Genomic DNA, 121,896 nt, shown 5'->3' with positions numbered 1-121,896 from the left:
TAGTGTTTATGTAAAAAATGATATGTACAATATTTTACAATAATATTCACTTCAGAAATTGTACAAATTATTATTAACTTTCAAACAGTGATTAATTATCTTATTATGATCCTCTTTTAAAGATTATATTGTTTATGAGAATTATTATTATTATTATTTTGGACACCTACAGTATGAACTTTCATCTGCTCTCTGTTGCACTTTTTTCTTAACTTCTGCTTCCGCTTGCTCTGCGGTGTCTCTAAAACCAATCATCTTTTAACTTCTACTTTAGCTACTACACAATGTGTAAGACTCATCTTTAATCAACTGACATCATCATCATCATCATCATCATCATCATAAACATCAGAATGCAGTATTTGGTGTTCATCATGTTTTGTTTTTTTTGTTCAGGTATTTAGTTTTCATTACTTGTTTGGGTGTGTATTGCTGATTGAGGGTCTGATGACTATTTATGTGAGTAGTGTATTTCAAATATAGTAATAACATTTTACTGGCACAACACAGCCTAAATGACATTTTTGTTATAATGTCTGGGTGTACACACACATTGGTATTTTTAAATATTTTTATAATAGGTATACACATGTTGCAGTATGTTTACTGCAATAATATTAAATTATTTTTATGTAATGAAGGGATATAATTTATCATTGAGTTTTAATCGGCAACTATTATAATGCTGAGTCATTATCACAATTCAATTGTCACGAATGAAAAGACAAGCGTACAAAAGTGTAGTTGGAAAAACCATTTACAAAAAGAAATGAATGTTTTATTATAGTAACATAAAAAAGTTGGTCTCTAGACTGTAGCAATTATGTATATATGGTATAAGAAATTCTTTATTTGTTTTATCTTCAATTCTACACAAACACCGTTATTGTAAGGCATCTTTTTTCTGCTCTACAAACTGACTAGCTATCATGGAATTTTTAATTTTTATTTTTACTAGGTGTTAAAAATTTGCAAGCTTTATGCAAATATTCAATATTTCTCAATTTTAAATTACTGATTTAATGATATAATCCATGCAGACAAATTAAAGTTTATGCAGTAAAATACCTGCACAAACAGACTGGTTTCTAGATTGGACTACATTGTAGATAATAATCATTTCATTATTCACTGTACAGATTATTTATTTATTTGATTGTTTGTTTGTTTGTTTGCTTGTTTGAACATTTAAATCTAGCATGTTTGTGCTCACAGTTCCAAATGAAAATTAGTGTCATATGGCTTATATGCAATATAAGCACGCAAGTAAATGTTAAATGTTGGCTTTATTTTTTACCCACAGATTGTACCAAGGCATTTGAGATCAATCCTCAAAACCAGATGAACAGAAATGTTTTAAAGGGAGAGAATGTTATTTTACACTGTGATCGAAATCAGACTATTAAATCTGAAGATATTGGCTGGCGTAAAGACAAGATTCTTCTTTTTAACTACAGCCCAGGAATAAACCTTACTGTGATCAACTACACAACAGGCAGGATGCATGTTGACCCACAAAATCCAAGAAAACTACAGATATCTGATGTACAGCCTTCAGATGCAGGATTATACTCATGTTTCCCATTTGACAAGGAGTGGATATTGACTATAGGTGGTGTTTAGATCATCTTTTTAATAAGTGTTTAATATGTCTTGTTCAGTATTGAAATAGCATACTTATGTCATTTTTAAAAGAGGTAATTATATTATTATAGATTATATTTGGTGAAAATAAGCATTACTGATTATTTTGTATTTTTTTTAGTTTTTGCCAATTCAGACAGAGGAATACAACAAGACAATATATGGCCATTCTACTTTTTTCAGTAAGCACAGTGTGTCTCACAGCGTGTCTCTTCTGTGGCGTGTGTCTTCACAGGTGAGAGACCACCAGATATTTTATAAAAGGTTTACCATTATTTCATCTAAAATAGCAGGTTTTTGACAATTAAACACTATGTAGTATATAGTATATATTGCATTCATTAAAAAAAATCATATAGATGACTTCATTAAGGGCAACAACACAGCAGTGTGATGTGAATGCAAAATAAATTAATAGATAAATAAAACAGGATAATAAATACACAGGACTTTTTACTGGAGTTCCGAAATCAGAACCATGAACCATTTATTATTATTATTATTATTATTATTATTATTATTATTATTATTATTATTATTATTATTATTATTATTGTTGTTGTTGTTGTTGTTGTTGTTGTTGTTGTTGTTAATATTAGTAGTAGTAGTGGTAGTAGTAGTAGTAGTAGTAGTAGTAGTAGTAGTAGTAGTAGTAGTAGTAGTAGTAGTAGTAAAGTTTTTGTTGTCAGAAGAGGAAGAATGATGACACCAAAATTATAATTTAAATTATACTGCAAAAAAGCCTAAATTTAATGTGTTAAATTGAATGTTAGGCTAAAGAAAATCTATGCTAAGGTGAATTTATGCTTCTGGTATTAATCAAGGCAGAAGTCATAAAAAAACTAAATGTACATAATTTTTGCCCTGTCCTCATAGTTAGCATTAGTCTTACTAATTACAAATTTCTAATCCTGTTATTCATTGCCAATTTCCAACATCTGTTGTTACTCTATTTTGTATTAGTAATTACAGCACAACTTACACCCAGGAATTACACTAACATTATTATGACTTTATCAAGATGGGAAGAAATGCCATTGTAATTTTTTTTTACTTTGTGATTGGTCCAAGGAATAGAGAATTTGAATTTCTTTACAGGAATTGGAAAGAAAGAGCAGCCACTGATCCAACTGAAACTAGCAATGAGCTTGTAAGTTGTTGTTTTGTTTTTTTTTTAAATATAAAGCTGTAGACATTTGAATGTTGAGTTAATATTCATAATAATTAAATTAATCCCTGAGTGGGGAAATGCAAAGACTATGAATTATCTGCCTGAAAAAATCTATTCATAATAAATATAACATTAAAAGTTTAGAATTAAAAAATTAATGTTTTAAAATAATATTGAGAAGATGGGTTGAGTTTTAATTCCTTTGTTTTATGTCCTGAATATGGAACTGTGTGTTTATCAAAATGTTTTTTATTTACTGACGAATTCCATGTAACATTTTGATCAACTCTACTTACCTAACCTAGAAAGGATTTCTAAATAACGTAAGTTATAAATGAATTTTGAGTTATAAATGAATGGAAATGAACTTGGACTTTCATTTTTTTTTTGTGTAACTAGGCAAAGGTATATAAAGATTCTGCCCATCACAGTGATACGATAACTATCTGTGTAAGTTTCCAACCATCAACATCTATCTATCTATCTATCTATCTATCTATCTATCTATCTATCTATCTATCTATCTATCTATCTATCTATCTATCTATCTATCTATCTATCTATTAATACATTCTTTTTTTTACAGGTCTACACCATGACAAGCTCAGATAATTTTTCCATTGGCTTTGAATCCTGAGCATCAACCATTTCTGCTTTACAGAGTCACCAGCTCTTCCTTCTACAGAAGCAGAAATCTGGATATTAAAACCTTCTTAAGGAAGCAGATGTTTGTATGTTCTTCAGCTAAGAACTGTTTTAATATGTTGTTAAACTGTTAGACTGTGTTAAAAGAGGCATCTCTATTTTTATGTTCCTGTTGCTTCTAAAATATAGGTCAGTTAAATGCTTATTTAAAATGAATGAAAAATAAAAATGTATAAATGTATTTTTGCCATTCAGCAGATCTTAAAATATATTTATTCATCTGGGGATGAATAAATATATATGTAAAACTTCCATAGACGCTTTTAACAGGTGAATATATATATATATATATATATATATATATATATATATATATATATATATATATATATATATATATATATATATATGTAACAGACCTAATCTGTGAGTTGGAGTGCATGTTGATGTTATACTGAGCATTGTGATTTGTGTGTGTAATACTTTTCCCCCCCGGAGCTCGCCGTAGATGGCGTGTGGGCATGCGCACAGGAGGGCAGTGTTCTCGGGAAGTTTTGGTGAGGAATAACAAGAGTTGATGAACAAACGATGTGCCCCTGTTTCTTTTTTTTTTTTTTAGTTTCATTTCAGTTTAGGCAAACCCGATGTTAAACGCTCGGTTACACTGGTGGCAGCGTTTTCTTTTTTGTTTTGTTTTGTTTTTTTGAAGTGCTCGCGTGGTTCGGTGTTGCGACGGATGTTTTATTAGTTAGCTTAGCTTTTAAAGTTTTAGTTAGTTAGGGTGCGCAAATTCATACCACCGAGTACATCATGTGGTGTAAGGAGGAGTTCGGTGTCTATCCGAGACGTGACCCAAGCAGCAGACACGTTAGGATCGAGTTACCACCGTGATGATAAGCAGAGTTTTTTGTGCTGGGCGCGTCAGTTCGAGGTCGCGGTCAGAGCGCTCAGGGAGGATGATGGCTCTGCAGCCTACAATTATGAACTGGCGTGAATTCTACCGACACGTTTGTCTAGTGCGGCGTTTCTGCTGTGGGACAGCCTCTCTGGTGCTGTTCAGTCGGATTACACAGTTGTTAAAGATAAACTCAAAGAGGCATTCGGGCAGACAGTTTATGGATCGCTTCAGAGCCAGCCTTTCAGCTCGGCCCAGAGCTCCGCGGGAAAGTTTGGAAGTGTATGCGGCTGAGATTAGCAGGCTGGTCGATTACGCCTCGTCGTTTCTTGGCTGGTCAGTATCCGGTGCTCAGAACTAAATGTCATGAGCGAGGAGCTACGCATTTGTAGGAGGCCGTCATAATTGCAGGTCGGTGTGAAAATGCCAGAGATGTAATAAAGACCGATTAAATGGCTGTGAATGCCGCTCATAGCGATGGTGACGAAGGGGCAGTGGCTGCTATTCAGTCTGGGAGAGACAATGTTGGACTGTACAGAGCAGTAGAAAGATTGGCAGACGAAATGAGGGACATGAGGATAGAATTGAGACGTTTAGGAGATGAAAACCAAAAACTCAATGCTAAAGTGAATTCTAAAATGAAGGAGGACTGGCAATGGGGCCGCTCTCAATCTAATGGAATATGTTGGTGGGGGCCGTGGATGCCAGTCACGGAGAGGTTGTTCACCTGGGAGACAGTGGATCAAACACAGCGACACGTATAGGTAAGGTATGGATTATGGTGATGTTAATGACTTGTACTCTACACGGTACCCTACAAAACGCAGTCCAAGTCCTAGTCCACACAGACAGAACAGCTATGAGGATGACTCAAGAAAGCATGGAGTACGTTTTATCTCTCCTAGTGCAGGGGAGCGACATAATGGGCCAGGAAACGGACTGTAGCTGATGTTACGGCCCGAACACCAGCTATGTTGATTAAGGGCTCTCAAATTGACAATACTTCTGGCAGTAACTCTATTTTCAAAGACTCTGATGATGCCAATAACACTGACCTAGGCCTGATGGTGTCACATGTGCGGGGAGTAATTGAAGGCGTGGAGGTTCAAATTTTAGTGGACTCTGGTTCCAACGTGTCTCTCATTAGTGCTCATTTTTGCATGTCCATCCCAGCACTGCGCAATCACCCAATGAAGAAGGAGTATGTGGCAGCTCGTGCCGTGAATGGACAGATGCTGGATACGTTGGGCACTATAACAATAACGTTTCAACTGGGAACGGAGTCATGGCAACACGTATTTCATGTGGTGAGAGAAACCACTCAGGCGGTGCTGTTGGGGTGGGACTTCCTGTTGAAGAATCGTGCCTTACTGGACCTCAACCGGGCAAAGTTAATATTAGTTTATTCATGACTGCATTCATCGGACACACTGTTTGTAGAGAATGCACACATACACGAACTGATTTGATTCAAGACTGACATCATTACATCAAGCATAAAATTTTGGTGTCCACTTTTGCCATTTAATAATACCATAACTTTTGTTTTACTATGTAGTCATATAATATATAATATAAATTCTCACTGAGGGCTAAAACCCCTAAAGATGAAACTCTAGAACCGCCCCTGCTCTTACGCCTACCAAAAATCACTGAAATATTACTTTTTACTTTTACTTCAAATACTTAAGTACAGTAAATATCAGAAAATTACTTTTGATACTTAAATACAGTAAATATCAGATACTTTAAGACTTTTACTTGAGTAGTATTCTAAAAGGTGACTTTTACTTCTACCAAAGTCTTTTTCTAGTACGATACTTGTACTTTTACTCAAGTATTGATTTCTACTACTTTATACAACACAGTGTGTGTATATATATATATATATATATATATATATATATATATATATATATATATATATATATATAATACTCATTAATACATTAATACACAAGACTGCAATTATGAAATATTTAAAAAAATGCAATGATTCTTTTATGAATGCAATATCAGAACCTCACCAGTCACCTTAGTGAAGAACCCCACCTTAGTGAATAAAAAGGAACATTAATACTTTACACAATATAACACTCAGTGAAACAGAAATAAATGTGAAAGAAAAAAAATCCACTTGCATATTCATTCATTCATTCATTTTCTACCGCTTAATCCGAACTTCTCGGGTCACGGGGAGCCTGTGCCTATCTCAGGCGTCATCGAGCATCAAGGCAGGATAGACCCTGGACGGAGTGCCAACCCATCGCAGGGCACACACACACTCTCATTCACTCACGCATTCACACACTACGGACAATTTTCCAGAGATGCCAATCAACCTACCATGCATGTCTTTGGACTGGGGGAGGAAACCGGAGTACCCGGAGGAAACCCCCGAGGCACGGGGAGAACATGCAAACTCCGCACACACAAGGCGGAGGCGGGAATCGAACCCCGACCCTGGAGGTGTGAGGCGAACGTGCTACCCACTAAGCCACCATGCCCCCCCCCCCACTTGCATATTAATGTTTATAATAGACTATAGAAAATAAATTTGCTTTGTATTAATGCTCCTATAATGTGAAATGAATAAGAATATCCTTTTGTATGACAGTACATTTAGCAATACTATAATACTATTACCAGAGATGGAGGACTCGAGTCATATTACTTGACTCGAGTCGGACTTGAGTCGCAAATTTGAGACTTGCTTGACAAATATTAAAAAAGACTCAAATTGACTTTGACTTGATATTCATGTCTTGAGGCTTGACTCGGACTTGAGTTAAATGACTCGAAATAACTTGGGTTTTTTTGTTTTTGTTTAATCTTTTTTGTCTATTTTGTTTTTAAATCTGTTTTTAAATGAATGGGGCTCATGAAAAATCTACATGCATGTTAAATTTATACAGGTTTGTAACATCATGAGGGTGAGAAAATGATGATGGAATTTTCATTTTTAGGTGAACTATCCCTTTAATTAATAAATTACACTCACTCCAATCATATCTCTCTCTCTCTCTCTCTCTCTCTCTCTCTCTCTCTCTCTCTCTCTCTCTCTCTCTCCCTCCCTCCCTCCCTCCAATAGTTAATTCACTTCAAGGTTTGTGGGGTTCTATAATTTACGTTTTTTGATTGACGTGATTGTTGTTATTCTGTTGTTAAAAAGGAAGTATATTATATATATATAGTTTTCGATGGTCTTCTGCCATGTTTGAGGCAGATTGAAACTTTTCATGCTTTTATGTTGGCCTTATTTCAGTTACATTTATGTCTTATTCTTTGTAGTTATGATTTTTAATCACTTTTATTCACAACTCACCTGTATGTGGACACCTTTTAAAAATAAATGCATATAATAATTTTTGTTGCAAATAAAACTCTCATAGTCCATAAATACTGTAGATTTAACTTTGTTTAATATATACATTTACTTAAATCATCAAACATATGTATGGCTTGCCAGTGACTTGCTTGACTCAAGCTACGACTTGACTTGAATTGCTTGACATAAAGCAGTGACTTGACTTGCTTGAGACTTGAAGGTTAAGACTTGAGACTTGCACATGTGTGACTTACTCCCACCTCTGATTTGTAGTCAGTGTAAATGTCGCTGTACATCGGGACCTGAAAATGCCTGCAGTTTATTAAAATAGAAGAATTAAATGATCACATGTCTTTGTACAAGTAACTGCTGAATTTTTAATATAGCAGTAAAAATGATCAATTAACTCACATTTACTACATGAACTATCTGTCTTTATTGTATGTTGTGGAAGTTCTGAGGTTTGAGAGAATTAAAGCATAAAATATCACACTGGAAGGCACGGGCAAGAGTAAAAAAAGGTTTCACTGTTTTATTGTGTTCAGCTGCGCAGCAGGACCCAACACTCCACTGTAACATGAGAGAGGAAGGGCCCCGATCATTGAGAACATCTGGATTTTATAGACCGGAAATAAATGAAACAGGACATGTAAAAGCAAAACATCATCAACCATTGGCTTAGAAGCATCGCCTGCTCATCTTCTGACCAAGATAATCTGTACCTACCAAAGTCCCACGGGAAAGGTCTGCTGGAAGTTTTAGGAAAACAACTGCAATCTCTAATCACAATAACTACCAGCCATGAGAAGCCTAGAAGCATAGAAGGACAGGTTCTTATAAACATCTCTAAAGTGAAAATTCCGACTACAATTCCCCCTTTTGTCCATGGGACAATACACAACATTTTTAATAATCATTAATCTGTAACAAAATCTAAACCTTATAATGAGATATACCTGTATTGTTAATCAACTACTTAATCCACAGCATTGCTAATCAGTTGCTTAATCAGTATACATTAATATTAATATCAGTATCCATTAATCAGCTAGAATATATATAATCACATCCAATAATGTACAATCTTACATAAGTGTATCATTTCCCCTGTAGGGTCCTCATGAATGCTTCATAAAATACATGATCTTCAGTGGACAATATGCTGTTTCTGTGGGGACAGGACCTGTACATAAAAAATGCAGTTAAGCATTAATCTTGTTGTAAATTCTCTACAAGTCACAGTCTCTACTGTCCACATTCACCTCTGTTTCTGGATCAGTCTGCACAAATTCAGAGAAATACTCATCGTCGAATGGAGGAATCCATTCAGTGTCGTTATCAATATCGTCCAGTTTCACAAGTTGTTGGTTGTTAGACTGGACATTATGATGTAATGAAAGCATTTGTATATGCAAGGGCCAAACAAACAATAAGATTAATACCACACTCACTGGGATTATCATTGATAGATAGGGAGTCCACTGTCCGAACAGTGTATACCAAAGTCCCCAAATATAATCTTCGTCTCATTTGGTATGCTACTTGTGCATATCATGCAGTGCATCAGAGATAGACCCATGGTCGTCGTCATTAAAGGGAAGCTGCAACATTGATCTCCTATAAGGGCACATACACCTCCCTCTTTAGCTAATAGAATATATAAGGCTATTCTATTTTGTGTTGTAGTCAATCTCAGGGCTGCGAGTTCTTGTTTGATATCTTCAGTTGACCGATTAGTGGAGTTAATATACTGTAAGTGTCAAGCAGATAATGTGTGACTTTTAGTTGATTCCGTACCGAGTCATCCCATACAGTGGGAAGAAGAAATCAAAGAGTTTACTCAGTTTACCTTTTAGTATATGTTCTGGCAGAGGAAAGTCGTCATTAGACACGTCTCTGCGACTTCTACCAAAGGTGGGAGTCTTTTCTGCATTCCCTCCTATTAACAGGCAGATCATAAGGATGCCAGTGATCCCTTGGACTCTAGGGTGATAGTCAAAAGGGCTCCTCATCTTACCAGGAGCTTTAAACTCGTCTATGTTGCTCGTCTCTAGAGGTCAGATCTTGTGTGTCTTGTGTGTGTGTGTGTGTGTGTGTGTGTGTGTGTGTGTGTGTGTGTGTGTGTGTGTGTGTGTGTGTGTGTGTGTGTGTGTGTGTGTGTGTGTGTGTGTATGAGTTCCAGGGTGACGTAGTCAGTGTGTAACACTGTATAGTTGTCTGCTGTCATAAGTCTCTGTCACATTTACCTCTTTCACTTTATTTATTTCATTCACATTTGTATTCACATTTGTGTGTGTCGATGTTACTCTTTCACATGAAGCTGCTTTTTCTGTGTTGGCAAGCAGGTGTTATATCTGTGTTTCTTCTGACTCAAACATTTTACGCATTGTAGAGAGTCAGTTGGAGCTCACGGAAGAGGTTACTAGCAGATCACTGTATGCCCTGATGCTCTTTCTCGTTCCTTTTAATAGCTGTCAGTTGCTGGTTTTTCCTCTGGCTTGGGAACCCGCTTACAGTGGCTAACGTGAATCCACGTCGCTCTCTCCGCAACTTTCACAGCAGTCTGCATGGTCAGAAGTACTAGAAATGGTTCAAACCACTGCATGGCTCTCTAGCTCTCTAGCTGAAATCCTTCACCACCACCCAGTCACCTTAGGCAGTGTTTCGTTCACCTGCTTATGAATTTGTGAAAGAATAGAGGACAAGGTTGCACAGTAACACAGCATCGCTCACAAAATAATTGGTGTACCGATATCTAGAGATACTGTTGTACCTCCCTCCTTTTGATGCATGGTTTTACTCATGCGTCAACTTATTATAGTAAGAAAACAATTTACTTGGTGAACATGGTTTGTCATTGGGGCTGTACCAAACCCCATTTTTCACCACATCCTGCTTTTCTCCATGCTGCTTTTTCTTCTGCTGTGCATCCTGCCTGTAGATATTCAAGGTCAGCTGTTGGAGTTCATATTTTCAAAATACACAGTTTCTTTATGCATAGAGGAATTCTTTATTTATTTATTTTTTAAGCTGCCTTTGCTGCTGCATCCGCTTTGGCATTACCCTGTACAATGGAGTCAGTTATCCCTGTATGTGCTTCAAATTCACATATAGCAATAGATTTTGTTCATAGGACTGCATTCAGGAGATCAGAAATCAGGCCATTGTACATGATTTATTTACCTAATAAGTAAGGGTACCTCTATGTTTCCACAATGTGCCAAATCATGTACTGTACTACCCTGAACGAATATCTGCTATCAGTATAAATGGAAACACTTTAGCCTTGTGCTAATTTACATGTTTCTGTTAGAGAAATTAACTCTGCTGCTTGTTCATAGAGGTTTCCTGGTAATGATTAAGATTTCACTATTTCATGTTCTGCAACTGCTGCATATCTTAAACAGCTACGGCCAGTTTTCTAGTTTCTGAAGGCTGATCCATTTATAAACAGTTCAAGATTTGGATTCAATGATGGTGTCTCCTGCAAATCAGACCTGCAAATTTAATTCACAGCTGTTACACGGTTGTGATGTTCTCCATCAACGTCTGTGAAAGATTTGCAGGGTTTAGTACAATACAGTGTTTTACTTTAACATTTGGCAGTTCAAGTAAAATAGTGTGATATCTCAGCCATCGTGCTGCAGACATATAGGGTAATTTCACTGTATTCTACAATGTCATTGATGAACATTGAAGCATCGATTGCTTTTTCAGCCTTTCCTACAGATCTTAAATACATACAGTAGGCAGTCCCACTGCCTCCAGATCCAGTTTAGTTAAAAAATAGTCTGCTGGTCTTAATTATCCTTCATGATTTTGCCATAATACTGATGTCATACACACCTTTTTTCCCCATATACTATCTGTGTGAAGTTAGTTTGGACCTGGTATACCTAATCTGGGTGTGGATTGTAAGGCTAGTTGCAACTGTTACAGAGGCCTTTTTTTTTCAGATGTCCTACTAAGTGCACTGTGGGCCTATAGACCCTTCCCATGAGCCACTGCACTCAACGGAGCCTTGAGGATTGCATAATAGTGTATAAAGGTCCTACAATAGGAACACATGCCTAAAAAATGACATTAGTTGTTTCTTTATTTTATGCTTTGGATTGTTTTGAATATCTGCAACTCTGATTTCTTCTAAACTTTTACTTGTGGCGTAAAAGCTTGTGGTGTCATCTCAAATATTCTGTCAGCCAAGGCTATACAGCTCAAAGACATTACAATAGTTTTCTCACTGTACAACACTGTGGGATCTGAACTGTGTTTCCAATTACCAGTTTTCATACATTTTAGTGTCCACATTCCTAAATCTTCCCACTTCTCTTTTTCGCCTTTTGATATCATAAATTCTCATAAGACTCATAAATTCTCCATAGTGAATGCGTGTGTCTTCCCTTGCTTTACATGTATTCTACCAAGACTCACTTCTATAGTACATCTGTAATTAACCTAATACATATTTTTCAACAATTGCTTCGTTTGCAGTTCTCAAACCCTCTTGTTCATAATGTGCATCTAGTCCCTTACTGTATGTGTGTGTGAGCTGTGCAGTGCAGATCATGTGTGTCCATGTATTGTATGCATGTAGTGTTACAGTAGTAACAGCACTGGTCTTATCTATGAGAGCTTGATTCACTGAATTCACAGCAGAGGTGCTGAGTTTCCCCTCATACACTTACAGAAGAGGTCTGGGTTTCTACTTAGGGCCCTGAAATTCAACTGTTTGTCTTGTACACACATTTAATACATTTGGGTACTATTTAGGATTATTTCCAATTTGAATATCAAATCTCTGCCCATCAGAATAATCGGGCAAAATTCAGATAGGAGAATGAACATTTGAATGACTAACACTGGTTATTCCCAACACACCTTATGGGTGCCTTAAATTTTTCTTTCACAATAATCCCAGATGCTCCGACTGAATTCAGGGATCTAAACTCTCATTTTTGGCACCTCACTTAACTCATTTATCTTGATCACAGTGTTTTCTGCACCAGAATCTGCTAAAACACAACGTCTTTCCCTTGAACATTAAATGTGTATTATAGGCATCTAAACTGTAGTTTGTATATGTGCCTTGTTTCTTTTCAAGAAAATCAATAGCATTAAAGACTTTAAAAGCATTTAAGTTGGAATCAGAAGTTAATCTGAAGCATTCCTTCATTGCAAAGCATCAAAGATTTTGAGTCACCCATCCCTTCAGTGACTGACCGCCTCGACCTGAGATGTTGATGGTCATGCACTTTCCTCGTCGCGTCTCTTGGGGCATTCCCTTGCCCAGTGATCTTGTCCTCCACAAATTAAACATCCACGCTCTCCCATTCTTCCTCTTCTGCCTCTACTATTTCCTCGATATCCTCGATGTGTTTGAGACCTCGCCACGGCTTGCATCATTGTCAGCTGAACTTTGTGTGTTTGTGCTTCTTTCTTCTTTTTCTGCTCCTGCTTATTTTGTGCCATCAGCTTTTCCGCATGCAGAGCATGTTGTTCGATAAGACTCAGCTTTCCAATGTCCCACGTAATGCATAGGTTTTTTCCAGATAATTCTGTGTTCAGTCCATTCATGAAGCTGTTTCTCAATTGCACCTCGTATGCTGTCACTACCCCCTCACTCATATACTGTGGGGGAATGCCATTTCTACCATTCTCATGATCTCGATGTCTCATGCACAGATTTTCATCCGGCCAATCATACTTAATTCGTGTTATGTCAGCTGCTAGTTTTCTTCCCAACAGGCGCCTCAGTTCAAGCGAGATGGGACGAAATTCTTTGCGAAAACATTCCAACTCCACACCAAACTTTTTCCCCTGACTTCTCTTGGGTCAGGAAGGTGCTCATGAGCATGTTCAATGTCCTTTAGTGTCCTGGGATAGTGTACTAGCATGGGGTCTCCATCCGTCCCTACTTCCACCATGGGCATTGTAATCACACTCTGAAGTTGTCCTTTAACCTCTGAAGTAGAAGCCTCTTCTTCAACTGGTTCAGGATCAGCATTGTACTTTTGCTTCTCTGTCTGGCGTGTACGATCCGCGATAGGTGGGGAGGGTGGACTCTTCTTCATAAAGAAGGACTCTTCTTTGGTTCCGCACGAGCTGGCTCCATATCCATGCACACCTGTCGACATGACGCAGCCGCTCCCAGACGTGGTCGAGGAGGCAGTCCATCCAGTTCAGGATTGCATTCATAATTGCATTCATAAGTAGACCTGCCAGCAGTGAGTTGCAGTAGTCCAGTCTTGAGATGACAAAAGACTGAACAAGTAACAGAGCAGCCTGTGTGGACAAAAGTGGCCGAATCCTTGTAATGTTGTCGAGAAGGAATCGACATGAGTGTGTCACATTAGCAACATGTGAGGAAAAGGACAGTTGATTGTCCATGCTGCTGAAAGGTTGAGAAGGATGAGGACAGATGACAGCTTGGCTGATCTAGCAGCATGTAGTTTTTCAGAGACATCCAAAAGGGTTGTCTGTTGAATGTGCTGCTTTAAAGCCAGACTGGTTGGGATTTTGGAGGTTGTTCTGTGAGAGATAGACAGACAGTTGATTATAGACAATGCATTCAAGAATTTTTGAAAGAAAAGAAAAGAAGTAATATTGGTCTGTACTTTCCGATGTCTGATGGATCCAGAGCAGTGGATTTTCAGTGGATTTGATAGTGTCTCTAGATTTTGTACAAATTTGAGCAGCGTGTTGACTGGCAAATTTACCTTCCATATACGGTAGCTAATTGATTAACATCAAAAGGGGAAGTGCAGCAACAAGTCTAGTGTCTAATATGGGAGGAGCAACAAGTGTGAAACAGACATCACCACATTCAATTGCTCTGAAAAGATAAAAGTTGCTCAGAATGAGGCTGGAAGACAAAGGGCCCACACTTGTAAAGACATGGTTTGCAAGAACATTCTTCAACGAAACATGATCACACCATGGTAATGAATAATAAACCACATTCTAAGTCACTATTTATTTTCAGCAGGAGACAAGTTCCTGTGAAAACCACAGACAGTTCTTGCCAGTCCTTCACATTGCATTACACCATGGCAGCTAGTACAAAAAGTCATATACACTGGTACTTGTGTAATGATGATTTTAAGTCTCCTTACATTTGAATATTATTTAAACATGAACAGGATGATTAAGCAACTGATGCTTAGTGTCAACGGTTCAAATCATCAGCTTGTGTACTAGCTCCCTTACCTACATGTTTTTTCTAACCAGAAGCATTTGAAACTCTTCTAAAATTAAAAGTAAGCTGCATTGATTCCCATCAATTTTCACATTCAAAAATACTTCTATTGATCACTGCAGCACTGAATGGTCTTACATCATAGTACCTGAGACATTTTCTTTTATTTATTTACATTTACATTTACATTTACATTTACAGCATTTGGCAGACGCCCTTATCCAGAGCGACGTACATAAGTGCTTAAATCTCTAACACTGAATACATTAGTGCTGGTTCACTAGGTTACATACTTAAGATACCACAAGTTTAAAACATTTGTTCAAAGTTACAATGAAAAAGTGTCAAAGTTTTGTTTTTTTTTGTTTTTGTTTTTTTAAATGCAAAGGATAAGGAAAGTGCTAGTTGAAGTGCTTCCTGAATAAGTAGGTCTTCAACCGCCGCTTGAAAATAGCCAGTGACTCGGCTGTCCGGACCTCTATGGGAAGTTCATTCCACCACCTTGGTGCCAGTACAGAGAAGAGTCTTGTAGTATACTTGCCTCTTACCCTGAGAGATGGTGGGACCAGTCGAGCAGTGCTGGTAGATCGGAGGTTACGGGGTGCAGTGCGAGGAATGATGAGGACTTTGAGGTAAGAGGGGGCTGGTCCATTTTTGGCTTTGTAGGCCAGCATCAGTGTTTTGAACCGGATGCGTGCAGCTACCGGAAGCCAGTGGAGGGATCGCAGCAGCGGGGTGTTATGCGAGAACTTTGGCAGGTTGAAAACAAGCCGGGCAGCTGCATTTTGGATCATTTGCAGAGGACGGATTGCGTTCATAGGTAGACCTGCCAGCAGTGCATTGCAGTAATCCAGTCTAGAAATGACAAGAGACTGAACAAGTACCTGGGCAGTCTGTGTGGACAAAAATGGCCGAATCCTTCTAATGTTGTAGAGAAGAAACCGACATGAGCGAGTCACATTTATTTATTTGTTTGTTTGTTTGTTTGTTTGTTTATTGTTATTGTTGTTATTATTATTATTATTATTATTTAATTACTGCTTGTTTATTTGGTGAAGCATGCACCAAGTTTAGCTCAAGATGCACTTCATAACAAATTATCAAAACTATAATCTAATAAAATTATACTCTGATGTGGTTCAATTATTAGCCAAAACCGCTACAGATTGAGGCACAGATGTAATAGAGTAGCGTTTTTTAAACTGTGTGGAAAAAAGAAGACTAAAAGACATGGTCATTTGGTTGTAGCTAAATATAACACCCAACCTCACTGATGTTATTGTGTCTGAGTAATTAGAAATCCCCAAAGCTATGCTCTAACTGTACTGGAAAGCCCCAATGGAAGAGTGGAGCTCATAACAACAACAAATGGGAACTATATCTGGACTGAAATTTTCAACAAGCACATATGGGTTTGATGGTCAGCTGTCCATTCTTTTGGTATAATATATTTAAGCATAGCATAGTTTATTATTTTCCTTGTCTAGTATAGGTCTAGAATTGCTGAACTTTCAAAATTGTCTTCACACCCTTTAGCCTTACTTTATCACATCACAACTGTAACAGCAGTCTTGCTGACTCAATATCGACATTTCTTCATTCTCAAAACATCAAGCTCATGGAGGAGTTCAAACCTGTGAGAATTATCTCGTTTACAGTCCTGGGCCAGTGTCTGAGAGTATGATGTATAATGTATGATGGACCTATATCAACACTTGAGAACCACTTGATAGAACCACAGTTAAACATAAAGAAATTTTTACTCTACCCTTTAATAGAATAACATGAAATATTTCAAGTCAACCAGCAATCTGGTGCAAACAACAACACACAAATGCAGCGCTTGCCAGTGTACAAGTAACCCACTCAAATAATTGAACTGATGGATCAAATATTTCTATCACTATCTCTCATACTTGAGAATAATTGTTTCTTATTTACACTTATATATTTGTTTTCTTTTTCTACGTAAAGCATAGCATGTTTAGTCATGTAAAATACACTTATTTATACACTGCTCAAAAAAATTAAAGGAAACACTTAAGCAACAAATCCTAGATCTGAATGAATGAAATAGTCTTATTAAATACTTTGTTCTTTAGATAGTTGAATGTTCTGACAAAAAAATCACACAAAAATGATAAATTTTTTTAACCCATGGAGGTCTGGATTCAAGTCAAGAAGCTTTTATTGTCATTTCAACCATATATAGCTGTTGCAGTTGTTGGAAAAAATCTTAGTAGAAATAATTAAAATATTATTCCTTACAATACTATAACCAAAGTAAAGTATTGGGCCCATTTAGGCCCAAGTATAAAGCACATTTGTAATAACAACTTGTTATGTAGAAGGGAAAAGACCATTGTTCCCAGACCTTAGCTCATAAATTGTTATGGAAAATGAAGAACACCATGGTTCTCAGACTTTGGTCCATAGCAATAACATGTTATGTAGAATGAAAAAAAACAGTGGTCCACAGACCTAGGCCCTGAAAAATAAGGGGAGGAAAATCCATAAATGGGCATATGGGTGAAAGGTAATGGGAAATAAGGGGAAATTGGGTCAGTGTATTTAGAAAACATAGGAGATGATTCCGGTAAATAAGGTGATATGGCACCTGGGCTCCTAGGAGTGCCAGGGTATATATTGAGAAGATATCTGAGGTTTTCTTTTTTGGTTCTTCGGGGGCGAAGGTGTGCGTGTGGGGGCGCGCGCACGCGGGCGCGTGCCCGTGTCCGCGGGTCAAGGTGGGTGGTTTTTATTTTTGCAAGGACGTCACGAGAGTTCTTGTTTTTCTTGATTGATTTTGCATGACATGCTCTTTTTGGGGGTTTTCATTTGTTACTTTTAATTTGGCAATTTGATACTTTGAATTTGGCAATTTGTTACTTTGAATTTGGCAAATTATAATTTGTTGGCTGATTGACCATAATAAAGAAGTTTGCTCATTCTCATCTAGGTCTGAGGAGTTTTCTCAGTATTTTTGTAGTAATTATAGAGTTAACAGTGAAATTTAACTAAAGGCCTAAGAGAAGAGATCACCCTCTGATGTGTCGACTTGGAGACCGGCTCTGAGTTCCGACATATCTAATGGCACCCCAGATGGGACTTCAAAGGGGCTAGCTTGACCTGTGTCCGGGACCAGGACCACTCTCTCTGAAGGGTCACAGAGGCCGGCCATAATATTAAGGTAAGCAGACGCCTGTTATATTCGAAGTCTGTGCGTAGTGAATCTGTGACCTGAAAAGGGAGGGGTGGCCCTGGGAGGCGGACAGCTGCTCTTGAAGTCAAGAACTCTTAAGGGTGAAATACAGTATAATCAGTATAATAACTGGATGAGAAGGGAAATAGATAAAGTTGTTTTTTTTTGTTTTGATTTGTGACTGTGTGAGTGGCAGGGTAAAATCTCATGGGCGGATTCTGTTGTGAGAGGCACACACACACTTAGACAGAGAGAGAGGTGTGTGTGTGACAGGCATAATCTCATGAGTGAGTTCTGTCGTGAGAGGCACGCACACGGAGAAAGAGGGAGAGGTGTGTGTGTGACAGAACAAAAATCTCATGGGTGCATTCTGTCGTGAGAGACACACACACGGAAAGAGCGTGGGAGAGACAGAGTGAGGGGTGTGTGTGTGTGTGACAGACAAAAACTCATGAGTGAATTCTGGTGTATACATTTTTTACTTATTTATATTTTTGGTATTAAGGATTGAAAATTCCTGTGGCGTACCGCCGGTGTGTATATAACTCACAGCCGGGACTGAACGAGCAGGTGGTGAAAACGCGTTGGCCCTAGATACCGCTGTCCAGCGAGACAGGTCTGCTTGGTAGGGCTGGGTGGGGTACCCCGTATTTATAAGTGTTATAAGTGTTTATATACGTGCACGTTATCATCATAAGTATACGGCGATTCACAATGAAAAGTGGATACGGCAACGTACACATTGATAAGTGGACAGAGCCAAATGAGTATTCATAAATAAGTGTACGCCATATAAGTATACATAAATGATACGTGTACGGTGTGTAATGTGTATGAATTGTTTATGTGCACATGTGTATTTGTGTATTGTCAAACTGAATGACGATTCAGTTTGATGTGTGATAAAGTATAAACAAGCAATTGTGAAGTGTTTTATGGCACTTATAAGATCTTATAAAATGAGTTGCAACGGAAAAAAGCGCTAAGTCACACAAGCAGAACATAACATTTATTTATGTTACACAAGCATTCAATTATAGCAGAGAACTGTATGAGACACACTGAGTGAAAATAAGATTCACCTGATTCATCTGATTCACCTTGCTTCATAGTTTTCAATATTTTTTAATAAATCCCCAAGGGTCCAAGAAGTATCTAAGCCTTTTAATCCAAATTGCTGTGTTCGCCTTACAATAGTTATTTTTCTGACCGAAGACTGTGCACGGAGTTTATTCCCGTCCATTTTTTTTCCGACTCTCGCTTCCTAGTTGATGAACTACAAATTCGATGTCATGTTTGTAGTCCAGCCTCACATGAGCCAATAGGTGCCCCATAGAGCAGAGATAGACAAGCTTAGAAGCCAATACCCGGTAACAGATATTTGTTTGGCAGTTGGACCAGCCAGTAACAAGTAGCGAGACCCTGACGTCCCTTTAGCCAATAAGGAGACGATTTTAACGAGGAGCGATAAGGGCCATCTGGCAAGGTGAATGTTATGACTTAATTCCCAAACACACACATACACACAGAACTTTCCTGAGTTTTTTCTTTTCTCTTTTTGTGAGCAGATACTAATGCCTAGTGGGAAAAACCATTCATATAAAATTAAATCATTTTAAGTTTTTTAAAGAATTTAAACAATTCTTGGGCCATTCTTTTTGACTTCATAAGTTTTGTTTGTTTTGTTGGGGAAAGTTTTTTTTAGTAGTGTTACACCAGGTGTAAGTTATTTTTATTTTATTTTTTGTCTTTGTCTTTGTTTTATTTTATTTTATTTTTTTGTTGTTTGTGTTTGTTTATATGGATCCCATTAGCTGAAAGTCTATGCAATCAGCTAGTCTTCCTGGGTCCACACATATGCATATTCATACATACAAATCTGTTTTTAATTCATAACAGGACTAGACATAAACTACAATATGATTTATAATTACATTAAGACATATAAAAACCTAATGTAGTGTTTTTGTTTCAGTAAAAGAAACCCTCCATTTTAGCTTCTGTAACTCTGTGCCAGTAAGGCCTAGAATCACCTTGACATTTGTAACACACACACACACACACAGAGATTGTTTTGGTTCCAATGAGATTGTTGTTTTTTCTTTCTCTCTTTTCTGAGTGTTAGAGGTTTTAGAAGCTGAAAACTTGGAGCATTATCTAACCGTGTAGAGTTATATTATGTTATAAGTGGGTCGTTAGATGAGACAATTACCAACAAGTTAACAACAATTTAATTGATTTGTTCTTTTCACTTTTATTTTTTATTTGTATTTTTTCCTTTTTGTCAATGTAACAACAATTTAATTTTTACAACTTAACAATTTGTTTTGATTATTTATCTAAGTGATTTAACAGTGATTTAACTGGTAGTTTATTTGATTGATTGATTGTTTATTTGATTTTATTTGATTTATTAGTGAGTTAATTAATTGAATAGGTCAATACTTGGTTGAGTATGTAATTATTTGAATGTTCAGTTGATTTGATTTTAATCAATTTTAATTTAATTTTTATTTTGATTGAAGTTATACTTATTGGACTTATACTCTGATCTTGATATCTGCCTTGTCTTTCTTGAGAATTATACTAGAAGGAATCCTGCACAACCACGTTTTCCAGAAAAAGAATAAATGTTCAACTGCAATAATTACAGAACCACGTGACAGTGCCACAAGGGCGAGACAAGGGTGCATGATGGAGAAAGGTAAAAGAACTTAATTACTCCAGCTGCAATTGTAATAATAAAGCACAAGATGGCTGAAAAAGAAATTAAGATGAGAGTAAGTATAAAATGCTGGGGAGAAGTAAAAAGCATGGTGAAATTTTTTTTGTTTAAATTTTTTACATTTTAGTAAGTTTTTTAGGAAAATGTTGTAATATTGCAATGTTGGGCTCTGCTAGGAGCAGAATTTCTGTATTTGTACTTACTTTGTCTGATCAGATATACAGAGCATTTAGGCATTCATTTGCAGGGTTGATTGCTTACTGTGCATAATCATATGATGTATGAATGGGCATTTATTGATATGGGTATTGAGAAGAAAATATTTAGGAGAGCTTTTGTTTCTGTTTTGCTTTTGATTTTTGTTCTGTCACTTTTGGTGTGGTTGGAAGTCTGTGATTGGTTGCAGTGATAGGCCCTAAGACAGCTCTTTTCTACTGAAAAGCACAGGTGAACATTGCACTTGCTACACAGTGTGTTTGTGTATCCACAATTACAGTAAACTGGAAGAATAGACTAACTGAAAGAGAAATCTACATATTATCCAGCATATCCATTTGCACCTGTCCCTGTAATTATGGTCTAATTGAAAATAAGTATAAATTTAACAGAAAAGCACATTTAGAAATGAATTACAATGAATCATCTTACAGTTTAAATTTCGATTTGGGATGATGTAAGAAGTGCAGTGTCTTTATGTAAGGCATAAGGCATAAGGCTATTTTGACTCCCACTTTGGCCCAAACTTGTAGAATTACAGCATGGACATAAGCTCTAGTTTTCCAAAATAACTAAATATGTATGTGTTCTAGACATTGTAATGAACACAGAAACTTTTTTGAGGAATTTTATACGGATCTTGACAAAACCAGTCATGGAAAAAAAAATAATAAATTTGCAGGTAGGGTGAGTTCATGGCCAAGTGACTGGAAAAATAAACAAGGTGGTGTTGTAATTCTGCAACGGTGGGCTTTACAGGGTTAAAGAAGCTAAAAGCAGAACAGAGTAAAGAACAGGAGTAAGAGTAGGCTACAGCCCCACCCTCAGGTGAATGTGAGGAGCAGCTGCAACCGCCATCTTATAACGAACATTACAGATCCGAGTACAATGGGATCCATCAATACAGTTGGGAGAAGGAGGTGAAACACAAGAAATAGAACTGGAGATTACAGGAGGGCAAGTCAGAGGAGTAATCCGGCAGACGTCAGCAGAAAAAGAACGTCCCAAGGGAAAGCAAGAGGACTGCCCTACCATGGTAAAGGGCGGCAGCAGAGGAGAAGAAAGAAAATACCCAGAATGCCCAGAAGGGGCTACAGGAGGAAGAGAGGAAGTGCTGGAAGATGATGAATACCGACGCCTGTACTGGGACAGGGAGGTGGAGAAAGCTAATGCCCGATGGGAGGAAGGGGACTCCCACTTATCGAGGCAACAAGCAGAGGAGCGTAATATGGAGTGGTTGACTGAATACACACACCCGCCAGGTTTAAAAAGACACAGCACACCAACAGCACATTGGGCAGGAGAACATATGGAGCCACAAATGGAAGATGTCTGCCAGTCGGGAAGGAGAGGATTAATAAAGACCGGGCAGGTGGAACATCATAAGAGCCTAAGCGAAGCCCAGGGGTCCCTAAGCAAACCAAACGACTGTGCGACAAAAAGGACCCTCATAGCGGTCCAGGAGGAGCAAGAAAAGAAACAACAGACCAAGGCAGATGGGAATTTATTACCCAATGGAAAGACAGGGGAGGTGCAGCAACGGCATCAACAGCTGGTGGAAGGTACAGAGATGCCCGGCGAGAGAATAAAAGGACGGAGTAACCAAAAGTCTCTCACCCCAATGGAAATAGTGAGTGATGACGAAATAAGCTCAAGGGCGGCCCCAGTTGATGTGGAGCCCCTGCACGATATGAGAGGAGTAAGAGTGAGACTGGAAGAAGAAGTGCAGCTGACCCCCTTGGAAACAGCAGGAAAGAGCAATAAAGGAAGCTCTGGAACGAAGCCAGAAAGCAGATGTGACGATGGAGGAGTTACGATGTCAAGCATCACGACTGGAGATGAAGGTGGAGGAATTGGAGTTTGAATATAAATACTTGGAGGAGGAACAGAAACGAGTGAAGAAACAATTTAAAATTCTCCAAAGAACAAGGAAGACACGGAAGAAGTTAGACAAACAAAAATGGGGCGACATCCAAAGAAACAGGCACATGCAGACCCGATCCCAGATGGGAAGAGGCAAAGGTGGGGAGACGCAGCAGGTGACCCCCGAAAGTGAGAGCTCCAGTGAAGAAGAGGAGGAGACAGAAGCACAGAGAGCAACACAGCTCCCCCTGATAGTTAAAGGAAAGCAAATGCATTATGTGCCATAGACATTTATGGATGTGACTGGATTGGTAAAAAGACTGCCAAGTGTGCGAAGGAGCACAGAGATGGATCACAAAGTTCAAGGAACAAACGACCCTTACAAAGTTTGGCTCTGGGAGATCTGAAGCCAATCCTATGCCAGACCATAGGAAAAGCAAAAATGATGGAACTACTCCACCTTGCTGGATTAGGAAGAGAGGCAGATGATCCAAGGGGAGATGGAATAACCTTCGGCCCATACAGGAATGACCTGTAGGATCAGTTAAGGACGGCCTACCCAACCAAGACAGACCCAGGAAAAGTGGAAAAATAAAGCTGGAAGAAGGGGTTGCCGAGTTCATACTGAAACTCCAGGAGTCCTGGAGAGAGGAGATGGGAGCAGCATGGGATGAGACACCTGCAAGTGAGACACTGTTTAAACTCATGTTAAAAAGGGCACTCCCTGAGGAAGTCCAAGACCAACTGGAAACAGTGGTGGGTCTAAACACCATGCCATGGGCCACCTTCGAAGCGAATGTAATACACCATACAGAGTTACACAGAAAGAGGAGGAGAGAGGCAAAGAAGGATGCAGAAGATTTAGTAATGCAATTGCACAAGGCGCAGCTGGGAGAACTAGCAAGAAATAAACAAGAAAGCCATGAAAAGAAGAAGAAGGAAGATAAAGTCTATGCCTCAAAACAGGCGGCAGTCATGGTGGTTCCAACCGCTGCTCAGGCTGTGCCACCTCAAAATGGAGGAGTACCACAAGTGATGATGACACAGTCACAGCCACTGCCTCCAACCATGATGCAATACCCAATGCAATACCCAATGAGTTATCCCATGAGTATGCACCTCAACAGCGTGGATGGGGACCAGGCTGAGGTCGAGGAACAAGAGGACAGCGAGACAGTTGCGCAATATCTCCATCGCCTCACTGACATACAGTACACAACGCGCACAGCGGCCTCATTCCCCCAGCAGGATATGAGTGAGGGGGAAGTGACAGCGTACGAGGCACACTTGAGAAACAGTTTCATGAATGAATTTCATGATTCCAGAAATATCTGACAAGGTGAAAAACCTATGCATCACGTGGGAAACTGGAAAGCTGAGCCTCATCATACAACATGCTCTGCATGCGGAAAAGCTGCCCACACAAAGTATGAAGGAGCGGATTAGGTATGAAAGGCTGGATGAAAATCTGTGCATGAGACACCCAGAGTCCCAGATCATGAGAATGGGAGAAATGCCACGTACTCAGACTTCATAATGGAATTACATGAAGCGTAAGGCTTTTTTGTGATGCTTTTCCAGGGAAGATGGATATGACAAAGATTGCGCTGTGCACATGGGAAGCCAAGGAAGACAACAGGTGCCTGCACAGATGCCTGCTCCAATGTTTCAACAAGGAGCAGGGCAGTCAGGAATGCAGCATGCACTCGCAGCAACACCACAAGGAGCTGGAAATTGGGCAGGCCAATGGATGGATTTCAAGGACAAGCCCCTGCACCACCAGGAGGGAGCCCATTGGGCCCAGCCCCAGGAGGAATGTGAAAAGGCCCAGAGAAGCCAGAGGGGGAGCTGGTGCAGTGTACCACCTCATTGCATCCTGCACAAGAACCAACAATTATGGTGGGAATTGGAAATGAAGTACAGGTCCCATTCCTGAGTGACACAGGAGCAATACTTACAAGCATTGGAAAAAAAATATTTACTATATTTCCCAGACACTCCAACCAATCTACTTGGGGGAGATGTGCTCTGCAAATTAAGAGCCAAAATACACTGTGGGCCATCAGGAGTGTGGATAACACTCCCAGAAATGTTAGCTCGACAATACCTAGTAGTAAGCCAAGAAAAGGAAATGACAGAACTGGACAAAGTATATTGGATGGAAGTCAAGGACAAAGATACATCAAAAAATATGGCAAGAATACTCGGTATGGAAACCATGGCTAAACTACATACGACCAGATTGCCGTGAAGCTAGAGGACCATGGCATTGTACCCTGAAATATGATGAAGGGGGAAAAGATGAAGAATATGCATCATAATGATAAGAACGACTAGAAGGAAGAAAATATCACATCAGCACGCACAGCATGATAATTGGCCAGCAAGGAGTAGCTACATATGCTGTACTCCCTGAGCAGATTCAAGAATGGTATCAAGTTGGAGATGCAGTCTCCCACATCTCCCTGATGATCGGGCGAGGTTTTTGAATCCAAAGATTTAGGGCCTAAGATAAAAGAGGCAGAAAGGGTAGTGAAGTGGAACATGACTAAAGACCCTATAGTACATATGTCAGAAGATGGAGATTTTAAGGATAGATTAGGGGACAATCATGTTATCATGTAATCATACACAACCATGTTAGTAAGTCAGTGAACAAACATAAATTCTGGTAAGAGTAGAAGTAGAGATACAGATGCCACAGATGGCAGATAAGTAAGAGTCAACAGAGAAAGAAGTAGACGAAGCACTAAGTCAAGTCCCAGAGTAACTGTGGACAAAACATGTAACAGATGTAGGACTAGTTAAGTCAGCAGGATTAGCAAAAATACAGGTTAGACCCAATGTACCATTACTTTATCAGAGACAGTATCCATTGTCTAAGCAAGTAGAGGAAGGGATAGGACCAACTATTAAAGGGCTAGTGGACGCAAGAGATTTAATCCCCACAAAAAGTCAGTGCAACACTCCGATTTTGTCCAATCAGAAAGCCAAAATTAGATAAATGGCGATTGGTCCACGATTTGAGACCAGTCAATCAGATAGTGGTGGCAGAGACCCCAATGGCCCCGGATCCACAAATGTTGTTATCAAATATTCCAGAGGGAACAAAATGGTATACAGTAATTGATCTGTGTTAAGCATTTTTTAATGTCCCATTGCACCCTGACTCTCAGCACTTGTTTGCATTCACATGTTAAGAGCAACAAGGATATTGTGAAAATCCATCAATATTCAACCAAGTACTGACCAGAGATCTGGTGAATTTACAAATGGAGAGCCTGACTTACTGATTTGTAGCCAATCGAAAGAGCAATGTGTACAGGATTCAATAACAGTACTGAAGGCCCTAGCAAACAACGGGCACAAGTTTAGTAAAGAGAAGCTACAATTCTGCCAGAGAAAGGTGGAATATTTAGGACGAGCGTGATATATCTCCATATAATGATACATATCTATGTCCTGCACTTTGTCTGCTGGGTTCAGCAGCCAGAACACATGGGCCGAAATGGATGGGCAACATAAGTAGATCCTGTGCGTATCAGCCGGTAGCCGCGCCAATCCCTACAGATATGACTGTTCAGATGCGGCCTAACTAGAAGTTTCCACTATGTATTAAGTCAAGAGGATCAGTGTATGTTGGTTTAATTGGATCCAGACTCCTTCCCACTGCTGGATGAGAACAATAGTGATTCGGACTGGAACTGGTTGCACGTATACAGGACTGTAACATATTGGTGTGTGTCCCTGTTTGTCTGTATCCCCTATGTGTGTATATCTTTCATAAGTGTTGTGTACACGAGGCACCATATTACTGGTGATGGCCTTAATGCCTTAATTGTGACTGAATCCAGACTGACTACACACAAACTTTTCTGTACATATGCTTATGTAATAAGTGTTGGTATTTTGTGTCTACTGGTCTATTGCCTGTCTCTCTGTTGTCTGTAAGGCTTTGTTGCAGGCTATGTCGAACCCGTGGAGTGACCAGAGATGAGTCCAGCGACCCCGCACTTGTGCCCGGTTAGAGGCGAGCTCACGGAGTGTCGCTTGTCGCCTCGACGCCCCCGGTTACTGCTACACGTGCATCCAACTGGACAACGAGGTAGACCTGTCTGACTTCATCTGGGGGGACTTCGACCTGGGTGTATCACCACATTGCACCTGGCTAACATACCCTTCCCCGCCGACGGCTGACACCTGGTTCACGTTGCTTGAGGACACACGCCCCGTGTCACTTATCCTTGCACATGCAGATTTAGTCCTCCCTGAAGGACTGTGGGTTCATTCGTGCCACGAGAATGATTAATCTCTGGACAAGGGATTGTTTTTGCAGGTACACACATATGAGGTACATCGTTCCTTTTGTGTGACCTTGACATATGGACGTGGACATGCACATGCGTATATTATTTCCCACCATGTACGGCAGGCCGCCATACACCAGTACTGTATGTTATTCTTTTGTGTATATAAACTCTGGACATCTCACACCAAAGATGTGCATCAAGGTCTACAGGATATGCAAGGGCCACCCACTTTCATGGACTCATGGACAGGGGGTGATTCGGATGCGGTTGTTCCCATAACTCGAGCTTTCCACGCTTATCGCCACAATGACATTTGGAGATCCCTACGCATCCCCCTCGCCACAGTGGATTTAAACCATGCATCGCAATTACTATTGGTGGTGGTTGTAGGGACAGCTAGTTTTCTTATGCCCTGTAACTGTTTTTGTGTGTTTTTTGTCTGTTTATTATGTTTACCATACCTTTAGTATGTTTATGCTGTATGTTTCGGTGACCCTGGTGACACTGCTTTCACTGCCGCGCTATATATGCGGGCAGAGTGAGAATTTTCCCTCAAATTTGGCATCTGGAGGGTTTTTCGCTCACTCCTGGCTCACCTTCTGAGAAAGAGCATGTGTGAATTGTGGACATTGAGTAATGTTTTGTTTTATGATATTGTGTTCGTTATGTTTTATATATTATGGGTTTTGTTTTCATTGTGGGGGAGTAATATTCTGTTTTATGTTATTGTGTTTATGTTTTATGTATTATGGGTTTTTTGTTTTCGTTGTGGGGGAATGTTGTAAGTTGTTGTAAGTTGGGGTAGAGGTCGTCGTGATTAGATAGATATATGGGTTAGTGGAAATGACAAGGTAGTCCAGAACACTGCAACATAAGTTTGGTGAGACTTTACAGTCTCACAGGGGGGAATGTTGGAAAAAAATCTTAGTAGAAATAATTAAAATATTATTCCTTACAATACTATAACCAAAGTAAAGTATTAGGCCCATTTAGGCCCAAGTATAAAGCACATTTGTAATAACAACTTGTTATGTAGAAGGGAAAAGACCATTGTTCCCAGACCTTAGCTCATAAATTGTTATGGAAAATGAAGAACACCATGGTTCTCAGACCTTGGTCCATAGCAATAACATGTTATGTAGAATGAAAAAAAACAGTGGTCCACAGACCTAGGCCCTGAAAAATAAGGGGAGGAAAATCCATAAATGGGCATATGGGTGAAAGGTAATGGGAAATAAGGGGAAATTGGGTCAGTGTATTTAGAAAACATAGGAGATGATTCCGGTAAATAAGGTGATATGGCACCTGGGCTCCTAGGAGTGCCAGGGTATATATTGAGAAGATATCTGAGGTTTTTTTTTTGGTTCTTCGGGGGCGAAGGTGTGTGTGTGCGTGTGGGGGCGCACGCACGCGGGCGCGTGCCCGTGTCCGCGGGTCAAGGTGGGTGGTTTTTATTTTTGCAAGGACGTCACGAGAGCTCTTGTTTTTCTTGATTGATTTTGCATGACATGCTCTTTTTGGGGGTTTTCATTTGTTACTTTGAATTTGGCAATTTGATACTTTTAATTTGGCAATTTGATACTTTGAATTTGGCAATTTGTTACTTTGAATTTGGCAAATTATAATTTGTTGGCTGATTGACCATAATAAAGAAGTTTGCTCATTCTCATCCAGGTCTGAGGAGTTTTCTCAGTATTTTTGTAGTAATTATAGAGTTAACAGTGAAATTTAACTAAAGGCCTAAGAGAAGAGATCACCCTGTGATGTGTCGACTTGGAGACCGGCTCTGAGTTCCGACATAGTGAAATGAGACAATGTTTCTCCAGGATCATGATGCTACATAAAACAAAGACAGGGCTAGGACTGAGTAAGTAGTCCAAGCCACATAAAGTGCAACTGTGCAACCTGGTGCAAACAGTGCAAGACAAGACAGTGCAGAACAAGACAGACAAGACAGTACAGAACAAAAGACAGTGCAGACAAAAGGTTACAAGACAATACACAAAATACAAAAAAGACAATACACAAAAGACAGTAAACAAAAAGTGTAAATACTGTATGTAAAACTGTAAGTTCAGACAATATTGCGTGCAGTAATTCTAGAATGAACACAGTTTCTTAGCAGCAGGTCCCTGAGATAGTGTATAAGATTGTGCAAAAACAGCAACAACTGAAATATTGTACAGTATGTGCAAAATGACTGAAATGTTAGACAGAGTGTGCAAAGAGCAAAAAAGAGCAAAAAAGTGCAAGACAGCATGTAAACCGTTTGTAAACTGTAAGCATGTAAACAGTTTGATGAATGTAAGCAGCATGTAAACAAGTTGATAGATGTATACTGTATTAGAAGTGTGTGTATTTGGTGTAGGTCTGTTCAGTCCATACAGATGATGTGCGTGTGTATGTTGTGCTCAGTACAGTACAGTTCAGTTATTGAGAAGTCTGATGGCTTGTGGGAAGAAACTGTTACAGAGTCTGGTTGTGAGGGCTTCGGTACCTTTTTCCAGACGGCAGGAGGGTGAAGAGAGTGTGAGGGGTGTATGGGGTCATCCACAATGTTGTTAGCTTTGCGGATGCAGTGTGTGGTGTAAGTGTCCATGATAGAGGGAAGAGAAACTCCAATGATCTTCTCAGCTGTCCTCTCTATCCACTGCAGGGTCTTGCGATCCGAGATGGTGCAGTTCCCAAACCAGACAGTGATGCAGCTGCTCAGAATGCTCTCAATGGTCCCTCTGTAGAACATGGTCAGGATGGGGGGAGGGAGTTGTGCCTTTCTCAGCCTTCGTAGGAAGTAGAGACGCTGCTGGGCTTTCTTGGTGATGGAGCTGGTGTTGACTGACCAGGTGAAGTTCTCCGCTAGATGAACACCAAGAAATTTGGTGCTCTTGTCAATCTCTAACGATGATCTGTCAATGTTCAGCGGAGAGTCGTCACTCTTGCCCTTTTTCCACCGAGGCAGTTTGAGTGCTGGTTTGGAGCCAGAGCCTAATTTAGAACCAGTTTTTTTTTTTTTAAAGCACCGGGAACCAGGAAAAGTGGTTGCTAGTCTAGACTTGAGAACCACTTGCATTAGGGGCTGTGGGCGGGGCTACTGTTAGCACATTTGATAATGTACCGTAAGTATACTAATGTTTAATACACTTTTACTTTACCGCAATATGATCAATTATCAGCACACATGATAGTAGTTAGCTACATGCTAAGGCTAACTTTTTTCTGTGTTATTAATAAAATAACGTTATGTACTTTCTCGATTACAACTTCCATTTATACAAATTACATGGAGCTGCATGTACACGTTGGATTCGCCGCGTTTGGATGCTAATGTAGGTTCACAAAGCCATGAGCATTAACGGTAAAGGTACAGACGGTTTGTGTTTGCCACTGCTAAAGTTGCTGTGTAACGTGACAGGTATACACTGACGTCAGACTCGGCTCTGTGATGGCTGTCTAACCGATGGAAAGGCAAACCGGTTCTTAGAAGGTTCGCCAGTGGAACCAACTTTGAACTAGCACCAGTGCTAGCTCTGAACCAGCATCTGGTTCTATTTGGTGGAAAAGGGGTATCTGTGCGCTTCTGAAGTCAACAACTATCTCTTTAGTTTCATCAAAATTCAGAGACAGGTTGTTGGTTCTACACCAGGTAGTTAGCTGTTGCACCTCCTCTCTGTATGCTGACTCGTCGTTCTTGCTGATGAGACCCACCACAGTCGTGTCATCTGTGAACTTGTTGATATAGTTTGATCTGTGCATTGCTGCACAGACTTGAGTCAGCAGAGTGAACAGCAGTGGACTGAGCACGCAGCCTTGAGGAGCTCCAGTGTTCAGTGTGGTGGTGTTGTAGATGCTGTTCCGATCCGGACTGACTGAGGTCTCCCAGTCAGAAAGTCCAGGATCCAGTTGCAGAGGGAGGTGTTTAGTCCCAGCCAGCTCAGCTTCCCAATCATGTGCTGTGTTGAATCAGGTGGCTCCTGCAGGACAGGTTTTCAGCTGCTTCAGAACCGGTTTTGAGCGTCTGACGAGTGGTCTGTATGCTGGAATTAGCATAACAGTGATGTGGTCTGAGTAGCCGAGGTGGGGGCGGGGCTCCGCACGATACGCACCGAGAATATTTGTATAAACAAGATCCAGCGTGTTTTCGCCTCTTGTAGCAAAGTCCACATGTTGATGGAATTTAGGGAGCACTGACTTGAGATTTGCATGGTTGAAATCTCCGGCTATGATAAACAGTCCATTGGGGTGAAAATTCTGCAGATCACAGCTCCGTATATACTGTAGCTCACTTAGTGCCTCTTTAGCTGTAAAACTCGGTAAAATGTAAAACATACGACAATGAAAACAGTAGTAAATTCCCATGGTAAGTAAAATGGCCTTCATCTAACAGTCACAAACTCCACTGACGATGAGCATTAAGTAGAAACAAGCACAGAGTTCTTGCATCATTTCGTGTTTATATAAACACACACACCACCACCGCGAGTCTTACCGCACAGAGCTGCATTTCTGTTGGCTCTAAATGAAGTTAGCCCATCCAGCTGAATGACGCGTCTCCGTAAAACAAACACGGAGCAGTTTCTAATCTCTCGCCGTGTAGAGCGTTCGAGTCGGATGTAGTTCAGTTTATTATCCAGGGAGCAAACGTTGTCTAATAGAATGGACGGGAGAGCCGGCCGGCTAGGGTTTGTTTTTAGCATATACAAAAAGGTTTAGTACGTTTTTGTATATGAATTAATTCTATTGGAATCTATCATCTCACCCTATATCACAGCCGTCCCTGAGTGCCATAATATCTGTCGTTTTGAATGGTATACTTATATGGGTAGTCGATACATCAGGTTCCTCACACTGTGCAAGAACAGGCCGAAATTAAAATGCAATTTGTAGCAATGTCTGGTTTCCCAAATGTAATCGGCGCAATTGACTGCACTCATGTTGCTATAAGGGTACCATGTGAAAATGAATTTGCTTATGTTTAACAATATTAAAAAGTAGAAACTGTAACAATTTTGTTTTTAATATAAAAAATTATTTAATGTAGCTTTTAATATGAATATAACCTGCAGGCGACAGTGGATACCCCCTGAGACGCTGGCTCCTCACCCCATTTTTAAACCCACAGAGCGCAGAGGAAACTCATTATAACGAGGTCCAGTCTCGTGCCCGCACAGTTGTGGAGCGTGTAATGGGCGTGTAAAAATGGGCGTGTACAGGGCGGGATATGAGGCTGGTTCACGTACGCACATCTGCGGGAACATTGCTTACAGGTGTGCATACACACTGTATAATAAATAAGAATATTTTTTGGCCGCACGGAAACTTTTAGTAGGGATCCTACGCACAGTTTTATAAATGAGACCCCAGATCTCCGAATGGGATGTGATTCCGATGTGATTCAGAGATCTAACGAGGCTCAGAGAAACACGCAAAAGGCCTCAAAGGAAGGCTTTGGTGGATATAGGCATTTGTTTGGAGGTGTTTTACCAAGTTATCTAGTTCAGGATAATACAGGGGTTCGGCTGCCCAGTTATGCACACGGTAGACCTAAGGATGCTAGATGTGAGTACATTCAGAAGTCTAAATGGCACCTAGGACTTGCTTGGTTATCATGGTGTATTGCTGATTTGAATAAATAAAAATAACTTCCTTCTGGAACAATTCAATGTCAGACTATTCATTTAGTACTTTTCAGCAGGATGGCAATGTGACTGCTCTTAGTTGATGCTGAACAGAGCCTTGTCAAAGGTGGTTGTTACCATAAAGTTTTAAATAAGAGTTTGGCATTAACTATTCACTAAACATTTTAAATCAGCTAATTAAGTTACAAAGAAAATGCACATATCAAGTAATAATTATAAACAAATTATATTAAAAATAAAGCTAATGAATTCGAATGAGATTTCATTTCCAGTCCTACAAGACTGGAGTGTTGAGCTGAAGTAGTGCATGTGAAACCCCTCTTCTCAGGATGTGGTAAACAATTGTGTAACTCAGGAAACTGCCATGGATGTACACCACTACAGAAATGTACATTTGGTCTGGCTTTATTTTATTGAGGCTAGTTTCTGAGAAACAATTTTCTGTTGCACTTTACAGCGGTTATAATTTTTTTTTCAAGGAAATGCCTGTTTCAATGAAATAATTTTGGTGTGTGAGTCAAGAACTCACCTATATGCATCACCAGTACAAATTCACCTATTAGCATGTTTGATACATTTATTAATAATAATAATAATAATAATAATAATAATAATAATAATAATAATAATAATAACAAAAATAATAATCACACTATTATAATATAGAGTATTTTGTGATATAAAAAGAATTGTTATATTTAATTCAATTACAGAAACTCAGTGCCTCTTACCATTCTTGGACACATGTACTTTCATCTGCTCTCTGTTGCACTTTTTTCTTAACTTCTGTTTCCGCTTGCTCTGTAGTGTCTCTAAAGCCAACCACCTTTCAACTTCTACCTTAGCTACTACACAATGTGTAAGACGCAACTTTAATCTGACAGCATCATCATCATCATCATCATCATAAACATCAGAATGCAGCATTTGGTGTTCATCATGTTTTGGTTGTCTTGTGCAGGTATTTAGTTTTCACTACTTGTTTGGGTGTGTATTGCTCATTGATGGTCTGACGACTATTTATATGAGTAGTGTATTTCAAATATAGTAATAACATTTTATTGGCACAACACAGCCTAAATGACATTTTTGTTATAATGTCTGGGTGTACATTGGTATTTTTGCACTTAAAAATACCTAGGTATATACATGTTGCAGTATGTTTACTGCAATAATATTAAATTCTTATTATTATGAAGGGATAGAATTCATCATTGAGTTTTAATGCAAAACACTTTTAATGTTGAGTCATTGTCACAAATTAATTGTCACAAATGAAGAGACAAGAGTACAAAAGTTTAGAAGTGTAGTTGGAAAAAACAATTACAAAAATAAATGAATGTTTTATTACAGTAGTAACATAAAAAAAATGTTGGTCAAGACTGTAGCAATTATGTATATACAGTATAAGAAATTCTTTATTTGTTTTATCTGCAATTCTACACAAACACTGTAATTGTAAGACATCTTTTTGCTGTTATACAAATTGACTAGCTATCAGGGAATTTTTTTTTTTTACTGGCTGTTAAAAAATTGCAAGCTTTATGTAAATATTCAATATTTCTCAGTTTTAAATTAGTCCTTTGCTGTACGAGTTAGATATTTGTAGTTCCGGTGACAAATTAAATGAAGGTTATTCAATGATTTAATGATATAATCCATGCAGACAAATTAAATGTTATGCAGTAAAATACCTGCACAAACAAACTGGCTTCTAGATCGGACTACAGTGTAGATAATAATCATTTCATTATTTACCGTACAAATGTGGTCATTTATTTATGTGATTGTTTGTTTGAACATTAAATCTAACATGTTTGTGCTCACAGTTCCAAATGAAAATTACTGTCATATAGCTTATATGCAATATAAGCACACAAGTAAATGTTAAATGTTGTCTTTACTTTTTTAACCCACAGATTGTACCAAGCCATTTGAGCACAATACTCAAAACCAGATGAACAGAAATGTTTCAAAGGGAGAGAATGTTATTTTACACTGTGATGGAAATCGGACTAGTAAATCTGAAGATATTGGCTGGCGTAAAGACAAGATTCTTCTTTTTAACTACAGCCCAGGAATAAACCAAACTGTGATCAACTACACATCAGACAGGATGCATGTTGACCCACAAAATCCAAGAAAACTACAGATATCTGATGTACAGCCTTCAGATGCAGGATTATACTCATGTTTCCCATTCGACAAGGAGTGGATATTGACTATAGCAGGTGTTTAAATCCTCTTTTTAATGTGTTTAATATGTCTTGTTCAGTTTCATCAAATGAAATAGCATAATAACTTATGTAATTTTTAAAAGAGGTAATTATACTTGTATTATTATAGATTATATTTGGTGAAAATATGCATTACTGATTATCTTGTATTTGTTTTTAGCTTTTGCCAATTCAGACAGAGAAATACAACAAGACAATATATGGCCATTCTACATAGTTTTTTCAGTAAGCACAGTGTGTGTCACAGTTTGTCTCTTCTGTGGCGTGTGTCTTCACAGGTGAGAGATATTTTATAAAAAGTTCAACGTTTAAATTTCATCGAAATAGCAGGTTTTTGACAATTAAACACTATGTAGTATATAGTATATATTGCATTCATTAAAAAAATAATGATACAGATGATAGAGATGACTTCATTAAGGGCAATAACACAGCAGTGTGATGTGAATGCAAAATAAATTAATAGATCAATAAAACAGGATAATAAATACACAGGACAGTGTGTGCTTTTTAGTGGAGTTTTGAAATCAGAACCACAAACCAAATATTATTATTATTATTATTAGTAGTAGTAGTAGTAGTAGTAGTAGTAGTAGTAGTAGTAGTAGTAGTAGCGGCACAATAATCTTAAAACCGACAAGAAGCTGAGTGGGAAGTAATGAAATCGGGACACGTTAATCGCCCTTGCAGTTTGCTGTTTATTCTCCATCCATTTGAAGATTGTTTCAATATAGCAATGTTTAACAGTGATTTGCTCAAGTTCAACAATACTGCTTCTCAATGAATATATTATTATTATACAGTTATACGGTCAACCAAAAAATATGTGCTCCTGCATTCACCTCCATGCTTCCAAAGCTACACACAGGTGTTTTAACCTTACATAATTACTGACACGCCTATTCTCCCACAGTCACATGACATACAGTACACTTAACATGGCGTCTACAGTAGTAGTAGTTGTAGTAGTAGTGAAGTTATTGTTGAGGAGGAATGATGACACCAAAATTATAATTTTAATTATACTGCAAAAAGGTCTAAATGTAATGTGATAAATTGAATGCCCTCATATTCAGCATTAGTCTTTTTACTAATTTTTAATCATGTTATTCATTGCCAATTTCCACCATCTGTTGTTTCTCCATTTGTATTAGTAATTATAGCACAACTTACACCCAGGAATAACACTACCATTATTACCACTTTATCAGGATGGAAAGAAAAAATGTCACTTTTTGTTACTTTGTGATTGGTTCAAGGAATAAAGAATTTGCATTTCTTTGCAGGAAATGGAAAGAAAGAGCAGCCTCTGATCCAACTGAATCTAGCAATGAGCTTGTAAGTTTTTTTTTTAAATATAAAGCTGTAGACATGTCAATGCTGAGTTAATATTCATATTAATTAAATGAATCCCTGAGTGGGGAAAATGCAAAGACTATGAATTATCTGCCTGCAAAAATCTATTAATACTAAATGTAACATTTTTAAAAGTTTAGAAGTAAAAAAAAAATACTAATAATAATTTACTTTCTTTAATATTGAGACGAGAAGTTGAGTTTTATTTTCTTTTGTTTTATGTCCTGAATATGGAACTGTGTGCTTATCAAAATGTTTTTTATTTACTGATGAATTCCATGTAACATTCTGATCAACTCTAGTTACCTAACCTAGAAAGGATTTCTAAATAAGGTAAACTTTGGGTTTTGTTAAATCTTTGAGTTATAAATGAATGATAATGAACTTTGACTTTCATTTTTTTTTGTGTAACTAGGCAAAGGTATATAAAGATTCTGCCCATTACAGTGAGACGATAACTATCTGTGTAAGTTTCCCACCATCAACCTACCTTGTCTATCTATCTATCTATCTATCTATCTATCTATCTATCTATCTATCTATCTATCTATCTATCTATCTATCTATACATTATTTTTTACAGGTCTACACCGTGACAAGCTCAGATAACTTTTCCATTGGCTTTAAATCCTGAGCATCAACCATTACTACTTTACAGAGTCACCAGTTCTTCCTTCTACAGAAACAGAAGTCTGGATCTTAAAACCTTTGCATGTTCTTTAGGAAGCAGATGTTTGTATGTTCTACAGCTAACAACTGTTTTAATGACTGAGTTAAAGAGGCATTTCTGTATTTATATTTGTGTTGTTTCTGAAATATATGTCAGTTGAATGCTTATTTGAAATTAACAAAAAAAAAAAAGCATAAATGTTGTATTTTTGCCACTGGGGGTCAGCAGATCCTAAAATATATATTGAGGGTATCTGGGGATTTTTAAATATCAAATGTAAAACTTCTAAAGTTGCTTTTAACAGGTGAAAATTACACATGAACACAAAAATGATAAACTTCATAATAATGCAAATTCATTATCTGCCAAGGTTCCCAGTAAAGACTGTACACAAAGCAAGTGGACTTATTAGGTAATAATAGCCATGCTGCAGATGGGCTGCAGAGCGTGCTTGTACTGGTAATTTTGACAAACCTGCTCCCTTAATAGTTCAAATTTCTGTCATTTTGCAGCATAATACTGTGTCTGTGGCCAGGGCTCTTCACCGTACTACTCTCTTTTATGATCCACTCCATGCTCCAGCTTCTTCTTTGCATTTGCACACCACTTTTGATTGTCAGATATAGCCAAAGAGGCTGTTCGTTTATGACGGTGGGTCATGTATTGGCATTTTCCCACTTCAATACTGATTCGTAGATTTTGAAGGTCCGTCATTCACTCATCATATCATATGTCAAACCATGCTGTCTGCTCAGGAGGAAGGACAGAACGACCCCCAGGACACTGGAAAATGTCCTGGTGCTCTACAGTAGCTGGCCAGTCCGCCCCTGTAAGTGAGGTTCAAGTTCAAAAAACTAAATCAGTCCAAAATCCAAAGAGAAAAGCTGGAAAGCATGTAAAAACAACAAAATTATTATTCTGTGGCTGTGGACAAAAATCTAATATATTAAGCTCAAAGTTTCCAGGAGAACCTAATTATTAGATGATATACAGTACAGTTTTGTGTGCAATAATCCTAAAGTCAATCTCAACCCAAACAATTTCCAACAGCAGTCATTCCCCATTTTTAATTTAATTTATGATGCAAAAAAATATATTTAAGCAAATATTTAGCAAAAGACAGCAAATACCTTGGACTATATGCAACAGTTTATATTTTTAATGCAATTGCTATTACATAAAACTTATTTGAACTCATAGTGTTGCCTGATCTTCTTTATTTTGGTCATAATTACTACTTTTCCTATCCATGTGTTCAGATCTTAATATACTATATGTGCTCAGGTGACAGGAAAGCCACTAGGGGGCAGCAAATCATAAAATAAACAAATGTTGTGCCTCCCAACATATGAAAATAGCCAAATGCTCATTTAATGCATTTTATTAACTTGAGGTTGTGTGTGCTGTTTCACTTGCTTTACCATACACTATTGCAAAAGACTAGATCCAGATAAAGACAGCACCTCATTGAATTCTCTATCATTCAAGAAAAAACACAGGCTTGTTGAGATGGCAAAATAAACCTTCACATACTCCACAGACTGTCTCCAGTCTGGTCTGCTTCTAATAAAATGCAAGCAAACATCATTAAAGAATATTTTAGAAACAATAACCCTCTAGTGCAATTGATGTACTGTGAGTTAACCTTGGAGGTGGGGTAGAGCATGTGAAACCCCTCGCTCCTCAGGATGTGGTAAACAATACTGTTACACAGAAAACTGTCACGAATATACACCACTACACAATTTAGGCATGTTATTTCAACCCAACTCTAATATGGTCAAATTATACTGTTTTAATTGTTTAAAATTATTTACTTACAGGTACATATTCTTATGCAGAAGTGTAAACACACAAACACACACACTTGTGCACAAACATGCGCACACGCACACACACACACACACACACACACACACACACACACACACACACACACACACACACACACACACACACACACACACAAACACACACAGAGAGAGAGATAGACAGATAGATAGACAAGTCAAGTCAAGTGGGTTTTTATTGTCATTTCTTTTTCTTTTTCTTTTTTGATTGTATACAATAGAACACACAGTCATTCTTCCTGGACCATGATGTAGATGGACCACCATGTTATTATGAGAAAAAACAAGAAATACAGAGAAGAAAACTACAGAAATGAAGCACAACAAATGCCTAGAACATGGGCTATAAACTATAAATTATTGTGTATTGTAGCAGAAAAAACTAGCAGCAATACTGGCAGCAAATGTTCCATAATGAAGAGTGTCACTGTTAGGACCACTTATTGAGTAAAGTCAACTGATTGAACATGTTCTCTCTGTTTCCAACATGGTGTTTCCAACAGTTTCATACAGAAATTAAATCAAATCAAATTTTGTCTCATACACATACTGTACAGAGTACGACATGCAGTGAAATGCTTATTACAACTGTCCTGTATTCAAACATAAAAGGAATTGAATTAATGCTAAAAAAAAATAACCAAAAGGAGGTAGTTAAATAAAAGTAAAAACTATATAGAAACATGTGTCTGTGCTCTCAGCTTGCTTTAATTTTCTTGATTTTCTCTTGATTTATAGGAAAGTTGTGGTTATTAAATGAGATATTAATCAGATATGAAATAAATAAGAAGACAGACAAACAGACTGTAACTAGGTAAAGTTATGGCCTCTGGATCACTGACATCAGTCTAGATCTACAAATGTTTGATAGTCAAGTTCAACCAGGACAGAATCTGCTGTCAAGCATATATAAAAATTTTCTGACCATGCCAGGTAGGATTCTTCTTTTTAACCTCTTTATGACTTGGCCCTCTTTTGCAGGTTTTTCACCTACATGACCTACCCAACAAAAAGTGGTACAGCTCCCACATACACAGTCACACAGGGGTGAGCCTGGTCTCATTGGAAAGAAGAGATTCTCTAGAAACTTTCTTCAGAAACTAGATTCTAGGCCTTACTAGCACAAAGTTACAGAGGCTAGAATGGAAGGTTTTCATTTCCGCCTGGGTTGTTTACCTGATATACTGATTAATCTTATTTTTCTGGAACATGTTAGGGACCAAATAACAACTGAGGGTCATAGCCACATGTCTTGGCTTTCACCAAAAAAAAAATTTCAAGTCAAAAGACCCAAAAATGGCTTCAATAAAAATATTTTTCTACGGACATGGTCGTCTGGTCCAGCGTTTTTGTGTACTTGTTTACTGTATAACTTTGAATTAAAAGACTGCATGCTCAGTTTGAAAGGCCTAAAACAAGCAGAGACTCTCTGTCTATCACTCTGGTGTGAAAACAGGCCTGTAACTTGACACCCTGAGCTGTGAGAGGGACATAAGGTCAGGGATTACGCAAGAATTCTTCTGCGCTGCTTTTTCACGCAGATCCTGGCAGAGGAGACGCGGCATGTTGCATATCGGAATCGTCTGCTTATTGGCTAAAGAGCTGTATAGGTCCCGGCCCATTTCGTTGCTATTGGAAGGAGTAATTGTCAGTCAAATGCGGGTTCCCAAAAATGATGTCATGACATCATTGGCTTCTCAGCCGTCTATCCCTGCAATACAAGCACCGATTGGCTCAAGTGAGGACTTGTTTGATCCGTTAGGCCATGGGCTATAAACTTGACGTAAATTTAGAATTTTTGAAGCCCCCAATGAGAAGTTAGAGCGGCAAAACAAGATGATGGGCGCACTACTGTTTCCAGTTTTCGGAACACAAACGGAATATTTGCGGCGCGTTTTGGATTAAAAGGCTTACAGATTCCAGTTCCTTGGACCTGTGGGGATTTTTGTGGTATATTTGTTTTGGAATATATTACCCCAGTGAAGAAAGGGAAGCGTCTAAAGGTAAGGGAAAAACTGGTCTAGCGCCACCTAGGTCAGTTTTCTCCAAAAAAAATTTCTAATAGTATGACGGCTATGAATCATTATGCTTTGTGTGTGGGCTTAAAAAAATATTGAGTATAAACTTTACTAGGTAAATAGGGTTTTTCGTGTTTTTAGAGGATTTGATGCTTTAAAGCTGAAATGAAGCTTGTTTCTGGGTCATCCCCTAGGCGATCCGTGATTCTAGAAAACTTGGAATAGGCTTTTCAAGTTGTTGTCAAACCAGATTAGTTCTTCAAGTTGTCGTCCATTCTTCTGCATGTAAACTATCTGTTGCCATTTTTCAGCATGCCATCTGTTTCCTCCTTAAGAAGTGTTGGCCGATGTTTTAAAAGCTCACTAGGAGAATCTACTATGCCTAGTCATTCCACCAGTTTGATTGAATCTTACCACTGAAAGCTGCATGTTTGTCAATAGGTAAGGTTTATTATACTTTGTCACCCATTGTAGGGAGTGGAAAAGGAAGCTCTCTTGGGAAGCTGCGGGTGACCTGGAAATCCACACTTACAGTATACATAATTCCAAACTTACAACAAAGGAAATGACAGGTCATGGTTATATATAATGTATAAAGACAGGGATCTGACTACAGTATTTACTGCAGCTTGCGGTTAATTTTAAGCAAGCCTTTGGTTTAAACATTAAAGGTGTGTCATTTTCTGGGTTCTCGCTTCACTTTATCCTTTATAATTAACTCACAATCTGCTTCTTGTACCAATGAATGTGTTTTACCTGTGTCTATTATGACTGAGTACTCCATTTTTTTAGAGGTGGAATCATTAATGTCCTAGACTGCAATGGAGCTGTTTTGGAACACACTGAGTAACTTTTGGGTAATTGCTGTGAGATCATCCACAGACTTCACTGTTCCTATCAGATGACTAACTAAATGTGGGTTGCAGTTCCCTCAAGATGTCCTATAGCAGTTCCCTTTCTACTTTTTACACAGCCCCATATACACAGCAAGCTGTGATGCATCTTTCTATCATAGCAGCAAAAAAAAGTTTTTTTTAGCAATTTGTGTGAATGTAGCTCTTTCTTTGGAATCAAACCAGGTGGGTTACAATGGCAGGTTTTGCTCCCCATGTGATTCAGTGACCCCTTAAACATGCTGTTTTGTGAATGCTCTGGAAACATGCACTTGCTTGCTTTTCTTCTTCTAACACACCACCTTTAGTTAAACTTACTGTAATTTAGGTTCTATTGCCTTTTGCATGCTATTAATAATTTAATATAAGAATTTGTTTTTCACAGATTTGTTCACGTGAGAGTACTGTGTGACGTATGGTCTACTGGAACATTCACTATGTAGGTCAAGGATAAAAACTGCATTATGTCATTGAGCAGTCTGAATTTTGTCTATTGTAGACTTTATTACACAAATATCTATGAGTAAGTCTATTAATGTAAATAAAAAACAATCATCATCTTGTAAGATTTGTCCTAACATTTTATTATTTATATATATAAATAATAAAATGTTTATATATATATATAAATATAAATATATATATATATATATATATATATATATATATATATATATATATATATATATATATAATTTATTTATTTATTTTGCTTTTTTTGTTGTAATGTAATGTTTTTAACCAGAATGTAAGTATGTACTACCCATCTGTGACATCTACACTGAGTGTGCATGCCACATTAAGACTTTTGGTTCTCCCATCTCATATTGTTCAACATGATGATTTAGAACTTGAGCTGAGATGAGCTTTTGAACTTGTGAATCTTTTTCTGGTGCTGGAGATGGTCAGAATTCTGGTAAAAATCCGTTGTGATCAACGCTCTGATATGACTTCCTGTGTGATTTTCCAGCTATGTACACACTTGCTTATAAAACACCCACCCTTTCACTTATTCCATTGTATTCAACTCAGATTATAATGTAGTCAAGCTATAATTTATTTGTTTTTACATTTTGCCTGTATTAGTTTTTCTACATTGACTATAAAATGACCAGCTTATATAACATTGCTTATGGCTACAACTTTAGACCCCAACAACTGTACTGCTTTACAGAGTGTCATCACTTCCTTATATACAAACCTGTTATGCTCATACTGAAAGGACATGCACTTAGACATAAACATATAAACTGACCGACCTTTTACTGTACAGTCAAATCTGGATTTTGTAACAGTTTAGTGTCTTCAGTAAAAGAGATTCTTGTATGTTTGTGTTATGCTGTTTGCAATAAAAAGGGAAGTTTTTATTTTCTCACTGCAGAAAAAGTCAGTCAAATGCTCATTTAATGAAATGGGGGCATGGAAGCCTTATTATTTTCACATATACATACAGCAAAGTGGAATACTTTTCATATCCCAACTAAAGAGGTTGGAGTGCAGAGGCAGCTATGATACAGCACCCTGGAGCAGGGAGGGTTAAGGGCCTTGCTCATGGGCCCAAAAGTGGCAGCTTGGCTTAAACCCCAATCCTCCGATCAACAACCAAGAGCCTTAACCACTTGAGCTACGACTGCAAAAGGGAAAATAATTCATTTAATAAGAAAAAAATGGTTATATGGCAAAATATTATCTACTTAATAAAATATCTTGTCAGTCTGACTGATATTTAAATACAAAATGTTTGCTGATATTTGCAAAGCAGAGATATAAGATAAGAACTAGCACATCGAGATTGACATTTTTGTTGCTTGTATTGGTCTTTTGATGCTACAGGAAATGTGTAGGTGAAGATAGTAGTGTTTTAGATAACCACGTGAAGGTCCTTCCAACAAGTTGAGGCCAAAATATTTCTTCTGAATTTGCAAAACAGGATGGTGATCAAGCTCAAATTTTAGTATCAGTTCTTGCATAAAAGAGAGCTAGTTTCCAGCTACTATTTAGTCCAGAATACTCCAAATTGAACTTACAAATCCAACATACAACTTGCAGTCATATGCAGAAGCTGAAAAGAGGTTTCAGTCTGCTTTCTGTTTACATAAGCCCACTCATTTTATGAAATAAACATCCTGTCTGGCACATATCTCCTTAATGTTATGCAAATACCTGTCATAAATGTGTTCATGCATAGAATGATTTTGCAAAAAGTCTTCCAAACTTTTTCACGCTTAGCTTATATTATATTATTTATTTCAGATTACAAGATGCCTTTGAAAAAGAACACATAAAAAATTAAATTAACATTAAAATGAATATATATTGTAATATATCAATATTTTTCAGTAAAGCTCTATTTTTCTCTGCCCTTTGTAAAACACCAAGACAAAGCCATTTTCATTTGCTATAAAAACGGTTTAAAGAAAACTGTTCATGAATTATTTGTTTAGAAAAAACTGTTTTAAAACCATAACTCTCAGATTGAATTTAATAAGCTTTTATTGATGGAAATGAAATGTATGTAGGTTTTGTGTTAGATAATTAGATCTCTTACACTGCAGCTATTTCTGCTGCTGGGCAAGTGTTAGGGTTAGAGTAATGGTTAGACGTGCTAGTTGAACATGCACACAAATAGAGATATTAGAAACATGCTGATGCTGCAAGGGATGGCAAGATTAACACCTGACAATAGAGCAGGCTGCAGTTATATCTTAACCTTGGGTTAATTTGTATGTGCAGTTAAAAGTTTCTGGGGGTGCCACTGTCTGATACAGTAGCTGACTAAAGTACTATATTTATGCTAATAGGCATTTAGTAAACAACAAACAAAAGCTCTGGATTTATGTAATTAGTCTTTTTTACAGAGAAATAAGTGGAAAGAGAGAGATTTTCCAACCTAAAATGAAAATTTCCATTCTGCTGTGTTTTTACATTATTGTTTATATAAACGAACAATTTAGTGTGTATAAAGAATTCTACATTTATTCAGCTTTTCAGATTCTAATCTGTCTTTTTAGTTAGAGTTTTAAATGATTCTATTCAGAATCATTTAAAACTCAAACTAAAAAGACATATTTTATGTTCATCATCCCATAGAATGTCTAATTAGCTTGTACAAAAAAATGCAGGAATTAAATATAAAACTTTTAGGTCATATGGTCTTTTAAGTATTTCAAAATTTAATAATCTCCAGTATTTATCAGCAATATATAGATACTGAATAAATATAATAAGGATGAAATAAATCATTTTATGTTTAGTGTTAGTTGCTGATGATTCAGGAAGCGTGTAGGTGTAGATGTACTTTTTGGAAGATAATCACTGAGACCTTTGGGTGTTTGACATTACAGCCAAGTAAACTCCATCAGTGTTCCCCATACAGTTTTGTAATTAGTATATGTTTAGCATTCATGCACTAAATTCAGAGTATAGTAATGGCAAATAATAGTAAACTCTTGAAAATAAAAATCATTCTTACTGTACACAACTGTGGTCAGTTGTATTATTTATCTCATGGGGAAGACGAGGGAAGCAAGTCAGTTTTTTTTATGTTCCGTTTGTTAAACCCACTTCCTCTCACACCTCTCTCTAGTAGTGATGCACATCATGCACTTCAGATCCTTTATCTCATAAGGCTGAGCTTGAAAGCGAGAACATTTTTGAAACATTTAATAACATGAAACCTTGTATGGCATTTATTCAAACCAGGAATTGGCATCTTGTACATTGTGTCACTGTGTTTCTTCTAATATGTGGAGGTAAGGATTCATATTAGTGTATTCGATTTATGTTGATTGTCTTTGTAATACATTGGTGAGTGTACTTTTTCTGCAACAGTGTGGAGGTAGTAAATTAACCAAATTAAAAGTGGATGTCATAGTATAATGGACATAATTAGATCTCATATTGGTTTAATCAGGGATGCATATTTTAAAATAACCAAGCCTTTGTGAGTCAATGGACTGTAAACTGGGGAATATTGTAACCTAATAATGAATGTCATTCAATCGGGCATGTTTGCTCAGGGTTATATTTTTACCTTAATCTCAAGCTAAAATCATGGTTTACTTTAAAATCGGTAGGTTATATAAACAATATCATGTGTTTGATTTCAAGTATTAAGATGACATTAATAATGTAACCTAATTTTGAAAAAAAATCTTTTTGTCCCCACAGATTGTACCAAGGCATTTGAGATCAATACTCAAAACCAGATGAACAGAAATGTTTCAAAGGGAGAGAATGTTATTTTACACTGTGATGGAAATCGGACTAGTAAATCTGAAGATATTGGCTGGCGTAAAGACAAGATTCTTCTTTTTAACTACAGCCCAGTAATAAACCAAACTGTGATCAGCTACACATCAGACAGGATGTATGTTGACCCACAAAATCCAAGAAAACTACAGATATCTGATGTACAGCCTTCAGATGCAGGATTATACTCATGTTTTCCATTTGACAAGGAGTGGATATTGATGGTAACAGATGGTAATTCAAAAGGTTTGAAAAATCTGTTTTTGACCAAAATACTGTTTTTCTACACATGATAAGTGACAACTAAACTTGAAGAAACTCAGTGAGAGGAAACCAGAGAACCTAGTCAAGGCAAGCTCTATATATATATATATATATATATATATATATATATATATATATATATATATATATATATATATATATATATATAATATGGAAAATTCTACATTTGCAAAATATAATGATTTTCAACCCTTCTATATAATAATAATAATAATAATAATAATAATAATAATAATAACCTTTATTTTCTAATCCACCTTTAAAAGTTAATAAACCATACATTTTCAAGAAAACAAAATGGTTTAACCATCCACTTGGTCATGCAGCCACAATTACAGTCATAACCATCTGTCCTCTTTAATTCTGGCTGATGTGGTTTCTTTAGACATATTCCTGAGTCTTTCTCCAGACAATGGATTCCTTGGACTTATTCTATGGAGAATCTTGTGCTCTTTAAGAATCAATATTGTGCCCTCTTTTGAATGGAAATAGGTGGCATGGTGGGTATAATTATTGCCTTGCGGTATTGTCTGCACATTGTTTAAAATTTTCTCATTGTTCTCATCTGGATTTTCCCAAGGTTCTCAAGATTTCTCCAATATTATTAGATCCCAAACATGATAGTAGGGAAATTGGCTACATTAAACCATGGCCATTGGTAAGATTCTGACTGGGAGGGACTAGTAACAAATCCAGTGTGTATTCCTATCTCATGTCTGGTTCTCACAGGATATATCATGTGAGACCCTGACCAGGAAAAATGGACACAAAATATGGGGAGGCTAATGTGAGTCTTTGCAAGTGCAAATAAATTAAAAGGTTTTTCAGCCTCCAACACAGCCACATGCATAGCGTATTCAATTCACTCACTTTTCTGGACATAGTAATTTAAAGCAAAAAAGCTTGTTAAGTAAAAGTCAGTTATACAGTATCCATATTTTGAAAAATATGGGTAAAGTGTATAGCACTATGTCCAGGTTCTACCATGGAAAATGTGTTTTTGTTTTTTTTTCTCTTTGGCTTCCACATTTTTCACATATAATTATCTATGATGTGGATCATATTATGTTATAGATTAAGTAAGTGGATTAAGTCAATATTTTGATTAATTTATACACAATGAACCACAAGTTAAAGTGAATAGATGTTTTTATAAATCTTAAATGTTTTTAATAGCATTACCAAAGTGTTGATCAAAAGGCTGAATCCTTTGTGTCTAGGAGACAAGGAAGTAAAACTAGCCATGCCCTGTACAGAGTTAACTACAGTATTAAAGTGTTTCAGTTGTAAATACTGCTAAAGGTGTTTAAATTGTCTGACTATTGTACATAATTTAAAGAGAATTCAGTTATTGATAAATTGATTTAACTCATTCTTATGTGTTTTTAAAGATTTATTAAATTATTTTAAAATATTTTGGAAATATAAACATTATTTTCTCAAAGGAAAAAAGACCATCAAAGTGTCACAACTATGGCAGAATCAGCCATATTTTCAGTAAACATACCAGATAATTTCCTTATATAGCCTCACAAAATGTGAGATTAATGATACATTTTATAGGAAAATGGTTGTCATGTCATATTCAAATTGTCACATACACATTACATGCAGTGAAATACTTTTACGTTTTCTCTTAACCACTGAACCATCACGTCCTCACACATATCGACTTGTTTAGTTTTGTAATATATTTTTATTGGAGAACATGATTAATTTAAATTTTAAAGCATTTTGCACAATATTGCATAATTCTGTGCCTAATATAAATGACATATATTAACTGCTTTCTTTTATCTGAATTTGTAGGTAACTCAACACAACCATTAAAGCTAAACACCGAAGTCTTCACACTCACCTCAGTTACAGGAGCTGTTGCAATTGGTCTCATCATCTTCTGTACTGTGTGTATTCACAGGTACTGTAAATGATCATGTCTTCATTAATTTTGTTAAAACAATAATAAATCTTGATTTAAGATCTTAAAGTTATAATTTCAAGTGCCTACATTTTATGCTGCATTAAACTGCAGTTTTTCATACAGGAAATGGAAAAAGAAAGTGAACATCACTGTAAGTTCTGATTTATACATTTACAAATACCGTATATAGTTACACACACGCATATATAATATATATATATATATGCGTGTGTGTGTGTGTGTTATACCAACAATGTAATTTTATGTAAACATTATGTAAGATTTATTTATGTAATGTTCTTTTGTTTGTCAAAAGCCACATGGAGGAGGAATGAACAACAATCAGAGCACCAACTATATTGAGAGACTTAACTCAGTTTATGGACAATATCATATCTGAAGATTGAGAATAATCTGAAGAATATTGCAGGTACACTTTACCTGTATATGCATAATCCATTGCATTGCTTTGCTGACATTTGATTGAACAACAATGACAAAACAAAACATAGTTATATACATAAAATACACACAGAAAGATCATTAATGTGGCACTGATGTTGGGTGAGGGGGCAGTACTGTAGGTGTTTCAGTTCATCCCAAAGGTGTTCAGTGCGATTGAAGTCAGGGCTAAGTGCAGGACATGTGAGATCTTCCATATCAGCCTTGGCAAAATGTGTTCATGTGTACTGTCAAGCTGGAACATTGACTGGGTCTCTTAGTAGCAGTGAAGGTAAATTGTAATTTTACAGCATACAAAAACATTCTCTACAATTGTCTGGGGAAGAAGCACATATCATATGTGATGGACAGCTCTCCACATACTTTTGTATATACACATCTTTAATAAATGTTTAAATTATTTGTAAAGTTATTCATTTGAATAAATGCTAATTGTTGATGATCGCTGAACAATTAACAAATGCTTGTTTAAAATGAAACATTAAATGTTTTTATAAAATAATATTTTATGAATATGATAAAATACTGAAAATTAAAAAAATATTTCTTTGTAGTCTTTGTCAACTAATCCTTCAAGAAATTTCTTAACTATACTTGATAAAAAACCGGTCACTCACTGCAATGTTTATTCTACATATTTATACAGTTTTAGAAACAACATTAAAAACAACACTTTTTTTAATCTTCTGCTTCTACTTTTCCTCTCTTTCTTTCAATTATTATGATTTATTATTATTACATTTATTATTTTGATTATGATGATTATTGTTGTTGTTGTTGTTGTAATTATTATTAATAATATTGTAATTATATTTTCACAGATACTAAATGTCAGCATATGATAAGAAGTCTAACTGATAATCAGATAAACAATATAGTATCCTGTACTTTAAATTAACTGTTTACATAAATTATCATCTGAGTGTGCGATAGAAATAAGAATTCCAGAATTGCTTACATAAGGAGATTTATAACCCTCTGGTGTTCGCATTTTGTGATGTTATATGACATGGCAAATTATCTCTTGAAATGTGACATAAATTCATTGCTGCAAAGACATCAAATCTAGCATGAGACTTTAGCATGACATGCCAAGAAAGTCTAACAAGATGTATACACTGAATAGTCTTCAAAATACTCAGTAGTCAAATCGTACATGGTATTTAAGATATAATCCCATAATGAATTCAAAACATCAACAGAAAACAAGGAGGTTTCTATAAAAAAAGGGGGTTAACAGAACTATTAACGTGTATGCATCATACAGTAATAGCATTTACTATTCTGATTATAATTCAAGGATGTGGAAAGCATTTTTTTTTTTGTTTTATAAAAATTAACTGGATAAGAGCCCCTGTGAACAGTATTAGCCAGTTGGGATGATGCATGTTTCTCATGTTTACCTCTATAAGCACAAAAATATCAAGCTAGTGAAATAGTTTGCTGAAGTCACACACACACACACACACACACACACACACACACACACACACACACACACACACACACACACACACACACACACACACACACACACACACACACATAGTAGTTTAATTTAATGGTGTGAATCTTGGATAGTATTTAAAATTCTGAAAATTGTGAGCAGTACTGCAAGTTGACATGAGTCAAATGGAACAAGGGTGCCGGATTCATCACACAAGCCTTGTTTTTGACACCTCTGCTATATCCATTAGCATTAGACCGGACACGAGACGACATAAGAAGACAAAAGACAAGGATTCCGCGCTGCCATAGGCAATGTGGCACACGACAAAATAGACCACATAAGGAACAGGTGTGTAGAGGTTGGGAGGAAGGGACAAGGGCGGGGCATACAAAACATAAACAAAAGCACATGGCCAAAGTCCGGGCTGAGTCCTGACAGTACCCGACGCGTCAGTCCTTTTTAAAGACAATCCCAACATGGTCCATGTGGGAGGGGGTGAGGCACACGGTGAGGCAGGTGGGGGGAGAAGGGCACACATCGAGGCAGGTGGAGGGAGCAAGGCACACATCCAGGCAGGTGGAGGGAGCAAGGCACACGGTGGCGCAGGCAGAGAGGGCCGAGCGACGTCCACAGCCATGCAGACCAATTTGTTGCATTGTGAGCCATGTGGTCTGAGCACTGACAGGCTGTCTCCCCACCCCTTCAACCTCTGCAGCAATGCTGGCAGCTTTCATACGTCTATTTCATAAACATGAGAGAGTGAGAGAATAACACCAAATGTAACACACCTAAGACCAGGGAGAGAAAATGTGTGTGTTTGTGTGAAATACTTTGTTAGATGTATAGTAAGTAATTTAATATAGTGGAATTAAGGGTGCCTTTTGGTGTATGATTATGAAGAATGTATAGTAGATTTATGATGTTCTTGTAGAGTAATATAATTGCTCGTATTATTTATTAAAATAAATAAATTCCTGAAGCACAATATACTCTGTACTATGCTGAAAATAATAGGCTTAGTTCAAATAAATACCTTTTGCATTTATCTATTTATTTTTGCATTTAAATGTTTTATTTTTGGTGGTGTGGCTAAATCATTCCTAAGGGATTTTATGACTAGGCTTCAGATCAATTCATATCAATGCTTCAGATCAAATAAGAATTTTCAAAGCCAACCTTTGTTCCTAAGCCAATTTTAGTAGTTTCAGCAATTTCCTTAGTTGTGTGATTAAATTTATGCTTGATGAGCTACCTCTTGTTAATTCCTCTGTCATATGTCAGATTCATAGTTCTTTTGAGTACAGTTACATTAAGTACAGTCTGTTTTTGAATATATGGCTTGTGATATGAAATCATAGCCAGTCAAAAAACTGGATATTTCACATTGTTGTTTAAGGCATTCAGGGATGGATTGAAGTTTAGACACACAGAATTAGTTTGCTCAAGCTTCATGGTCAACAAAAAATTCAAAACAAAAAATTCAATTCAAATTTATTTGTATAGCACTTTTAACAATGGACATTGTCTTAAAGCAGCTTAATACAAACATAATACAAAAATTTATTAGACAAAGATTAATAGAATACAAAAAATTCAAGATTAATATTAGACTTATATTTAAATGTGTTTATATTTATTCCCAAATTCTCATAGATGGAAGATGAAGAAACCTTGAGAGGAACCTGACTGAAAAGGGAACCTTATCCTTATCACTGAGGGCTAAACCCCCCTAAAGATGAAATCCTAGAACCGCCCCGGTGTTAACCCAAAAAACACGAAGTGCTTAATTTAATTAACATTAATTTTGTCATTTGTAAAACATCACAATAAATTTGAGTTGTTTTCAAGGACAGAGCTGGAATCTCCCTGCAGTTTGGGATGTGGCCTTGGTGATACACTTGGTATACATTACATTTCCAAAAGTATTGGGTCACCTGACCTTTCCTGCTATATGTGGTTGTTTTCTGATCTCATCCCTACTGAACACCTTTGGGATGAATGTGAACACTGACTCCACCCTACCTCACCTACATCAGTGCCTGCCTTTCGTAACACTCTTGTGGCTGATGAACACAAATATCCATCAGCACACTTCAAAATTATATATTCATATACATACACACACACACACACACACACACACACACACACACACACACACACACACATATATATATATATATATATATATATATATATATATATATATATATATAACATGACGTCCAGTTACCAGCATGACACTAAACGGGTAGTAGTAACGGCTTTAACATTTACTTAAGTACATGTCAGAGCCCATACTTCTTTACTTTAACATGTTAGAATACTGGTTAGATACATTGGAGCTAAACCATTTAGAGCCTTGAACATACTGTAAGTAGCAGCAGTTTGTAAATAATTATAAACTTAACAGGTATAGGAGGTTTCTTAACTTGGAAATATTTCTAAGGTGGAAAGAGGCTGTTTTTGTACTGTAATATACGATTGATATACATTGTAACATATGATTTTGAAAGACAAGTTGCTGTCTAATATTATACCCAGGTCTTTGTAGGTCTGTCAAGATAGTAGTAACAATACATCCCTCCCAATGGAAGTTGAATTGAGAGAGCTTTGATATGTAATTGTAGCCGATAAGTACATGCCAATCTCAGCTCATTGAACGTGTTTGAATGCAAACCAGCATTGGCTCGGGTGATTCTTTCTTTGTGTGGAACCGGCCGCTTAGACATGGGGGTTTTTTTACCAAAGGGACAGAGTCACATACCACCGAATGCACTTATTCAGCCATTTGTTGTTCATCATTATCCATAGCAAGCTCAGGTTCAACAGATGAGGCTTCCTCAGCTGATCTGGAAGCTACACCATCCACATTCCTTGGCCTTTCAGGAAAAGGCAATGTGACCTTTTGTAACACCACACACCCTGGACCAAAAGTTCCAACTTCTAAATGCTGAGACAGTGACTCAGATGGAGATGGAAATGAGAACTTACTGTACTCTCTGTTACTACTGAAACAACCACAGGATTTTCACAAAGACATAAGTCAATTTTGTGGACTCTCTTACTAGGAGCACCCTCCAGTAGCTCTTGTATTACGTTCCTGCCAGTGGGCCTGTTACGCAAATACATTGTTTGACCAAGATCAACGGCAGAGCAGTAAACCTTTCAAGATGTTTCAGTAAGTCTTTCTGCATTCTTGTGCTCCACAAACCTTTGGATGTGGTATCAAAAAAAAAAAAATTTGGCTGTGGTATCAGCTCTCTGAAAATGCCTGTGCATTTTCCTGATCATCTGAAACAGGTTCAAGCTCAATTTATTGCACACCACCACTTTGAAGGGTCTCAAAGCTAAGAATGGCTTAATGGGAGGATGGATTTTCGGACGTGGGAACTTGGTTAGATGCCGGTGACACCGGTGACACTTTTTAATCCACCTCTCGGCACCTTCATACATGCCAACCCAAAAACATCTAAGCCTCAACACGGTGAGAGTATGTTCAAGCCCTGGTGTCTCATCTTATCATAAATAGGCTAGCAGGAGTAGTTGCTGGCACTCACCAAGTCACTGGGAACATGGGAAATGTTTATTAGGTAAACAAAATCACATAAAATGTGTCATTTTGATTTAACGCATGAAAAGAATTATACCAAATACTTATACAACACACCAAGACGAGGATCATCCGTGACCAGATACAACAACCCATCTACCTCCCAAATGTATTTCCACTGCTTTAACAAGGACAATACAGGCTTAGATAGGCTGTGTCTCTCCTGACTCCCAGGCTTTCTGTTATGATCCCAAAACACTCTGAAAGAACTGAGGACTGAATCTTTGAGCTGGAAATCTCTCAGCTGAACTTTTGTAAAGCCTGGAAGAGTGAATGTTGCTCCTTGAGTACTGACAACTCTGGCTACACACTCCAAAGACCAGATGGTTGGTGCTTAACCGCAAAATTAAAAATGGCTAGCTGGGCCATCCATCATTATTCGATAGCACCCAATCTTTCAAATGACATAATGGATAGATCTTCTCTGCATTATATAGCCGTCGACTAACATATGCGATCACCCTCTTACAGTCACCCTGTTGCTGGTAAAGGTCTGCACCCAGCCCCACACTATTAGCATCTGTCTCCAGTATAAATGGAAGAGATAAATCTGCGTACCCTAATAGTGGAGCATATGTAAGCTTCTCCTTCAACAACCTAAAGGCTACCTGACACTCTGCTGTCCACATAGAACAAAACTCAGGCCTTCTCACAACACCCTGCTGTCTCAGGCACAAGTTCACCAAGTCATGAAGAGTACCAGCGATCTTGGAAATTCTGTAATATCTTCAGAAACCTCGGAATGATCTTAAATCATTTACTGTACCAGGAGTTGTGTGACAGGCTCATGCTTATACTGTAGATATATTAGACTCATTTAGACCAATGTAATTATTTTGTTTAACCAAGTTTCAGTAATGCATAGTGCAATAAGGCTATTTTCCGAGATAATTTCATTTACAATAAGTGCTTAGGATGCAAGCGATCTATTGTTCAGAAGCCCAAATTTTAGGAACTGTTTTTTTCTTGTTTATTTGGCATTTTTCTGGTTTAATTATGGTAAGACTATTTAGAGAACTTTTCATGAATTTACTCTTGGATCTCACTACTGAATCGTATTAACGCTTTAGCACTTGGTTTAAATGGGAAAAAAGGTAAAACCTTGACTTAACCTAATGCTACAGTATCTGTATTATTTAAATTAATTTCTATATATAAGATACAATTATTATTTATCTGTTGCCATTATTTGCTTAATGTCAGGTTATTTATGTATCTTTATTATGTTTTTGTCATGGATCAATTTTTTTCATTTTGTTCATCTACACCAGCACTTACAATGACTCATGATATCCCAAAGCATTTAATGGTGGTGATCTTATCACAAATATATGGTGACTGATATTTAAATAAAAGTTGATTGTAAATCATGAATTGAAGAGTCCACGATTTGTTAATTGAGAGAGTTACACTACTCACTGCATAACAGGATTAAATAACTTGTTGCCAGCTGGAACACAATCACTTAATTATCAAATGGATGTCGCTTACATGTTTGCTTAGTTAAATCCAAGTACTGACGTTTTGGCCAGGCTTTGGGTATACATGTTTATTACATGTAAAAAATTTTGAAAAGCAAAGGTTTACAAAAACAACCAATGGCGATTTTATTAAATTACATACGGTACTTTATACACGCATGTAATTTTCCCCACCAGTTATATTTGTTTACATCAAATCCATCAGTTATATCACTCTTTCAGAAGTAGACTGTAGACTGAAGTTTGTTATTTGAAGAAAAAAAAAAAAACAGACCTTTTTTTGTGGAGTGGATATGCCAGTTTAATTAAATCATCATACAAAAATTCACTTAATCGTATATTTTAAATTAATTTATTGAGTGAATGAAATAATGATTTTTTTTAAAATAAATTTTGGAGCAAAGGTCGCTGAACGAATCAGTAAATAGAATCAAAAGATTCGAGTCATAAACTACAGTACTGGAAATGACCACATCTTCGCTCAGTACGTGTAATAAGTGACATGCTCCCTCCAAAAAGTCAATTTAACAAGACAAAACATGGAAAATGTTTATTAGCTAAACAAAAACACGTAAAATTTGTCATTTTGATTTAACAAATTACACCAAATACTTGTACAACATGGCAGACTGGGCAATAGATTATTTGTTATACATTGATCATATCTTCTGGATAAAACTATATATACAAATCCATTTAATGTCCATTTTTAATTGTACACATGTAAAGAAACATCCCAGTATTTGGTTTTGGCCTATGTCTCATCTGTAACCTTTTATCGCCTTACATTCAAGATACTCACACGCCCTCTAGTGTCAGGAACAAACAATGCAAGTCAATAAATGGCTCCAAGAACATAAATAGATGTATACAAAATATTTGCAAATGATACAATGCAATAACAAATTTCATGCTTTTGAAGTTGTGGCATATTAATTTATTTAGAAAGTTGGATATAAAGTTTTAGCCAATGAAGAAAAACTCCACACAGCATTAATGACTATGTATTTGCAATTGATTTTCTAATAGTCATATCTAAGGGCATTGTGTTTTGTGGTGAATGTAATTTCTTTAACATTAGCTTTAAATGGACTATTATGCCTGCCAATAAAACAGAGGAATTGGCTTTAGAGAAAATCAGGTAATGATCCTGACTTTATGTGGATGTAGCTTTCCTTGACAGGAAATAGAAATTGATCAATTTGTCTCCCACAAACACAGTGTGATTTAAAAGCTTGGACCTCTCCTTTGCTGGGGTTTAGCTTCACTTTATTATTTGGATAATGAAACATACAGCCGTTCAACACTGGACATCTGAACATGCATTATCTGATTGGATACAGAAATACAAAATATTTTATAGGATATCACATTCAGAGCTGATTTAAAATGTGTAGTGAATAGTTAATACCAAACTTTACACAGAGTATTTAACACTCTTGTTCAGTTGCATGTGCAGAGACAGAAAAGATTTGCAACTTATTCCTAGTTTTAGTATTGCTTTTATGGTAACAACCCTTTAAGACAAGGCTCTGTTCAACATTAAGTAGGAGCAGTCACATTGCCATCCGGGTGAAAGGGACCTTCAGACTTGGGAATGTTTTTATTGTGAGATTCACCTTACAGTACAGAATGAAATATACAGACAATTATAAACTGCTCCAGTAAATAAATTAATTTTTACAAGTATTAAATGAATAGTCAGACACTGAATTCTTTCAAAGAGAAGTTATTTTTATTTATTCAAATCAGCAATACAGCTTACGATAACCAAGTCCTAGACACCGTTTAGACTTCTGAATGTAGTCACATGTACATGTAGCATCCTTAATTCCTAAGGTCTACCGTGTGCATAACTGGGCAGCTGAACCCCTGTATAATCTTGAACTAGATAACTTGGTCTAACACCGCCAAACAAAGGCCCACGTCCACCACCAAAGCCTGCTCTTGAGGCCTTTTGCAGAAGAGAGGTGTTTCTCTGTGCCTCTTTAGATCTCTGAATCACATCCATGGCATAAACCTGAAACTGGTTCTCTTCCTCTGCAATAAGCTCTGCATGCCTCGCCTTAGATTCCTGCTGTTGTTTTTTCTTGAGCTTATTCTGTGCCTGCTTCTCAGTCTAGTTGCAGACAAAAGTGAGCAGAAATGTAGTTATGTTAACTAAAGTCTTCAAATAAAACAAAAGTAAACAACATAGAGCTGACTCACCATATGACAGACATAACTGTCTTGTAGCATTTTGGCTGTCTCTCTCTTTTTCTGGGCCTTGGTTTTCTGCTCTTGATGGAAAAGGAGATCTGATGCTTTGTTTGCTTCAAGCATCTCAGCAGCCTTCTGTTTCTCCTCTTGCTTCTTGCACTGCAGCTGTTTTTCCTAAAAAGTATAATTGGAGACAAAAATATACTGACATGCCCCAAAAACATGTAACCATGTAACAGAAACCATTTCGAATGTAAACCATCGAAACATTAAAAGTAGAATACTGTCCTATTTTGATTCGTTACAGTTAGATTCTTAGTTAGTTATATAACATATTCCCAAAACTGGAGTTTACCATAGCTTCTCTGTGTTCAGCAATACTCCTCAACATGGCTGCCTGCTGTTCCTCTTTCTCATGCTGGCGTTTATCCTGCTTGGCCACAGCTTCTGCAGCTGCCCTGGAGGTCAGCTCTTCTTCATTAATGCCTGGCTGTTCAAGATATGCTGCCAGTTTGTCAGCAACAATTTCCCTGTTTCTCTGAGTCTCTCTGCACAATAAACGATCATCACATAAATATGTAACAGCACACTACATGGCCAAATCTATGTGCACACCTGACCATCACACCCATATGTGGACCTTCTCCAAAGTTGGACACACAGTTTTCTAGGATTTTATGTACATTATACTACAATATTAGTGGCAGACAAGGTGTATGTACCAAATTAAGGTTAAAAAGCGGTACTATAAACTTAAGTGTCAAACACAAATTTTCAAAAACATCCAGATTTTGAGTACCTGAACATCTCTGCCTTTTTTTCTTTCCAGAGTTTCACCAGTTTGTTTTTAGCCTTAACAACAAGCTTCCGTTTCTCTTCTTCCAGCTCTTGTTTCTCAGACTCAGACTCTAGGAGGATTTTCTTCTCTGCAAATTTTTCCTGATTAAGGATAAATAAAAACATACAGCAAATTAGTCCCATTTTAATGCAATTTAGAGGTGGTTATAACAACAAAAATGTATTCCAATATTGAATGACATAACAGGTGAACATGTAAATGGTGAGCACAAAGGGCAGGGGAGGGAACTGAAACCCAACCCTGTAAATTATTATTATTGGATATTCATATATCAAATTTTTTTCCTAAAAACTGAGAAACATCTGGCTGGGCATTTTCTGCTTGCTGCCCCCACTTTGAGAAGTGATTACTTGATAAGCCTTCATGATGTTTCCCTTCTCCTCTTTCTTCTTCTGCTTGCGTTTGTTTTGCTCCTTATTATAGAGCTCTTGAAAATGCTTGAGTTCCTCTGCCTCTTTCTTCTTTTCCATTAGCTCCTCCTCTCTTCCCTGCTCATGCTCCTTAATCCTAATGAACAAGGACACTGTTATAGCACACATGCTACTCACTGAGCAAAAACAGGGTGATGTACTAATTTTCATTGTTTGTCACAAAATGCAGACTAATTGGAATCATAGCAAAGTATTCTGGACAGGCAACCTGTTTGTTACATTAGAAACTAATGTCTATTATTCTGCACATATGTTGGTTTAGCTGATACGTTACTGTTGTGTCCAAGTCTCAGCGACTGCCACAAAATTCTGCTTCCTTTCCACAGCTTTCTGATGCTCCTGCTGTAAAGCCAGCTCCGCATTGTGTGCGTTTATAGCCAAGAGCTTTTTCTCTAATTCTTTAGCCTCAATTTCCTTTCTTTTTTTCAGCTCAATCTGGGCCTCTCTCTCCTTCAGAACTTCAGTCATAAGCAGAGTAGACTGTGGGAGAAATTAATTTAACAATAACAAAATTAACACAATATTCATGTGAAGGAAATTGCAAAGAACATGATGTTATACATATAGTACATCTGATGAAAAAAATGACAGAAAATTCACCTAAAATATTATTATACTAACATGAAATCCTTTGACTCTGTCGGTCTGGAAGAACTGCAGTTTTTTTGCTCTCTCTATTGCTTCCTTTCGTTTCTGCTCTTGAAACTTTGCTTCATCTATGTCAATCTGTTTCTTTTCCTTCTCTTCAGTTTCCTTTTTAATTTTCCTCAATTCCAACTTCTTTTGCCATTGTCCCTGTAAATACATGAACAATAAATGTATATATTCATAGATAACATTTATTTAGTTTGTGGCACTGTAGGTACATGGATATACACATATGTCACCAATTATTACTGCACACACTCTGAAAGTACACTCAATGGAAATTGTATCAGGAAATCCTACTTTACAGCTATACATTTACTGTTATAACTATTGTAGCCCATCTGCTGCTATATACAGTTTGTCAGCCCTGTGGTCAGAAACTGTTTAAATACTAGAGGTCCATTTACATAAATTGTGCACAAAAATCTTTTATATATTTTATGCACACCAGATGAACCAACAAGGGCATTGTTTCTGATATCTGGCCTATTAGTGCAGACTTTGTACATAAGCCCAAGCACCACTGCTGTGTCTGAGACACTCCTACCTCCATCCAAATTCACTAAAATGTAAATATCATAGCTATGCTGATGATGTTTGACCTACAGCTATGGTGTTAGGCCAGTTTTTGACAGCTTCTTTGGAGCGCAGGTGCAGGGCTTCGCGTTGTCTCGCAGCTGCCATGATACGCTCCTGCTGTTCGTTCATGCCCTGCACGCTATCATGGATTCTCTCCCATTCTGATGCGGGCAACACGGTCACTTTGTGGAGGTCTACAGGTGAACTGGGTTTATTGTTCATCTCTGGTAGGATAACTGTTGGAGAAGAAGTCAAAGTCAAAATCAAAGTTTATTTATAAAGCACTTTTTTTAAAATAAAAACAATGTGTTTTTCAAAGTGCTGTACATACAAAAAGGAATCATGTTCATTAATACAAACAGTCAGCACCATAAAAGAAAACACTTAAGAAACAATAAAACAATAAAAGAAAGCAGCTCTCACGTGGCATCGAACGCTGTAAAAATAAGTTTTTAGGCCAGATTTAAAGACCTCAATTGTTTGAGCCTGTCTGATGTAGAGAGGCAAACTGTTCCAGAGCTTTGGGCCGCTCCTGCAAAGGCTCGGTCCTCCCTGCTTTTCAGTTTTACTCTTGGAACAGCTAAAAGCAAATGGACAGCAGACAGTGCTCTTGACGGAGCGTACATATTAATCAAATCTGATAAATAAGTTGGCTCTGACCCATTAAGAGATTTAAAAACAAGCACCAAAATTTTAAAATGAATCCTATAATGGACAGGTAGCCTGTGAAGAGACACAAGAATGGGAGTGATATGTTCCCGCTTTCGTGGGCCCGTCAATACCTGCCGCATTCTGGACCTTTTGCAGTCTGGAGAGAGAGGCCTGATTAATACCTAAATAAAGGCTGTTAATCAAGGTGACTTGAAATGAAAATATGCTCAACTCTTTGATAGTCTTTAGAGAAGATGTAAGACAAGATTATAGAGGGTTTTGTGAATTTTTTTTTAAATTGAAAAACAAACAAACAAACAAAGAAGATTAAGGTAATGTGTTAAAACTGAACTTATTTTTTAGGGCATATGTAAATGACACTTTTAAACCCCCTGAAAGCAGGACATACCGTTCCCTGCCCTATGATGTACTGTACAAAGCAGAATGTATGGTATGGTATGATGGACAATATACTCTATAATACTGTACTGTATGTATTATACTGTATGTTAGTATGTTAACAGAAAACATTAAGTATACTTTTATGGTTTGTAAAAAGAAATAGTTTGTACTGTTGATTGAACAAATAACTTGTATGGCAATGCATCTTGTTAATTACCAGTATTGCATTAATTAGGAAAACCTATAATGCAGTTAGTAACAATAATAGTAACATAATATCTATGGAGAAATAGTCTGAATAAATACAAAATAAATTGCTGGGTTATTGCTACAGAATATAGGAGAGAGGAAAAAATACAAGAAAACAAACAAAATGACCACGCCTTATCTAATCATTCACCTTTTCTAATTGACTCAGGAGCTGCTGCCATTGTTCTTTCCTCTCTCATAGTGCTTTATAGCGATGTGAATCCCGACACTGGAGCTTTTATACACTGTGCACTGTATGATGGTTTGATTTGTTTTGACACGCGATCGAACAACGTCATCTGTGACGTGTAAAGATTCGTATTCTAGTATAACATTCGAGAACTGCGTAACAGTTCTACAGTAGCGTGAATCGTTTGGGCAGGTTTCGAATGTGAGTCGATTCGCTGCTGAAATGAGAAATAGATGTTGCGTACAGAGGGAACATCACAGTCCTTAAGTGACATTAACTCACTTTTGTTGATGTTTAAGAGACCCGAATCTGTGTCATGTCATCAGTCAAATGCCAAGTAATAATTTGTTTATCATGATATCATGTAAATTATTACTGGAAATATGCAAAGATAAAATTAAGTCAAGCAATAATTATTAAGGAAATATCAAAAATAAATAAATAGATAAATAGATGTATATATATATATTATGTAAAATGCGATGTTTTATCATAACTCCTTTTTGTGATTCATTAATAATATAGTTAAATAAAGTCTATCGTTCCTTTTGCTAAAATTAAAGCTAAAATTTTTATAATCATTATTTAAAAGTGGAACTGGTCTCCAGTTTTCTAAATGTTTTTATCTTTGCGTATCAAGGTAATGTATTATGCTTCATGGAAATGCTTCAAATTCAGAACTTTCCTTGAGCACTTTTAGTAAAAAAACAAGTGATGAGATGTGTCACAATATCATTCAGACCAACTCATCTTTTGCAGGGTTGATTTTACTATCATACACAGAGGGGCCACTGACACCTGCTTCCTTCCTGTTCTTTCTTGCTTGTTCAGGCCAAAGTTTATTATTGCCATTTATTCCTGATACTTTCCATTAAGTCTTTAAAATTCTAATTTTAATTTCTTTGAGAATGGCCATGGTTCTGGCATCTCTTCTGTAAATTTTATCTCAGACATTGCAAGAAAGTGAGTTCCCTCAGACTGTGAAGCCAGTTTATGGACAATGTCAGTTTATGGACAAACGTGTACAGTAGAAGAGCTGGTTTGTTTTGTAAGGAGAAGAGTTTTCTGAATATTTTCTCCTAGCTGTTACTGAATACTGGCCACTCATATATTCTACCCTTTTTATACGTATCCATTTCCTCATAGCATCTCAGTCACACTGCTTTCAAAGATATATAATCTTTCACTGTTTTCTCAAGGCATTGTATACGATTCACAAATTTCACTTGCAGTTTTTCATTTTGTGAATTGGAGACCATCTGATTATCTGATGTCATTCTCTTATACATTTTAGATTTTTTTGGAAGGTGGATTCAGGAGATTGAGTTAACAGAACTTTTAAACCATCAGTTTTTAAATGTCATTACCTTTGAATGTGACTTCCAGTGATTACCTTTTGTAATAATGCATGACATTTTGAGTATATTCTTCCATCACACTTCAAGAAAAGTTAGAAAGATGAAAAAATGATAAAAGAAACTCAATACTGACATATGATACAGGAAACATTAATTTTATTGCTTTTATAGTTTTCATACAGTAAAAAATAGCTTTGTTCCGCTGAGAAGCAAAGGCAGCTATTCAACCCTGTGACCACAAGATGGCACTAATGTGAACCGTGTTGAAAATCTTCGAGTGATGATTCGGTACGTCGTTAAACTTCATTTCATCATCATTATTTTCTACAGGGAACAAGTTAATTACGCCGAGTTCAGGGAAGATGGCGGACTGTGAAGTCAAGTTGTTACGTGCTTTCACATCAATCCTGAGTTTGTTTGTGTAAAGCAGCCAGGTCCAATCTTATCCACAAAGGGCCGGTGTGGGTGCAGGTTTTTATTCCAACCAAGCAGAAGCCTCGAGCATGTATGGGTGATTCTTGGACTATGGGCACTTTTATGTTCTTTGATCATATTTTAAAAAATCCATATCATTTTTGACAAATTCTTTTTTCTTTGTCAAACTATCAATAAAAACACCTTTAAAATTTTTTACTACCTTTCTATTATGATTTTTTCATACTTTCCAACCTCCTTATAGGTGCCAAAATCACTGTTTTCTCCAGCTTAAAAATATGACTTAGCTATCTGGTAACTATTAATGTACCTGAATTAAACACTAGTAAAATAATTAAAATACATTATAATAATTAATGTGAGACTACTATCAATATTAATTGTTTTACAAAATATAGCTGTCACACAGTATTGGTGTCATTTCCACCACAATGCTGTAATGTCCCTTTAAAAAGTTTGTGTGAACGATTGTGTAGGAGCCTTATAGGAACATACCATGTTAAACCAGTAGGGGGCAATCTCTCTTAATGAATATATCGAGTGCACCTGGGATAGAGGTAGTGTTTTTTGTGTGTACGGGGGAAACACAGTTTTTTGACCGTGAAATATGAGCGCGAATTGGATCTTTACAAGGATATGTGAGATGTATTGTGTTCGAGCCTATACTAAATTTGTTAGTTGTTTAGCTACACATGTGAAATGTTCAGGATTGGCGTGGACTATGAACTGTGGAGGAATGAACAATGGAACTATGGTGACTGTATGATATGCTTGTTCCAATAAAAGACACGTAACAGCATATAAAGAACTTTTGCCTTAGTTGACACACGTCAATTAATAGCTCACTCCCCACACACACGATTCACCTCTGACTTTAGTGGAAAGTCAGCCACAGATTGTTTAGGTGGTTTCTATGGAAACGTTCAGGGACATCAGAGCACATGATGGACTTGGAGGGAATTTTAAATTTTCATCAACAAATGAAGAAAAATCAAGGTAAATATTGCTAGATCAGTTAATATATTTATTCTACGTCATTTCCAAACAAACTGAGTCATTATCACAAATTAATTGTCACAAATGAACAGACAAGAGAACAAAAGTTTAGAAGTGTAACACTTCTTATTTACTTCTTAGTTATTTATTTATTTGATTGTTTGCTTATTTAAACATTTATATCTAGCATGTTTGTGCCCACAGTTCCAAATGAAAATTAGTGTCATTTAGCTTATAAGTAAATGTTGACTTTACTTTTTTCCCCACAGATTGTACCAAGGCATTTGAGAATACTCAAAAGCAGATGAACAGAAATGTTTCAAAGGGAGAGAATGTTATTTTACACTGTGATGGAAATCAGACTAGTAAATCTGAAGATATTGTCTGGCATAAAGACAAGATTCTTCTTTTTAACTACAGCCCAGTAATAAACCAAACTGTGACCAACTACACAATCCAAGAAAACTACGGATACAGTATCTGATGTACAGCCTTCAGATGCAGGAATATATTAATGTTTTCCATTTGACAAGGAGTGTTTAATATGTTTCAGTTTTATCAAATGAGAGAGCATAACTTGTGGTTTTTTTTTTAAAAAGAGGTAATTTTATTATTATCGATTATATTTGGTGAAAATATGCGTTACTGATTATCTTCTTTTTTTTTTTTTTTTATCTTTTCCCAATTCAGACAAAGAAATACAACAAGACATTATATGGCTATTCTACATAGGTCTCAGTAAGCACAGTGTGTAAGTGTTTCTCTTCTGTGGCGTGTGTCTTCACAGGTGAGAGACCACCAGATAATTTATAAAAAATATATTTTATATAAAATTTTATTTAATTTAATCTAAATAGCAGGTTTTTGACTATTAAACACTATTTAGTATATAGTATATATATTGCATTAATTTAAAAAAAGCATTAAGCAAAACGATATAGATGACTTCATTAAGGGCAGCTACACAGCAGTGTGATGTAAATGCAAAATAAATCAGACAATAAAACAGGATAATAAATACACAGAGCAGTGTGTGCTGTTTAGTGGAGTTCTGAAATCAGAACCATTAAATTATTATTAATAATTTAATTATTATATTATTAGTAGTCATAAGAGACAAATCGGTACTGTTGTGGCTTTACTGGACTAAAACCAGATGCTACCACTACAACAACAACAATGTCTCATACACTGTATTAACATAGATCCAATATAAACCTATTTCATATATACACATTTTTAAATATAGTTCTAATATGACTTATAACGTGTGTATATATATATATATATATATATATATATATATATATAAGCTGCAGACATGTGAATGCTGAGTTAATATTCATATTAATTAAATGAGTGAGTGGGGAAACTGCAAAGACTGAATTATCAGCCTGCAATTTCTAATAATAAATATAAAAATTTTAAAAGTTATGAATTAAAAAAACAACAATGTTTTAGTTTCTTTAATATTGAGATGAGAGGTTCAGTTTTATCTTCTTTATGTCCTGAATATGGAACTGTGTGCTTATCTATATGTTTTTTATTAACTGATGAATTCCATGTAATATTTTGATCAACTACTTACCTAACCTAGAAAGAATTTCTAAATAATGTGAACTTTGGGTATTGCTAAACTCTTTGAGTTATAAATGAATGAAAATGAACTTCATTTATTTTTGTGTAACTAGTCAAAGGTATATAAAGATTCTGCCCATCACAGTGAGATGATAGCTCTAAATTTTGTGGTGGAAATTTCTAATCTAAAGACCTCTATAAGGCCTTTTACCCTGTATGCGTAATGACCAGAGACTGACTGTCATCGGCTGTTTTCTTAAGATTATGACAAGGGACTGGAGACAAGTTGTTGGGAATTAGGCATAAACTACGTTCAGCTGTGCGTTTCTGACAGTGGGTCATGTGTTGGCATTTTCATGCTGCAATTGCCTGATTCATAGATTTTGAAGGTCCATCATTCACTCATCATATCATATGTCAAACCGTGCTGCCTGCTCAGGAGGAAGGACAGAACGACCTCCAGGACACTGGGAAATGTCTTGGTGCTCTAGCTGGCCAGTCCGCCCCTGATAATCCCAGATGTAAGTGAGGTTCAAGTTCAAAAAACTAAATCAGTCCAAAATCCAAAGAAAAAAGCCAACAAAAAACTGGAAAGCATGTAAAAGCAACAAAATTATTATTCTGCTACTGTGGGCAGAAATCTAATATATTAAGAGTTTCCAGGAGAACCTAATTATTAGATGATATTTAGTTTTGTGTGCACTAATCCTGATGTCAATCTTAACCCAAACCATGGGCTTCAGCACCCCTAAACTAAGAAATGTTGTTATTCTGAAATTTTTGTTCGTCTCTTACAATGTTAAATAATGTCCAAAACATACTCCGTAGTTTGTGGTTTAAAATGACATTTTCGGATTATTTTAGTCCAGCGAGTCGCCACCGCTGTGGAGTAGCACAGGACCTGGGTGACTCGTCCATAGTCATAAACGGAGAGAAGTAGAAAACAGCACCCCTAGCAGTAGTAAAAACAGCAGTGTGACAAGTAAGCTGTAAGCAATTAAGCTGGTGTTCTGAAAATGTCTCCAACAAAAGAAAAAAAAATCTGGATTTTGGAGTTAGTTCTTTTGTTAAATCCAAAGCGGTGTTATGTATGTATGTATGTGTGTGTGTGTGTGTGTGTGTGTGTGTGTGTGTGTGTGTGTGTGTGTGTGTGTGTGTGTGTGTTAATAAAATATATATTTATTTTCTGCTTATTTAAGATAATGTTAATATTCACTTTAAATTCAATTGCTAATATCAACTCAAAAAATTTATTTTAAATATTCCATTCAATAAAGATGTGTTTATACTTCATTAAATTTTGTATTGTTTTACTCTTTGACCGAGTGATGGAGCATTTTTTTTTTTTAAAGAGGGAGGTTTGTAGTGGGATCAGTGGGGTGTCAAGTGTGAATGTGTGGCAAATGGTTTACATGGCTCACGGGTCAGGTAGGAGGGCCCCTTAGCAGAATTTTTCTTAGGGCCCCAGGGAGGTCAGGGTCGGCTCTGGTGGCAAAAAGAAGAAAAAAATAAATCTTGTAAATGTCTCTTTCACCTGCAGTAAACATTATGTAATCTTTTGTAAATATTTTCTCTTTATTTTAATGTGTATTAATTTAATTAGACTTTAATGTTGCATAAATATATGTATTAATATATAATTAATATTTTAATTATAAAATAATTAACTGCTCCCGGGGCGCTGACTTTTGCACAGACTATGTCCGCGCGCCGAAACTCGGCATCTTAAATAGCGGCGTGCACAGATGGCGCGAGTTGCGCAACGTGACCGAGAGCCTATAAAGAGGCGTACTGGTGGCCGAGAGTTTGCCTGACAGGCACCCGCGACGTTACAGTTGTCGCTTTACTGGACTAAAACGAGATGAAATGGCTTTTTAATATTGAGTAATAAGTTTTTATAAGCGAAATAACAATAACTAATAATAATGTGTCTCATACACTGTATTAACATAGATCCAATATAGACCATGTATTTATTTCATATATACACATTTTAAACAGAGTCTTTATATAACTTGAAAGAGTTAAGCAAAAAAATATATTTAATTAAATATGCATTAAAATACAGCAAAATACCTTGGACTACATGCAACAGTTTATATTTTTTAAATGCATTTGCTATTACATAAAACGTATTTGATCCCAGTGTTGCCTGCGCTCTTTTATTTTGGTCATAATTACTACTTTTACTATCCATGTGTTCAGATCTTAATATACTATATGTGCTCAGGTGACAGGAAAGCCACTAGGGGGCAGCAAATCATAAAATAAACAAATGTTGTGCCTCCCAACATATGCAAATAGCCAAATGCTCATTTAATGCATTTTATTAACTAGAGGATGTGTGTGCTGTTTCACTTGCTTTACCATACACTATTGCAAAAGACTAGCTCCAGATAAAGACAGCACCTCATCAAATTCTCTATCATTCAAGAAAAAACACAGGCTTGTTGAGACGCAAAATCAACCTTCAAATACTTCACAGACTGTCTCCAGTTTGGTCTGCTTCTATTAAAATGCAAGCAAACAATAATGACTCATTAAAGAATATTGTAGAAACAATAACCCTCTAGTGCAAATGGTGTACTGTGAGTTAACCTTGGAGGTGGGGTAGAGCATGTGAAACCCCTCGCTCCTCAGGATGTGGTAAACACTACTGTTACACAGAAAACTGTCATGAATATACACCACTACACAATTTAGGCATGTTATTTCACCCCAACACTAATGTGGTCAAGCTATTCTGTTTTACTTACAGGTACGTATGTTTTTACTATCTTTTAAAAAGTAGAGTTTTTTACCATACTGTAATGAAACTACCCAGCAATTCCTATGCAGAAGTGTAAACAACCAAACACACATCATACACATTTGCACAAACATGCACATACACACACTCACAGATAGATAGACAGACAGATAGTCAAGTCAAATGGGTTTTTATTGTCATTCCTTTTTTTACTGTATACGATTGAACACACTGTCATTTCTCCTGGACCATGATGTAGCACATTATACAGTAGAGTACACAAGAAAGGACAAGAAATACACAAAAGAGAACAACAGAAATGAAGCACAACAAATGGATAGAACATGGGCTATAAGCTAAAGTATTGTGTATTGTAGCAGAAAAAACCTAGCAGCAATACTGGCAGCAAAAGATCCATAATAGTGTCTGATGTTAGTAAATGTACATTAAATTGTAGGAAGTGTATGTAGTTGCTGTGAGATTAGAACAGGACACATGATTTGTTAGGACCACTTACCGTATTGAGTAAAGTCAACTGATTGAACATGTTCTCTCTGTTTCCAACATGGTGTTTCCAACAGTTTCATACAGAAAACAAATCAAATCAAATTTTGTCACATACACATACATTTTGTATAGAGTACAACATGCAGTGAAATGCTTATTATGACTGTCCGGTATTCAAACATAAAAGGAATTGGATTAAGGATAAAAAATATAGGAGGTAGTTAAATAACAGTAAAAACTATATAGAAACATCTGTCTGTCCTCTCAGCTTGCTTTAATTTTCTTGATTTTCTCTTGATTTATAGGAAAGTTGTGGTTATTAAATGAGATATTAATCAGATATGAAATAAATAGGAAGACAGACAAACAGACTGTAAATAGGCAAAGTTATGGCCTCTGGATCACTGACATCAGTCTAGATCTACAAATGTTTGATAGTCAAGTTCAACGAGGACAGAATTTGCTGTGAAGCATGCATAAAAATTTTCTGACCATGCCCAGGTAGGATTCTTCTTTTTAAACATGATTCTAGGAAAACTTGGAATAGGTTTTTCAAGTTGTTTTCAAACCAGATTATTTTTACAAGTTGTCATCCATTCTTCTGCATGTAAACTGTCTGTTGCCATTTTTCAGCATGCCATCTGTTTCCTCCTTAAGAAATGTTGGCCGATGTTTTAAAAGCTCACTAGGAGAATCTACTATGCCTAGTCATTCCACCAGTTTGATTGAATCTTACCACTGAAAGTTGCATGTTTGTCAAAAAGTAAGGTTAAATATACTTTGTCACCCATTGTAGGGAGTGGAAAAGGAAGCTCTCTTGGGAAGCTGCGGGTGACCTGGAAATCCACAATTATACATACAGTAACAATTCCAAACTTACAACAAAGGAAATGACACGTCATGGTTATATATAATGTATAAAGACATGGATGTGACTATCTAGCTTGCGGTTAATTTTAACCAAGTCTTTAACATTAAACAGTGACAAGTTTTAACATTAAAGGTGTGTCATTTTCTGGGTTCTCACTTCACTTTATCCTTTATAATTAACTCACATTCTCCTTCTTGTACCAATGAATGTGTTTTACCTGTGTCTATTATGACTGAGTACTCCCTTTTTTAGAGGTGGAAGCATTAATGTCCTAGACTGCAATGGAGCTGTTTTGGAACACATTGAGTAACTTTTGGGTAATTGCTGTGCTTTGTTCCACAAGTTTCTTACAAGATCATCCACAGACTTCACTGTTCCTATCAGATGACTAACTAAATGTGAGTTGCAGTTCCCTCAAGATGTCCTATAGCAGTTCCCTTTCTACTTTTTACACAGCCCCATATACACAGCAAGCTGAGATGCATCTTTCTATCATAGCCAGCATGAACTTTTTTAGCAATTTGTGTGAATGTAGCTCTTCTTTGGAATCAAACCAGGTGGGTTACAATGGCAGGTTTTGCTCCCCATGTGATTCAGTGACCCCTTAAACATGCTGTTTTGTGAATGCTCTGGAAACATGCACTTGCCTGCTTTTCTTCTTCTAACACACCACCTTTAGTTAAACTTACTGTAATTTAGGTTCTATTGCCTTTTGCATGCTATTAATAATTTAATATAAGCATTTGTTTTTCACAGATTTGTTCACGTGAGAGTACTGTGTGACATGTATGGTCTACTGGAACATTCACTATGTAGGTCAAGGACAAAAACTGCATTATGTCATTGAGCAGTCTGAATTTTGTCTATTGTAGACTTTATTACACAAATATCTATGAGTAAATCTATTAATGTAAATAAAAAACAATCATCGTCGTGTAAGATTTGGCCTAACATTTTTATTTTTTTTATTATTTTTTTTGTTGTTGTTGTCATCAAACTCACCAGAATGTAAGTATGTACTACCATCATGTACTGTCCATCTGCAAAACCTGTGACATCTACACTGAGTGTGTGTGCCACATTAAGAGTTTTGGTTCCCCCCTTTCATATTGTTCAACATGATGCTTTAAGTCTGTTTGGAGCTTTCGAACTTGTGAATCTTTTTCTGGTGATGGAGATGGTCAGACCTCTGGTAAATATCCGTTGTGATCAACTCTCTGATATGACAACTTCCTGTGTAATTTTCCAGCTACAGTATATACACACTTGCTTATAAAACACCCACCCTTTCACTTATTCCATTGTATTCAACTCAGATTATAATGTAGTCAAGCTATAATTTATTTGTTTTTACATTTTACCTTTAGTTTTTCTACATTGACTATAAAATGACAAGATGATATAACATTGCTTATGGTTACAACTTTAGACCCCAACAACTGTACTGCTTTACAGAGTGTCATCACTTCCTTATATACAAACCTGCTATGCTCATACTGAAAGGACATGCACTTAGACATAAACATATAAACTGACTGCCCTTTTACTGTACAGTCAAATCTGGATTTTGTAACAGTTTAGTGTCTTCAGTAAAGGAGATTCTTGTATGTTTGTGTTATGCTGTTTGCAATAAAAAGGGAAGTTTTTATTTTCTCACTGCAGAAAAAAGTCAGTCAAATGCTCATTTAATGAAATGGGGGCATGGATGCCTTATTATTTTCACATATACATACAGCAAAGTGGAATACTTTTCTTTTCATATCTCAACTAAGGAGGTTGGGGTTGGAGTGCAGAGGCAGCTATGATACAGCACCCTGGAGCAGGGAGGGTTAAGGGCCTTGCTCAAGGGCCCAAAAGTGGCAGCTTGGCTTAAACCCCAATCCTCCGATCAACAACCAAGAGCCTTAACCACTTGAGCTACCACTGCAAAAGGGAAAATAATTCATTTAATAAGAAAAAATTGTTGTGGCTTTATATGTCAAAGTATTATCTACTTAATAAAATATCTCTGACTGGTATTTAAATACAAAATGTTTAATGTTATTTGCAAAGCAGAGATATAAGATAAGAACTAGCACATCGAGATTGACATTTTCATTGCTTGTATTGGTGTTTGATGCTACAGGAAATGTGTAGGTGAAGATAGTAGTGTTTTAGATAACCACGTGAAGGTCCTTCCAACAAGTTGAGGCCAAAATATTTCTTCTGAATTTGCAAAACAGGATGGTGATCAAGCTCAAATTTTAAAGTATCAGTTCTTGCATAAAAGAGAGCTAGTTTCCAGCTACTATTTAGTCCAGAATACTCCAAATTGAACTTACAAATCCAACATACAACTTGCAGTCATACGCAGAAGCTGAAAAGAGGTTTCAGTCTGCTTTCTGTTTACATAAGCCCACTTATTTTATGAAATAAACATCCTGTCTGGCACATATCTCCTTAATGTTATGCAAATACCTGTCATAAATGTGTTCATGCATGGCATGATTTTGCAAAATGTTTTCATGCTTAGCTTATATTACATTATTTATTTCATATTACAAAATGCCTTTGAAAAAGAACATATAAAACATTTAAATTAACATATTAAAATGAATATATATTGTAATATATCAATATTTTTCAGTAAAGCTCTATTTTTCTCTGCCCTTTGTAAAACACCAAGACAAAGCCATTTTCATTTGCTATAAAAACGGTTTAAAGAAAACTGTTCATGAATTATTTGTTTAGAAAAAACTGTTTTAAAACCATAACTCTCAGATTGAATTTAATAAGCTTTTATTGATGGAAATGAAATGTATGTAGGTTTTGTGTTAGATAATTAGATCTCTTACACTGCAGCTATTTCTGCTGCTGGGCAAGTGTTAGGGTTAGAGTAATGGTTAGACGTGCTAGTTGAACATGCACACAAATAGAGATATTAGAAACATGCTGATGCTGCAAGGGATGGCAAGATTAACCCTGACAATAAAGCAGGCTGCAGTTATAGCTTAACCTTGGGTTAATTTGTATGTGCAGTTAGAGCCTGATGTTGATATCTATGTGCAATCTCTGTGCCTGTTATCTCCTTGTCATTCATGGGTTTCCTATGTGGTGTCCCCCCCAAGCATTTCTATAAAGGTTACAATTAACTGTCTTTTTGTTTTCTGGGTTTTCTTAGCTATCATGGCAATGGGCTTGAACCACACTGAACTAATAAAGGTGTTTCAACCACTTCAATTTATGCAGTGCATTCCCCCCTTGTTGTTCCTTGCACAGAGGTTGTAGGTGTTTGTATATTTATCTACACCCAAGGACATCAGATATGGCTAATATTTGAATAAAATCAAACATTCAAGCACATTTTTTTTGGCACAATGCCTTAATATACATATTGCATGAACATGTGTGTACTGTAGTTAGACATTTGTTGGGGAAACACCTTTTTGTTCTTCTCATGTTGGTATAGGTTTCTTTTGGGTTCAAGTGTCTCTTACCTGTGTAAATAAGTGTAAGAATGTGTTTTAGTGTGTGCATGATATTTCAGGGAACTGAAGATGAATGAAATATGACAGGCTGAGAAAAGAAATATGTGGATATATCATGAATATGAAAAACATTTGGTTATGAAGATTTAGAGCTACAAAAACAATTAAAGGCTCACCCTTTTTTCTTCCCTAATACAAAACTTTGCAGATCGCACTTGCAGATAACTCGATAACCTTCTCTCAAAGTGTTTTTTTGTCTAATTCCTTCACTTAATCCTGTAATTTATGCCACAATGGATTCTTTGTTTGTTTACCTAATGTGCAGCAACCTAATTTTTCACATTAGTACTAGGATTCTTTTAGCCAATCTTCCAGGAGATTTGTGAGGCTCAAGTAAAATTTTGGGATTTGGCCTCCACTTGTCAATCCATTCTGGATCTGGGTTAATAATACAATTTGAAAAAACTTGAAAGATATGTTCAGTAGACTTTTTTAATCATCGCTGAATCACTGTCAGCATTTCACCAAACTTGCATTGAGCAATTTGCACTTGACCACCTTGTGCTCTTTTTTTCTGTGTAAATGATAAGAACTGGCCACTGGGGGTGTTAGATGCAAAGAGTGCTTTGATGTATTGTACAGGATATTGTATGTGACAGGTGGAAGTGTAGTGAAAAGTTCAGTGCTAAGGTCATATGCATAATAAGTACTAAAACAATGACTATTAAAAAATGTCACCAAGAAGGAACTGATACTTGCATTCTTTTGTATAGTCATATAATGTATAAATATAAATCTGGTTAGGGAATCTTAGATAGCTAAAGAAGTATGGAGACCAGAGGAGAATGTTAATATTGATTGTATTAAAAACATCTGTAATATCAAGGAGGAGAAAAATTAGAAGAGAACTTGCATTACCGAAGAGCAAGAGACCATTTGTCATATTTAGAAGGGCTTCTGAGCAATTAGCAGAAATATAACTGGAATGGGTTAAATTCAAACTTGGTCATGTGATAATGAAGTTGAAAAGCTACTAACTTCTTCAGTACCTTAAACAAAAGTCAAACCTTAACATGCAATATAGTTGACAAACATGAAGTGGAATTGTGGTGATGAACATAAACATCTAAAAAAAGAAACAGTGTGGATTTTTGTACAAGTTAGTGAAGGAATATAACACTTTATTTGTGAAATGATGTGTAACAAACCTTCTCTTCAGGAAGTGGTAAGCACTTCTGTTACTCGGAAAGGTGTCGTGGACACACAGCACCCAAATCATTTCAACAAGGGTACTCTGTGTACTGTTGTTCTGGCTTTTTATTTTACCATTTAAAATATGATCTAATTTTCTTTTCTTTTTTTATTATTAAAATGAATTGTAAAAGTGTCTGCTTGGTGCTTTTGATAGTGATTCTAAAGATTTCTGCATTGACTGTATTTTAGTGAATCAATAATAATAATTTAAAAAACAACCATGCATCAGTGCGGGACATTTGAGTGTCTGAAAAAGTAGGTGGTGTCTGTCTGTATCTGTGGCTGCATAAAGTGCAGCTGATGAAATATATTACTGAGATGACAAAAAGTCCTAAGACTCTCAAATTGCCTACAGTCAGATACTAGGCTGTCAAATGTGCATGTTTAAGTTTTAAGGGCCTCGCTGGGACATCAGTGGATCATTTACATTTACATTTAAACATTTAAAACTGGATCCAGTGACCTATTTAGCAGAGAAAAAACAAGTGGTTATACAGTGGTTAGACTGCGATCATCAATCTGTCTGCCTTCCTACAGTTTTCACCATGAAAGACACATGAAAAAAATCTTTGTACAATTATATAACTACAAGTATAACTTGTATATGAATCATGTTTTAACTACACAAGAGTTCAAGAGTGATCATGTGCTTTGTTAGAAGCATGATTGTTTTAGTTATAGCATTTATCGTGCAGATATATTTTTTGCCGTCTGTTGTAACTGATCTTATGCACTATAACATGTCACTGTAGAAAGCTTTCAGTTGCAAAATGTGCATATTGTAAACTCTTTAAATTTAGTTTGTAATAACTCTTTTATATATATATATATATATCGTAAATGTAATTCAATTCTAAATTCATCATAGCTTTTAATAGTCAACAAATTCAAAGCTAAAATTTAAAATTCTAAAATGTGCAGTTGTAATAGTTAATGCAGGGAGTCATGTCAGTATAGGCCTATAGGTATAGTACAGACCTGTTCGAGCAGTGTTTCTAAATAATTACTAGCTCTTTTTAATAAAAAATATGATTAACTATATGCATGAATTCATATACCACTCAAGAACAAAAAGGATAGATTGATCTACAGATTGATAGCTAAATTCATCATTTTTCCAACAAATCAGTTCAGCACAAGAGATTTTGTCCTGCCAGAGCTCATCGTGTGAAACTTACAGATATAAAAACATTCTTCACTGCCATGAAATTGGTTTTACTCAAAACATTTTCTGATGAGGAGACTCTCTACTGAATGTTTCTACCAAGAACAATTAAAGGTTTCTCCATAGTAAAAACTGAACAATACAAAGAGTTTATACTACTGTAGATTGTAAAAGTGGGAGAATGTGTTTAGGGTGAGAAACGTATACAGGAAGTTAAAGTCTTGCAGTGATGAGACTCTCTTGATCTCACTTAGCTGAGTGTGAGCCCATGACTTGTATAATAATCTGCTCAGACTGTGATGTGGTTAAAATGTTAGACTATTGTTTTATAACTGTCAGTTCAGTGTCACACAATGAAACTCAAACCATTATGTAAAATCTGTGTATTTCATTTGTATGTATATTTAATTTAATGACAATCACGTTTACTTAGTATTTATAATCAAACTGATAGCATAAACCCCTGTGGCCACCCCTAGTATGAATTTAAATTTAAATGCATAATGCAAATTACAAATAGCTCATGAAGTGAAAAACAAGTTAATCAATTAATTAACTAATTAATTAATTAGTTAATTAATTGATTAATCGATAAAATGAAGCACACACTGCAGCCACCAAAAAAGATGAGTGATGTTATTGTTACATTAATTAGAAACAAAACTAAACAATTATAACACACATTACACTGATTTTTTTTTTAGTGCCACCCCAAGATTTGCTGTGGCCTCCTCTGGCCACCCATATTAAAAGTTTCTGGGGGTGCCACTGACTGATACAGTAGCTGACTAAAGTACTATATTTATGCTAATAGGCATTTAGTAAACAACAAACAAAAGCACTGGATTTATGTAATTAGTCTTTTTACAGAGAAATAAGTGGAAAGAAAGAGATTTTCCAACCTAAAATGAAAATTTCCATTCTGCTGTGTTTTTACATTATTGTTTATATAAACAAACAATTTAGTGTGTATAAAGAATTATATATTTATTCAGTGTTTACATTTATTCAGCATTTATATACTTGATTCTGAATAGAATGATTTAAAACTCTAACTAAAAAGACAGATTTTATGTTCATAGAATGTCTAATTAGCTTGTACAAAAAAATGCAGGAATTAAATATAAAACTTTTAGCTCATATGGTCTTTTTATTATTTAAATATTTAATAATCTCCAGTATTTATCAGCAATATATAGATACTGAATAAATATAATAAGGATGAAATAAAAAATAATTTTTATGTTTAGTGTTAGTTGCTGATGATTCAGGAAGCGTGTAGGTGTAGATGTACTTTTTGGAAGATAGTCACTGAGACCTTTGGGTGTTTGACATTACAGCCAAGTAAACTCCATCAGTGTTCCCCATACAGTTTTGTAATTAGTATATGTTTAGCATTCCTGCACTAAATTCAGAGTATAGTCATGGCAAATAATAGTTAATAAATAATAATAATAATAATAATAATAATAATAATAATAATAATAATAATAATAATAATAATAATAAACTCTTGAACATAGAAATCATTCTTACTGTACACAACTGTGGTCAGTTGTATTTTTTATCTCATGGGGAAGACGAGGGAAGCAAGTCAGATTTTTTTTATGTTCCGTTTGTTAAACCCACTTCCTCTCACGCCTCTCTCTAGTAGTGATGCACATCATGCACTTCAGATCCTTTATCTCATAAGGCTGAGCTTGAAAGCAAGAACATTTTTGAAACATTTAATAACATGAAACCTTTTATGGCATTTATTCAAACCAGGAATTGGCATCTTGTACATTGTGTCACTGTGTTTCTTCTAATATGTGGAGGTAAGGATTCATATTAGTGTATTCGATTTATGTTGATTGTCTTTGTAATACATTGGTGAGTGTACTGTCAATCTATTGTACTTTTTCTGCAACAGAGTGGAGGTAGTAAATTAACCAAATTAAAATTAAAAGTAGATGTCATAGTCTTGGGGACATAATTAGATCTCATATTGGTTTAATCAGGGATGCATATTTTAAAATAACCAAGCCTTTGTGAGTCAATGGACTGTAAACTGGGGAATATTCTAACCTAATTATGAATGTCATTCAATCGGGCATGTTTGCTCAGGGTTATATTTTTTCTTTAATATGATGCTAAATTCATGGTTTACGTTAAAATCAATAGATTACATAAACAATATCATGTGTTTGATTTCAAGTATTAAGATGACATTAATAATGTAACCTAATTTTGAAAAAAAAATCTTTTTTACCCACAGATTGTACCAAGGCATTTGAGAACAATACTCAAAACCAGATGAACAGAAATGTTTCAAAGGGAGAGAATGTTATTTTACACTGTGATGGAAATCGGACTAGTAAATCTGAAGATATTGTCTGGCATAAAGACAAGATTCTTCTTTTTAACTACAGCCCAGTAATAAACCAAACTTTGATCAACTACACATCAGACAGGATGCATGTTGACCCACAAAATCCAAGAAAACTACAGATATCTGATGTACAGATTTCAGATGCAGGATTATACTCATGTTTGCCATTTGAAAAGGAGTGGATATTGACCATACATGGTAATTCAGAGGTTTGAAAAATGTGTTTTTGGCAAAATACTGTTTTTCTGACACCTAAACTTGAAGAATCTCATTTACTTTCAATGAGAGGAACCTAGTAAAGGCCAGCTATATATATGGAAAATTGTATATATGCAAAATATTATCATTTTCAACCCCTCTATATGTTTATATATACCAGGGGTGGCCAACTAGTCAGAGACTGTGTTACCGTAAAGAGCCACATCATACACATGGGCACACATGAACATCACCTTTTTTCCCTGCCATTTTGAGAGCAAACTTCACACAAATTGTTTACTCAAATGATCTTGCTCCTACTGGGAAACTTTGAGGTGTTTCATCCCACTCACATGCGCGTTTGAAGAAAATACCGTATTGAACTCAAGCGAAGCGAACACGCACATTAAAAAGACACAAATACAAACTTCGATACGAACGTAAGAACCGCATGAAACCGAGCAAAGAGCCGCATGCGGCTCGGGAGCCAGGGGTTGGCCACCTTTACTAATAGCAACACTACCTACTATACCATCATGCCCCCAAAGTTAATAAACCATACATCTGTTTCAAGAAAACCATTTGGAAATGGTTTAACCATCCACTTGGTCATGCAGCCACAATTACAGTCATAACCATCTGTCCTGCTTCCTTCTGGCTGATGTGGTTTCTATAGTAATCATGTGTTCTCTAAAGACATAGTGGTCACAAGAATTTGTTACAATTCCTGAGGCTTTCTTGGACCTATTCTATGGATAATCTTGTGCTCTGTAAGCATCAATAATGTCCCCGCATGGAATGGTAATAGGTGGCATGGAGGGTATAATTATTGTCTTGCGGTATTATCTGCACATTGTTTAACATTTTCTCATTGTGTGAGATCCTGACCAGGTAAAATGGACACAAAATATGGGGAGGCTAGTGTGAGTCTCTGCAAGTGCAAATAAAAGGTTTTTCAGCCTCCAAAACAGCCACATGTATAGTGTATTCACTTCACTCACTTTCGGACATAGTAATTTAAAGCAAAAAAGCTTGTTAAGTAAAAGGCAGTTATTTCCATGTTTTGTAACTGGGACTGGCACTATGGAAAATGTGTTTTTTTTTTTTCTGTGGCTTTCACATTTTTCACATATCCTTTTAATTATCTATGATGTGGAGCATTTTATGTTATAGATTAAGTAAGTGGATTAAGTCAATATTTTGGAATTAATCTATACACAATGAACCACAAGTTAAAGTGAATAGATGTTTTTAGAAATCCTATATAATGTGTTTAATAGCATTACCAAAGTGTTGATCAAAAGGCTGAATCCTTTGTGTCTAGGAGACAAGGAAGTAAAACTAGCCATGCCCTGTACAGAGAGTTAACTGTAAAGTGTTTCAGTTGTAAATACTGCTAAAGGTGTTTAAATTGTCTGACTATTGTACATAATTTATAGAGAATTCAGTTATTGATAAATTGATTCAACTCATTAACTAACTCATTCTTAAGTGTTTTTAAAGATTATTAAATTATTATTAAAATATTTTAGAAATATAAACATTATTTCACCCAAAGTAAAAAAATTCTCACAACGACAGTCAAAATCTCACAACTATGGCAGAATCAGCAATATTTTCAGTAAACATACCAGATAATTTTCTTATATAGCCTCACAAAATGTGAGATTAATGATACATTTTATAGAAAAGAGTTATGTCATATTGAGTTGTTTAGATTTGTACTGTATTTTTATTGAAGAAAATTATTAATTTAATTTTTAAAGCATTTTTTGCATAATTCTGTGCCTAATATAAATGACCTATATTAACTGCTTTCTTTTATCTGAATTTGTAGGTAACTCAACACAACCATTAAAGCTAGTCATCATACTCCCCTCAGTTACAGGAGCTGTTGCAATCGGTCTCATCATCTTCTGTACTGTGTGTATTCACAGGTAAATGAAAATGTCTTTATGTAATTCTGTCAATAAAAGAATAAATCTTGATTTAAGATCTTACCTTTTTTGAATTTCAAGTGCCTACATTTTATATGCTGCATTAAACTGTAGTTTTTCATACAGGAAATGGAAAAAGAAAGTGGACATCCATGTAAGTTCTGATTTATACATGTACAAATACTGTATAAAGTTACACACACACACACACACACACACACACACACACACATCCCAACATATACCAACAATGAAATTTTATGTACACATTATGTAAGATTTATTTATGTAATGTTCTTTTGTTTGTCAAAAGCCACATGGAGGAGGAATGAACAACAATCAGAGCACCAACTATATTGAGAGACTTAACTCAGTTTATGGACAATATCATATATGAAGATTGAGAATAATCTGAACAATATTGCAGGTACACTTTACTGTACAGTACCTGTATATGCATGATTTATTGCATTGCTTTGCTGCCATGTGATTGAACAACAATCATGATACATTCAAACATAGACATATACATAAAATACAAACAAAAGATCATTAATGTGGCACTGATGTCAGGTGAGGGGGCTGTGAAGTCAGGGCTCAGTGTAGGATGTAATGTCAAGCTGGAACATTGACTGGGTATCTTCGTAGCAGTGAAGGTAAATTGTAATTTTACAGCATACAAAAACATTTTCTACAATTGTTTGGGCAAGAAGCACATATCGGCATGATGGACAGCTCTCCACATACTTTTGTATATACACATCTTTAATAAATGATTAAATTATTTGTTAAGTTATTCATTTGAATAAATGCTTGACAAGAATAAATGATTGTTGATTATTGCTGAACAATTAAGAAATGCTTGTTTAAAATGAAACATTAAATATTTTTTATAAAATAATATTTTATGAATATGATAAAATACTGAAAATTAAAAAATCAGCTTCTTTCAATCAACTAATCCTTCAAGAAATTTCTTAACTATACTTGATAAAAAACCGGTCACTCACTGCAATGTTTATTCTACATATTTATACAGTTTTAGAAACAACATTAAAAACAACACTTTTTTATTCTTCTGCTTCTACTTTTTCCTCTGTCTCTTTCAATTATTATTATTATTGTTGTTGTTGTTGTTGTTGTTGTTGTAATTATTATTATTATTATTATTATTATTATTAATATTATAATTATATTTTCACAGATACTAAATGTCAACATATGATAAAAAGTCTAACTGATAGTCAGATAAACAATATAGTATCCTGTACTTTAAATTAACTGTTTACATAAATTATCATCTGACTGTGTGATAGAAATAAGAATTCCAGAATTGCTTACATAAGGAGATTTATAACCCTTTGGTGTTTGCATTTTGTGATGTTATATGACATGGCAAATTAAATCTCTTGAAATGTGCCATAAATTCATTTTACCTGTTACTGGGGTGCCCTTTGCTGCAAAGACATCAAAATTGGCATGAGACTTTAGCATGACATACCAAGAAATGTCTAAAAAGATATATACACTGATGTCTTCAAAATAGTATTCAAATCGTACATGGTATTTAGGATATAATCCCAGAATGAATTCAAAACATCAGGAGAAAAAGGAGGTTTGTATAATAAAAAAAAGGATTAACAGAACTATTAATGTGTGTGCATCATGGGGTGATAGTATTTACTAATCTGATTATAATTCAAGGATGTGGAATGCATAAAAGGATGTGCAACTGGATAAAAGCCCTTGTGGACATAAACACTATTAGCCAGTTGGGATGATGCATGTTTCTCATGTTTACCTCTATAAGCACAAAAATATCAAGCTAGTAAAATAGTTTGCTGAAGTCACTGCAAAAGAAATGCTGATTAAACTTAATAATAAAGTTATTGTGTTATTTTTTTTTTTTTTGCTTAAATTAACTTGTTAATAATAGAGGAAAATAACACAATAACTTTATTATTAAGTTATACATCCCCCCTTTTGACGCATGGTCTTGCCCATGCGCCAATTTAGCATAGAATGGGAACTTTGGCAGGAATGGTTTGTCATCTGGGCCGTACCAAACCCCATCTCTTACCACACCTCCTGTTCTCCTCCAAGTGGCTCTCTCTTCTGCTGTAGATTGTGACTGAAGATCTTTGAGATCAGCTGTGGGAGTACATATTTTCAACGTACACAAAGTTTATGTATGTTCGGCATTCACAGAGTTTTTATGTGCAGCTGATTTTGCTGCTGCATCCGCCTGGGCATTACCCTGTGAAATAGGATCAGTTCTCCCAGTGTGTGCTTCACACTTACATACAGCAATGGATTTTGGAAGTAGGATTGCATCCAGGAGGTCAGAAATCGGGCCATTGTGTGTGATCGCTTTACCTGATGAAGTCAGGAAACCTCTATGTTTCCACAATGTACCAAAATCATGGACTACTCCAAATGCATACATACTGTCAGTATAAATAGTGACAGTCTTGTCTTTTGCCAACTTGCATCGGCTGCCTGTGCAGAGAGATGCTCTGGTAGTGATTCTGCTTTAAGTGTTTCGTGCTGTGTTACTACTGCATACCCCACGCAGTTGCGGCCTGTTTTCTGATCTCTGAAGGCTGATCCATCCACAAAAAGTTCAAGATCTGGATTCTGCAACGGCATGCAAATCAGACCTAGGACTGCAAATGTCATTTACAACTGCAACACAATTGTGTGGTTCTCCATCTGCTTCTGTAGGGAGAAGAGTTGCAGGGTTTAAGACAGTACAGCGTTTTACTTTCACATTTGGCATGTCAAGCAAAATAGTGTGATATCTTAGCCACCGTGCTGCAGACATATGTGTTGTTTTCTGTTACAGGAGAAGAAGTGACACTGCATGTGGTACTAAAAGAGTTAGATCACTGTACCCCACAATATCCCTAGAAGCCTTGACTGCTTTTTCAGCTGCTGCTATTGCTCTTAAACACATTGGCAGGCCTGCGGCTACTGGATCCAGTTTAGCTGAGAAATACACTACTGGTCTTAATTTCCCCCCATGATTTTGTAGTAGCACTGATATCATACATCCATTTTTCTCATCCACTGTTTACACAAATGGCTTATTTGGGTCTGGAATGACTAATGTTGGGGTGGTTTGTAGAGCCATTTTTAAATCTACAAAGTCTTTTTCTGCCTCTGGTGTCCAAATCAGTGCACTGTGGGCCTGTAGGCCTTTCCCATGAATGATTGCGCTCAAGGGCACCTCAAGTAATGCATAGTTGGGTATGAAGGTCCTGCAATAAGAACACGTGCCTAAAAATGACATCAATTGTTTCTTTGTGTTAGGCATTGGGATGTTTTGGATTGCTGCAACTCTGTTCTGCTCAATAGTTTTGCCTTATTCTGATATCAGATGCCCCAAGAATTTCACTTGCTGTTTTACAAACTGCAGCTTTGATAAGCTCGCCTTGTGACCTTCCTTTGCTAGATGACAAAGCAACGCAACAGTGTCTTTTTCACTTCGGTCTTTGGATGGCGCTGCAATCATGCAGTCGTCCATATATTGAAGAATTGTTGACCCTGGGGTCAGAGTCAGAGATTCTAGACTGTTCTTAAGGGCTTCGCTGTAGATAGTAGGAGATTCACAATACCCCTGACACAATCTGGTAAAAGTGTACAGTTTTCCATTGAAGGAAAATGCAAACCAAAACTGGCTGTCTGGATGAACTGGTACACTGAAAAAAGCATTAGCTATGTCTACTACAGAAAACCACTTACTTTCTGGTGGAATCTGAGACAAGATTGTGTAAGGGTTTGGCACATTTGGAGCTCTTGAAATTACTGCATCATTCACTACTTGCAAATCTTGGACAAAGCTCCACTCCTCTGGTTCTCACAGAGGCCTAATTTTTTTAACAGAGAAAGATAGGTGTTCTTACTGGAGAGGTTTCACATGGCACGATCACACCAGCCTTATGCAGTGAATTGAATACTGGTGTGATACCCTTAATAGCCTCTGGCTTTAAAGGGTACTATATTTTGCAAGGTCTGTAAACTGATTTAGGTGTTATCTGCACCGCTGCACAATTTTTGATTAGACCTACATCATATTTCCCTGTTGCACAAAGTTCTCTGGGAACTGCTTGTAATCGGGGGTCTTCCCCAGAAATGTGTGTCATCTGCCACATTGTTTTCAGTACATCTGTCTCTGCTTGTGGCATTATCTCAAATGTTCTGTCAACAAAAGCTACCCAATTCAAGGACATGCAATAGGCTTTAGTTTTCTCACTGTACAACACTGTGGGATCTGAACTGGGCTTCCAATCACCAGCTTCAACACATTTTAATGTCCATTTTCCTAAATCTTCCCACTTCTCTGTTTCACCTTTAGCTAGACACACATGTGAGTGGGAATTCTCTATAGTGAACGGATGGGCCTTCCCAGGCTTTACATTTTATTTTAGACAGACTCACTTCTGCAGTACATCTGTGATTGTCCCAATACAAATTATTCAACAACAACTCCTCAGCTTCTTTTTGTTTTTCAAACCACTCTTGTTCATAAACTACATCTGGCCCTATGTGTGTATGCTGTGCAGTGCAGATCATGTGTATCCATGTATTGTGTGCGAGTGAGGTTAGTAATATCACAGGCCTTATCTGTGAGTGCTTGATTCACTGAATTCACAGCAGAGGTGTTGAGTTCCCACTCAAACACATACAACAGAGGTCTGGGGTCCCACTTAACGCCCTGAAATTCACCTGTTTGACTTGTACACACTTTCAATCCATTTGGGGTGCTAATTAGATTTATTCCCAATTTGCAAATCAAATCCCTGCCCATCAGATTAATAGGGCAGCATTCAGATAGCAGGAAAGAAAATGTGAATGGCTGTTGGTTTACCCCAACACACCTTAAGGGTGCTGTAAATTTTTCTTTCACAATAATCCCAGATGCTCCAACTGAATTCAGGGATCTACCACTCATTTTTGGCCTCTCACTCAACTCATTTACTTTGATCACAGAGTTTCCTGCACCAGAATCTACTAAAAACACAATGTCTGTCTCTTCTACATTTAATGTGTGTATTGGCATGTGCTTATAGGCATCTAAGCTGTACTTTGCATATGTGCCTTGTGGAGTATGTTTCTTCAAGAAAATCAATTGCATTCAAAATTGTTTTTTTTTTCGTCATGTTTCTTAGGACATTCCCTTGCCCAGTGATCTTGTCCTCCACAAATAAAACACCCACTGTCTCCCGTTCTCTTTCTTCGGCCTCTGCCCCTGCCTCTTCCTCGATATCTCCCTCTTCCTCGATGTGTTCGAGACCCCGCCACGGCTTGCATCATTGTCAGCTGGACTCTGTGCTTTTGTGCTTCTTTCTTCTTTTCCTGCTCCTGCTTGTGTTGTGCGAGCAGTTTCTCCACATGCAGAGCATGTCGTTCGATGAGGCTCAGTTTTCCAGTGTCCCACGTGATGCATAGGTTTTTCACCTTGTCAGATATTTCTGGAATCAGTCCATTCATGAAGCTGTTTCTCAAGTGTGCCTCGTATGCTGTCACTGCCCCTCACTCATATCAGGTGGGGGAGTGAGGCCGCTGTGCGCGTTGTGTATGTCAGTGAGGCGATGGAGATATTTCGCAACGTTTTCACTGTCCTCTTGCTTGCAAAGCGCAATCTTTGTCATATCCATCTTCGCTGGGAAAGCCTCCCTACATGCTTCACGTAATTCCATTATGAAATTAGAGTATGCCACATTCCTCAAGTTCGCATGATCTGGATGCCTCATGTACAGATTCTCATCCAGCCATACATACTTGATTTGCGTTATGTCAGCTGCAAGTTTTCTTCCCAGCAGGCGCCTCAGTTCAAGTGAGGTGGGACGAAATTCCTTGCAAAAACATTCCAACTCCACACCGAACTTTTTCCCCCGACTTCTCTTGGGTCAGGGAGGTGCTCATGAGCATGTTCAATGTCCTCTAGCATGGGGTCTCCATCTGGTCCAGCTACTTCCACCATGGGCATTGTAATCACACTCTGAAGTTGCTATTTGACCTCTGAGTCGAAGCCTTTTCTTCAACTGGTCCTTGATCAGCATTCTTCTTCTGCTTCTCCCTCTGACGTGTGCGATCCGCGATCGGCGGGGAGGGTGGAGGGAGTGGACACTTCTTCACGGTTTCTGTGGGTGGACTCTTTGTTTCTGGTTCTGTGTGGGCTGGCTCTGGTTCGGGGTGTGTTCCTGATTTATTTATTTATCTATTTTTGCATATAAATGTTTTATTTTTGGGAGTGTGGCTAAATCATTCCTAAGGGATTTTATGACTAGGATCAATGCTTCAGATCAAATAAGAATTTTCAAAGCCAACCTTATGTTACAAGAGAGTATGTTACTGAAGCTTGAGCGTGCGGTAAATGAAAACAGCAAAAGGAAAATAGCTACATGCTCGTGGAAAGGGGACAACAGACCTCTACACTCCCCCTACACTCCCCCCTACTGACTGCACAAAAAATAAATAAATAAAACATCACAATGCTACACAAAATGGTCACCCAAAAACAAAACCCACACACCAACCAAGTACAGTACATGCAACCATATTTAAAATAGAATTGGAAGAAAGCAAAAAAAACTAAATACATTTCTAAAGAAGTACCAAAGTATAACACTGTGAAGCACATAGACCACTAAACATTTCAGTCTTAAGACTGTTCAATTTAGAACTAGAAATGGAAGAGGGTTGCAAGGCCTCTTAACACCCATAGGAATAACATGCCTGTTACTGTGCATATCATATTAATTCAGTTTAAATTTAAACACAACATTTTATGAATTAAAAGTATCTTATCAGTAAAAAGTTATTTTCTTTCAGATCACTGTTAAGGTCACTTCCTTCAAAGTACCATAATAAGATATCAATGACAGAAATTGATTATTTTGACACAGAAAAACACACACCTAGACTATTAGAAAAGACTAATAACCAACTATACAAAATAACATTTAAAACCCAGACAAGACCTTCTGGTGCATATATCGGATCAGTCTGATGACTGGTTTAACAACCATCCCACATCTTGTTTTGACAGTTAATGAACCACGAAAGTGAAAAGTGCTGAGGAACATGGTGGTAAATGGTCAGTAGTGCTGGTAGCTCTGATGTGCAGTGTGAGGAGTGATATGGTCTTTGAGGTAAGAGGGAGCTGGTCCATTTTTGGCTTTCTAGGCAAGCATCAGTGTTTTTAATCTGATGCGTGCAGCTACCGGAAGCCAGTGGAGGGAGCAAAGCAGCGGGGTGGTATGCGAGAACTTAGACAGGTTGAAAACAAGTCATGCAGCAGCATTTTGGATCATTTGCACATCACATTTATGTGTCACGTTAGCAACATGGACAGTTGATGGTCCATGACAGTTGATGATCAATGGTTACCCCAAGGTTGCGAGCTGTGACTGAAGGGGAGATCAGAATGTTCTGCAAGGATATTGCAAGATCATGACCTGGGGATTAATAACATGTGATGATCAGCAGCTCAGTTTTGCTAGGATTGAGCTTCAACTGATGAGCCATCATCCATGATGATATGTCTGCCAGGCATGCTGAATTCCAAACAGAAGCTGTGGTATCTGATGGTGGGAAAGAGAAGGTAAGTTGTGTATCTTCAGCATATCAGTGTTAAGAGAACTGAAGTGAGGAAATAACTTTAATAAGAGAGGACAAAGTACAGAGCTCTGTAGGACACCAGTGGAAAGTCTGCATTGAGCAGACGACATGTACACAGTGACGTCAGACACGGCTCTGTGATGGCTCTCTACCCTATGGAAAGGCAAACCGGTTCTTAGAAGGTTTGTCAGTGGAACCAACTTTGAACAAGCACCAGCACTAGCTCTGAACCAGCACCCAGTTCTTTTTGGTAGAAAAGGGTGACATGGGTATGTTTACCAAAGGGACAGAGTCACATGCACATCACTGAATGCACTTATTCAGCCACACACAGCTCCATCATCGTCAAATTCGCTGATGATACAATGGTGATAGGCCTGATCACCGACAACGATGAGACGGCCTACAGAGAAGAGGTGAGCACCCTGACTAAATGGTGTCAGGAGAACCACCTCTCACTAAACATTGACAAGACCAAGGAGCTGGTGGTAGATTTCAGGAGACAGAGCAGAGAACACAGATCCATCACAATCGACAAGACACCTGTGGAGTGGGTGAGCAGCTTTAAGTTTCTGGGTGTTAACATTAGTTAGGATCTCACCTGGTCCACACACACTGACGCAGTGCTGAAGAAGGCACACCAACGCCTATTCTTCCTGAGACGACTAAGGAAGTTTGGAATGAGCCCCATCATCCTCAGAACATTCTACACCTGCACTATAGAGAGCATCCTGATGGCTGCATCACTGCCTGGTTTGGAAACAGCACCGCTGGCAACCGTAAAACCCTGAAAAGGGTCGTGCGAACTGCCAGCCACATTGTTGGAGGTGAGCTTTCCTCCCTGCAGGACATCTACAACAGGCGGTGTATAAGAAAAGCTCAGAGGACACTAATGACTCCAGCCACCTGTCCTACAGACTACTCTCTCTGTCACCGCAGCATCCGATCCCGCACTAGTCGACTGAGGGATAGCTTTTTCCCTCAGGCCATCAGACTAATTAACAGCCATAACTAACACAGCATACAGCATAATTCCACAATATGGTATGCTACACACTGCACTCAAACTTCAACAGTTCAACACTGGACTACACACACACACACACACGCACACTGCATTCATACTGCATCTATACACACTGGACTATACACACACTGCATTTAATTTAATATAACAATCTATCTGACAATAAGCTATCGGTACCACAGGACATTTCTGTATCTGTACAGTCTATTGCACCTTACATGTTACATATATATTACATGTATATAATACTGTTACATGTATATAATACTATAATATAATTCTGTTTCTTAAACTACTGTATGTAAATGGTTCTGCAATTTCTGGAGCTCGCTCCCAAGAATTTCACTCACCATGGCATATGTGCTGTGGTGATGTGACAATAAAGGTGACTTGACTTGACTTGACTTGACAATTCAGCTACAGTATTTGTTGGTCACCATTATCTCTGTTACTACTGGATCAACCACAGGATTTACACAAGGACATACATCAATTCTGTGGACTCTCTTACTAGGACCACCCTCCAGAGGCTCTTGTATAATATTCCTGCCAGTGGGCCTGTGATGCAAATACATTGTTTGACCAAGATCAACGGCTGGGTAGTAAACCTTTCAAGATGTCTTTCGGCAGCCTTGTGCTCCGCAAACTCTCTTGCTCTTTTATGAGCTTCCCTGAGGTGAATTACTAACCAACACTGTCTCCTATACGCAGCTTGTCCTTGGCCCAGAACAGCATCTACTGTACAAGAAGACATGGTTCTTTGACAAACAGCAAGAAATAGGGAGTGTACCAGTTGTTGCATGCGAGGTTACATTGTATGAATAGAGAAACTCAGACAGATGGACTGGCCATCATCTTTTCTTTTCAGAAAGAAATGTTCTCAACAACTCATGGGAGCATCCTTTTAAATCACTCACACTGAGCATCACCTTCTGGATGGTAAGGAGTCATGATACCTAGGTTCTGGTACTCCATACTTTATGAACCACTCTTTCAGTAAAATCTTGGCTGTGGTATCAGCTCTCTGGTCTCTGGTAGGGAACGCCTGTGCACATTTTCCTGATCATCTGAAACCAGTTCAAGCACTATCTATTCCAAACCACCACTTTGAAAGGCCTCAAAGCTAAGAATGGCTTCATGGGAGGATGGATTTTCCGCTGCAGCATCTTGGTTAGGATACACCGGTGACACTTTTTAATCCACCTCTCTTTAATCCATCGTCTTATCTTATCATAAATAGGCTGGCAGGAGTAGTTGCTGGCACTCACCAAGACGAGGATCATCCACGACCCGATACAACAACCCATCTAACTCTTGAATGTATTTCCAGTAATTTAACAAGGACAGTACAGGTTTAGATAGTCTGCATCTCTCCTGACTCCCAGGCTTTCGGTTATGAACCCAAAACTCTCTGAAAGAACTGAGGACTGAATCTTTGAGCTGGAAATCTTCAGCTGAACTTTTGTAAAGCCTGGAAGAGTGAATGTTGCTCCTTGAGTATTGACCCCCTTCTACTCTGGCTACACATTCTAAAGACCAGATTTACCTAACTTTACAGCATTGATCATCAGCTGTCAAAGGTTCTGGGTGAAAGGGTGTACCACATTACAAATGGCAACACAATCCTCATATGTCCACAGAACTAACAGGCTTCCCTGGTAAAGGCTGCCTAGAGAGAGCATCAGCCGCACCATTAGTTAGTTCAGATTGGTGCTTAACCTCAAAATCAAAAATGGCTAGCTGGGTCATGCATCTTTGCTCGATAGCACTCAATCTTTCAAATGACATAATGGATCGATCTTGTCTGCATTACATAGCCGTTGACTAACATATGCGATCACCCTCTTACAGTCACCCTGTTGCTGATAAAGGTCTGCACCCAGCCCCACACGATTAGCATCTGTTTCCAATATAAATGGAAGTGAGAAATCTGCATAGTCTAATAGTGGAGCATATGTATGCTTCTCCTTCAACAACTTAAAGGCAACCTGACACTCTGCTGTCCACAGCGAACAAAACTCAGGCTTTCTCACAACACCAAGTCATGAAGAAGACCGGCTATCTTGGAAATCCTGTAATATCTGCAGAAACCTAGGAATTATCTAAAATCCTTTACTGTACCAGGAGTTTTTTATTAGCTCCCGGCCTATCACCAGTGTGAAAGGCTCATGCTTATAGAGAGTTACACTACTCACTGCAGTTAGGATTAAATAACTTGTTGCCAGCTGGAACACATTAATCACTTCAGTAATCATCAAATGGATGGCGCATGTAATTTTCCCCACCAATTATATTTCTTTACATCAAATTAATCAATTATATCATTCTTTCAAAACTATACTGTAGACTGAAGTGTCTCATTTGAGGGGAAAAAATGTAAAAAATAAAAAAATAAACAGACCCTTTTTTTGTGGATTGGATATACCAGTTTTATTAGATCATCATACTAAAATTCTCTTAATCGTATATTTTCAATTAATTTATTGAGTTAATGAAATAATGATTTTTTTAAAGAAATTATAAGACTCTTTGGCGCTACCTACAGGTACACTTGGTTAAATTAGAGCAAAGGTCACTGAACGAATCAGTGAATGGTATCAAAAGATTCGAGTCATAAACTACAGCACTGGAAATGACCACAGCTTGGACATGAACACAGTAAGTGTAATCAGTGGCATGATTTGTCATTTTGATTTAAAACATGAAAAGAATTACACCAAATACTTATACAACATGGCACTCGCCTATAACCTTTTATTGCCTTACTTAAAGACATTCAATATACTCACACGGCCTCTAGTGCCCGAAACAAAAAATGCAAATCAATAAATGGCTCCAAAAACACAAATATATGTATTGTATATATGTATACAAAATATTTGCAAATGATACGATGCAATAACAGATTTCCTGCTTTTCAAGTTGTGGCATATTAATTTATTTAGAAAGTTGGATATAAAGTTTTAGCTAATGGAGAAAGAGTCCATGTAATTTGTGAATGTAATTTGCTTAACATTTAGTTTTAAATGCACTATTATGCCTGCCAATGAAGCAGGTAATGATCCTGACTTTAAGTGGATGTAGTTTTCCTTGACAGGAAATAGAAATTGACCGTTCAACGCTGGACATCAGCGGATCTGATTGGATACAGAAATACAAAATATTTATAGGATATCACATTCATAACAGATTTAAAATGTGTAGTGAAATGTGTAGAGTATTTAAGACTCTTGCTGTTTAGTTGCATGTGCAGAGACAATCAGACTTGCAATTTATTCCTAGTTTTAGTCTTGCTTTTATGGTAACAACCCTTTAAGTCTTTGTTCAGAATCAAGTAGGAGCAGTCACAATGCTATCCTGCTGAAAAGGACCTTCAAACTTGGAAATGTGAGATTCACCTTACAGTACAGAATGAAGTGAAGTGAAAGTGACATACAGCTAAGTACGGTGACCCATACTCAGAATTCGTTCTCTGCATTTAACCCGTCCAAAGTGCACACACACACAGCAGTGAACACACACACTATGAACGCACACCTGGAGCAGTGGGCAGCCATTTTATGCTGCGGCGCCCGGGGAGCAGTCGGAGGTTCGGTGCCTTGCTCAAGGGCACCTCGGTCGTGGCCGGCCCAAGACGAGAACCCACAACCTTCGGGTTACGAGTCAGACTCTCTAACCATTAGGCCACGACTGCCCAGAATGAAATATACAGAAAATTATAAACTACTCCAGTAAATAAATAAATTTTTACAAGTATTAAATGAATAGTCAGACAGTGAATTCTTTCAAAGAGAAGCTATTTTTATTTATTAAATTCAGCAATACAGCTCACGATAACCAAGCAAAGTCCTAGGCACCCTTTAGACTTCAGAATGTAGTCACATGTAGCATCCTTAGATCCTAAGGTCTACCGTGTGCATAACAGGGCAGCTGAACCCCTGTATAATCTTGAACTAGATAACTTGGTCTAACACCGCCAAACAAAGGCCCACGTCCACCACCAAAGCCTGCACTTGAGGCCTTTTGCAGAAGAGAGATGTTTCTCTGTGCCTCTTTAGATCTCCGAATCACATCCATGGCATAAACCTGAAACTGGTTCTCTTCCTCTGCAATAAGCTCTGCATGCCTCGCCTTAGATTCCTGCTGTTGTTTTTTTCTTGAGCTTATTCTGTGCATGCTTCTTAGTCTAGTTGCAAACAAAAGTGAGCAGAAATGTAGTTATGTTAAATAAAGTCTTTAAATAAAACAAAAGTAAACAACGTCGAGCTGACTCACCATATGACAGTGATAACTGTCTTGTAGCATTTTGGCTGTCTCTCTCTTTTTCTGGGCCTTGGTTTTCTGCTCTTGATGGAAAAGGATATCTGATGCTTTGTTTGCTTCAAGCATCTCAGCAGCCTTCTGTTTCTCCTCTTGCTTCTTGCACTGCAGCTGTTTTTCCTAAAAGGTATAATTGGAGACAAAAATATACTGACATGCCCCAAAAACATGTAACCATGTAACAGAAACCATTTGGAATGTAACTCATCGAAACATTAAAAGTAGAATACTGTCCTATTTTGATTCATTACAGTTAGATTCTTAGTTAGTTATATAACATATTCCCAAAACTGGAGTTTACCACAGCTTCACTGTGTTCAGCAATACTCCTCAACATGGCTGCCTGCTGTTCCTCTTTCTCATGCTGGCGTTTGTCCTGCTTGCCCACAGCTTCTGCAGCTGCCCTGGAGATCAGCTCTTCTTCATTAATGCCTGGCTGTTCGAGATATGCTGCCAGTTTGTCAGCAACAACTTCCCTGTTTCTCTGAGTCTCTCTGCACAATAAACGATCATTACATAAATATGTAACGGCACAGTACATGGCCAAATCTATGTGGACACCTGACCATCACACCTATATGTAGACCTTCTCCAAAGTTGGACACAAAGTTTTTGTAGGATGTAAGTGCCCGGTAAGGTTTTGATGTCTTTTATTTTGAAATTGCCACTTTTCCTTTGTTACGTCACTTGGTGTCCACAGGTGCATATAATCTGGGAGTTTGCACGTGGATGCACGTGGAAAGGGGGTGAGTAGCTGGGACACTCACTTTCTGTTGACCGTTTCGTTTCGTTTCGTTTCGTTTCTTTGGATATACATTTCCTTTGAACGTTTCTTTTGATTTACAGTTACTTCCTTTTCTATTTTTTGGAGATTATTTCATCTTGCCATCATTTCTGCTATACATCACAATAAACCACCTGAATGAAACTGAAACGAGTCATCTTTAACTCCCTCTACTCAGCCTCTTAGCGGCTACTGGTTGCTGCTACAGTTTAGTCAACAGAAAGTGACTCGCTGTTGGATTTGATCATTGGGATCGTGGATCATTGGGATCGTGAATCACTGGGATCTTGGATCATTGGGATCGTGGATCATTGGAAAGGACTTCTCTGGATGCAGAAAAGATGAAACACGGACGCACACACCGAAGCAAACAATGACTACAGAAGAGGTATGTTAGCGGTGTTGCTGTTTTTCGCTCCAGCGTTGCTATTTATTGAATGTGAAGACGCCTGTGTTGCTGCGTGAAGTTTGTGTACCGCGATATTGAATGGATTGGATTGGCTTGTGATTGTGAAACAAGGTGCAAAGTTGCTACATACTTATCACATGGTGGTGCTGCGCCCATTCATGAGATTATTGGATTGATTAATGCGCTTTGAGTACGGCGCTGTTGGATGAATGTGGATTGCGTTGTGGGCGAAATTAATGTAGATGAGCCTGAGAACGCTGCTGAGAGCAGCAAGAGAGAGCCTAAGCCTACTGCAAAGGCCTTGGCAGTCAAAATGGAGGGATTGCAAAAGGATCGCAAGGCTATGGTGAATAAAATGAAGAGCATGATTTATCTATGAAAGACCTCATGAAATGTGATGACAATGCTCCACAAGTGCGTTCAATGTTGATATCTTTGAAATGTTTAAGGGATGATGTATCTGTGTTGCATAAAAAGATACTTGTTTCTCCCTCCTGATGAACTAAATAAACAAACGGAGTGGTTTGAATCAATATGTAAACGCAATGATGGATTTGTGGAAGATGTGGAAAAATGGATGAATGAAGTGGAAGATTCCAGGCAAAGTGCTCCAAATACAGAATCAAGTTCTACTCAAGGCCATGCAAATCTTGGCTCATCACTCTCAGTTTTACATTATACAAAGCCATTGGATAATCCTCTTATACCTCCATCTTCAGTTGAACCAGTATCATCATCTCACAGTATGCAGGATCCAAGTGAATATCAGAACCTTAAAGCTGGCCATGATGAAGTACAGTCTCAAATACAACCAACAGACAGTGTTTCTAATGTGAGTAGGAAAACGTTGTCTAGTAACACAACTCATGGATCTCAATGCAGTCAATCTTCTATTGCATCTGCTCGTCTTAAGACAGAGGCCGAAATGGCAGCCACGTCAGAAAATGTTACAGCAAAAACATGCACTGCAGAAAGAAGAGGAGGATCTGAGGAAGAAAAAGGAACAAATGGAGCTTGACACTGAAATTGCTGTATCAATGGCCAAGATGAATGTATATAACGACTCGAGATCGAAATCGAGTATATCTACTACGCCTCCTGATACCAATGTTTTAAAGAAGAAACAGACTGGAACTGAATCTTTTATTCCTAATGTGGAATCATTTTTACCTTTAAGTTCATGTGTATCGTCACAACATCTACCTGTATCATATTCACAGACTCATGCTACTCAAGAGGATTTAATGCATTTCCCAACTCGGTCAGTTCAACAATCGCAATATACTGTTCAATCTAATACAAGGCAGACACATTCTGCATTACCCAGCACCAGTCATGATAATGCACATGTACAAGGACCTAGAGTGCAGGGTGCACATGGATCAAGTTCACATGATGGTTTGGAAGGACGAGGTGTTTTGGAGCTTATTGATGAGCAAAATGAAATCGCTGCCCTATTAATTCAGCAACGTAATTCGGCTTCGCTTCCACCAAGGGAGGTCTCATTTTTTGATGGCGATCCATTGCTTTACTATGATTTTATACGGACATTTGAAGAGGTAGTGGAAAGGAAAGCAGTTGGTGACGCAGATTGTTTACATTTTCTGGAGCAGTACACTAGAGGGCAACCTAAGGAGCTTGTTAGGAGCTGTCGGCACATGATTCCTTCTCAAGGGTACAAAAGGGCCAAAGCTTTGCTTAAGGAGCATTTTGGCAATGAGGTAAGGATAGCCTCAGCTTACATGGAGAAGGCATTATTATGGAGAACAATAAAGTCTGAGGATGCTAAAGCTCTGCAGGATTATGGCTTGTTTCTCAGAAGTTGTTGTAATGTTATGCAGAATATTCATTACATGAATGAGTTGAATCTTGCCACCAATATGTGAGTCATTCTTGCGAAACTTCCTTATAAGTTGAGAGAAAAATGGAGGATAGTGGCATATGATTTACAGGAGCGACGTAACCACACAGCTTGTTTTTCTGACATTGTGAATTTCATAGAAAGACAAGTGAAAATAGTTACAGATCCAGTATTTGGAAACATTCAAGATGTTCTGCCTAGTGGAGGTAGAAACCTGAATGTAAAGTCACCTCGTTCCAAATCTAGAAGCAGTTTTGCCACCACAGTCACTGCAACAGATGTAAATGAATGTAGTGGGAAGACTGTAAACAGAATCTGTCTTTTCTGTGAAGGGGAACACAAATTGGATTTTTGTAAAAGGCTTGCTGAGAAATCTCATGGAGAAAAGATGAATTTTCTGAAGAAGAATGGGATTTGTTTCGGTTGCTTATGTACAGGGCATGTCAGCCGTGATTGCAAGGAGAGAAGCATATGTAAGGTATGTCATCTCAAGCACCCAAGTCGTCTTCATATTTCTTCATCAGAGAAAAGGAGCATTCATTACACTAGGAAAGAAGAATCAAAGCCAACACTGGGTAGTGCTTTGGTCTCACTTCAATCCAGTGCTCTTACTGGGGCTGGTAAAGACAAGTGTGCATTGTCTATTGTTCCTGTATGTGTAAAGTCAAAAAAGGGAAGTAAAGTGGTGATCACCTATGCATTCCTGGATTCTGGAAGTTCTGCAACTTTCTGCACAGAGAGTTTAATGTCAAAGCTCAATCTCTCTGCCAAGAAAATCAACATACTAATGAGAACCATGAATCAGGATAAATCCATCTTTTGTCATGTTCTTAAGGATTTGGAAGTGTCAGGATTGAATCAAGAGCATTACTGTACTTTGCCAGAAGTATACACTCAGAAGATCATGCCTGTAAGCAAAGCTAATATTGCCACACAAAATGATCTTGCTTGTTGGCCTCATTTAAATCACATCTGTTTGCCGTCAATTGATGCTGGGGTAGAGCTGTTGATTGGAGCTAATGTGCCAGAGGCATTGGAGCCATGGCAGATTATTCGTAGTCAAAATAATAGCCCATATGCTATAAAGACCATGTTTGGGTGGACAGTTAATGGACCAATGAACCTACTGGAGAAGCATGCTGTTGAGGAGTATCCTCATACCACTGTTAATAGGATCACAGTTATGAAGTTGGATGAGTTGTGGGAGCGACAGTTCAAGACCGACTTTCCTGAATGTGTTCAAGAGGAACAACAAGGATTGTCAAAGGAAGATCATAGATTTATGGACTTTGTTTCTCGATCAGCAAGACTGATGAATGAACATTATTACATTGGTCTTCCACTCAAAAATGAAACTGTTGTCATGCCAAGAAATAGAGCAATAGTGGAACAACGTGCTCTGAATCTTCAAAGAAAGCTGCGGCGAAATGCAACCTTTCATTCTGATTACGTTAATTTCATGAAGAGTGTCATCTCCAAAGGCCATGCTGAAAAGGTTCCCATAGCGGAATTGGAACGACATGATGGACGCTTATGGTATCTACCTCACCATGGGGTATATCATCCCAAAAAGCAAAAGATCAGAGTGGTGTTTGATTGTGGAGCATCATACCAAGGAACATCATTGAATGAACATCTTCTGCAAGGTCCAGACTTAACAAGTCCTCTGGTGAGTGTTCTTGTGACTTTTAGAATGGAGTATGTTGCTATGATGGCTGACATAGAATCGATGTTTCATCAGGTCAAGGTGCATCCCAATGATTGTGATCTATTGAGATTTCTTTGGTGGCCAGGAGGAAACATTGATAATGATCTGGAAGAATACAGAATGGTCGTGCATTTGTTTGGAGCGACATCGTCTCCAAGTTGCTCTAGTTATGCATTGAGAAGGTGTGCAGAGGATCATAGGGATCTGTATGATGCCAAGACTGTAGATGTTGTCTTCAATAACTTTTATGTAGACGATTGTCTTGTATCTGTGCCTACAAACTCAGATGCTGTGCAGCTGTACCAAAGTCTCACTGAAATATGTGCCAAAGGTGGATTTCGATTAACGAAATGGATAAGTAACAGCCGTGCTGTGTTGAATGCCATACCTGAGGAAGACAGAGACCAGAAAATAAAGAGCTTGGATTTGGAACATGACATGCTACCATTGGAAAGAGCATTAGGTGTTCAGTGGTGTGCGGAGTCAGATGTTTTCAAGTTTAAGGTGACGATCAAAGATAGACCTCTTACCAGAAGAGGAATTCTTTCTGTCATTAGTTCTATTTATGATCCTCTTGGTTTTCTGTCTCCAGTGATCTTGCGTGGCAAAATTATACTTCAGGATCTGTGTCGAGAGAAAATTGGATGGGACAGCACTATTCCAACAGTGTACATTCAGCGATGGACAAGTTGGTTGGACGAACTTTATGAATTGGATAAATTCCAGGTTCGCAGGTGTTTTAAGCCTGACAACTTTGGAGAAGTTACATTGGCCCAATTACATCACTTCTCAGATGCCAGTGAGAGAGGTTATGGCACCGTATCTTACTTGTTGCTTCATAATGATCAGAACATTGCCCATTCTACTCTGCTAATGAGTAAAGCAAGAGTGACACCTTTTGAAAGTAATCACTATCCCTCGTCTGGAGCTCACTGCTGCTACACTTGCGAGTCGTATGGACAAGTTGTGGAAAAGAGAGCTGAAGTTAAATCTTCAGGACTCTGTATTCTGGACAGACAGCACCTCTGTTCTTAAATACATCCAAAATGAGACTTCTAGGTTCAAATGCTTTGTAGCCAACAGAGTGGCTGAAATTCAAAAGGTTTCTGAAACTACACAATGGAGGTACGTGAACTCTTTCAACAACCCAGCTGATCTGGTATCCAGAGGTATAAAGGTGACTTCCTTCTTAAAAAACAAGATATGGATTTCTGGTCCTTCATTTCTTCTTCAACCACAAGAGTCGTGGCCCATGGATCCTACTCATGTAGGTGCAATGACTTCTAATGACCCAGAAGTAAAAGGGAGTGTTCTGGTGAATACTGTACAGGTTCAGCAGGATTATGATTTTATTCCATACTTTAATCACTATTCTTCATGGATGCGATTGAAAAAGAGCATAGTTTGGATACTTCGATTCAGGAACATTTTAATTGATCTAAGCAAGGAAAGGAAAAGATTGATGACTGATTACTGTGACATGGACAAATTGCAACAAGAGACTCTTGACAAGGAGATGCAAAAGTTCAAATCCAATATGACCTTTAAGTTGTTGTCTCCAGATGAACTGGAAAAGGCCGAATTGGAGATTATTCGTCTATGCCAAAAGAAGAGGTATTCTGATGAACTGTCTAGTCTACGGAAGGATGGACTGGTAAAACGAAGTAGCGAACTCTATAAACTTAACCCTGTGCTTCATTCGGATACTATTAGAGTTGGTGGACGTCTGGACAAGGCTATGATGCCTGAAGAAGTTAAACATCCAGTTATACTGGCTAAGGACCTGCATGTTACAGATTTGATCCTGCGGCAAATTCACAATGACATTGGACACTGTGGACGAAATTATATGATGGCTACTTTGCGACAGAGATATTGGGTCCCTGGTGCCAGCACTGCGATAAGGAGGATTTCATCAAAGTGTGTAGTCTGTAAACGTCTTCATGGAACCAAGGGTTATCAGCAGATGGCAGATTTGCCACAGGAGAGAGTTATACCTGACAAAGCTAAGCGAGGAAGGAGTATTATAAAACGTTATGGAGTAATTTTCACGTGTTTGACCATCAGAGCTGTTCATCTCGAAATATTATCTTCACTTGATACAGACTCATTTATTCATGGATTAAGACGATTTATTGCACGTCGAGGACAAGTAGTCGAGATACGTTCAGACAATGGTACGAACTTTGTCGGTGCCCAACGTGAGTTGCAGGAAGCCAAAAACAACTGGAATCATAATCAAATCAATTTATTTTTGCTTCAAAAAGGAATCAAGTGGAACTTCAATCCTCCGTCTGGTTCACATTTTGGAGGAATTTGGGAACGGCTTATAAGGTCCGTAAGGAAGATTCTAAATTCTATCCTTAGAAGACAAAGTTTGGATGAGGAGGGTTTACACACACTAATTTGTGAAATTGAATCAATCCTTAACAATCGTCCTATATCTAGAGCATCAATGGATGTTAATGATTTGGAAGCCCTTACTCCTAACCATCTTCTTTTGTTGAGGACTCAGCCATCTTTACCACCTGGACTGTTCGAGAAGGACGATTTGTATTCACGTCGAAGGTGGCGACAGGTCCAGTACATGGCGGATCTATTTTGGAAAAGGTGGATCGGAGAGTATCTACTTGAACTACAGGAACGCCAAAAGTGGCTGGTGAAGAAACGCAATTTTCAAGTGGGCGATATTGTGCTGGTAGTGGATGATACTGCTCCAAGAAGTTCATGGATTATGGGCAAAATTATTCATATCATACCAGATAAAAAGGGATTGATACGTCAAGTAAAAATCAAGACCAAGAGTACCTACTTGACCAGACCTATTACTAAAATTTGCCTTCTTCTTGAAACTGAGAACTTTTAGTTGTTTAATGACGTTTTAAAGTTTACATAAATTGAGAACTCTCAAATGACATTCTGAAGGCTTAGTTGGATTGGTTTGCATGTTATTACAGATATTGTTCAAACATTGAAGAACTGGACATTTACACCCTCACATGCACAGTTGTATATACATTGTGTCTGTAAAATGAGATTTAATGATTTCATGTGTACAGAAACATACATTGTGTAGTCTACTGTGATTGTATCGTATTATGATTATTACTTTTTTTTTTTTTTGGGTGTAATAATCAGGGGCTGGTGTGTAAGTGCCCGGTAAGGTTTTGATGTCTTTTATTTTGAAATTGCCACTTTTCCTTTGTTACGTCACTTGGTGTCCACAGGTGCATATAATCTGGGAGTTTGCACGTGGATGCACGTGGAAAGGGGGTGAGTAGCTGGGACACTCACTTTCTGTTGACCGTTTCGTTTCGTACGTTTCGTTTCGTTTCGTTTCTTTGGATATACATTTCCTTTGAACGTTTCTTTTGATTTACAGTTACTTCCTTTTCTATTTTTTGGAGATTATTTCATCTTGCCATCATACATCATAAACCACCTGAATGAAACTGAAACGCGTCATCTTTAACTCCCTCTACTCAGCCTCTTAGCGGCTACTGGTTGCTGCTACATAGGATTTTATGTATACTACAGTATTACAATTTCACTTCAAAAAACCTAATAGCCATCACAAATAAAAAAAACACTGATCCACCAAGTGGCAGACAAGGCGTACCAAATTAAGGTTAAAAAGCGGTACTATAAACTTAAGTGTCAAACACAAACATCTCTGCCTTTTTTCTTTCCAGAGTTTCACCAGTTTGTTTTTAGCCTTAACAACAAGCTTCCGTTTCTCTTCTTCCAGCTCGTTACTCAGACTTAGACTCTAGGAGGATTTCTTCTCTGCAAATTGTTCCTGATTAAGGATAAATAAAAACATACAGGAAATTAGTCCCATTTTAGTGCAATTTAGAGGTGGTTACAATGACAAAAAATTTATCACTACATTGAATGACATAACAGGTGAACATGTAAATGGTGAGCACAAAGGGCAGGGGAGGGAACTGAAACCCAACCCTGTAAATTATTATTATTATTATTAGATATTCATATATAAAATATTTTTTCCTAAAAACTGAGAAACATCTGGCTGGGCATTTTCTGCTTGCTGCCCCCAGTTTGGGAAGTGATTACTTGATAAGCCTTCATGATGTTTCCCTTCTCCTCTTCTTCTTCTGCTGCTTGCGTTTGTTTTGCTCCTTATTATAGAGCTCTTGGAAATGCTTGAGTTCCTCTGCCTCTTTCTTCTTTTCCATTAGCTCCTCCTCTCTTCCCTGCTCATGCATCTTAATCCTAACGAACAAGGACACCGTTATAGCACACATGCTCCTCACTGAGCAAAGCGTCACATGTTACTAATTTTAATTGTTTATCACAAAATGCAGACTAATTTGAACCATAGCAAAGTATTCTGGACTGGCAACCTGTTTGTTACATTAGAAACTAATGTCTATTATACTGCACATATGTTGGTTTATCTGATACGTTACTGCAAGTTTCAGCAACTGCTAGAAAATTCTGCTTCCTCTCCACAGCTTTCTGATGCTCCTGCTGTAAAGCCAGCTCCGCATTGTGTGCGTTTATAGCCAAGAGCTTTTTCTCCAATTCCTTAGCCCCAATATCTTTTCTTTTTTTCACCTCAATCTGGGCCTCTCTCTCCTTCAGGACTTCAGTCATAAGCAGAGTAGACTGTGGGAAAAATTAATTTAACAATAATAAAATTAACACAATATTCATGTGAAGGAAATTGCAAAGAATGTTTAGTTTATCTGATGAAAAAAATGACAGAAAATTCACCTAAAATATTATTATACTAACATGAAATCCTTTGACTCTGTCGGTCTGGAAGAACTGCAGTTAATCTGGCCAATTAGTGCAGACTTTGTAGAAAAACCCAAGCACCACTGCTGTGTCTGGGACACTCCTACCTGCCCCACATTCACTAAAATGTAAATATCATAGCTAAGCCGATGATGTTTGACCTACAGCTATTGTATGGTGTTAGGCCAGTTCTTGACAGCTTCTTTGGAGCGCAGATGCAGGGCTTCACGCTGTCTCGCAGCTGCCATGATACGCTCCTGCTGTTCATTCATGCCATGCACGCTATCCTGGATTCTCTCCCATTCTGATGCGGGCAACACGGTCACTTTGTGCAGTTCTACAGGTGAACCGGGTTTATTGTTCACCTCTTATAGGATAACTGTTGGAGAAGAAGATGTAAGACAAGTTGCAAATTACAGAGGGTTTTGTGAAAGCTTTTAAAATTACAAAACAAAAAAAACCCAAAGACTAAGGGAGTTTGTTAAAACTGAACTTAATTTTGCAGGAGGCTCAAACACTTTTTCTCCAGTAGTTTAAGGGCATATGTAAATGACACTTTTAATTAATTTATTTTTTTACACTCTTAAAGCAGGACATACCATTCCTTGCCCTATAATATACTGTTTAAAGCAGATTGTATGATATGATGGACATTATACTGTATGATATTATACTGTATGTTATAATACATTACTGTATGATATTATATTGTATGTTAGTATGTTAACTGTAGCGATTCTGGCAAGGTAGCAAGGGAAATATTTATAAGTAACTATAACGTGTTATAGTGGCTTTTAAATATTTTGACAAGTTGAATTTAACGGTACTGGAATTAAGGTTAAGCTTATTTGGTCTGTTCGTCCGGCGAACAGGCCGCGTACCTTTTATTAATTCTATGAAGGCGGTATCTTCCCGGCCAAGAAAGATTCGCTTTCCTTTTACTGTATACCGTAATTTAAATGAAATTAACTCAATAGAGCATGTAGTTCAGACCCGATGTTGCAGGTACCTTAATTTGTGAGCGAGACTCAGAGACAAATCACCTGTGGCTCAAAATTATGACATTTAATGAATGAGACAAACACAACATAAAACTAACTACAAAAACAAACAAAAGAAATAGGGAAAACGAAAATGAAAATAAAATAAAACAAAAGAAATTAAAATTGGGGAAAGGGAGGAAGAGACTGGAAAGAAGAAACTTGAGAAATGAAGGAAAGGAAATGGCAAGCTTAGACTCAAAAATTAATCACACCCTAACTGGGAAATCGTCACAGAAACTTAAATTCACCTTAAGATTCAATGAAAGATTCCTACTTAAAATTACGCATCTAAATTGGTTGGTAGAGGAAACGGTTACTTGCATTGGCTTACTGCACAAGAGTCCGGATGCAACAGAGAAATCTCTGAAAAGTCAGTTAGGGTGGGGTCAGACGTTCTTCCAAGTTCTTCTGAAGATCAGAGCAGTTGTCGTTCTTGGAAGTGAAGCTTGCTGGAACTTCGTTGAAGGAAGATGGAGTCGTCTTGAAGCTGTTCCGAAAGTCTGACCACGGATTAGTGGTGTTTCTGACAATTTAAAGGTCGCGAACTCCACCCATCTTTGGGAAGATGACCAATACTTCGGTCAGGATTTTGAAGGGAAAAACTCCCTTTGTTTCAGGTGTCTGTGGGCGTGGTTTAGCTATCAAACTTTTAGATGACTTTAAAGTTTGATCCAGGGTGTATTAAGATGATATGGCGCCTTTCGTGCTCAAATAAAATACACCAGTGCTTGAAAAATGAGTAACCGATAATTTTGTGGTCATTTGGATACTAAACATGAAGGGTAATGACGGTATGAAGGCAGCGCTACATTACATACATAGATCATTAATCAAGGCAACGATAAAGGCAAAGAAACAAAAATGAAACATAAACAAGATGCACTTTCATTAGGGAAGTAAAAAGAAAACGATAGCTTCGTATACATTCTGAGATCAGACCTTAAAGGGGCATACGGCATTAGAACAGGTATACATTAACATGCCATGATCAGTAAGATATGATGATAGAGTATAACGGATTTTAAACTACAATGTTGTTTTCTGACACATGAATAAAATACACCCTTGTCAGGAAATTAAGGAGCAAATAATTTTAAGTCAGGCAAGCCTTAAAAGAAGAAACACATTACAAAAAGGGTTATAAGAATGAGAACCTTGGAGTACCTTATCTTGGGTTTTATTAGTAAACGGAATGTCTCATTGTGTTGTGTGTGTGTGTGTGTGTGTGTGTGTGTGTTCTGTTTGCTGGCCCCAATGAGCCGCATGGGGTTATCTGGTCTTTGTGGAGACTCCAGACATTCGGGAGCCAGGTGTGGGTGTAAAACTGGGTTGCTCATCGGTTAATTGAGGAGTAGATGTTGAAATTTAGGGTGCCTGGGACATGAAATCTAAAATGACTGGTACAAGACACTACATATCCCCCCTTTTGGGTGCCGAAGTTTCTGATGAAGGGAAACTTCGTCATACAACAGTTATGAAGGTCGGCTGGTAGGTAGATTATGATGGTCAAAGGCAGGTGAATCGTGGTGGTCAGGATTGGCAGCCTGGACAATGCTTGGAGGGCCGTGTCGACTGGGGCCTCCCCCCTTTGCTTGGTATTGGCTTTTCGGCTGTCTCGAAGCTTCTGGTAATCCTTTTTGATCTTGTCTGGTTGCCGATCCAGGATGTCCCGCACCTTGCGGCTGGAGGTGGTCCTGAGGAGGTAGAGTTGGTCTCGTGTAGTGATGTTATCTACGGTCTGTAAATGAAAGTCAATGTTTTGCAGGTAGGCATGTATGTCATAGCCTCCTGCAGGGTCTGGTGTGAAAGTAGGGATGTTTCTAGCCAGTTTGTACAATTCCTTAGGGGCCACACTGTGACTGGAAAGCAGGGTTTCTTGAAAAGTCTCCCACCCTGGGGAGTTCTTGAGTTGGGATTTCTCACCCCCCTTTTGAAATGTTGATTCTTGTTTTGGGGGTATGAGTCCACTGGTTAAGGGAACTTCCACATTTGGTATTTCCTTTTCAGGGTCACTTTGTAGATGCCTTTCATATGCCTTAGCTTTGGCAACTCTATCCTTAAGTTCAGTCTCTGCTCTTATCAAAAGGGCCTTGGCTTGTCGGAGTTCCTCCTGAGTGTCCTTTTCCTGTTGTTCTCTGCGTGCTGGGTCCGCATGGAGATCGGTCAGGGCCTGTTGTAGTCCTTTGTCTTCCTCCTGCAGTTCTGTGTCCTCTTCATCTGCCGTTTCTCGTTGGCTCTGAGTCCCTGCCTGGATTTGGTCTAGCTGGTCATGAGCATGTGCCAGGTTCCTCTGAGCCTCCTCGACTTGGATCTGTAATGACAACGATTCCTGTTGCAGACGAGAATTTTTTTCCTTCATCCATTTTACCCGGGCGATGAGGTTGTAGGTCAGTGCTCCGAAGATCTTGGCCAGCTCCTTGTGGCTATAGTCCTGTGCTGGGTTATGAGACATCACTGCACTCAGGTTGTCATCAAGCTGTTCCCGGCTCAGGTGTTGCAGATCAGCAGCAGTTTCGGATAGAAGGGTACCCATCATGGCATTCAACCAGGTCTCTAGCTGATCCCGGTGTGTCTCATGGCTGGAGGGTCTGGACATGCTGGCTCACTGGCGAAAAGAGACTGAGACAAGGGCCAATGCAAGTTCTTACAATATTGGTGGCCTACGCTAATAGGCGAGAACGTGCTGTCCACTCAATTTGCCTAATGGGTAATCTAAAAATTTGGCTACTTTAAATTGCTAAGTTTTTCTGTGATGATTTCCCAGTTAGGTCTTTACCTTACACCTCAACTAAATAAAATGAACATAGACTGATCAACTCACAACACAAAGGTGATAGAGCAGGACGAGGCCTGGACGGGGAAGAGTTATAAAGTTGAAACTAAATAGCTGAAACTGAATTTTAAATTTAGCTTCACCCTCTGTTTAAAGTTTAATTTAAAATAAGTGAGGGGAAGTGGGAAGAAAATAAATGAGAAGGGAGAAAAGAGAGAGATGCAAATAATAATGATAATAAAAAACAATAAAAGCAGATAACAAAATGTCAAAATAGGAATTCAGTAGAAAAAAAAATTACTACTAATAGTAATAAAACAAAATGTGACCAACAAAAACAACCAAAATTGATAATAATAAAAAGGGAAATAATTAAAAAAATTAAGAATAACAAAGAATAATAAATGAAGATACAAAAATAAAAATGAAATAAAATTGAAGGGACAAACCACAAAAACCAGGTGGCAGAGAGAAAGAGAGAGAGAGAGAGAGAGAGTTAGTTCACACACACTGAATATAGGGGTTAGGAGTGGGGGTCGCTTGTAAAGGTACTAGTTACTTAACAACCTATCCCTTGGTGTTTATCTGGAAGTGTGGTGCCCTAAATCATTTCACTAGTGGGTGTGATTGATAACGTTTGGGTTAAGATTAGTCTCGACCCTACGTGTCGTGCGACCTTATTTCGACCGGTTCAAATTAAGGAAGCAGGCTTTATTCGCTACCTCTATAAAATTTTAAGATTGAGAGTACGAAACTTAATAATAAAGGTAAAATAGAAGTATATATAGTCAACAGGATTTCCTTCGATGTTGATATGTAAGATTAGGTCTTAAGAATTAGCTGATAAGAGTTACACTACTCAAATCACAGTTTAACAACTGAGGAAAGGTTTCTCCTTTCCACAAATTCAAGAGTTTTTGCTACTCAACGGCACACAGTGGGTGGGTCAGGTTTTCTTCGCTGCCCCCCAAATAAATAGATAAACAAAAGAACAGGGTTTCTTCGCTGTTCTTATTAGTTACTTGATCAAGGTTTGGGACTCCTTTTACATATCAATCAACAAGGCACGCATCAGTTAGCTACTCTGATGGTTAAACCTAAAGGAGTGTTATCGTCTAGTTGAACGAAATTGGAACACGCAATGACTTCAACAGCGTTACAAATACAAGGCCTTAAAAGATGATAAGAGGAACACGCTCAAATCAATCTTTAATCGAACTATGGGGAGATTTCTTCGTCCCCACAGCTGATCTTGATAATATTAAAATGTGCAGTAAAGAGATTTCTTCGTCTTTTTACGAGGGATTCTTAATATTATGACTGCAGTTTAATTCTTCTCTTTTCTTTTCTTTTTATTTTTCGATTAATCGTGACTCATAAAAAAAATAAAATAAAGTAAAATAAAATCAAATAGTGATCACTCTAGCTGAGTCTACGTTGCAACCTATCTCACCACAAGCGCACAGTAAATCAACACCAGTAAATTGACGCTGAGTTAGCTCACAAAGCAAAGTTTGAACAACATGCCCGCATTCTCCACCATTTATGTAGCGATTTTGGCTCGCGAAGCAAGGTAAATATTTATAAGTAACTATAACGTGTTATAGTGGCTTCTAAATATTTTGACCTAAGTTGAATTTAACGGTACTGGAATTAAGGTTAAGCTCATTTGGTCTGTTCGTACGGCGAACAGGCTGCGTACCTTTATTAATTCTATGAAGGCGGTATCTTCCCGGCCAAGAAAGATTAGCTTTCCTTTTACTGTATACCGTAATTTAAATGATATTAACTCAATAGAGCATGTAGTTCAGACCCGATGTTGCAGGTACCTTAATTTGTGAGCGAGACTCAGAGACAAATCACCTGTGGCTCAAAGTTATGACATTTATTGAATGAGACAAACACAACATAAAACTAACTACAAAAACAAACAAAAGAAATAGGGAAAACGAAAATGAAAATAAAATAAAACAAAAGAAATTAAAATTGGGGAAAGGGAGGAAGAGACTGGAAAGAAGAAACTTGAGAAATGAAGGAAAGGAAATGGCAAGCTTAGACTCAAAAATTAATCACACCCTAACTGGGAAATCGTCACAGAAACTTAAATTCACCTTAAGATTCAATGAAAGATTCCTACTTAAAATTACGCATCTAAATTGGTTGGTAGAGGAAATGGTTACTTGCATTGGCTTACTGCACAAGAGTCCGGATGCAACAGAGAAATCTCTGAAAAGTCAGTTAGGGTGGGGTCAGACATTCTTCCAAGTTCTTCTGAAGATCAGAGCAGTTGTCGTTCTTGGAAGTGAAGCTTGCTGGAACTTCGTTGAAGGAAGATGGAGTCGTCTTGAAGCTGTTCCGAAAGTCTGACCACGGATTAGTGGTGTTTCTGACAATTTAAAGGTCGCGAACTCCACCCATCTTTGGGAAGATGACCAATACTTCGGTCAGGATTTTGAAGGGAAAAACTCCCTTTGTTTCAGGTGTCTGTGGGCGTGGTTTAGCTATCAAACTTTTAGATGACTTTAAAGTTTGATCCAGGGTGTATTAAGATGATATGGCGCCTTTCGTGCTCAAATAAATACACCAGTGCTTGAAAAATGAGTAACCGATAATTTTGTGGTCATTTGGATACTAAACATGAAGGGTAATGACGGTATGAAGGCAGCGGTACATTACATACATAGATCATTAATCAAGGCAAAGATAAAGGCAAAGAAACAAAAATGAAACATAAACAAGATGCACTTTCATTAGGGAAGTAAAAAGAAAACGATAGCTTCGTATACATTCTGACATCAGACCTTAAAGGGGCATACGGCATTAGAACAGGTATACATTAACATGCCATGATCAGTAAGATATGATGATAGAGTATAACGGATTTTAAACTACAATGTTGTTTTCTGACACATGAATAAAATACACCCTTGTCAGGAAATTAAGGAGCAAATAATTTTAAGTCAGGCAAGCCTTAAAAGAAGAAACACATTACAAAAAGGGTTATAAGAATGAGAACCTTAGAGTACCTTATCTTGGGTTTTATTAGTAAACGGAATGTCTCATTGTGTTGTGTGTGTGTGTGTGTGTGTGTGTGTGTGTGTGTGTGTGTGTTCTGTTTGCTGGCCCCAATGAGCCGCATGGGGTTATCTGGTCTTTGTGGAGACTCCAGACATTCGGGAGCCAGGTGTGGGTGTAAAACTGGGTTGCTCATCGGTTAATTGAGGAGTAGATGTTGAAATTTAGGGTGCCTGGGACATGAAATCTAAAATGACTGGTACAAGACACTACATAACTGAAAACCTTAAGAATTTTATAGTGTTGATTAAACAAATAACTTGTATGGTAATGCATCTTGTTAATTAGCAGTATTGCATTAATTATGAAAACGTATAATGCAGTTAGTTACAATAATAGTAACATAATATCTATCGAGAAATAGTCTGAATAAATACAAAATAAATTGCTGGGTTATTGCTACAGAATATAGGAGAGAGGAAAAATACAAGAAAACAAACAAAATGACCACGCCTACTTTTCTAATCATTCACCTTTTCTAATTGACTCAGGAGCTGCTGCCATTGTTCTTTCCTCTCTCATAGTGCTTTATAGCGATGTGAATCCCGACACTGGAGCTTTTATACACCGTGCACTGTATGAAGGTTTGATTTGTTTTGACACGCGATCGAACAACGTCATCTGTGACGTGTAAAGATTCGTATTCTAGTACAACATTCGAGAACTGCGTAACAGTTCTACAGTACCGTGAATCGTTTGGGCAGGTTTCGAATGTGAGTCGATTTGCTGCTGAAATGAGAAATAGATGTTGCGTACAGAGGGAACATCACAGTCCTTAAGTGACATTAACTCACTTTTGTTGATGTTTTAGAGACCAAAATCTGTGTCATGTCATCAGTCAAATGCCAAGTAATAATTTGTTTATCATGATACCGTGTAAATTATTACTGGAAATATGCAAAGCTAAAATTAAGTCAAGCAATAATTATTAAGGAAATAATAATAATAATAATAATAATAATAATAATAATAATAATAATAATAATAATAATAAATCAATTAAATAAATAAATAATATTTTATTGTCACATACATATTTTTAGAGTATGTCTGTCAGGGAGCTCTCTGACTCTGCTCCCGTGCGTGCCCCGCCCGCACGGAGCGGCTCGCCTGCTTACTGATTGCTCTCACCTGACTCTCATCTCACTCTCATCAGCCACCATATATAATCCCCTCTCTCACTCCCACTCACCGTCAGTTATTATCCATGGTTTCACTGAACATTTCTCGACACTCCCGTGTTCATGTTCAGCTTCGTGCTTCTCCCACGCGCTCCCGTGGTTAGTACACCGACTGCCTTTCATCCCCTACTCTCTGGACTTTGTGGGCCGCGCTTCCACCGCGCACCACCGGATTACACAGACTGCCTTGCTACTCTGGATCTTTGTGGGCCGCGCTTTTCCACGCACCACCGGATTATTCTACTTCCGTGTTTTCACAATAAACTCTGTTTGCTTCCACTCCGGCTTCCTCCTCTGTGTCTCGCATAACAATGTCATGCAGTCAAATGCTTTTTGCAACTCCCCGGTATCCAAGCATAAAAGGAATGCAATTATGGATAAAAACAATAATAAAACCAAAAGTAGATAGATATATAGTTAAATAAAAAGTATAAATTATATAAAACCTAGAGAAAATATGAAAAATATGTGGAAAAATAATGTATATACATAAATACTTATGGTTTTAATGATTGCACAGCTGTATTATTATGTATTTTTATACAATATTATATAATATATAATCGGTATATAATATTGATTATATACCAACTACATTGTTGTTGTTGTTGTTGTTGTTATTTATATATAATGTATAGATAAATACAAAAAGAATCTAAAAGTCAAAATGAATCAAGAGTTTCAAATATGAATTTATATACCAGTGATTTAGAGGTTTTGTAGAAAAAAGCAAATAAATGTCATTAGGTGGGAGATCCTTAAAATCCAAAAGGTAAGATTAATCTTATGTTATGTATAATCAATGATGTTTTATCATAACTCCTTTTTGTGATTCATTAATAATAGAGTTAAAGAAAACTATCATTCCTTTTGCTAAAATTAAAGCTAAAAATTTATAATTCTAATAATAAAGTATTAATAAAGTGTAACTGGTCTCCAATTTTCTAAATGTTCTTTATCTTTGCGTATCAAGGTAATGACCCCTTGTATTATGCTCTGTGGAAATGCTTCAAATTCCGAACTTTCCTTGAACACTTTTAGTAAGAAACAATTAATGAGATGCTTCACAATATCATTCAGACCAACTCATCTTTTTCAGAATTGATTTTAATGTCATACGCACAGGGTCCACTGACACCTGCCTCCTTTCTGTCCTTTCTTGCTTGTTCAGGCCAAAGTTTATTACTCGCATTTATTCCTGGTACTTTGCATTAAGTCTTCAAAATTCTAAAGACTTGCATCTCTTCTGTAAATGTTATCTCAGACATTGCATGAAAGTGGGTTCACTCAGAGTGTGAAGCCAGTTTAAGGACAATATCAAGCATGTAGAAGAGCCGGTTTGTTGTGAAAGGAGAAACTTTGTGGAATAAGTCAGTTTTCCAAATATTTTCTCCTACTGTAGCTGTTACTGAATACTGGCCACTCATATATTCTACACTTTTTATACATATTCACATCCTCATATTTATCATGAAATGCACAATTCTTTTTGAGTGATTCCATTCTGCACTATACCTGATCTTGATTGCTCATACAGTAAACTCAAGCATCTCAGTCACACTGTTTAGCAAAGATGTAGTATATTTCACTGTTTTCTAAAGGTATTGCATATAATTCACAAATTTGCAATTTTTCAACTCTCCCCAGAACGTCCATGAAGTGAATTGGAGACCATCTGAATCAGATGATCTGATTATCTGATATCATTCTCTTATACATTTTAGATTTTTGTGGAAGGTGGCTTCAGGAGATTCAGCTAACAGAACTTTTAAACCATACATTTTTCCATGTAATTACCTTTGAATGTGACTTCCAGTGATTACCTTTTGTAATAATGCATGACATTTCGAGTATCTTCTTCCATCACACTTCATGAAAAGTTAGAAACATAAAGAATGATAAAAGACAGTTCGGTAAACTCAGCCCCACTGTTCAACAAGTCATGTAACTTAAAAAAAGATCACTCATTCCCCACAAGAAAATGTTGACTCCCAGGTAACAAGCATAGGTTTAGTACTAGGACCTTGTGTGAATAAGGCTGCAGGTGTTCAAAGCAGATTCATAAAATTGGTACAGTACAAGTTAATGCATCAGATTTATAAATTACTCCATAAATTAATTTGTAGACTCATTTATTCGTTCGTTCTTTAAGAACATTAATATTGACATACATGGGCGTAAATTTCATTTAACAGTGTGAATATACAATAAATATAAAATTTCTCATGAGCAATTTTTGAAGGGGGACACAAATAATACAGTCTAATTGTACTTATATAGATATGTCCCCACAGTGATTATAGTGGTTATTTTCAACGGCTTTGGCGTGTTAGTTGCAGTGCACTATGCAACAAGCTATTGTAAACAAGCTAACGTTAACTAGATAAGTAATATTTTAATCGCTAATATAGCGGATTCATGGAAAATTACATCAAGTCAAGTCAAGTCACCTTTATTGTCACATCACCACAGCACTGAAGTGTCACATCACTCAATGTGCCATGGTGAGTGAAATTCTTGGGAGCGAGCGCCAGAAATTGCAGAACCATTTACATACAGTAGTTAAGAAACAGAAATTAGAACAATTAACAAACAGGTTAAAAAAATGTGCAAAATGCTTAGTACCAGTTTAAATGTGCAAATGTCTATATATGTATGTATGTATGTATAAGTATAAATATAAATAATATATATATAAGTATAAGTATTATATACATGTAATATATATGTAACATGTAAGGTGCAACAGACTGTACAGATACAGAAATATCCTGTGGTACCGATAGCTTATTGTCAGATAGATTGTTATATTAAATTTAATGCAGTGTGTGTGTGTGTATAGTCCAGTGTGTTTAGATGCAGTATGAATGCAGTGTGTGTGTGTGTGTGTGTGTGTGTGTGTGTGTGTGTAGTCCAGTGTTGAACTGTTGAAGTTTGTGTGCAGTGTGTAGCATACCATATTGTGGAAGTATGCTGTAGGCTGTGTTAGTTATGGCTGTTAATTAGTCTGATGGCCTCAGGGACAAAGCTATCCCTCAGTCAACTAGTGCGGGATCGGATGCTGAGGAGACGTCTTCCTGAGGGGAGCAGAGAGAGTAGTCTGTGGGACGGGTGGCTAGAGTCATTAGTGATCCTCTGAGCTTTTCTTATACATCACCTGGTGTAGATGTCCTGGAGGGAGGGAAGCTCACCTCCAACAATGTGGCTGGCAGTTCGCACGACCCTTTTCAGGGCTTTACAGTTCTAAATTTCCTAACATTCAACATCATAAAACACATTCTCACTTGTGTAATGTAATCCCTTGCTGGCTGGTTTTTAGATTGCTTTCGTTTGAACAACCATATGCAGCACAGAAGTCAGGCATCGTCCATGCATTTGAGGTAAAGGAGCACCGTACAAAGATGGCGGGGGTTTTGACGTATTTTTAGGACCCCAAGGCCACATCTAGTGTATAGATATCTATGGGAGCGCGCAACATGGCTGCCATCTTGGATTCAATAATCCGTACATCGGTAAATAGGCATTTTTGCCGCAACTAATTTATGAATGAATCTGCATCAACTACATTAAAGATAATCGCTTTATTTAAAGTGAATAAAATACCCTACTTAATGGAGTTCAACATTAATTGAGCCGCAGCCACACACCTGATTCGTGTGTGCAGAGTAGGTGAGATGAACTGGGAAAGCAGGCAGTGGGTCAAATCACTGTGAGGAAGGGGAAGGGGGAACTCAATTGTTTCTAAATGCATTTTTGCGGTTTTTTTTCTACTTACACAATTATTTAGGTATACATACATATATTTTTCACAATAGAGAGTGCGATATTTTTCTAATTATTTTTTTTTGGGGGGGAGGGGGGGGAATCCTCGGATGGGGGGCACGTCCGCGGGATTTACACCAATACTGACATATGATACAGGAAACACTATTTTTATTGCCTTTATAGTTTTCATACAGTAAAAAATAGCTTGGTTCCGCTGGGAAGCAACGGCAGCTATTCAACCTTTTGACCACAAGATGGCACTAATGTGCACCGTGTTGAAATTCGAGTGATGAACCGTCACTATTTTCTACAGGAAGTACAATAGTAGGAAGTTTCAATGTATAAAACAAAATTAAAGAGTGTAAAATTAAAAGCATAGATCCAGAGAGAATTATCATTATAGTATTCTAATGCCACCCTAAATAAAGTAATAAAATCTATAAAACAAATTACTTTAAATTTTGTCTGAAAAAACAAAACACATTATTGGGGGAAAAAATGCCATATTAATATATGTCAAGTTTATTGAATTTGATTCCCTTAATTTAACACTAAACTAATTACTTATTTAAAGAAGTGGGAGGTTTCAGTCATTTCTGTACTAAACATAACATTAACCCCTTAACATCAGAAATGACTAAATGCTTTACCCCAACAATTTATTACCAGAAATATTCTGGCACACCAACAACTACACATCACAACTACCCTCACTAAGAAAGTACCGGACTTTGTTTATCAGAATGAGTAGATGGTGATAATTTCCCAACCCTTTGTGAAAGTCCCACCTCCAGGCCAGAAGGCGGTGCGCAATACAATACAACAGAATAAAATAAAAATACTGCAGGAAAATCATAGATATCTACCATAGATATATATATATATATACACTAAATGTCACCTTGGGTACGGCAGTACATTGGAACGAATGCGTCAATAGAGCATCAGGGTCAATGTAGGCAAAGAAATAAAATCACCATAAATTGTCATGAATGCGATTTTCTAGGTTTTTTTTTTATTTTTGGTTCATTCCAACGGTTAGATAAGATAATATACTTTTTCAAAATATAATGCATAGTGCTAGTAGGTCTAAGTTTATTACTTACATTCTTCCACTTGAGTAAACTTCAAATGAACAATCACTACTTACGTAAGCCATCTTTGTACAGGTGTCTTGTACTTCAAATTTATGGACGATGCCGGACTTAACACAAGCAGAATGCTCTTTTATCAAGTTACTTCACTTAAGGACATATTTAATGAGATTATGCCTGAAAAGGTTTTGGATGTTTTATCGTATGTTAATTTAAAAAAACTATGTATAATACTAATAAAAAACTACTAAGTATAATATGACTTGCTGTTTATATTTGTGTAACAGACCTTTGAGCATTGTGATTTGTGTGTGTAATACATTTTCCCCTTGGGGCTCGCAATAGATGGCATGTGGGCATGCGCACAAGAGGGCAGTGTTCTCGGGAAGTTTGGGTGTGGAGCACCACGTTGGTGCGCCGCGAGTAATAATAATAAAAAGAGTTCATGATCAAACAACGAGCCTCCGTTTCTTATTTTTTTAGTTGCATTTCAGTTTAGGCGAACCCGATGTTAAATGTTTGGTTACACTGGTGGCAGCGGTTTTGTTTTGTTTTGTTGTAGTGTTCGAGTGGTATGTTGTTGTGACAGATGTTTTTATTAGTTAGCTTAGCTTTCAAAGTTTTAATAAGTTAGGCTGAGTGAGTTCATACCACAGAGAACATCATGTGTCCTTAGTCCTTAGGCCTATCTTTGTTTTATGTAGCACCTTGATCCTGGAGAAACATTGTCTCATTTCACTGTGTACTGCAACAGCTATATATAGTTGAAATGACAATAAAAGCTTCTTGACTTGACTTGACTTGACTTGATGTGGTGTAATGAAAGAGTTCAGTGTCTATCCGAGACGTGACACAAGCAGCAGACACGTTAGGATGGAGTTGCCACTGCCGTTTTCCGGTGTTGAAAAGCAGAGTTTTTTGTGCTGGGCACGTCAGTTCGAGGTTGTGGTCAGAGCGCTCAGGTTGGATGATGGCGCTGCATCCTACAATTATGACCTGGCGAGAATTCTACTGACACGTTTGCCAGTGCGGCGTTTCTGCTGTGGGACAGCCTCTCTGGTGCTGTTCAGACGGATTACACAGTTGTTAAAGATAAACTCAAAGAGGCATTCGGGCAGACAGTTTATGAATCGCTTCAGGGCCAGCCTTTCAGCTCGGCCCAGCGTGTCTCTCATTAGTGCTGATTTTCGCATGTCCATTCCAGCACTGCGCAATTTCCCACTGAATCATTAACAATAATAATAATAATAATAATAATAATAATAATAATAAGTATGCAGAATAACAATAATGATGCTTTGCAAGCACCATTAATAATAATAATAATAATAATAATAATAATAATAATAATAATATGTATGCAAGAGAACAAGAATGATGCTTTGCAAGCACCATTAATAATCTAGTGTAACAACATTACGCTTGCCACACATGGACAATAGCACTCAGGAGAGAGAGGGCTTCGAGCCAAAAGACCACACATTACTGTGCAGCTGTCATTTTCAGCATGAAGATATACTAGCACTATGCATTATATTTTGAAAAAGTAGATTATCTTAATATCAAAACCTTAAATGTTCTCTGGACTCAATGATAAATACATGTCTGATCTTTGGAACGAACCAAAATAAACTAGAAAATCGCATTCATGACGATTTATGGTGATTTTATTTCCCGTTAGACCTTTGCCTACATTGATGCTGATGCATTAAAGAGGACGGGGTACCCTGTTCCAAGATGGTGGCTCTATTGACGCATTCACTCCAATGAACTGCGTAGCCAAGGCGACATCTAGGTGTAGATATCTATGCACGAAAATGAACACGACGCACACTTGCGGAAAATTTTAACTCAGCGGATGTGTTGTTTGTTCGTAAGTAGAGAAGGACACGCAAAAGCGGGGTAGCATCAACTGTGCTGAGACTGGAGAGGATGGAACCAGGTAGTATGGATGATGATGTTTCTTCAGTAATTGATAATGAGGAATGGTCACTGATTACGGATTCAACAAACAAAAGGAAAAATAGAGATTCTGAGTCAGATGACAACAATACTAGAGTAGGAATAAACAAAGTAAGGAAAATTGACATAGAATACAATACAAAGTAATGGTTGCATTTTCTGGAACAGTTGAAAACATCAATAATCCAGTGAAACACAAAAATAATCAAAAAATCAATTGGAAATAATAAATCAGCAAGATATCTGTCAAGTAACCGTGCCCTCCTTTTTTGTGTTGACAAAAAGCAGCAAGAGGTTGCACTGACGATCAAAGAGCTTGGAGGTAAAGCTGTCAAATGTTATGTACCGGGAGAACTTGATAATCCTAAAGGAGTGATTATGGGGGTACTTGTATCCTTATCTGATGACGTTTTAAAGGCACAGATTGCGAACGAAACGGTGACAGAAGTGAAGCATCTGCTTTCTAGCAGAAATGGTAAAAAAAGAGAAGTACTCCTGTTGTACTAACTTTGAACTGTAAAAACTTGGATATGTGTGTTATACGATATGACCATTTGTTAGACCAGCATTGAGATTTTTTAATTGCCAAAGATTGGGGCATGTTTCTTCTGTCTGTAAGGGGAAAAAAAGATCCTGCAGATGTGGCGGAGAACATGATTATGGAAAATGTGGAGAGGGGGTTGAACCAAAATGTTGTAATTGTGGAGGGCCACACAGTGCAGCATTTATAGGCTGTAAAGCCAAAAAGCAAGCAACGGAAGCAATGAAACTCAAAACAGTACAGAATATATCATATGATCAAGCAGTCAAGCACGTACAAGCGACAAATGGAAATCTGAAGGCAAATATCATAACTCAGTCTAAAGACACCTGCAGTCAGAAATGTCTTGAGGATGGAAACTTGCTTGTGATAAATAAAATTAATTTTGTAGCATTTATAGGCGAAGTCATTAATTGCTCAGCTCAAACAGACAAAAGAACTGAAAAGCTGAAAATTATTATATCAGCAGCTGCTCGGCACCTTGGTATTACTGAAGTGTCATTGGAACAGATTCAAACGATACTTGGACAAACTGAAGAAACAGTAGGGAAGGGTGATCCTGTAGGTGGTCAGAGTAGTAAAAGTAAGATATGAAAATATTACAGTGCTCGAAATTTGATTGCAAATGGGCAAGAACTTAAAAGATTTGTATACCAACTAGCAGTTTTACTAGACATTATATGTATTCAGGAGACTTGGCTTCGTCCGCAGTTAAACTTTTGTATTCCGGGCTACAAATTGGTTAGAAAGGATAGGGTTGGTACAAATGGAGGAGGATGTGGGACATTTGTTAAAGATGGGGTGACTTATAGAGAAATAATAAAAGATGTCTTAGGGGAATGTGGTGTTGTAGAGGTGTGGACTCAGGGAGGGGGATTAAAGGTGGTAAACTTTTATAATCCTTGTAATCAGTTAACTCTAGAGGATCTAAATATGATAAGAATCAAAGCTGGAGGAAATATGATATTGTGTGGTGATTGTAATGCACATAATTCACTTTGGGGTAGTACTTGCACTGATAACAATTGTAGGGTAGTACAAGAGTTTATGGAGGAACATGCTTTAGTCTGTTTAAATAACGGGAAGGGTACTAGATTCAATATAAGGTATTTTTCAATGTCATGTATTGATCTGACAATAGTCTCTGGAACTATAGCTTTAGAATGTAAATGGAAAGTACTAAAGCAACCTACATTGGGAAGTGATCAATATCCAATTTTATGCAATGTGGGATTGGAAATTTATCAACAAAGTAAAACAATGCCAAGTAGATGGAGATTTGATAAAGCCGATTGGGATAAATTTAATAGGTTATGTATTGATGGAATGGTGATAGCTTAGATGATGATATAGATTTGTGCTCTGATCGATTAGCCACAATTATCATAAATGCAGCTGAAGAATCCATTCCCAAAGCAGAAGGTAAAGTAAGATTGAAAATTGTTCCAAAATGATGAATGCACTAAAGCTGATAAAGAAATAAGGCTTTTAGAGAGCTTAAGAAAACCTTTAATTGGTTATCAGAAGAAACTGGCTCAGGCAAGGAAGATAATAAAGCAAGCTAAAAGGAAGTATTGGCAATAATTCTGCTCCACAATAGGAAGGGAAACCCAAATATGAGAGGTATGGGGTGTCCTCAAAAAAATGGTTGGGATTTACTGAACTCAGAATATACAGTACCAGTACTAGTAGATGAAGGGAAAACAGCAGTGACGCAAGAAGATAAAGCCGAAATGTTAATATCCACCTTTCAAAAGGCACACAGCTCAGATAACCTAGGAATAAACTATAAGAGAAGGAGAGAAGAAATAATTAAGCAAAATCGAGATATTTATAATAAAAAAACGACTAGCTTTGGATGCTGCCTTTAATTTATGGGAACTTAAGAGTTTTAATGAGGGTTAGAAGTACTGCTCCTGGGAAAGACAGAATCTGCTATATTATGATTAAACAGATGGATGACATAATACTTAAAGTAATAATAGGTCTGTTTAACAAAATTTGGAGGGAAGGACATTTACGGCTATCATGGAAACAAGCAATGGAAATTCCGATTCACAAACCAGGAAATTATAGGCTGATAGCTATGACGTCTAACCTCTGTAAAGTAAAGGAAAAAATTATTAATAATCGTTAAATGTTTCCAATATTATTTATCGTTTCCAATATTATTTATTGTAAAGCAAAGGATTAATGGCTCCTCATCAGTATGGCTTTCGACCGGGTAGATCCACCCTAGATGCACTAATTAGATTAGAAACTGATGTTTAAAATGCGCTAGCAATGAAAGAGGTGTTAGTGGCAGTATACTTTGACATCGAAAAAGCAAACGATATGATGTGGAGAGAAGGATTGCTGTTAAAGTTCCAAAGAATGGGAATTGAAGGAAGATTTTAGAATTGGGTGTTAAGTTTCTTATTCGGACGATCAATACAAGTCAAGGTAGGAGATACAATTTCTGAGATGGTGGAGGTAGAAAATGGAACACCACAGGGAAGTTCCATTAGTCCTCTATTATTTAACATAATGATTAATGATGTATTCGAAGGAATTCATCCAGGAATTAAAACAGCTTTATATGCAGATGATGGAGCAATGTGTAAGAGGGGAAGAAACGTGAAATATATAGTAAGAAGCAATTGAGATTGTAGAGAATTGTTCATTGGAATGGGGATTCAGATTTTCTATATCCAAAACGTGTTGTTAGTTTTTTACTAAAAAGAGGATTGCAAAAAAAATAAACTTTATTTGTATAAACAGCCACTAGAAAGGGTATCAAATTTTAAATATTTAGGTTTATGGTATGACTCCAAATTAACATGGAAAATTCATGTCAAATATATTGAACGGAAATGCAGCAAATTACTGAACTTAATGAGATGTATAGTAGGAGAGGAATGGGGAACTGACAAACAAAAAAAAGCATTGAGATGTATTACAGGAGCAATTAAAACAACTCCAATCTCAGCATTGCAAGTGGAAACAGGAGAGTACTCATTAGAATTAAGACGCCAAACATTAGCTGTCGCTTACTGGATCAGTTTACAAGGGCATAAACATGAACATTATACTAAGGCAATTATTGAGGGGAGTTGGGAGACTATAAACTTAACAGGAAATGGTTTTGCTTGGAAAGCAAAGGAGTGGGCTTCAGGAATGTCCCTAGATAACATATAATTTTCATTAACAGCAACTATTTCCCCAATAGCCCGTGGATTTTTAGACAACCGGAAGTTGATTTATTAATTCATGAGATTGTTAAAAAAGGAAATATTGATATTAAGAACTATACAATTGAATATATTAGAACAGTCTATTTTTCATTTTTTTCCAATTTACACAGATGGATCAAGAAACCCAGAGATAGGTCATACTTGATCAGCATTTTATCCTGAATTTAAAATAAGAAAATATCGGAGATTAACTAATGGGACCTCAGTATATACTGCTGAACTGGTGGCAATTCAGATGGCACTTAGTTGGGTGGAATAGGTGATGCCAAACAAAGTTGTGATTTGTTCAGATTCTATGGCATCACTTATAAGCCTACTA

General features: G+C 37.3%; 4 protein-coding genes across 11 annotated transcripts; 3 read left to right on the top strand and 1 right to left on the bottom strand.

Moving 5' to 3' along the window:
- The first annotated feature begins 247 nt into the window (after positions 1-247).
- LOC113640955 lies at positions 248-81,099 on the top strand. Of its 3 annotated transcripts, none has more exons than XM_047815428.1 (5): positions 248-396; positions 78,163-78,474; positions 80,312-80,411; positions 80,538-80,565; positions 80,725-81,099. In XM_047815428.1, the coding sequence occupies exons 1-5, from the start codon at positions 354-356 to the stop codon at positions 80,806-80,808; spliced, it is 567 nt and encodes a 188-aa protein (XP_047671384.1). In that variant the 5' UTR covers positions 248-353; the 3' UTR covers positions 80,809-81,099. The 3 variants fall into 3 exon arrangements, with proteins under 3 accessions (XP_047671384.1, XP_026999311.1, XP_047671385.1); XM_027143510.2 differs by lacking the exon at positions 248-396 and adding an exon at positions 77,567-77,722; XM_047815429.1 differs by lacking the exons at positions 248-396; positions 78,163-78,474 and adding an exon at positions 77,567-77,722.
- Positions 33,605-38,262, top strand: LOC113640954. Of its 3 annotated transcripts, XM_027143508.2 has the most exons (6): positions 33,605-33,791; positions 34,750-35,061; positions 35,228-35,345; positions 36,354-36,405; positions 36,839-36,889; positions 37,007-38,262. In XM_027143508.2, exons 1-6 carry the CDS (start codon positions 33,749-33,751, stop codon positions 37,055-37,057), a joined length of 627 nt encoding a protein of 208 aa, XP_026999309.1. In that variant the 5' UTR covers positions 33,605-33,748; the 3' UTR covers positions 37,058-38,262. The 3 variants fall into 3 exon arrangements, 2 of the variants coding, with proteins under 2 accessions (XP_026999309.1, XP_026999310.1); XM_027143509.2 differs by lacking the exon at positions 36,839-36,889 and having other exon boundaries at positions 33,608-33,791; XR_007140953.1 differs by lacking the exon at positions 37,007-38,262 and having other exon boundaries at positions 33,613-33,791; positions 35,243-35,345; positions 36,354-36,979.
- On the top strand, positions 45,451-49,376 carry LOC113640952. 4 transcript variants are annotated; one of them, XM_047815426.1, is made up of 5 exons: positions 45,451-45,606; positions 46,025-46,351; positions 48,200-48,308; positions 48,423-48,462; positions 48,628-49,376. In XM_047815426.1, exons 1-5 carry the CDS (start codon positions 45,525-45,527, stop codon positions 48,709-48,711), a joined length of 642 nt encoding a protein of 213 aa, XP_047671382.1. In that variant the 5' UTR covers positions 45,451-45,524; the 3' UTR covers positions 48,712-49,376. The 4 variants fall into 4 exon arrangements, with proteins under 4 accessions (XP_047671382.1, XP_047671383.1, XP_026999307.1 ...); XM_047815427.1 differs by having other exon boundaries at positions 46,025-46,339; positions 48,628-49,375; XM_027143506.2 differs by having other exon boundaries at positions 48,435-48,462; positions 48,628-49,374.
- On the bottom strand, positions 57,031-61,643 carry LOC113640945 (protein CFAP210-like). The gene is made up of 9 exons (XM_027143493.2): positions 61,487-61,643; positions 60,061-60,269; positions 59,428-59,601; positions 59,081-59,286; positions 58,726-58,882; positions 58,316-58,455; positions 57,872-58,064; positions 57,526-57,690; positions 57,031-57,436 (listed from the first exon to the last, which is right to left on the bottom strand). Exons 1-9 carry the CDS (start codon positions 61,533-61,535, stop codon positions 57,152-57,154), a joined length of 1,578 nt encoding a protein of 525 aa, XP_026999294.1. The 5' UTR covers positions 61,536-61,643; the 3' UTR covers positions 57,031-57,151.
- Positions 81,100-121,896: the final 40,797 nt, after the last annotated feature.

Source organism: Tachysurus fulvidraco, chromosome 6 (assembly GCF_022655615.1).
Source record: "Tachysurus fulvidraco isolate hzauxx_2018 chromosome 6, HZAU_PFXX_2.0, whole genome shotgun sequence".
NCBI classification, from domain to species: domain Eukaryota; kingdom Metazoa; phylum Chordata; class Actinopteri; order Siluriformes; family Bagridae; genus Tachysurus; species Tachysurus fulvidraco.
Note: the sequence above shows the minus strand (reverse complement) of the source record. Positions and strands in the feature narration are given on the sequence as shown.

What these genes read in the sequence shown, in the direction of transcription:
- LOC113640954 (XM_027143508.2), top strand. Translation starts at nt 33,749, where the DNA reads ATGCAGCATTTGGTGTTCATCATGTTTTGGTTGTCTTGTGCAG. An exon ending in GTGGATATTGACTATAGCAG is followed by an intron (nt 35,062 to 35,227) that starts GTGTTTAAATCC and finishes ATTTGTTTTTAG; the next exon opens with CTTTTGCCAATTCAGACAGA. An exon ending in GTGAGACGATAACTATCTGT is followed by an intron (nt 36,890 to 37,006) that starts GTAAGTTTCCCA and finishes TATTTTTTACAG; the next exon opens with GTCTACACCGTGACAAGCTC.
- LOC113640952 (XM_047815426.1), top strand. Translation starts at nt 45,525, where the DNA reads ATGAAACCTTGTATGGCATTTATTCAAACCAGGAATTGGCATCTTGTA. An exon ending in AACAGATGGTAATTCAAAAG is followed by an intron (nt 46,352 to 48,199) that starts GTTTGAAAAATC and finishes CTGAATTTGTAG; the next exon opens with GTAACTCAACACAACCATTA. An exon ending in TGTACTGTGTGTATTCACAG is followed by an intron (nt 48,309 to 48,422) that starts GTACTGTAAATG and finishes ATTAAACTGCAG; the next exon opens with TTTTTCATACAGGAAATGGA.
- LOC113640945 (XM_027143493.2), bottom strand. Translation starts at nt 61,535, where the DNA reads ATGAGAGAGGAAAGAACAATGGCAGCAGCTCCTGAGTCAATTAGAAAA. An exon ending in GCTGAGACTTGGACACAACA is followed by an intron (nt 58,883 to 59,080) that starts GTAACGTATCAG and finishes CTTGTTCATTAG; the next exon opens with GATTAAGGAGCATGAGCAGG. An exon ending in CTGAACACAGAGAAGCTATG is followed by an intron (nt 57,691 to 57,871) that starts GTAAACTCCAGT and finishes TATACTTTTTAG; the next exon opens with GAAAAACAGCTGCAGTGCAA.
- LOC113640955 (XM_027143510.2), top strand. Translation starts at nt 77,641, where the DNA reads ATGAAACCTTTTATGGCATTTATTCAAACCAGGAATTGGCATCTTGTA. An exon ending in GTTTCTTCTAATATGTGGAG is followed by an intron (nt 77,723 to 78,162) that starts GTAAGGATTCAT and finishes TTTTACCCACAG; the next exon opens with ATTGTACCAAGGCATTTGAG. An exon ending in AAAAGAAAGTGGACATCCAT is followed by an intron (nt 80,566 to 80,724) that starts GTAAGTTCTGAT and finishes GTTTGTCAAAAG; the next exon opens with CCACATGGAGGAGGAATGAA.